This window comes from Cinclus cinclus, chromosome 3, assembly GCF_963662255.1.
Source record: "Cinclus cinclus chromosome 3, bCinCin1.1, whole genome shotgun sequence".
Classification (NCBI taxonomy): domain Eukaryota; kingdom Metazoa; phylum Chordata; class Aves; order Passeriformes; family Cinclidae; genus Cinclus; species Cinclus cinclus.
The window spans coordinates 71,963,549-72,107,727 of NC_085048.1; the positions used below are offsets into that span (position 1 = coordinate 71,963,549).

At 37.3% G+C, this 144,179-nt stretch overlaps 1 protein-coding gene across 1 annotated transcript; it reads left to right on the forward strand.

The window, feature by feature from the left end:
- Positions 1–2,974: 2,974 nt before the first annotated feature.
- WDR27 (WD repeat domain 27) lies at positions 2,975–59,480 on the forward strand. Its single transcript, XM_062489012.1, has 24 exons — positions 2,975–3,157; positions 4,044–4,185; positions 6,322–6,446; positions 6,907–7,020; positions 7,776–7,827; positions 8,240–8,310; positions 9,227–9,341; positions 10,677–10,809; positions 13,820–13,923; positions 14,343–14,410; positions 15,304–15,437; positions 16,860–16,936; positions 18,447–18,525; positions 19,047–19,118; positions 20,263–20,366; positions 21,482–21,571; positions 24,434–24,555; positions 25,131–25,264; positions 27,564–27,661; positions 27,965–28,086; positions 32,018–32,115; positions 41,407–41,509; positions 53,080–53,178; positions 59,469–59,480. Exons 1-24 carry the CDS (start codon positions 2,975–2,977, stop codon positions 59,478–59,480), a joined length of 2,451 nt encoding a protein of 816 aa, XP_062344996.1.
- The last annotated feature ends 84,699 nt before the right edge of the window (positions 59,481–144,179 follow it).

Here is a 144,179-nt window from a genome sequence, read left to right on the forward strand (position 1 = left end):
TATACACTGTATAATGAAAGGCTGGATGTGACAGTGCCATGGTGTAGTTGATATGGTGATATTCAGTCACAGGTTGGATTCAGTAATTTCAGACATCTTTTCCAGCCTAATTGGTTCTGTGATTCTGTGATTTGAGATAAGCAGGTACCCACAGTGTGGGAATATGTGGAGTCAAGGTCTTTTTAGCATTGTGTTGCATAGAATCAGGAAATGGCCAGAACTGTTTCATGGGGGTGTAGTGAGGTATAAAATTCTCCCCGCACACTTACATGTCAGTAATGATCAATCAAGAAGTCAGTCCAAGATCTCTGATACTTCTTTGGATTGCTACTAGTTCCCTAGTTGTTATGGACAGTAGTTGGTTGAAAGTATTGTAGGTACAAACATTGAAAAGTGAAAATTGTAAAAAGGAGAACTGCTTAACTGCCTAGAAGCAGTTACAGAGACACAGCAAGTTTCAGAACAACTTCTTTAAGGCTGCCAGTGGTTGTTTATGTGTCAGAACACCTTTTTTTTGCTGTGTCAGCATTTATTTTTCTTTACCAATGACTAAACTGTCATAACACATGCATGACTGTATCACTCATTAAAATTGTCACCAGCATATTAACAACAAAATTTTCTCTAGTATTCCCAGCCATAAGTCACAGTTCAGAAAAACAGTGTCATATGCAGTGCACTGAGTTGCCTTTGTGCAGCTGGTTCTCAATACAGTGGCTTTATCTAAACTCACATGCAAACACAAGAGGGAATTTTCTGGTGCTTTCTCCAGGCAAAACTAACAAACACAGGGAGATGATGTTGTCAGTGATAATATATACCAGATGCTCATGTAGGGCAAAAATACTTGTAGTGTTAATTACAGAGAGACACAATAAAGATATTCCTATAGAACGTATCTGTTTGAAAAGAAGCTGAGGTTTATATTGACTGATCTGCATCAAAGTGGTTTAAGTTGGTGCAAATCAAAAACTTGATCATAAAATCATAACTCAGGTTGAAGGGGACTTCTGGACTCCTGCTGTCCACCTAATTAAACTGGGTTGCTCAGGGCCATGTCCATTTGACTCCTGGACAACACCAGATACAGAGATCTACAACCTCTATTTAGAAACTTGTTCTGATATTCAACTACTGTCATGATATCTAAAAAAATATTAAATACTGATTTGGTATAACCCTAATTGTGTTTTCCCAGGATCCAGTTTATCACTGACTGCCTCTGAGAAAAGTCTCTCTGTCTTTCCTGTATGCTCTAATTATGTAGTTGTAGACAGCAATAAAGTCCCAGCTGTCTCTTCTCCAGGCTGAAGAGACTCATATCTCTCAGCCTCTTTGTGTACATCATTTTCTCCAGCTCCCTGATAATCTTTCTTGCTCTCTACTAGAATTGCTCCAGTATGTCAGGATCTTTCTTGTACCAAAAGCCCCAAAACTGGACACAGCACTGCAGGTATGGCTTTACAGGTGCCAATTAGAGGGGAAGAATCACTCCCACAACTTGCTGACTACTCTCTATTACTAATACAGCCCAGGGTGCAGTTGGCTGCCTCTGCTGTAAGGGCACCATGGTGGCTCATATTCAGCTTGTCCAGCAGGATGTCTGGATCCTTTTCTGGGTAGACCCTTCCCACAGAGCCATCCTTCAGCATTTCATCTTGCCTGGAGTTACTCTGTGCCAGCTGTGGGATTCCACTTACTCTTGTTGGTCTCCACGAAATTCTCATCAGCCTGTTTCTGACTGTTCTCCCCAGTTTGCCATCACAAACTTGGGGAAAGTAGAAGGTTTGTTTTTCTTCTTGGTGATGCTGCTTCATGTGCTGTGTTCTCTGCATCACAAAACCACAAATGGTTTGGGTTGGAAAGTACATTTAACAATCACTTAGTCTAACCCTCTGCTGTGGGCAGGGAGGCCTTCTAGTAGACCAGGTTTCTCAAAGCTTCATCCATCCTGATCTTGAACACTTCCAGTGGCAGGGCATCTACAGCTTCTCTGGGCACCCTGTTCCAGTGCCTCAGCACCCACATTGTAAAAAAAATTGCTCCCTCTTTCCAATTCAAATCAATCCTTTAATGTCTTTGCCCCTTGTCCTGACACTAAAGGCCCTGGTAAAAAGTTTCCCTCTGTCTTTATATGCTCACTTTATATATTCACAGTGTACTATAAGGTGTCCCTGGAGCCTTCTCTTTTCCAGGCTGAAAAAGTCCCACCTGAATATGAGGAAGAACTGTGCAGGTGACCATCCACGGGAACAGTTTGCCTAGAGAGGTTGTGGAGTTTCTCTCAAGGTATGAATGTGGGGATATTCAAGAACTGTCTGGGTCCAATCCTGAGCCATGTGCTTTAGGACGACTCTGCTTGAGCCGGGAGGTTAAACCAGATGACCCCCTGTGGACCTTTCCAACCTGACCCATTCTGACTCTGTCATTCTGTGAAGAACCCCAAATCCCTCCTCTTGTCTTTACAGCAGAGACGTTCACATCTGTCCTTAAGGTCCCGCTCCAGTAGGCTCCTGTCCGTGTCGTGCTGGGGTTCCCAGCGCTGGGTGCAGTGCTCCAGCTGGTGTCCCAAGAGTGGGACACAAATGGGGCACTCCTGGACCATCTGGCTATGCTGCTTTCTGTACAGCCCAGGACATGGCTGTGAGAGCCAGGAAGCAGCTCCGGGCGGCTGTCCCCTGTCGCGGGGCTCGTTGCCAGGTGAGGGGACAGCGGCTGCCGCCTCGGGCCCGCCGCGCTCCGCGGGCGAGAGAGGGCCCTCCCGCCCGGCCTCCCGTCAGCGGCGGCGCTGCCCTGCTTACGGGCCGGGGCCGGGGCCGGGGCCGGGGCCGGGGCTCTCCGCCTCCCAGCGGGAGGGAGCCCCAGGGAGGGAGCCCCAGGGCCGGCCGTGGCCCCTCGGTCCCCGCGGTCAGGGCGCAGCCGGCGGGGGAAGGCGGCCCCGGCGGTCCGGCTCCGCCGTGGGGCTGTTCTCAGGATGGAGAGCGCCGGGGCCCGCCGCGCCTCTGGAGGAAGCCGCGATCCTGACGTTGTTTGCGAAAAGCACTTGTTTAAAGGCAAGCTGCCGGAGCCCTTCTTTCAGCTGGCGTGCAGGCACCACCGCTGTGCTTTCCCTGTGAGTTGCAATGAGTTGTGCGTCTGGAACACAGCCACTGCTCAGGTAAAGCTAGAAGAGAGCCCTTCGTAGGCTGCTACTTTAAACTAATTTATAGAGAAAATATTTGAGGGCGATGTAGAAGTGTCAGGTTTCAATTAAGTGCTGGAAAGGTACTAGCATTTGTTACGATTTTTTTTTTGTTGTGATAATAAAATAAGCTGTTGTGGTGGGTTGGCCCTGAATGTCAGCTAAACCATTACCCAATCTCCTGCTGATTCCTTCCCAGCAGGGCAGGGGGGAGCATAGGATGGGTAAAAGTGTGAAGTCACAGGTAGAGACTAAGGTAGGTTAATGAGTGAAGGGAAAAGAAAGAAAAAAAGCTGTACCAAGGCAGTCACCACCCCCTACAACCAGACTAATCCCAGTACAGGCTTTGAGCAACACCCAGCTTAGTCAATGTCCCAGGCTCTCAACACCTTGCATGCAATACACTAGTTCTATTGTTGAACATAACATCATATGGTAGGGAACATCCCTTTGTCAGTTCAACAAACTGAAATGTTTGTTCCAGCTGTGTCCCCTCCCAATTGTTTATGCATCTTCAGCCTATTATTGGGATGGGGAAACTGAGAAAAAATGGGAAAAAAGAGAAGGCCTCAATGCTGTGCAGACGGTATTTGGCAACAGCCGAAACATTGCTGTGTTATCATCCCTGTTTTTCGTCACAAAATCCAAGGCACTGTGCCACACAAACTGCTATGAAAAATGTTAGCTCCATCCCAGCCAAACCCAGTACAGATACATTGTAGTTTAGGTGATTTTGAAGCTGTAAATAAAAATTAGTTATTGTTTTGTTGATTTCATGTACATTATCCAATTGTAGTTTTATATTATTAATAATCTTTGTTTGAAGTGGTTGATTTAACTTTTCTTTATCTGCATTTGTCAGCCATTATATTTGTCAGGGCATCATTACTCAATTTCTGCATTGTCATTTGGAAATAAAATCGATCCGCTTCTTGTCTGCTCTGCCTCTCATGATCGCGTGATAGTGTGGAATCTTGATGAATGTACACAGAAAGTGCAAGAAGGTATTGTTTATATAATATGTATGTGTCGTATATATAAACAAGCGATGTAAAGGCTGCCATTCACCACCAATCATTCAGACCAGTGTCTAGCTGGTTTCTGATCAGCAGCCACCTTGGAAGGCCACCCCAACACCTCCTTTTCTCCCATTGCTCCTTCTATAACCAGATTGGTATTTCTGAGAAGCACGCCTCAGCCACTAGGATTCAGCAGCTTGAACTGCCAGGTTGATGCTGTGTTTCTCTCTTGCTCTTCTTTGGCCGTGCCGAGTTGACCCAGGCCAGCAGCGCGGGCAGTGCTGTCATTGTCACAGGCAGTGGCTCGGGGCTGGGTGGGGAGCTGGCCGAGGTGCTGTGCGGGAACCAGCACCTGCCAGCAACCTCGGGGCAAACGCTGAGTGTGGGATAAAATGGACATAGGAAAAATTAATCATAGCAGAACTGCATAATTAAACATGCACCGCCAAAATGCTTCCTTTCCTGGAATACTTGTGGAACAGGTGTTTTGTGTCCTGCTTTGCCTCTCCTTTTATTTCTGGAACATTGTTTTCATCTGTGTTTGTGTGAGAGAGACCGATATAAGTATCTGATTTGGGAGAAGAGTGCATGACCCTGACCATCATCTTGGTTTGGAGCCTCAACCAATGGCATTAGATTCTGGGCAGCAGTGCTAACTTCTCTGCAATCATGAATTAATTGGAAAGTAGAAGAATAATGAAAGGGGAAAAAAAAGGAGCAAGATCCCCCCCCAGGATTCACTGATTCGCTGCACTAATTCATGATTCACTGGACTCCCAGTGGCAGTCTGTCCCCTTTTGGTGTCAATATTTAAAGTTTCATGGCATTGTCCCACACTATTAAAAATTTCCTCGTTGTTATCTATAATTAGACATTCACCAATGATGTATTGTGAGGGAATTCTCTTGTACTCTGCTCCACTTTGAATTTGCAAATCTATATATTATGAAAACTAACTTTGTAAAGAAAAGTTTAACGATATCAGTGCTTTTTATAAAAAAAAGGTCAGTAATAAATTTTAATCCATGTAAGAATAACATAGAAAATCAAAGGGTGCTTCAGGAACTGGGAATAAAATGGGACTATGAATTTGGAGGAAATAAAACTGGAAGATAGGAATAGAAAGTAGCAGAGAGATAAAGAGTATGTGTACTTTTGATACAAAGGCGTTTGACATACACATTGTCTGGTGCTTGATTTTTTCATTTTCTCTGCAGCTACAGGCTCTTCAGCAGATGCTGTAGAGTCTTTGTCTCCACAAACTGTCCTCTGCACATTCTTGGTCTGTTTTATGATATTATTTCTTATAAACTGTGTCAAAGTAGTTAAGGAATTCTTTGACCTTGACCTGTTAATCAATTGCAAAAAGACTCCACAGCATCTAATATGAAAGTCTGAAAGGACACTGTAGTTGTGCTTGTATTCTAGATAATTTGTTCCCTATGAAATCCTAAAATTTAATGACATATCCAAACCATCCTCACATCATTTAAGGCAGCATTATAAAATAGGCATCAGGAGAAACTAATCTGCTTGGACCAGTGAGATGACCAGAAGGAAATCATGAAGACAGGATAGTAACATGATCTGTTCTCAGAGCTAGTCTTATCTAACTCTAACAATATTTAGTGGTGTACTTTCTCTTTCAGCCTTTTCTCACAGAAGAATGAAAACCAGAGAAGGAAAATCCTCTTAATTTTTGGCCAAGTAACTGGCATATTCTTCCAGAAGGTGTAGTTTTTCAAAACCGTGTTTTGCTGGGCTTCAGTTAGGATTTCTTACCTCCAAAATGAACGTGGCACTAGTTGGTTCCATGGGCACATCACTCTACTCCAAAAATCCTTTCCCTGGTAATCTTCAGTGGAAGCAAGAAGGCATGATTTTATGGGAATTATTAATACCACAAAGAGTGCCAGATCATGTCTAGGCAACAGGGCAGATGAAGGAATTCTGGTGGTCCATAATTTTTCTTTCCAATGCCTTGGTGTATTTTCTGTATGTATTCCTGACAGAAATTGAGACAGCTCTGTGACTAGTAACTGCTATGCAAAGTTTCTAAGAATCTCACTGCACCAGATTTTTATATTTCATTCAGTCTCATTAACAATACAATTACTGCAGGGTTTACACCTCAAGGAATTGTTATTGGAACTCTTTTGGGAATGGTGCTTCATATAAGATTTAGTCCAGATGATCAACAAGTGGCAGTATGTGCTGGAAATCTGATCTACGTGTTAAGTGCAAAGGTGAGATAGCCTTCTTTGTAGCTGTGGTAGTGGTATTTCTTTTACTTATTCACTTTCAAATAAAATAATGATACAGAAATGTTAGCAAAATTAAGCAAAAACATTCATTTAGTGTCATAAAATAAGTAGGAACTGGTGCTTGATAATGCATCATATATCAGATAGAAGACTAGGTTTAAAGAGTTGAAATGAAACTATCTCAATAACTTAGAAGTAGAAAATACTCTTAGGTCATCTGAGAAACTATTCCTGTATCATTCAGTCTGAAGAAGCAAAAGTAGTGTGTAGTGGGTTTACCAGCAGGATAGTATATAGAGCTTCAGTTTCAATAAGAAAAATCTTACTGAATTATACTTTGGAAACAAATCTGCCAATGCTTAGCAAGAGTTACTAAAACACTCAATTGTCAATTTTATGTTGAAATCTATTCTGTTTTTAATTTTGACTTGATTAATCACAGAAGGAAGCTATATTAGCTGAATTGGATGGACACCTGGCTCCAGTGACTGCTGCTGAGTTTTGCACATGGGAGAAAAATATGCTTATATCAGTGTCAGAAGACAGGACCTTTAAGGCAAGGAAATTGTAGAGATGTGCTTAAAAAAGAATAATTTAGTGAATACGTGATCTTTTTATTCCCCGTTAAATATGATCTGAAGATTAGGTAAAAAATATCTCTGACTATATGGATGTAAGGACATTGTTCTTTGAATTGCTTGGGAAATTATAACAAAAATTAATTACTCTTTTTTAAAAAGAAAAATGCAAGTTTTGTATATTCAAAACTTTCCACATTGAAGTATTAACTTCAGTGATTATTATCATCTGACAAAAAGAAGTAAAATATTTTGTTCAGTTTGGCTGTAACTGAAGTGTTTCATGTATGCTGAGCTGAAGGAAAACATTTCCTTTTGAGTCTGCTGATACTGATTTGAATTTTTCCTTTTGGGATTATTATGCTGGGTTACTGTATGCACCCCTCTCCTATTTTCTTTTACTTTCTTTTTTGTCTATGCCTTGTCATAAATTTAGCTAAAATCACTGAGAGATCAACCTAAGAAAAGATGGTACTTTGTGTGTCCATATCATGTGAGTTTCCCCTTTTTCACCAGGGGTGCTTATCAGTTGGACAAAATCCTTCATAGCTAGAAACAGGTACTGAAAAAAATTTATTTCCTAAGGACATCACTTCCAATGCCTTCATTTCCCTGTTTTCACCGCATGATGGATGTTAAAAGTTGTGTTTTCCATAGATATATAAGTAAATATCTATCTTTATATATATATATATATATATATATATACTTTTTTTTTTTTTTTAATCTAAAGGTGTGGGAGTATTCCACCAGCCAGTTAATATATCAGTCAGGAATAATAACAGGTAATTTTTCTATTTTTAAATGTATTTTTTCATAGCAAAAGCATCTTATCTCTAAACATTAATATATGATTATTATAGGTGTTTTGTAAATACAGTAAATAGTTTTTCCTTTAAAGCCTGTTTCCCAGTGGATAGTTTTAGTGGACTTTCATAAACAAGCTTGGGTGACAGGGTGCAGGAAAGGACTGCCATGGCACCTTAGGTGACAGGCAGTCCAGAGACCTGCAAATGAAAAGCCCTCAGGAGCACAAAGGCTGAAGCACACAAAGCTCTGTGCAACCATGAGAACTGCAGTAAGGGCTTTCCCCCCATATTTATAAATAGGAAGATTCAATTTTGAATCATGCATTTTAATTAAATATCTGATTTGTGTCTGCTCCATAAATACTTTTATCTTTCTGTTTTTGAGCAGCATTTCCTTTGCTAAGTCTGCTAATTGATGAAGAAAACAAACAGATTATCACTGGATGTGCTGAGGGACAGGTAAGAATTGTTCATTAAACTCAGTCTCTATGTCAAGAGTCAACTGTTATTGATGCTTCTATCCATAAAAAAGGTTCATAAACTGCCTATTTTGTTTTGAATTGTTAAAGGAGTTATTTTAGTAAGCGTAATTCAGTGCTTTTAGTGTAATCCATAAATAATAAATAAGACCCCTTAAATAAGCTTACATAACAGAGACTTTTTCCCGAAAACTTTTCCAGGAAAACTTTTGAAAGCATAATCAGGGATTATGCAAGAAGAGCATACTGAAAGGCTATAAATATATCTGTTTTAAAAGAAAAAAGGTGAAAAAATAGGATTCTCCTATTTTGGCCAAAGAAAGAAATGCAATCACAATTAAATGGAAGAGGCTATGATTTCACAGTGTTGGAATTCTAGTAAAAATGTGGTAAATGTAAATATCCATTTCACCTCTTCTTTAATGATAATAATATATTTACATGATAATTTCCAGATGTTTTTCTTCAGTGTTACTCTTCAGTAATTCTGAAGAAAATGATAGCTTTACTTGTAGTGATGTCTAAACTGAGAAAGGTATAAATGAAATTCATGCATGTGACCCAGTGAGTAATTACATACATATTACCTGTGGTTTTTAATTGTGTGAAATAGTCTATAAGGAGCTTTTTTCAAAGCACATAAACATGTGGGAATTAGATGTACAGTCCAAAGTGATAATTCCTGCTTTTAATAATTTTGAATATATTATCTTTGATTATCTTTAATAATCATAGAAATACATATAATTGGAGTTCCTGTCCAAAGTGAGATGCCATATTCAAAAGTTCACTAATTACATCCATGGTTTTAAATATTGAGTCTTTAGTTTTTATTCATGTAAGCTTTATATTTAGTGTCAAAAGGTTATTGCAATTCCTTTTTCTTTTTCTTGCAGCTTTGGATCTTCAGTTTAATCAGTGATCATAATTACCGTTCCATAGCACATATCGACTTAAAGAAAGAGCAAGAGAAATTCTGTAATAAAGTGTGGAAATCTGGCAAAGAAATAGGTAGCACAGTGTTCCTAGAATGCTGTTTATGGTGTAGTGTAGTTGTTATTGGCTACTGAGTGTGTGGGGTTTTTTTTACCATGATAATTTATTGTAAGTGATAGACTTATGTGTCTTAGACTGTGGCATGGAATTCTTACTGAAGCTGATATGTAGTTGGGTATTTGTGTATCTGGAAGGAATTATGCATGTATGTATGTTATAAATTCTTGACCAGTGCATTTGTTCATAAAACATTGCATCATGAACTTTTAAGTATTTATTTTTTTATTGAATTCATTTTCTGAGACCTCAGTGATGACAGAACCAGTGCCTAAAAATTAATCTTTTGTTAAAATGGACTACTATTTCTCAGTTGCCTTTGCAGTTTCTAGGATTCTCTTTATATTTTTTTTCTTTTTCTTAATTTTTTAAATTGATACCAGTGCCTTCATGATATGATATTTCTCTGGCTGTGATATTTCTAATGGCATAACAAAGAGTACATATAAATCTTTATAGGCTGCCCTGGTAACCCCAGCAGGGTGATTCCCTGGTATCAGACTGGTTTGATCATTCCCTTGTTGTGCCTTGGGATGGCCATGAGCAGGTGACAGCCTTGGTACAATGGGAAGTAGCCCTTTCCCTGGTGTGGTGCACATCCCTGTCCCCTCAGCACTGCTGTGGCTTTCTTAGGGAAATCTGGTATCCCTTGCTTGCTCTTTTTCTGGATCAATGACTGTTGTATTCTTACCTGCCTAGTGGTCCAAATTCCATAATCCTGAAGTCCTAACCTAAGGACGAAGACTGCTACACTTCCTGTTATTATTTAAAATCTCTTGATCTGACTTTCATATTTGAAAGAGTGATGAAATGTCCGTGTCTAATGCTGAATTTGATGCTAGTAGTTCTTGAGTGTGAGTTACACATGCAGAATGGATTGGAGGATCTTTGGGAGCAGGGAACTTACATGGATATTCATCTTGCTTTTGGATTATGTTGTAACTTTAGTGTCAAGGGAATTTTCAGGCTAAGTGGAAAGGTACCCAGCATATTTAAGGATTGTTGGAACATGGCTTTCAGTGTCATTTTTTGAGATGAAAACACCTGAAATCTGCTAACTCCTTTTCGGTCCATAAGTAGTATCTTTGGCTTTTGTCTCTAGGTATTTGAGAAAACCCCACGTAATAACAAGGAAAGCTGGCTCTTAGGAAATATCCATCTTTTGAAATAGAAGTTTCTTGAGTGTGATCTTAGTTTTCATGACTACAAATTCTACTGCAAATTCTCTCTTGAATCCTCTCTGTTTCCCTTATTTCATAGTTTTTTGATGACTGATATTGTTGACTTTCTTAGGTGAAGGACAAAATAATTCCAGGCTTTTCAAAACAGACAGCATGAGACCAGCAGGATCAGTGGAAACATCATTGCCTATCCTCTTAATTGAGCACTGTGACTTTTTTGTTTGTTTCCATAATGAAGAAAACACGTGAGTACTTTAAAATACAACCTAGTATTTGACTCAAATTTATTTATAGCAGTTCCTATCGGTTCTTAGATTATTTTCACTGCAAATTTGTATTTTTCGAAAAATGCAATAGGAAAATCAAAAAGTGTTTTTAGTGATCTGCAAGTTTTAGTGGCCTGCTCTTAGGAAGATAATGTACACAAGCTGATACAAAGTTAAAATTGGGTTTTATTCTGAAAAATAATTCTATAAAAATGTCATTGAGAATATCCATTGTAGAATCTATTGATACCAGTTGATCAGGGAAAATTAGTTAAAAAATAATTAATAAATCAAATTTATTTTGAGTTTGCTTTTTTAAAGAAATATCTGATGCAGCCACAGTGTGACTGAGACAGTTTGCCTTCTAAATTTTCATAATTTTTGAACTACATAACCTGTGAGCTACATAACACTCAAGCTTCTGTCAAAGGGACAGATATTTCAGAACGTGATGCTTTTACTCATTCCCATGAGTTAACCAGGTAGAATTAATTCTTACATTGCATTTCATTCCTGAAGAGAAGTTTGACTATATTATCAGGCAGCTGGAGATCTGTTCAGGACACTCCCACAAGATCTGTCTCAAAGAACAATCTGTTTGTGTTGTAATTTATGATTGTCACTTGTATAAATATCTTAGCCACATCATGTTTTAGAAAACTCTTGTCCTAACCTTTGCTCTGTGGTGGGTTATTCAGATGGAACTGATTAATCTCTGGCTAGATGTATATAAACAAATTTTGATAAACAAAGAAGAACAATATCCAGCAGTCCTGGATAATTTTGGTTATCTTTATGTTAAATTTAAGTAATTATTCACAGTTATTTTCATGATGGCTGTATGTTTAGAAGTACCACCACTGAGAGGAAGGAAGTGGTGATTTTTAAGTTGTACATCTCAGACATACTTTAATGCACTGTCTGCACTTAAAGGTTAGATGACAAATTATTACAGTCTGTCATATTGCTTGTATAATATCACTCTCAAAGTATCAAAACTTTGTCTTCACCACAGCTGTAGGTTTGATTTGAGTGGCAGCACCTTTAAAGATGACAAGTTTCCTGCTGATAAAGAATCCACCATGTCCCTAGCGAAGTTGTTCCAGGAACTGACTTGTTCAATTTTACTGCTAGTCTGAATTACTCTCTTTTCGTAGGCAGGCTTTTAGTATGTTTTTTACTCTGATAGTCCAGTGCCACTATCAAGTTCCCTCCTTGGACAGCAAATTACAGCTCATGAACAAGTTGCCTATGCACTTCTGGATAAAATAGTTCATACTTGGTAGAAGGCATGTTTTGTGTAACATTTTTAACTTTTTTTTTTTTTAATTTCTGAAACTCAATCTCATTTATTTTTCAATCCCCTTTTGGGACATGGTTGCCTGAAATGGATCCACAGTAACAGATTATTTGAAATAATTTTCTGAATTGAGATAACATCACTCTCCCATACCCACCTATTACTGCTTCACATTGTACATCTAAGGTCTATTTATTCTTTCAACTATCACTTTACAGTTGAAGGTTTTGTTCTTCTTGTAAACAACCATGGCCATTAAATTATTACTCTTAATTCAGTTCCATTATATTTTGGGTCGAGAGTTTTGTGTTTATAAGTATTTTTTTAAATTTATTTTTTAAAAATAATGTGTTGGCTTCAGCAGGTGCTTCAGATTGTCTGAATAATTGAGCAATCCCTGATATACTGCTTTTCCTGCCTGCAATGAAAAGCAGCAAGGAAACAATTTTGGAACACTGACGTCCAAAATTAGGCATCTCACACTTTCTTAAGCTTTTGGACATTGAGCAATCTCATCACAATGGATTTTATTACTGTAAAGTGGGAGTGAGTTAAACTTCCTGGATATGTCAGTTTATGGTGCTCATAATAACTTGATAATGACACTTATTTATAAATAATCCAAAGAATTTGCAAATTAAATCAGTCTGTTACGGCTGTAATGAAATTAGTGCAAACCACAAGTAGAACTATTCATATAATGTAAAAGTATCACAAACCGGAAATGAAATTGTCTATTCCAGTCTGCATCTTAACTTATTTGACTGTATATTTTGGTTTTGTTTTTTTCTTTTTTTGTTTGTTTGTTTTTTGGTAATAAAATAGTATTAAGGCACTATGGTGAGTTTTTTCAGACTGAGTTACAGCTTCATATTTTACCATATCCTTACTTCAATTCTTGTGGCCTGATTTTACAAATAAAACTAATAAGTCTACTGACTCCTATTTGGAAAATTTATTAAAATATTGATCTCAATTTTTACTTAAGTGGCATAAAAAATAGATTTTTTGAGAATGGCAGCTGTTATTTTGTTAAAATTATCTTATGCTTGATAATATATTTCTTCTGTGAGGGTGTTGACTGAAATTGTAACCAGTTGGTTTACTCTGTGGTGCTTGCAGAAGCTGGATTTCATTGCCCAACTGCAATAGTGCTGCCACTAAGCACAGGCTGAGACAGACATTCCAGACTTGCCTGGGGTTTCCCCCCTCATTTTATGCAGGCTTTTCTCTTATACTTTAATTATGTAAAAACATACATTGAATTTCACTGTGTTTGGAGTGTTCATGTAAGAGTGGTAAAAGTAAACTATGAGTGGATTTGCATCTTGGTTGGAATTTTCTTTTTGTGTATACAATACTTTTACAGCATCTCCCAACTCTTATAGACCACAGTAACTTTTGAAGAAAAGTATTTCCTGTGCAGTTTTAGATGTGCCATGAAGCACTTACATGAAATCAAGGATTGTGTTCTTCTCTTAGTTTTCAAGACTTCACTAGTTTTGCTTGAAACTTTGAGCTACATGTTTGGGAAAAAATAGCTTTAAATGTAATGTATTTTTTCTGTGTGTGCTTTGTTGTTGTTGTACTGGGACTGGGAAATGAGCATTAAAAAAAGTTGCTGTTTGTATGGTAATTAGAAAAACTTCTTTATACTACTCAGAGATATTTTTCTCCTTGTTTTAATAGATATTTTTCCCAGAAGACTAGCTATTTTTGGATAGGAACCTCTACTGGCTTGTTAATAATTAATTTGGCAAACTTTGAATTAGAAGCTTTTTTATCTTACAGAGGTATGTTTATAAGATATATATTTGCACCAAAATGTGATTTGTTTTGTTATCTGACATAAATAGTGTAAGAATTAGATTGTGAAATAGCAGATGTTTTTTAAAAATGTTTTGTTCTTAATAGGTTTTGTATGTTTTCCTCACCCTTCTGGCTTTTCTCAGAAGAAATGTTGGCACTAGATCTGTGTAGTGGCTTGCAATGAATTTTTAAAAAAATTTGCCGTTCATAAGTGTTAAGTACAAGGAATGTTATTCTACTCCATTATAATTTGAGGGTAAGATAGAAGTATATACTCTGAAGACAGTGGATTAGGGTCATGTCAAATTAGTATGAGTGACTTTTTTGTGTGTGTCTTAGAGATAGACTTTTTACTTCTAAAATGCAGATATTATTTTATAGCACTTTGTTTTTCTTGGTAAAGATTACAGTGATCTCAGCATTCGGTTTGCCAGATCATGTGCATTAACAAGGAAGGCAGCTAACGGAAAGGTGAGTGTACATTAAAAAATGCTTTAATAAATGTTAACAGTTCCAGTTATTTTCAATAAATATTAATTACACATTTTGCTAGCAGATTAATGCACAGATTTGTTTTATTTAATCTGAATTACACAGTAATTCTTTGAAGAGGGTTGGTTCTTCATATGGAATCTGCTAGTTTGAAGCTCTCACAGCTTATATACAGTCTAAAGTGATTAATAAGGAACAGGTGAATTGTTGCAGTGTTCAGGGTTTACCTTGAATGTCAAGAATAACCACTGGAGAAACATAGGAAATCTTTTAAAAGGAAAAAGACAGCAACATTGTTATACCTTTTTTCTCAAAAGATGTGCTACTTCGTAATCCTTCTAAAGGATCAGTCAAAACTATTCGGGTTGTGGGAAAATTTCTGTTGAAAGCCACTAAAAGTGATTTTAAGAAAATGGAAGGCATTCTTATCTGTATACTCCATTTTTGATGTTGCAGTTTTCCTAACAGGAGTGAGCTCAATCGAGGCTACATATTTAACACAGAAGTCTTTTGCTTTAGAGAAGGATTTTGTTTAAATTAAGCTCTTAGCATGTTCTCATCATGTTGCTGGAGCCAATCTTTTTTCCATGTGTACTTCTTTTCTCACAACTCTTACTGCAAAATTGTCTCTAGTGTAGGTGGTGTTGGAATTTCTGTCACTGTTGTGTATGTAAGTTTGTTAAAGTACATTTAAGCATTGTAGGCATATTTTTGAAGGATAGCTTTAAACACTCTACCACTTAATGCTCTTCATATTTTTAAATGATTTTTATAAATTTCAGAAATTGATTTCATTTTTCATTATAAATGCATTATATTTTGAACTTAAATTATGAACTAAGTGGAGTGTTAACTTATGGCAATTGTTGCAGGTTTTATGCTTGATCACCTCAATGTTTGAAGATATGATTGCTGTGTTGGAAGTTAACCTTGCTGCGTTGGTGAGAACTCAGCACAGTGATTTTCTCCCATGTGGAAATGAGAAAAGTCTATCAGTTATTGCCAGGTACAGAATAATTAAATGTTTTCTCTCCATGTTGGATGATAAATTTGTTTATCTGGCACTAAAGTGTGTCACATGATTCTCTGCAGTGCTACTTGTTGACATGGTTTGATTTCACTTCTTTTCCTATCAGGCTTTAGTTGTATAGAGAGGGAGAAATCACAGAATCACAGAATGGCTGAGTTTGAAAGGTACCTCTTCAGTCTTCTTGTGCAACCATCCTGCTCAAGCAGAGGCACTTGGACTCATTTGCCCACCACAGTGTCCAAACAGCTTTAGGATATGTCCATGGAGGGAGACACCACAACCTCTCTGAGCGGCCTGTGCCAGTGCTCAGTCACCTTCGTAGTAAATAAGTGCTCCCTAGTGTTCAGGGAGAACCTCACATGTTTCGTTTTTTGCTCATTGCCTCTTGTCCTGGTGCTGGGTTTAGGGCACAGAGCCTGGCTCTAGAGTCTGCTCTCCAGGCTGTAGTGCTGCATGGGCTCATTCCTCCTCTGCTGCAGGACTTTGCCTTTCACATTGTTGAGCTTCACAAGGTTGCTGTCAGCCCATTTATTCAGAAAATAAATGTCTCCCTGGATGACAACACAACCTTCTGCTCTTTAAGACACTCCTCTCAGCTTTGAGTCCTCAGCAAACATGGTGAGGGCACACCCTGCTCCGTTATCCAGATTATTGATGCAGATGCTGAATGGAATTATACCCATGGAATCATATGGAATGGAGTTAACCTCTGGGTTACTCCACTAGTTCCTGCTTTCCAACTAGACTTTGAACCACTGATCATCACAATGTGGGCCTGGCTGTTCATCTGGTTTTCAATCCACCTCACTGTGTGCTCATCCAGACCACAGTTTATCAACTTCTCTGTGAGGTTCTTATGGGATATAGTGTGGAAATTCTTACTGAAGTCAAAGTAGACAGTACCTACTGCTCTCCCATCATCTGCCAGGCCACTCATTTTATCACAGAAGTTTATCAAACTGATCAAGCATGACTTCCCCTTGGTGACTCCCAGCTAGGTATTACTTTCTTGTCCTTTATGTCCCTAGAAATGGTTTTTGAGAAAATGCTGACATCTTGAAGATGATAAAACTCCTGCAATATTCACCGAAGTGCTGATTCCAGTGCTTATAATAAAATCATCAGTTAATATTCACAAAACTGGATCTAAAATGTAAAAGCAATGGTCTGTGAACTGAGTCAGGGCCAAGGCTTGTCTGTGCAGCTGAGTAGCTAAGCTGAGAACTGATCTGCTATGCCCAACTTTTTTTTTTTATTAAAATCTCATTGCTGTTGCATGTGTACAAACACACACACATGCAGGTGAATAGCTAAAAAGGAGTTTTGGGACATTTTTCTAATCTGGAATTTTTGTTCATTTTATTGATCAATTTTTTGTAAATTAATTTTATAAATTAGGTGTGCTTTATTGGCAAATTCTCCATTGTGTAAAGGTTTAAAGAAGAATGTGAAAGAACCTTCTAGTAAAACACTTGGTAAGTATAAACCACTCCTGAAATTAATGAATAAAATTGTATTTTTAATAACAGTAACAGACTTCTTGCCTGCTTGTGCCTAATACAATCAGTAGGTTAATTTTTGTTTTAAATATATGTTATGTAATATTTTTACTTCAGTAGGAAGAATGCACTTCTATTAATTTTTATATCATACACATGTAATTGTAGCTGAAAATTATGGTTAAAATTATTTTTTTTCCAAAACCATTGTTTGAGAATTTTCTGTGTATTTTAAAAGAGTGTAGAAGGTTTACATTTTTGTAAGTCATTCTTTTTCCATAGCATACAGTAAAATTTTCTGTAAAATTTGTAATTTCTTTCTTAAGTTTGGTTATGAAATATGCCAAACAGATGTTTTGGTATATTTCATTGTTCTGAATAATCTTCTGCCAATACTGGATGTTTAGGAAGTTAATTTTTGTATCAATATTCTGCAGCTTTAATAAAGAGAAGATTTGACCATCTTCTCTTGGACCAAGTCCAGTTGCCATTGAAGCACTTACAACTTTTTTTGGTTAGCAACGATAAAGCTCAAAAAATATTCAGAATAAATCAATCAGGTTTTCATCCTCACCATTTGCACTTACTGTGCCCATTAGAATATCAAAGCTTATATCTCTAGGGGTTTATGATAATTTCAGAATACATCTACAGAGTTTTAGCTAGAATTCCAGGCTGCCTTGGACACCCTGCACTGACAACTGTGCTGCCTTTGTTGACATCTCATGATCAGATAGATGAGTGCTGTAATGAAATCCTTTGGTCTCTTAAGACATGTGGCACTGGGAGCTGCTCAGGAAGGGCCTTTTTGTGCCTCATTGCTGCATAAAGCGAAAGGATAGGTAGTGGCATTTGAAGGGACTTCTACCCTCAGCATAGGTAAATGTGCCCCAATGCATCTGAGTTTTTTCCCTGGGAATATCAACAGAATTTCCCCCTTTGCAATGTTTATTTGTTGAGTTTGTTTCTGCTGATATGAAATACTCAGTTTGGAGCTGAGGGATTCCCTCTGGGCTTCCTAGTACAGCACTGGGCATGCAAACATTACCCATGACCTGAGCTGTGTAGAAGCACAAATACTTATAGGTACCCACCAGTCAGCTTATTAAGGATCTTTAGATGCATTCCCTAGTCCACATATAGGCTGTGAATATGTTATAGCTAGTGCATAGAAAGTCTGAGCAGAGGCAGTTAGAAAGCACCTTTTCTAACTGAAATAAACACTGAAAAAATTATTCAGAACAATATTCTTGCTACTTCGAAGTTTAAAGTTCCTACTCATTCATATCATTGGAGGAGGGATGGTACAAAATGTAACAGTTCATATATATTTTCTCAGCAATCATTGTTTTAGGGTGATTGGTCATAAATGTGTTTTGTAACAAAAGGAAACATCAAGTATTTGTATTGTGCAAAACTATCTACTTTAACTGTAAAAATAACTTATTGGGAAAACATTTTATTGTATATCAAATTATTTTCTTAGGAGTTAAGAACACAGTGAAAGATAAACCACTGGTTTTTCATACTAAAATTAAATCATCAGGATATACAGCAGCACCACGGTGAGTAGAAGTTTCACTACTTTTCCTGTCTTATTAGTGTGTGATATTTTTTCACATTACCATGTAGTCTAATGACTATGAAATTAACCACCTGTGAAAAACAGTTATGATGCTATCAAAGAAAATAATTTTAAAAACATATTGTAACCCAAAATGTTCACAGCTTCTGGTTGTTGGCCAACTTCCTTTTGAAACCCGTATTTGGCACCCTGATTCTTTCATCTGACTAGACTCTTGTTTTTTCAGCTTTCAGAAAGAATTGTCTGAGAACTTCATTTGTATGAATTTTGACCTTCAGAATGTGCTATTCAACAAATAACTCACAGAAATCAAGGTCCAAACTCAGGCATTAGAATATTAGACATTTATATTGTCATCAAAGTGTACATTCTCTTATCTATTGACATTACCCACAGACATAAATAGTAAGAAGGAAATAGGATTGCTTTGATTTGAAAAAGCTCTTTCTCCCATGCAAGGTTTAATGTTTCATATAAGAGTGTCTTTTTTCTCTCTCATAGAATGACCATGTTTTCTCCAAATACTAATCTGAAAAAGCAAGAGGTATCAAAGTGGAAGGCCAGTTGTAAATGGTAGGTAATCTAAAGACTCTGTTAGAGGATGAACAAATTAAAATAATTTAAACTAATTAAAAATGCTTCTGTCATTGGAACTTTTTAGTTGCCACTAGAACTAAAAGGCTTGGTAAATTTTATATTAAATTTAGCACTGCAGCAAGTGGCTTGGTTTATCAGACTCTAAATTAAATTTGAGTGCTTCATATGAAATAAAATATACATTCTATTTTCTTAGATTTCTGCTGGTAGGAGGATCAGGTGCTAAATATGGTTGGAAGCTAAGTCCAACATATTCTTAAGTTGCAGTTCTAGCCTGAAAATAACTGACTGTGGCACATGGAGAAGTGATTTCAGATCATGTCCCTCACTCACCCCTAAAATCTTGTTGCCTGAATTTAATACAAACTTCCTCCAATGGATTTAAACAAGTATGTGTAAAAGTACAAATTGACCAGTGGAATCTTTGTCACTGGTCACAAAGAACAGAAGTTTTTCTAAAGCTGTTGTTTTCATGTTAATTTGTGTGGAACATTAAATGGGGATATCACACACAATTTTTCTCTTTACTATTATATAGAGTCTTTGCTTTATGTAATACAAACATGAAAGTAAAGAATGATTGATGCCATAATTTTTCTCATTTAAAAAGAGCTGTTAAAGTGTCAAGAAACCCACTTAATAGCTCAAGACTAAGGTTTTGTAAACCTTGCACACATAGGAAGCCTTTACATGAGTACTTCAGATATTTTCAACTTTGGTTTAGGTGTTTTATATAAGTTAGGTTACTTAGTATTTTAAGTTTCGTGTGGGTTCTTTAGTTAAATTACTTTTTTTTTCCAGTTAATATTAGATTTTGTCACAAGGTCTTTGTAAACACAGTAGAGTTTACATTCTTTAAATACTTTTGTTAGGTATGTGGCATAAGAAATGATTTTTTTGCCATACTGTGTTAATTCTTGATCTTGTGAATTCACAGCTCTTAGTGGTAGGAGTAATTTAAATATGACAATTTAAAATTAATTTGTCTGTTACCTTGGATTTGATATATTTTTTTCCAGCAAATATATATATAAAGATGTTTATGATAGTTCCCAAAGCACATTTATTTAATAACCAAAATGAAGATGTCCTGGTTTCTTTCTTTTTTCCTTCTTTAAAGTAAAAATAAGGAATATCCATTGGAAAGCTGCCCTCCAATCAAATATGAGAAAGAGACATCTGTTACGTGTAAACCGACCCCAATTTTCTGTGTTCAATATTCTGGTAAGTACAGGCTTTATAAAAAGAGCACTTCTAACAGCATGAAGAAGTAAATCCAAAATTTGTGTGGCATAGTTTCTAAAGACTGGAAATTTACTGTGGGTAAATTCACAGAAAACTTTCTGGCAATACCACATACTGTTTGATCATAATTTTTTATCTTGCAAAATCATGCAAGCTGTTGCTACATATGCAACAGGGTTTTATTTCTGATTTTATGTCTTGTTTCTTTTTGAATTTATTCTTTGACTTTCCCACTACTACTTGAAAGTTAAGCGTTCTTTCACTAAGGAATTTATTTCTAACACATTTCTTAGTTTCATTAAGGTATATTAAATACTGAAGTTCCGTTTCAAAATATTAATATTTCTTATATAAATAGTATTCAATTATTATAAATTGAAATATTGAAAAATGAATTCTTCTGTGTGATCCAGAGAGGCATTTTTATTAACTGCTTAGGATAAATGACTCTTGCAATAGGTTTTGTTATTTCCAATGTAAATATGATTAACCAGAAAGCACTTCCTAGATTAGCTATCAAACATTCTATCATGTATATAATTATGTCAATGTACACCCTGCAAGGCAAAATATTTTCAAAATATTTAAGAAGTTAAATCTTTGTAAGTATTTTGAGGACAAGAACAACTTTCATCCTCAGGAAATAAAAGCAATTAGATGTAATCAGTTACTTTGCCAAAATATATTCCAGCCATCTCTGCTCCTTAGAGTTTTGCTAGTACATTTCAAGTATAAATCTTCTTTTAGTTTGAGGAAGAAACATCTTTCTCTCTTTTCTCTGTCTCCTGCACACCATGCATGCACACACAGTTTTAAATAACCCAAATTTAGCAAAACGTTCTTTTTTTTTTTCTGTTAAAAAATTTTGTTATTTAGAGGATATGTCAGGACAAGAAATGCATTGCCCACAAAATCTTACCAAATTCTGCAACACTAATTTGTGATGTTTGTACAAAATCAGTGTTAAACATATGAAATGAATATCTGGTTTTTGTTTTGTTGTAGTGAGATACATGATTTTTAAGATTAAAAGAAGCAGCATATTAGCTCCTATTTGCTTTAAAATGTGAATCCTTAAATATTCTTCTTTATAGGAGATGGAGAGCTGCTGGCTTGTGGCCAGGCTGACAAAACTGTGCTGGTATTCAATTCAAATCTCACTCATGTGCATAATGTTTTTTCAGGTAAATTTATTAATTATATTATATTATAAAAGATATAGTATATGGTTGAGCTGATCTAAAATGGCATGGATTCCACATACATCACCCTGATAACAAGAGAGAGAGAGTACTGATGATTCAAGATGTGAAATTTATTTCTCTGATTGCTTAATTTTGTTCTAGAATTAAACTGACTACTAGATGTTCCCATTTCTCAATTTTTTATGAGGTAAGAAGCAATCTATGATGACATATATTGAAATCTTCATCATGATGTACATTACAATAATAAAGAGAAACAGTAAAGGCAATGTATTGCAATAATAATGCATGTATATATTGTAGTATTATATACTACTACTATGATAGTTTATTAAGCAAAAATTGACTGTGATGATTTGGCAAAATATGTGTTTGCTTTGCAACTCCATATTCCAGAAAATAACCATTTAAACAAAGAGGGAGTATATCTATGAAGAAATCCACAAAGTGTATGCATGTGTAAACATGTATGCTTTTAAATGAGTCTTAAACACCAGATTATGTCTGAATTTATACAAGAACAATCTGTTAACTTTTCAATAACTGTAAATGTTATGACTTTAAATAAGTCCTGCTAAATGAGTTTTCTGTGAAAGCTCATAATAAAAAATGAGTGTTTTTACTAGCTGACCCTAACAAGTATTAAAATCAGACTATTTAAAGATATTTTAGAGAATTATTTCTAAGTAGATAACGCTCACAACTGATTTGTGAAAACTATTTTTCTTTTTGATTAATTTTCATTATATTTAGTGGAAGATGTTGTGACATAAAGGAGTCAACATTACTGATATTATCCTTCTTGTGTGAGGATATTGATGAAAATATGTCTTGTGAACAGAATAATGGGGTGTTTTGCTTCTGCAATAGCAAGTTCTTAAGTTTTTCACTGATTTATTTCATTGATGCCTTTAATCCACTGTGTCTTTTTTTTTAATGATGCACAAGTCTGAAAAGCAATGTAAGCCACATTCTACTGTGCATGTAGTTATTTTCAAATGCAACATCAATGTTGAACTGCCAGGTAAAGTAATGCATGGGATTAGGAACCACAAATCTTTAGTTGCCTGCTTGTTTCATTCACATTGTTTTTCTGTGCCATTCAGATTATCTGTATGCAGTCACCTGTTTACTTTTTACTTTTGATACTCTTGTTTTAGAAGTGTCATAATATATGTGTTTCCATGAAAAACCATGATTCTTAGAGCTGCAACCAATGGCAATATAAAATAAGAAATGGAAATAGTATCTAAAAATTTTAACAAAAAAATTTCAGTTTCAAGGCAGCATTACTAATCTGTATATTGCTGCTTATCAGAGGTCATGGCTTTACAAAGCAGCATCAGAGGAATGCATAACAAATTTTGCTGTTAGCCTAATTTATTCAGTCTTGTTTCCTGAAGGGTTCAGTTACAGTTTTAACTATCTGCATTCTTCAGTGGTGTCAGTGGTGTCTGTGTCCTGTAGTGAAGTGCAGGTAATGTTGAACAGCTGTAAGGAGTTACAGCCAGCATGGCCTTTCTGAAGAAGCCTTTTTACAAAACCAGCTGCTATTCTTCTCAATGTGCTCCAGGACTGGGGAACCCTGAGTAATGCCTGTTTTGAATTTTACTGGGCTCTTTAGAGCCAGCTGGAATCTCCTTCACTGTGCTTTGGGACTGAGAGGCCTGGAGAGCAGAGATTCTTAAGCTTTTTGCCTGGCTCTTCCAATTTTCCAAACCTCAGATTTTCCTAAAGTTTCTCAGGTTCCTTACTACTTTGGAAGACTGTTTCATATTTTTTTTTCCATTTGTTTGATTTGTTTTGTGTTTTGGGTATTTTTTCTAAATGCAGATTATTCAAGGCTTCCAAATAGTTTTAGAAAATCAAAGCCTTTAAATATAGCTTTGTGTTGTGAACAAAATAAGAATAATACTTAACGTGTATATTTGTGCAGTACCTATGCATTTTTCTGGTGAAAATTTTACAGCTGTTTGATAACTAGGAATTAAAATATCTCAGTTATAAGACTTTTTGTAGATGTATGTCTAAAAAATGAAGTATCTCAATTGCTGCAATAGATTTAATAGCCTTTCTGTAATTTCAAGCTATTTTTAATATAAAACTTCTGTTGACTAAAGATAAAATGTGCACAAGAGGGCAGCATAAGTACTTTGAATGTTTTAAGGATAGATGAAATTCATCAGAGTTCATCTGACAAACTGCAATAACATGCATCAAAGTCTGTAAAATTTGATTGGCATGATCTTTTTTGATCTTTTTTATCACTTTCAATATAATCTTAGATCAAATTATTAATTTGAGTTTTTGAATATTGTTTCTGGATTTTAAAGTTCTTTCTTTGTAAGTTTATAATCTTGTTTTTAACAAGCCAGTGAAATGGCATGATCATTTTATTTTGACAAAAATAGCTAGCTCAGTAATAAAAGGTTAATAAATAAAGTATTCAAATTTTTCATTACTTAAGGAGCTTCCAGACAATGTTTAATATAAAATTTCATTATAATATAATACTCAGATTTTTTTTTTAAATACTGAATCTTTGCTTAAATTTAATTTCAAGGATACTTCTTGGAAGTCCTCTTCCAATAACTTTGAAAAATTAGAGTTGGATTTATTATTGTCTGTTTATTAATGAGAGACATTTGCCCTGTTTTTTGGTTGAAGAAAATTTCAAAAGTTGGTTTACTGTTGCCAGTTTTAGTCCAACCATTCAAAACCTGTACTTAGAATGTATTTTAATGTTGTGCATAATTATATTAAAACAATGCAAGTAACTCCAGAGAAATTTATTAATGTAAGAAATGAGCTTTATGATATTTCTGTTACTATGTTTATTAGGTCATGATGGTGCAGTTAACTCTGTTGGCTGGAGTCATGACAGGAAGTGGTTAGCTTCTTCATCAGAAGACAGAACTTTAAGGGTCTGGTCAGTCTCCAGTAAGGAACCTGCCCTAATTCTGGTAATTGGAAACTTCCATTCATTTGGAAACAGAGAACACTGTTTTGCACTTTCATCTATTTCTGTTTTAAAAGCTTTGTAGAAAGAACCAATTTCTAGAGCTACTGAGTGGTGACTCCCACTGCTCTAATCATCTGGGTGATCTCCATTTACTCCAAATTAGGTTTTTCTCATGATAATTTAGGAAAAGAAAAAATCAACCTTGTCAAAAAAACAATAACTAGTGGGCATGTCTGGAAGTTTTGGCTTTATTGTCTGGTCTGTACATTGTATTTTCATTGGCACAGCTCTGCTTGGCTTTAGTCTACTCCCCAATTAAAAATGAAGTTCACAGTATAAAGCTAGATTGTATTAGATTCAATTGACTAGAGATATACTGCCAGCTAATTTAAGCTATATGAAATCTTTTTTTTTGTGAGAGTAATAGATGTCAAAAATAAGAAGGGCCACTATGTAGTAGTTTAACCTCCTAGCTTATGATCAGGTTGACAGGGAGGCTCTGCCTTAACACCAGGAACCTCAGACAAAAAATATTTATGTGTGAGTCCAGTCTTAACAAATTCCTTTATGTTTCAGGGTAAAGAGAAGTTCCATAAGACTGTACGCTTTGCACAGTTTTATTTTATGGATACATTTATATTGCTGTGTTGTGGAGCTGAATTTCATCTCTTAAGTTTCCATCTAGACACAACCAAGGATGACCTAAAACGGTGAGTTCATTTCTCATTAACAGACCAGTGAAAGTACTTGTACAGTTTGATCTGGGATTTTGTGTGTGTTGAGGTGAGCTGAGGGGGCAAAAATATTACGAAAGATAAAAAACTGAACAAACAGTAAAGTGGAAGAACAAAAAGAATTAGGGCTACAACACTGAAATCTTTATTGATATTGTGAATGGTATGTCCTGTCGATGGTATTAGACAGTGTTAGGTTGCATCCTTAGATGGAAAAAAAATGGTCTATTTCCTTTCTCTGTTTCCCTGGTAGTTTTGCTGCTGCACAGAAAAACGTACTAAGAACAAGCTTAAATATGCTTAGGAATAGGAATGCTTTCCTGGATTGAGGCGTGAGCCTGGTATGTGGAACTTCACTGAAACATTAAATGTTCAGACAGAATTATGTAATAGTTTTCTTCCATAATCTTCTTGCCTAGTTTGTGTTACTTGTTAATTCTTAGTTTATGGAGATATTAATAAACCAATAAAAAGGTAACCCAAATTGCTACATAAACTTCAATTTCTAAAAGACAAGAATAAATGTACAGTGTCCAGCGCAGAGTGTCCACAAAACCTGCCTGAATTTTAAATGAGTTGCACTTTGAATTGAACATGTGTAAGACATGTAGCAAATGCATTGTGTACAAAAAACCATAAATTCTTAAATATAATAAAATTCCTCTTCTTTTTAATAATGGTTGATTGGTTGGTTGGTTGGTTGATTTGTTGATTTGCTTTCTATGTGAAATTCTACCTGGGCCATGTCCTGTGAGGTATTTATATGTGTAACAGTCTGCAGTGTAGAAGCAAGATACTTCAGCCAATTCAAGCAATTGTCCTTGCATTTTGGAACAACTTGACTGTTTTAATCAGCCTCTTTCAATAGAGGAAATTTCATACTGCCTTCATTACATTATAGCTATTATATGAGTCAGCTTATTTAAAGTTAGCTTGGGTAGATTTACCCAAAAAATAGAGATAAATAATTTGTCCTTGAAGTCTAGTTCAATTGTTGGTTTTTTTTTAGTTAATTTGAATAAAGTACTTTTGGAAACTACAAAAGGTTCTTGGATTAAATTGCAAGATACTGTATATTATCTTCTACTTCATGACTGCTAAATTAGTTCTGATTTCCATATGAAAAGATCAGCAGACCATTGTTAGAGAATAACAGCAAAAGGCAAAAACCAAGTCACTAAGCATTTTTGTTTCGAACAGATCTGGCTGACAACCATATTGCTTTTGTCAAATGATCTCAGTTTTGCAAACTTTTAGCATTGTTGGAAAGAAACAGTAATGATTCCTACAGCATGTCATGCACTGACTTTTGCACTTTCATTAGACAGACATGCTAAAATGCAAGTATAATATTAACTGTTGCACAGGAATTATTTTAATACTGTGCAGTGTCCAGCAATGGCTAAAACTCTGGTGTGTTAACAATGCTGTTTTGATCTCAAGTCAAAAACACAGCAGCATACAAGCCACTATGAAGAAAATTATCTCACTTCCAACCAGACCCAGGACAGTTGTTAACTCTGTATTCCTTAGGTGACTTCTGTGAAATCACACTCTTCTTGCCCCACATATCCATATCCAAGGAGTTATGTTTTCTGTTTACTGTAATAGATCCATGTTGCTGATGTGGATATATTAAAGTAAACAGAGAGTTCTGATTATAATGAATAACAACACAGTTTTGTGTTGTGTAGTATAAAAATGTCTGAAGCCATTTTAGAGGTTTTGGCATGTTTGCCACCTCTGCATGGAGCTGGCAGTTAACCCACAGGACCTTAAAGAGTTTTGTGTTTGTCAGGAAGCAAACTTTCTTTGGTAGTGTGTGATGAGCCCCTTATTCCCCTCCCATCTAAGTCAAAATTATTCTTTCCTCACTGTTTTCATTCTTTCCTTACTGTTTTCTCATTTTCTTCTTCATTGCCCTCTCATCAGCACATTAAATGCTACTCTGAAACCAGTGGCATATCTGCTTTCTGAACATAGGTACTTTACAGACTTTTTTCTCTTCAACATTTCCAGTACGTGCACAGGATTATTTTAGTGTTTCATGTTGATGGATAATCAATCTTCTGTATATTAATATCATGGGATTTTTCATCCAAATGAGTTTGGTTACCAAGTTTTTAGTAGAGTTCAACAATAAGGCAAAAGATCTGTCTCTTTGATTCTTAATAATGAAAGAAAGCATTTGGATTTGTGGTTCCAGTGGGAGTTTACTGGTGGCAAGTTATATCTTATTTCATTAACACTAGCATTCATTTGGTATTCTTTGCAGGTACAAACAGAGGAGTGTTTGCAAATTGGTACAGAAATTTCCCATGACTTCAACAATGGAGATTACCAGCCTTTCAGCAGTAAATGAATTCTATTCTTGTATCCTTTGTATTTCTTATTTTCTTTGTAGTTCTTTGGACTTAATGACATGGACATCAGCTAAAGTAAGTAGCATTTGATTATTTACTACTCCTTTTCTATTAGAGAAAAAAAAACTTGTAATTTTTTGTGATGTTGAACTTCATCCTTAGACATAAATTTGTAGGGCTGTAAGACTTTTGGTGTTCCTCGTAGAGAAATAAATACAAGAGTTTTTATACATATTTTTTATCTGTGTTTTTATCTGTCTATATGCTTTTGTTCCTTTAGATAAGTTTAACTTTAACACAGAGAACTCTACAGATATTGTACTTACAGCTGGCAGCAACCGAGCATTGGAAGTTTTTGACCTCAATGCAGGCTGCAGCACAGCAGTGATACAGGAAGCTCATGTTAGATCAGTCCATCAGATCTGCCAAAATAAGGTATAAACATTATTGAATTTTATTTGTAGTACCACTACAACATCATCAAAGAAATCAGAGGCTAAAAGTACAACTGATTGTAATCAATAAGTTTTTATAGGTTGGGGAGGATGGGCAAGAGCATGAGTCTGTGTGATAGGTCCATACAGATTTCATTTGTTCTCTAGTGTAAAGGAGGGAGCAGTGAGACTGATTGAATGATCTTGTTGTTAGAGAAGTGTTTATTATCTTTTTCCTTACTTGTGCTAGACTGTAATAATGTAGTTCAACAGGAATTTCTCTTTATGTAAGTGTTCTCTTCAGAAGCTCCATCTGACACCGGGTGATTTATTCTGAAAGTTTGGAAACAGCAACCAAAATAAAAATTTCTCAGTACTACAATAGAATAGATGACTTAAAACCTCTCATCCTTGCTCTTATTTTTTCCTTGAAGACTGATTTGAGTGTCTGTAGTTTTTGTGGTACCATATGTTCTGGAATACTTGCTGTGTTAGGCCTGGTTGAATGTGGTGCTTCATTCCCAGTTGGAAACTCCTTGCTTCTGTTGATTTAAAGCAGTTCCTTGTTATTACTGTTGTAGAACTCTGTGAGGGTTTTCCTTGTAGATGTGATCTGGTAAAACACTTAAAATTGTGCTAACTATTTCAGTACTGTTTGTAACACGTATAGGCTTAAAGTTTTGGCTTTTCTTTTTGCTGGGTCAGCTTAGTGTTCAGGTTATTTAATCAAGAAAATCTTTAAAGCTGTGGGCAAGTACTCACTTGGGATAAAAACCTAGATGTATGTGGTATAGCAAAGAAAACTGACCATTTGGGGGGACAATTATACATCAAGGTTCTCTATTTTTTTCACTTAGATGAAATTAATACTTTAGATAAGTCAGTAGGAGAATTATGCATCAACTATTTGATTACATTAGATAGTTCAAAGTTATTAGAGTAAACATAACTGCATTTTCTTTGATATTATATCCTAAAATATTTTATAGACTTACAAAAATGTGCAGAATACTGTGTGCAAACTACATCCTGTTTAAAGTATGAAACATACTGGAATCTAGGGTTCTCTAGTGATGAGACATAATTCAATGGAAACAAATCTGTGGAGAAAAACAGCTCATGCTGAAGATCCAATGCCTACACCCCAAAATTTATGACAGCTTTCCTTTGGACTGTTCCTAGGCTCATTGTGTGGACTAAATGCTCATTTGTGATTGCAGTATATATATATTCTTGAAATACATTTTCTAGTTTAAATTAATACAAATCAGTTCTCATGTTCCAAGACTGTTTTGTGATTCCACCTGGACAATAGTAAAATGGGCATGATCATAAAATTTACCCTTTAAATGAATAAAAAAGAAAATCTATTTTGGGGGTCTTGGGAGACAATAGGAAAAGTATGTTCTGATTAAATGTGGGAGAAACCTGTTAGAAAATTATAAAATATATAGGTTGTCCTAGAAACTTAGATGATCAGCATGACAGTCTCTTATTTTTGATTTTAGACAGAAACAGCTGTAAGCAAGTTTATATAATTTGTCATGTAATGACTTTGATTTTAAACTGTTCTTTTGATCTGTTCTAGAGATTGTTTGCAATTGCCAGTGTGTGAAATTCATCACAGCCCGCAATGTTGATTAAGCTTATTATAACAGTCCATTGCTTTTATACTAAATTTGAAGAGATATAGTAAAATTAAGTGATTGAAATATCAGAATCATCTTCCTGTCTTGGAGTTTAGGAACATCTGAGATACCGAAATAGATTGCAATTTGAGATCAGACCACAAAGATTCAGAGCTTGTGTTAACAATATATTTTTAATGCCGCAAAACATATTCCTTGAATAGAAATCTGTCATTGTGAGCCACAAATATTTGGATGGTATGTTCTGCTCACACAGTTACAGAGTGCACTCATTTTTCACAGAAACAGCAAAATTTTCAGCTTTCTTTTGTTTCAAAATTCATCGGTCCATTGGTTAGGAAGCCTACTTGATGTGAGGACTGAAAAACCTAATGGGTAACTCCAAAGTTTCAGTCAGTTAACTTTTTCCTAACCATAGTTACAATGTTGGTGAATGTATAAGATCACCAGAGGATATGGAGTACTTTCTGATATGTCTGTTGAATGATGCCTTTAGCATAAGCCAGCTGCATTTCTTGGATGACATAAGCGCTGCTCATATGGATTTAGTAAAGGAATGAGGGATTCTGTAGAACCAAATCCTCCTTGAGGCCAAATTTTATGTGAAGGTTGCAATGTAGTTAATCTAGAGAGAAACTGTGAAGGTATTTCTGTGTTGGATGAGGAGGCAGACGGGGCAGAAGAAAAGGATTTGTCTATCGGAATGAAAGGATAGTTTCAAGAGTGTGTGGGAATATGCTACTGTTTACATCAGATTCTCATAAATAATATATTATTATAAATTGATGGATTATAAAAACACAAAGTGATAAATAAAACTCAGCTTGCATATTATCCCAACTAGTATATATTTTCTCATCTTCCATATCAATATTCATTAGCAAATGTAGTTTGAAGATACATGTATATGTATTAATATAATTTATTGCAGACAAAATTTCAGGGCAGAGAAGAAACAAATGGATTGCACTTCTTACCTTTAGGTTTTTACTGTATTCTGTGTATTCTATAGTAAAGAAGTAATGCACAAAGTAAATGTCAATGTGTCTGTAGAGCTGTTTATTTTGGACTCTGTGACCAGTGCTGACTGAAGCAAGGGATGGCAAGCAAATACTTCAAAAGCACAGAAAGTGTGCTCTGTAACTTTTAATGAATACTATCCTTTGGACTACTACTGTCTTTGTCTTTTGCATGACTCTTTTCTTTATAGTTATATAAAGTTAATGTGAGAATGTGTAGACTTTGTTGGGAAATTTGGTGCACAGTACATTTTAATTCATTTCTTAGAGCAAGCTATGCACCAGCTTTCATAATGAATAGAAGATTCCTGGCAGTCAAATACTGATTGCAGGAAATTACCTTGAGGTTTCTGTGATGTATTCAGGCAAATCAAGAAAGTGAATTTTAAGGAAAGGAAAGAAAGTGTTTCAACTGTTTCAATTTGGTTCCCTGGAGAAAGAAGTTTTTAGCCAGCAAAAAGTCTGGGATTTGCCAATGTGCATGTTAAAATATCAGAGGTTTTAAACTGGTTTTAATTATTTGAAAGTATGAAGTCAAAATTAATCTTGTGAATGAATGCAATTGCTACTGAAGTCAATGGAAATTGAACACTTAGCCCAGGGCTAATGATGTCTTATAATTAATTGTAGAATTAACCTTTGCTCCCTCGCTTTTACTGCCCTTACTTTCTTCCCTGAACATCCTGTAATATCTTGTGCAATGACAAAAATATCTTCCTCTGCTTCACATGATGGATCCCATACCGTGAATTTAGTAATCCCCACCAGTCTGTGAGATGCCCCAGAAAGCCTGTCTCACTGACCATCCTGGTGGGCGTCACCCCTGGACCAAAGGGCTCGTGGCTGTCCTGGGACAGCACTGAGACGAATCAAAGCCATGCTCCATTTCTCTGACTGGGTTATGGGACTTCCTCCACATGCACACTTTCCTCTTTGTTCCTTTGCATAGGTGCAGACAAGCTTTTTTTTCACATAACCTAACAAATATTTACAGTTTATTTCTTAGAGGACTAAATTCTCCACTGGGAGGGTGGTTGGTCACTGCACCAGATTCCCCAGGGAAGTATTCCCAGCACCAAGCTTGTAGAAGCTCAAGATGCATCTGGACAATGCTCTTAATCATAGGGTGTAATTGTGCAAGGAGCAGGGAGTTTGACTCGATGATTCCTATGGATCTCTTCCATCGCAAGGTATTCTATGATCCTATAAATAAATAATTAATGCCATGAGAACAGTTACCTGAAAATTATTTATTGTTTTACAGGGATCGTCCTTCAGCACTCAGCAACCTGAAGCTTACAACCTTTTCCTGACCACAGCTGCAGGTGACGGCATCAAACTGTGGGATTTAAGAACACTGAGGTAAGAATAAATTAGGTACCTTGGAATAAAAAGCCATGCTTTATCTTTATTCAGAATTGTCATACTTGCTCTCATATACCAGTAGAACTTTAGATGTGGAATCTGAGCTACAGGCTAATTGAATTTTACTAGTTTTTAAGAGACCAAACAAATGCTCATTCCTCAATTATAGTTACTTATGTAGAAGCTATTAAATATTTAAGATTATCACCTATGTTTACCTACCTTTGTATATCTAATAGTATATATATGATAGTCCACTGAACTGAATGCTAATGGTATTTCTAAACCAGCATGCTATTACTGTTAGAAGTAAAATCTATGATCTGTCTTTTAAAAAACATAAGCCAATTGCAACAACATTTTTATAAGCCATGTATGTGGCACTATAAGTTTGCATGATACATTACCATGAACTCAGAATTAAATGCTACACTGTGTCTAAACACCTTTCAGTGTTGGGAAAGCCTCCGGACAAAGGGATAAAACATCAAGGAGGGAACATTGCCCAGGAAAAATAATACCTGGGACAAGTTCTGTTGTGCAGGCCAAAATAATTATGTTGAAAAGGAGAGGGGTTTGGGCAGGAGGATGTGTAAGCTTTAAAGAATGATTTCCTATTTGTTTTTTGTGTATGTAAACATATGTATGGAAAGATGTAATACAATTTTGCTAGTACTGAATTTTCTATTTAGGCAAGACTTAATGAGCCTTTCATTTATTTCCATCCTTCTGTGGTAAGAATACATTAAATCTATAGGGGGCATATGTGTTCTTTCCAAAATCATTGCTGTATTACCTTCACTCAGTGCCAGAAAGTAATGAAACTAGAGACTGCTGGAGTTGGAATATGTTACCTTCTTATGTTTTTCTAATCACCTTCTCAAACTGTGTTGCTGAAGAGTAATGAAAAAGTAGAAAGTTTTTCACAGATCACTTATCTGTCTCTTTGTTTCTAAATACTAACATAAGTAAAGTCTGTGAATGGCAAAATAGTTAAAGTGTAAAATCTGGGCAGTCAATTAAATGAATATGCCTTGAGACGAAGGAACTAATTTATGTATGTTCTTGCTGTATATTTGATTTGGCTAGGTCAGTGTATTCCAGTGTCCACTGTGTTCTATTAGCCAAGCTTCAAAAAAGTAGTTCAAGTCATTAATGACAGCTATTTTAAGGGTGCCTGTGAGATACTATATATATGTGTGTGTTTGTTGCACATTATAGGGTCATCAGTAGTATTAACTCTTGTGGAGGAGAAATAGAAAAAAAAATATTTTTCACTTGCTAGCAATTTTCAAGGAAAAAAAAAGAAAAACAAACCACATTTTTAAAAATTATTTTTTCTGCCATTGCTCAGACCAGAGACTGAGTCTTCTATGTTTTAAAATCTGTTCTTGAGTTCTCAAAAGGAGTAAAATTGTTCAATTTTTCCTATGTGTTCACCAGGTGTTTTTCACATAAATAAATTTAAAATGTCTATGTTTGGAAAGCTCTGTTTGAACTTGGAACAAGTCTCTGCTGAAGTGGTAGGTCTACTATAGTTACACAGACTGAACACTTTTGCTTATTTTTTTTTTGTTCATAGGTTTTGTCCAATCAAATCCAGTCCATCCCTTGCACTGTTGAGTATTTTCAGGAGAGATTAGTTCCTAAATCACCTTATGGTAGGCCAGTACCTTTAATCTCTTAAAGTTGTTGATTTGTGAAGTTCATGCATCAACAACTGTTTCCAGTCCCTCTGGAATGATCTGTCTTTGTTCCTGCTTTGGGTTTGCCAGAATAGGGTTTGTTTAGTGAAATCTTTGTCCAGTGTTCTTGAAATATAGGAAAGGTAAGCCCACCTTCTCATTTATACTGTTTGCAGTGTTGTGGATATTAACACTAACTACAATATCTCCACTTTATTGTTTGTTGATTTTGTTCTAAATATTTTCTCTAGTTGTCCACAGTGAAAATTGTTTTGCTTTTCTTTAATCTGTTTGTTGCCCTTGTGAAGCTATCCATTGTTCCTTTATTTTAAAATTCCTTAAAGTACAAAATTTTGATTAAATAAGAGGGAAAAAATCCCTCCAGCACAGTGCTCTTCAAAGCTTCTGTTGAAAGCATAGGAAATAATTTGCAGAATAACTGCACAATTTCCTTGGACTCTTAGGAGGCTTTTTATTCAGTTTCTTTAATGATGGTTCCTTTACATATGACATGCATTCCTTTTCTCACAATTCACTGAGGAATAATAGCAGGATGCTCAGATTCTTTTTTGATCCATGTATGTTAAATCTTCAAACAGGTTAACCTGGCCTACAGCTTTAGAAGTTTTGAATATATTGATATTTTTGGTCTGAGTTCTACAAGAATTTAGCTATCCATCCTGTGTTATCAAACTACAATTTTTTCCCAGTGACAATTTATTTAACTTTTCTGATGTTCTTGAATTTGGTTAAATTATTTTGCAACTTCAATTTTCATAATCTTTTCTGGATAAAGATGTGAATTTGTCTGTCTCTTTCTCTATTGATGTTCTGGAAGCATTCCAAGATTCCTTCAGAGAGTGCCAGAAAGTCTCATGGGCTCCTCTGAAGGTGGTACAAGAGAAGACATTCTAACTTTCTGATGTTGTCAGCCAACTTCACAGAGCCAGGTCATCTTGCCAATAAATGAGAGAATTTTGGACACTGCTAATGGCTTTTTGACTTACTCAGACTCCTGTTCCATTTTCTTTGAAATGCATGGATTTGTAAAGTTTCATCTGAAGATTTTGAATATTTTTATACTTCTCCTGCATTCTCCTCATTTATAACTAAAGCTAAGAAAAGCTCCAGATGATCTACAAAACAGACTTAGGAATAAAGAAGCAAGGAAAATGGCTTTTGTTGGAAGAAGGAAACTATGGCTACTCTTCTTCCAGGTTAGGATAATGAACTATGATACCTTATGAATACATGCTTTAGAGTAAGATAATGACCTTTGACCAACTTCTGAGACATTTTGAAGAGCAATTTAAGTCTATATCCTCAAAAAGAATGGAGAAAAAGTCAAATTAGTTTCTCTTGTGTCCAAGGTGAAAGCAGTGAACACAAGAATTAGGCTGAGATGCTATGGAAACCTGAATGAGAAGAACACTATAGTCACCAGGTTCAGGATTCCCAAAAAAAGACTCAGAAAAGACTTTAATGATCAGGAGTTACAAAAAGTTAATACATTCTTACATTTTTGAAGGAGTTGAAGTGTTCTTTGGGATGAAACCTTGTAGACTCATTTGTGTGTAAGACACAAGAAACTTTACCATTCTTTCTCATACTGCTTTGTGTATTGGATGTATTTTGGAGACATTGCTGTTCTTTCTGAAGTCAGGAATCCAACACTGATTTATACTCAGCTGTACCTGTTGTCTCCACCAATTAAATTTCATATATCAGAAAAGTATATATTGGAACACCACAAATTGCTGAGTCCTTTAGACCACTGAGGCCAGATATATCAGAAAATTCCAATACACTAAGCCTCCTTGACTGCAAGTCCTGCCTGTCTTTAGTGGCTATGCTTATGAACACATAGGGTGGTGAGATGTACTTTGGCATCCCAGGGCTGTAAAACCAATTCATAGAAACAATATAGAAACTTAGGAATTAATGAAAATTCAATTCCCTTACAAAGTAAACCCATAACAACAGGAAGTATCAGACTAGACTAAATATCAGCTGCTTTAATATGTTCATGTATCACTTAAATTTTATGACAGTTTTTCATCCTGCTTTACCAGTCTGAATCCTTTCAATTTCTCACTTTTAGATTATATAATTCTGTGCTTTAAATATCCAGAAGAAAGGAAATTTCTTTTATTCATTCTTAGGAAGAAACTATAAATTCATACTGTTGCATTCTTCACTTTGTTAAATGCTTTTAGAATATTTACTAAATACTTAGTAGCACCAGCTCACATTCGCTAGTAAAGTTACATGACTACAGATATCTTCATGTCTGGCTGATAATGAGAAAAATTGTTTATTCAGTTTTCTGCAGTTTCTCTTGCGTGGTTCATTCCAAGGAGTCTGTTTCCTCAAGAGAGGTTTTAAAATGTGAAGTAGTGTAAAATTTTCTTCCCCAAGGCAGATTTCAGATCCCTTGTAAAGCTTTTAGGCACTTAGGTGGATCTTCCTTTCTCATCAGTAAATTATGGCTAAAGTTACAATGCAATAAAGCTTCATCCTTCTTTGTGTCAGTAATTGTGTGACCTGGCATGACCCTAGATTTTCAGATGCATCTTTACTCAAGTTACAGGCTGCACTGTGAGGACCCTCACTGCAGCACTGGGCCTTAATTGCCCTGACCAGCCTTGGAATCCCAACCATACACTCTGTGCTCCTTGTTTCAGGCTGTAGAAGTCTGTAGAAATGAGCTGACAGAAGCCTTATAAGGTTCAGCAAGGGGAAGTGCAAAGTCCTCTTGGCACCAAATGCAACCCCGAGACACCAATATATGCTGAGGGGGGCAACTAGGTGGAAAACAGCTTTGAACATGAGCCAGAAATGTGCTCTTGAGGCACAAGGAGGCTTATGATGTCCTGGGCTGTATCAGGAAGAGTGTTGCCAGCAGGCTGTGGGAGGTGATGCCTCCACTCTGTTCAGCATTGGTGAAGCCACACTGGCTCTGTATGAGAAGTGAGGTTGGATAATCTGACTTCCAGAGCTGCCTAACAACCTCAACCGTGATGTCACTTTGTGATTCTGTGAAAACAGCATTTTTTCTTTACTTGCCACAGAAAAGGTGGCAAGGTATGGGAAACTTGCTGGGGGAGCTGATGTGATATTGACTAAGAGAGCAAGATGTACAATAGTAGCTGAAATTGAAAATTAATTTAGAAGGCAGGAAAGGGACATGCTGTTAGATGTGCTGCGCTTATTACCTACCCAGAAATGCAGAAAGCAGGGAAGAGTTAGTAAAGCCCAATTTGGAAGTCTGGGATGCTACTATGGTAATGTGAGGAGGTAGATGTGGTAGGTGCTAGATTACTGTTGCAGGTAATAAGAATATCAGGGACAAGGTGTTAGGAAGAGCTCCTAACACCCAACACACTAACACCTATGGTGACAGGAGCTGCCTGTCTCTGACTCACACTCTGACCAGCTGAGAAAAGGTAATGCAGCTGTTGAACTATGCTGTTTGCTGCTGAAGTAGCCATTTTTCATCTCCTGAAAAAGACAAAAAAGGTAGTGGATGCTTAGTGGATGCTTATCAGACCACAGTGAAGACTTGGGGAATATTTAACTACTTGCATATATTGAATTGGTTCAGCAGAATACTCAGCTGCATGATAATGCTTTGATGTATGATCCCAGAAAAAATCAGGTTCACCTTCATTCAGCTCTTGAAAGAATTTGCCAATTGTATGAAGATAGTATTAGACATTAAGGAAAAATCTCCAAATAGAATGATGATGCTGTGCAACTAGATCATAAGCTCCTCTGGCAACATATTTTAGCAGAATTCCTGCAGCTACAGGGAACTCATCTCGTACATTTTCTCCCTATTGCCCTTTGAGACTTTAGGGTCAGACATGCAGTTTGAATTTTGAGATACTTTTCAGTTTGCATTTTCACTGTGAACTAGCTGCTTGACATCATCCTAAGCAAGATACAAATACACACCTACTCAGAATTTGATTACTTCTTGGTTTCTTGTGAACATAAGGATCCCATGGTTAGCCATCTTAGCCTTTTCCTCTTCTTTTTCTTTTTTTTTATTTTCTTTTTTTTGTTTGTTTTCTCTTTTTTTTTTTCCCCTTGGAGCTTTGGAGTCTAGGGATAAAAGAGTGTCTGGAGTTGCTCCAAGTTTGGTACTGGAGGTGCATGGAAGTATAGAGGATGGGTAACACAGGGATGTGCTCCCAGCTGGATGCTATGGTGAAAATATTGGGAGCTCCTATCTGAAAGATTTGGTGTTTCAACAAAACGAAATCCATGTGTGTAGTACATCTAAGGTAAGCTACCACTACTGTCAAGTTGTACTCACATTTTCAGAGCCCTTAGTAGGTCTGCTGGTACTGAGGAATCTGTGTAGAAATACCAGAGCTCTGGCACAAGGTAACAGAATACAAATGAAAGTGGTTTAAAAAAAACAAAACAAAACAAAACCACACTTTTGTTTGTAATTTTTTTAATGCATCAAGCAGAATGAAATTGATTTTTTTCGTGAGAGTATTCACTTGTTTATAGAGAGACACGCATTCCAGTATCTTTCTGTTCCAAACACAGGAAAAAACCAGTATTTTTTCTCATATTATTCAAGATTTTTTTTGCAACATAAAAAGATACATATTTTGGAATGTAGACTAAAATTTATACAATGGAGAACATAGGGAAAAGTTGGCTGTTTGCTGTCCCATGCAATTACCAGATGTTTGTCATGGTAACCTCTGAAAAGCTCTGACCAGAAAAGCATTCTTAGGAGGCTGGAGATCATGCCAGCTGGCCATATAAAGCCTGCAATATCCAAAATAATTTGGATCACCACCTGTTGCTACTTAAAAAAAAAAGAATTAAAAAAAATGCCTGAAAGAAGACAATCCCTAAAATAAGCTAAAATCATACACATAGTATCTATCTAATAATTCTATGCTTTTTGCCCACTTTTTTTCCCATTGCTGTGTTACCTGTAGATATCTGGAGTTGATAGATTGAGTAATAAAATTTCTACTTAATTCTGTGTAAAGTTTAATTGGATTTTTTTTAATGTCTTTTAAAAGTAGGATTTTGAAAGGTTGGAGAAGTAGCTAAACTTGTAATGGAACATATATCCTGATATAATGGAAAAGTTGAACAAGAAAACTATTAAGAAAATAGAATCCAGGGTATTGGTTATTACTGTGGCTGCACTAGCACAAGGAAATGGACACCATCCTATGACTGAGATGTTGCTTTATATTGCTGTGGTTTAGCACAGAAAAGATCAGTGAAAGCCTTGGAATCCTGTTAGTTCTTCTGTATCTATTTATAGATGAAATATTCAAGTTACGGGTCACAAATACAGAGGAGTTTCTTTTGAAAGGAAGTTTTTGCAGTTCTTTATTAGGAGGCTCTTTTGTGAAGAATACCCCATTGAGGAAATTATCTTTTGCATGCCCTGACAAAGAGGTCTTAAACATTTAGAAGTAGTCCTGATGACCAGGGCTCTACTTAAGGCAGAATGGTGAACCTGAAGACACCTTCAGGAGGAACAGTGGATATGAATGTTGTTTCTTTTTCTCATGAAGAATTTTATTTCAAATGATGCTGATGTATCTTACAAGTATAAGATTAAAAATAAATTTTTCCTTAAATTCTCTGTGTAAAGGCACTCAAAAAAAAAAAAAAAATCTCCCTGAAATTCTCAAACAGTGCGACTGGGACTCGAGGCTAAGTTCTAGAAGTTTACTCTACACAATGAATAATGTTATGTGGAAGCCTAACTGAGGAGGGGAATGCTGAGGAGACTGAGGTAGCTAGTATTCTTCTTTGCTGTCAATAGTAAGCTTGAAGGCTACCTACTGGAAGGCAGGTTATTCAATAGCCATTGGCAACTGAAAGTCTGTGAATAACATACGAAAAAACTGAAGCTGAAAAATGTTTTTACATCTTAGTCGCACTAATTGGCTGTCTTCAAAATTTGCTTCTCTTGAACTGTAGTGTTCTCCTAAGTTGGGTTGTTTTATTGGTTTTAGGATAGAACTTGTCTGAGGTGAAGTGTCTCATTACTGTTTGCTCAAAATGTCTGTTAATATCAGTGGTTTTGTTATACACAATAAAGTTCAGAGTTAGACTCTATAAAATGATATATTTTCATGCATTCAAAAGTGCCTCATGCTTTAATAAGTGATGCAATTAGATCAGTCACAAAGCAATGTTTTTGTTTAAGTATGTCTGTTTCACCTGGGTGAATGAAACCAACTTGGCATTTAGTGCATCCTTACACTACATGCGTGTCTACAACAGAACAGTATGGTCTAAAAATTTAGAGCTTTCTGCACATAGGTTCAGTCGATTGAATTTACATAGTTTCTGTGATTTCACTGGCCAGGAAAAAGTGTATATCACAGGAGCTGGCAGGAGATTTTACTATTTCAAATTTGTTCCTGGACCTAGCATACATTAAAAAAAAAAAAAAAAAAGAAAAACAACAGAATGTATGACATCTGCATTATGGTGAAGTATGTGAATTTGTTTTGTAAGAAGGGTAGGTTGACAGCATTCATAATAAAAACAAAATAATATAGGTGGTTTTAAATCTGATTTAAAATACCTCAAAGGTATAAAAATAAACTTCAGAAATGAGGTATGCATATGTAAATGGCAGCTCTGAATGATGGTGAAACGTGTATTAGAATGTCTTTTAATATTGAGGAAACTCTAAATAATATTTTTTTAACATTAGTTTTGTGGTGACTGCAAAGCTATCATGGTTCCTTGCAACCATATGATGCTTTTTTAGGTGGATATTAATCTTCATCTTGTTAAAAACATTACTACTTTTAAATGGCCCACATGTGCTTAGCTATTTAAAACTTACTCTACAATGGTTCTTGCAATATTAACATGAAAAGTAGAAAATTAATTCCTTGCATTAATTTAAAATCCATTCCTTCCTTTAGTCTGTTTACCCACAGGTCGGTAAGAAGTTACATACAAGAAGTTATAGGACAGAGAGAGAATGAGAGAGAGAGAGAGTATTTATATTTTTATATTATATATTATATTTTTCACTTTAGAATGTCATTTGGATATTGTGTTTCTTGACTTACCATATACAACAAAATAATGTATGGAGTAGAAATGTAAATAGGCAACGAAGGTTAAATATTCAGATTTGGGTGTGAGAAAAGCAAGCAATAATTATTTATGTTATGATTCCACATACTGCATCTTTATTTGATATAAATAGATTGAGGAAGTTTTATAAATCTTCATGGAGCAGACTTTCACAACACCTTCCCCTTAGCTAACTGATAGGCATCACAGCTCTTCATTTCTAATTATTAATGATGTTTCTGTCCCTATTAACTCAAAACGGCCAAAGCATGGGTTTGGTCATTGTCCTGGGGCAGTTTTGCTCGTTTGTTTTATTTTTAGTCATTAACGTTCTTTAAAGTCTTTTAGTTTTGACAAAATCCTACTGCCGATATATTTAAAACTTAATTTGTGTATTTACCTTAGTGAATTTATAGACTAAGAAAAACATGAGACCAGGAGGAGTTAATGAAAATGGCAGTAAAAGAGGTAATTTTTAGTTGGTGTTAATAGCACTGAAACTTCTCTGTAGGTGTGAACGTCGTTTTGAAGGGCACAGTAGCTGCTCCTATCCATGTGGAATTGCAGTGTCTCCGTGTGGGCGCTTTATAGCCAGTGGATCAGATGACAAATATGTAAGTAATTTTTGCTTATTTTCCTCCTAAACTATAGGAACTACTCATATTTTGCCTAAAGGAGTATTTTCAGAGGGTTCTAGGATTCATTTTAGGGTGCATTACTGGGGTTTATGATACTTTCATATGGTTCATTCACATGTAGCAGTTACATATGCTTCATTATTATTTTGTCTGAAAAATCCCAGAGCAGCTAAATCTTAGCACTCAAAGTAATTGTTAGATTGTTTCTATAGGTTTCCATAATATTTGACTCTGAATTGTCAAGTGCCATCAAAGATGAGGAGAATGGTGTTCCCTGTAGCACTGCTTTATGTCTGACCACTAGAAGCTCTGTAGCAAATACAAATTAATTTACTTAAGCTCCCAAATACAGGATGATGAATATTTTAGTATGGTTTTCTTATGAACCAATCAGCCAAATAAAAAATGAGAAGTCATTAAAATGGAATTAGAACTATCTGGAGCCTTTGTGTGTGTGTTTTCTCCCTAGACAGGTTCTCTTCTGAATGAATGTCAATCATATTTAAATTATTTAGAAATGAATCCTGAGTAAACATGTATTGCTACCTTTTTTTGAGTTTGCACCTAATTTTAATTCAGTAATGCCAGCGATATTGGCAGAATATTTATCTTGCTGTTTGTGAAGAGGTGGATGATTGCTAATTTGTACTATAGACCTTTGAAACTGGACTGGGGTCAGGTTCATTGCAAACATATCCTTTCAAAACAGCTGGGTAGGAATGCTATTTAAATTTATTTAGGTATTTCTAGGTTAATCATCAGAACATGACACATAGTTTCTGGTCAACTTCAAATTCAGAACAAGAGGAATTTACTCTTCTGGCTAGTTTTGAAATACTGGCTCAAATAATGTGTGAAGGTTAGAGATTTTGGATGGCAAATGGCAGATTGCTGGATGTTTGGCAATAGGTACTGTGTTCTTGACATTTTCATGCTAAAACATATAAAACATATTTTTCAAGTTTCTGGTAAATAGTATTTCAAAATGTAGCTTGCGATACAAAATAAGGGCTTTTTTCTTTGTCTGTGGAAAAGGCATCTAATATTCATCTCAGGTCATGATACATGATATATATTTATTTGAGGTTGCTAATTAAAGTTGCTTTTGAATTGTATGAAAATAGGTGCAGTCACAAGACCTTTTTGTCTTCTCTTTTGCATTAAAATATTTGTCTGGAATTAGTGCTGATAGAAGAAAAGAAAGCATGATTTTGTCCTTACTCCAAATTCTTGGCACATGATGGGTCATCAAAAGAAGCTGAATAGCTGGCATGTATCCTGCTTCAGTTGGCATGTGGTCCCTGGTGGGCACAGTGCCAGTCAACACTTTTTTAGTAGGGCTCCTGGGTGGGAATTCTGCATAATTTGTGTCCCATGTCTGTAGAGAACTTTGATTGTTGTCCCCTTGGGAAAACTGAGGCAAGTTTTGGATTCTTGCTCATGCTGCGCTGTTGGGACAAAATGTAGTTTTGGGGCATTTGTTAGGAGGCTTCCCTTTGAAGTGTTGAGACTGGATATACTTTTGTGCTTCCTTTTGAAACAGAAAATTGAAGGTGGCACTGAATAGTCCATTTATATTTTTCAACTAATAACATCCTGACAGATGACTTAATATGTGACTGGGACAGCTTTAATAGTATCAAGAAGTCACATTCTGAAGTCATATTTCTGAAGATTGTATGAATGAATGTCTACTTACTATGAAATAAGCTGCATAAAAAATCAGTAGTGTGGGTACAAAGTGTTACTGTCAAAAAGAGCATTCTGGAAATAGGTTATGTAACTTTCCACTGAGAAGCAACTGCATCTTCAGTCATCTTGGAGTTTACTTTATCAAGTGCAATTCTTGCACCCTGTCATAAACAATTGTGATTGATATTAAAGCCAAAAGAGGCTTAATTGGAATATAATTGAGAGACATTGACCTTAAACTGCCTTTTGCATTTCACAATATCTGAAGTATTTGACAGAGAGGCATATATTGTCTGCACTAATTAATAGCAAAATCACATTCCTAAAGGACATAGAAATAGCATACCAAAATATGTTATTGTAGAAAAAGAGGGAAAAATTCTGTCTGCCTTTTTTTTCTACTTTCAGGGTGTATGACCTGTTTTATGTAAGTGCTTTATGTAGCTTCTGTGTGGCTGATGTAGCCACTTGGTTTTATTTGAAGTGCTCTGGTGTGTGTTAGTGTGAGATTTATAGATACTGTAAATTGGAGTTGAAAGTATTTCCCTAACTGTTTAATTTCCTTAAGAGAACCTTTACCAAGACCTCTGTAGGACCTGACAGTCTGATCAAGCCAACCAGTACCCTGGTTTTGAACTGTGATTGTTCTTTCTGTAATTAGTTGTGACTAGAAAATATAGAATGTTAAGACTTCTAATATCAAATCTTCTCTGCATCCTAAATAGCCTAAGGCTACAAGTGAATTTAGTTGACTTTTTCTTAACTGAATACACATAATACTGTAATTTCTAACCATTTTACAAGCAGACATTTGAACCATTTTACAAGTCTAATGTTTCTTACTATCAATATTATTAAGGATGTTGGACAAATATACCCTAATTGGGTTTAGATTTCCATTTTGCTGGACTCTGTACAAAAATGTTTGCCTAAAAATTTGCTGACTAAAGCAATCTTAGTGTAAAAAAACAAGAAATATCTGGACAGTGTGAAATGCCACTTTTGATAATAAAAAGAACTAATTTTATTTCTGTGCCATGTAGTTCTAGTTAGCTGTTTCACTTTATGTCTAATGAGGCACTTAATTTTTGTCTTTGAAGAACTTAGGGCTCTCTGAATAAATTCCAAGTTTCCAGAAATTAAGTAGGGAATGAAGAAATAAATATTTGTCTCTCTAATTGTTTTCAGACTCATTCTTTCTAGCTCTCTTTGAACTGTAGACTCTAAGAAGCATTTTGACCCTAGTGCTGAAATTGGATTTTCTAACATAAAACTCTCTATCCATGCCAAATCTCAAAGCCTGTGTTCAGAGTTCACACACATTGACCCATATCACAAACACAGAAGTTTTTCAACATAGCAGGTTGCTGAATGAATAGCAAAAAATACATGGGTAATGTATGACATTCTCTTTCCTTTCTCCTGTTTTTTCATAGGATTTGGCTTACAACATTGTCTTTGAAACACATTCTAAATCTAAGATTAAATTTATGCCTTCCAACTGTGAAAACACCAAAGTTTGAGGCAGTAGCCCAGAGGGCAGCATCATTGAAAGGAGCAGCAGGAGACAGAATAAAGCAATTTGATTCTTATACATAACATCAGTCTAATAACCACTTGTGAGTCCCTGAATATTAACCTTCATGCAAAATTGGTTTTAGAGTAAGTTTTCATTATGCAGATGATGCTGGAAAGTGATGCTGGTCCAGGGGCATATCCAAAGAGTTCTGCAAACCTGTGAGAGGTGGCTGGATGATTGATTGATTGAAGACTGAGTTATTTTCAGATACAAGATTCTGCATCAGGCATAGCAGAAGCTGCAGAATTTGTTTATAGTTGACACCTTAGTTTAAGTAGCTACAGAGATTGGTATTTCAAATAAAATACTAGTGTTGCTGAGCAATATACTGTAATGTTTTGCTACCAGAAAAATACATTTGGAGGTTGGGCTGCCAGCCGTCTTTTGTTCTATACATCTGCTCCTCTTGCACTGCACAACTTCCTGATATAGTCATTGCCAAGAAGATTGTATTTCTCACCCGCCATAAAAATATTATTAGTCACATTGGTCTTTCTGTGGCTCAGTTCTGATTTATAAAATGGAGATTAACAATGGTATCTTTCTTCTCTCCTCCTGTCTTTAAAAGAAAATTTTAGATGAGGCCTGTCTCAGTTTGTTACTGTTGTGATCAGCTGCTCTGATCTTATTTATATGAAATACTTCCATCCTTGTGTGTCTGTGGTGTGATAAGCTTTAAAATTGCATCTGATTAGGTTCAAAATTGCATAAAATAATCTAGATGCCAAAGAAGAAACACTCCAGAAAACCCCAAATATAAATGATTAAATTGTGTAGTTGATTTTCTCCCTTTAAAAGCCTACTTCATTGGAACTTTTTAGGTACTAATAATGTTAGGTAAAATCTGCAATGAGGGAGTTGCAAAATATATTCTGATATAGCTGTATTTAAATAGAAGAGATAGGAATAGTTAATAATCTAGAATGCTTTGTTCCATATCTCTTGGGAGTGTATCTTGGAGGCATCCCTGAGGTTTAAATTAGGTATATTTGATATATGATAAAGTGTGCTTTAATAGTTTATTTGGAGAAAACAGAAGGATATTTTCTTTATCAGAAAATTACTTTTAGAAATGTATGATATTGGTATTGTATAATATTTATTGTCTTGGTCTACACTTCCTACCTGAGGTCTTGAAGAACAGAATATATTATATGAAGTAGTGGTAGCAACTATCTGAAGTATTTTGGCTTTCAGTTTGGTTGGTATTCCAATTAGATATCACTCAAGTTTTATCTTATATGTCCATGCTGTTTAACTAAGATAGGCTTTAACAGGAAACACCTGGAGACAGCAGCATTAGTAATGTTTACTGTGGAAAAAAAGCAGGACTGATATTGCTTGGCAGAACAAAATCCATAGCAGAGAATGAATGACAGACACTGCAACAGCCTCTCTGCCAGCTGTTGATGAAGAAAATCTACCCCTTTCCAAAGAGCAACACAGTTTCATTTTAGTCTTGAGCCTGAGTTTTTTGGATTCTTTGGTAGCTTGGTTGGCTGTTAGGCTGATTATCCTAGAAGTAAACAGATAAATATTTCTTTCTTAACCATACAGTCATGACTTTGGGTATGTTGTAACTTCACTGTATCTTTGAGTATGTCTTTGAAGATGACTGAAAATCTTGGCCTTGGTAGGTTATTTTATGAACCATGGAGTTATGTGAGTATGGGCACATTAATTGTTCTTGTGTGCTTTTTGGTCAGTGCAGGCTATTGCTTATCTAGGCCACTACACCTTAGACCTGACCGCCAAAAAACCAGTTTGGCAGCTGAGGGAGGTGGAGGATTTTCTGATGGCTATAGGTGTACTGTTATTTAACTACTATTGAATAACTTTTTATTTTTTTAAACTGAATTTTATGAGCCTGTAATTTGTTACTGTGCTAGTGTTGAATCTTGATAATTTTTTTGAAAGATAGGAGGACATGTGAGAAATTAGCATTTTGCTAAAGAAAACTAGTTTTATTAAAAAACACCCCGTGTTCAACTGTAGACAAAACAGGAAGCTAATGTAGATATTAATACCCAATGTTCATTTCGGAGTGCATACAGCAGTGAGGTGCTAAAAGTGGATATATATAGTTTTATATCCACAGGGCTTATGTTTTCTATATGTGTACTTGGTCTCCATTTGTGACAGTAGTTGAATTTTGCATATCATTGGTATATCTAGTGCAAAAATCTGGTTAAAGGTCCTTTGCAGCATCTGAATCTTTCAGTACTTCTGTCAAACAGTCAACACCAGCACACAAAAGGAAATGCAATTACTGGTGCTGTTGATACACAGGAGAATCTTAGCAGCAGTCAGAAAAGAGCCAAAGTGGGTGTGATACAACCATGCTGCTTCATAGTGAGAGGTAAGGTAAATTTTCCTGGAATAAAATGTTCCATTTATAATTCTGTACTCTGACAACACTATGTGCATTATAAAGATAAAGACAACCTGAATTCAGTGCTGCACGGTGTTACATAAATTTCATATGAAAATGAATAAAAACAAGCACATACACAAGACCTGAAAATTAACAAATTAAATAGAAACTGAATTGGCAAAAATTGCAATTTGGAAGCTTCATAGAAGAGTGGCTTAGAGAGGGAAGTCAGATATGGTTTATGGTTTATGGTAAACTTTTTTTAATGAGGAAAATCCAAATGTATTAGCTATAACTGCTAGAAGATTGATACATTTAAAAAATATCCTCTGCATATTGAAAGATTACTGATATGTATAATATTAACTATTTTAATAATGAAGAGCATTAATAATGTTTACTGTAACTCATTTTTTTAGTTATGTCAAAGGAAATCATATGGGAACTGGGATCTTAACAGTAGTGGGAAGTCTCCTGTCTCTCCAGAAAGACAGTTTCCATAAATGTTGTTAAAAGGGAAAGGGACTCTGAGAGGGTCTACTGTACTCAACATTTTGGTGCCAGGCTTGATTAGACTTTCCATGTTACCATGTGGCAAGTGTATAAGATATCTTGGGTCTGAAGAGCACTAATCAGTGCTTAGGATACTTCTGAAATCTGTTTTATTATGTGTGGATTTGGCACTGATACCTATACTTAAGGTAGTCTAACACTTTCCACTATAATTCTGTTTTCAGTTGCATATAAGTAAGAACATTTTGGGCTGAAAATTTCCATGCTCAGTGTCTACTTCGGGTTGTTATTTTTCTTTAGTGTAAGTAGCTCGGGAGTTTTTTTAGCTTGAAATGGAGGAAAAATATATGGTTCAGTGGAATATGTGCCCCGGTAGAAATAAGGAGTGATGGAGTGCAAGTCAAACATTTATATCATGTACTGTGGGATTATGTATTCAAGTTTGATGGCTGTGTTGGAAGCAAATGGCCCATAATGCCTTATTAATAACTGCAGATATCTTTTATAAAAACATGTTATATTATTTATTTGTTTTTCTATTAGAGGACTTGAACATTTCTGTCTTCTGTAGCTCGTTTTAGATATTAGGAAAAATAGTCACAGGAAAGTGATGACATTAGCCAATCCATGCAAAATGTGTGAAGAAAACATCTCTATTTGTGTAAGGCCAAATTAGGTATCTTATATATCAATGTCTTTTTGTTGGTTTGTTAGTTGTGTTCTTTTCCTGTGATCTGTGTGTAAAATACATGCTTCAGCTTAAAGCCACAGCAGAAGCAAAGGGTTTTCTTGAAACTACTGTTGCTTTTCTGATCCCTGTCCAAAAGCTGATAAGGAAAATTACTCTATTATTCTTCAAGTGTTTATCATTTGCTTCCCCCTCTTTCCTATCCCAGGAGGCTGTAGGGGTGTAAGTAGTTTGACACAAATGTATATGACCGTGGGTTGGACTAGGGGGCAATGGGAACAGATGGAAACAAGTCTTCTTTGAAGTTAGAGTGTGAGAAAACAGAGACAAGAATTTACAGTGAAACTGCAGATAAAGCATCAATTTATCTAGCACACTATGTCTACCATTGCAGTAGAATTAAGTAATTTTCCACTTGGATAAAAATTGCTCTACTCAAGGAAGGGTGTTCGCCTTTCTACCTAGTCTCTTGGTACAAGTCTAGGGAGGAAAGCAGAAGCTTGTGTGTACTTGTAAGGTGCTAAATACATTGTCACACTCTGGGTAACTGAAAACTGACTGCTCCAAATGTTCTTCAAATGTCACTGAAAGGAAATACAAGTAAGTATGTGTTTATGGGTCCAGGAAACTTCTTTGGAAGCTATTGGGACAGGTAAATTATTTTTACTTTTGGCTGACCCTCAGCAAGAAATGGAAAGGAAATACCAATATCTACTGAATCAGTATTTTTATTAGACAAAATTTGTCTTAATATAAAAAAAGGGGGTTGACTTTGGCTAAAATCTAAAACATTATATGCACATATGCATTTTGGGTATTGCTGAGTGCTTCCTAGACTGTTTTGTTTTCTTTTTCATTACATTTGGTTTGCTGAAAATCTGTTCTTCCTCTGTCATTGATTTAATATTTCCAAGCTTTTTTTTTTATTATTTTGTGGCTAGTTATGGTATGTTATTTATAATTTAGTTACTGTTATTTTCCTTTTTTTTCTGTAGAGAAGTCTATGCTAAAATAATCTAGTGAGTATAGAATCGAAAAACCATTTGGGTGACATCGGAAAATAGAGCAAAACTAAAATGGTTGCAGACTATAGCAGAAGCGTGTTTATGTTGGAGTTATTAATCTTTTTATGAGTATTAGTTCTGTTAAAATACAATTCTCTTTGGGGTTAGTGTTTTGCTTTGTTTTTAAATTTTGAAGTTAAAAACAAATGTACTTTCAATCTTTAACCAAGTTAACTTTTATTCTCAGAACTTCAATTATCACTGGCTAGTTTAAATATCTGTGGCTAGAGCTATTTAAACAGAAGCTGGTTTTATATTCTTTTATATGATGATGTTTTTATTTTAATCAGATTTTATTGTCTTACATGTCAAAATTACTCAGAAAATTACTATTACTTTTCCTTTCAGTTATTGGAAGAGAAGATGATAGCTGCCATGATGTAATACACTATTCTTGCATGTAGCTAGAGACTGCCCCTCTTGCTGTTGAAGTTGAACCATAACACCTAAATATTTAAGATTTATGGGGCTAGGAATGCAATGTCAGAAAGATGTTTAGCAGTAGATCCATTAGGATAGATTTATAAGAGTGACATGCAATGGGCAGCTTGTGTTCCCAGCCATGTTCTGTGTGTTTTGCCTAGCAGCTGTTCGATATAAGCAGAGTCTCTGTGGTAAAGGTCAGAAAAAAGGGCTTTCCTGAATCTGGTCTTTCCCATGTCTTCAGTGGTCAGCTACAGATGGGCTTCTACCAGTAGCTGCTTGTCATGACTTTCCTCTGATCTGCTGAATTGGATTATACAATGTGACAGTTTGGAAAAGTGCTGCATCTCAGCCTAACCTCTAGCTCAGGGCTAAGAATCATTTCTTGAAAGGTGGGAGGTAAGGGTTTGAATGCTTTTTAGGCTGAGTAGTGTGAGTACAGAACCAAAAACACACTTGCTAGATTATAATGAAGCTGCACAACTGTTTCACAGCATTTTTTGGAAGAAAGGTATGGGCCAAATGGTTGATTTAGAGACTGTGTGGAAGAGCATAAATTACCAGAATACCTGGGTTTAACAAACTTTGGAGTTTTGTTCAAAAAATAATAAAATCACTTCTATTTTACAGAGTGGAACAGGGACATAAAGATTAAGCCAAAAATTAATATGGTCCTTCCCAAGTTAAACTGAAGACCTGGAATGGAAAATTAATTTTTATTGGGTAATTCTGGCAAAGTTCTGTAAGACACTAGATTATCATAGAAAAATTTCAACTTCACTAACTATGCCTCTCTGTGATACGTTCTCTTGGTTAAAAGACAGAGCATTTTCCTTTGTGAATCAGAGCATTTTGTGCTCTTGATTCTTGCTGTCATTGACTTTGCCTCTTCTTTGTTCTTACATTAAAGGGGAGTAGGCTTGAAGAGAAGTAAGGCAACCTGTTTTACTAGAACCAAATGTCAGTTGTGCGGAATCCCAATGACTTACTGTATGTACCAAATACATGAATCTTGATTTTATTATCTACATTAAAGTTCTATTCTCTTCAAGTTCTTATTTCTAACAGAGTTCTGTAGCATGTTAAAAAAACATTACGTATTTGTCCTGTTTTGGTTGTTCCCACAGTTCCAAAGGGGATAGATATTTGCAATAGCTATGAGGAATAGGATTTGATTTTATGATGCAAACACTTAAAACTGTTATGGCGTTACTGAATATTTTGATACTGTTGAACCATTTTGACAAGACCAAGAGGTCCTTGAGATTTCAGAGGGCTGTGTGTTAAGAATGACTTCTCTCACTTTTCACAAATACCCTTTCTTTAGTGAGATGTTTAGGAGCATCCTGTTCTGAAAAGAGCAGTGCACCTTGTAATGCTTTGTGCTCACCTCTCATTCAGTGTACTCCTTTCCTTTCTGGAGTTTCCCTGGAATGTGGACTTCTACAGCATCTTACCCTCATTTTCTTAAAACTTGCATGTTCCAATTAATTATGTGAGCATGACCTCTGTAGTTTGTTCTGGATCTGTGGTGGTGAAGTATAACCTGACTGCAGTCTCTACACCTGATCCTTTCTGGAGTACAAAAGTAATTTCTAGCACTCTGTTCATGGAAGGAAGACCTGTTGGAAGTCTGGACAACAGGGTTGTGTGATATAGAGCATGACAAAGCTTGGTATGAAGAAGAGAGCACAATATTGCAGGTACTGAGATGTCACATAAGCATCAACATCTGATAATTTTGGTACTAGTTGAGTCATGGTGTGGTATCATCAGAATGGACAATGAAAATACCCTGTGGAGGGAGGAGAATGGATGCATGTGGTATTACATACTGTAAAATAAGGGAAGGGTACTATTATGTTAGAACTTTGAACCTTCTCTGCTCAAGCCCAGTAGCTTGGCAATTTTGTAACCTGTTTATGATGTGAAGTAAATAACCCATGGTGCCTCTTAATTCTTTTGTGTCAACCAAACAACTGGAGGTATTTACAAGGAGCATTTTTTCAGTTTTTGTATGGTAACTGCAAAAATCTTGAACTGTTGTGTGTACGGACAGATTTTACTAATACATGTGTTTGTACTTTCCTTTAGAGGAAAGAATTTCTTGTCTACAATATATCAGAATGCTTTCCTTTGTGTCATTATATCACTTTTATCCTGTTTGGACTCCACTTGCTGTTCTGTTCTCTTGTGAACTGATCACATTCCAAGTGATGGAAGTCACAGTAGCTATGTTATGGCCATATACTAAAAAATAAAATAAATAAAAATTGCTTTTCTACCACTAACAATGACTATTCATTATTATAACAGATTTCCTGATAAATTTTAGACTAAGGAAAAAGGTCTTGCTTTTTAAAGAAGGATTTGTAATTTAAAAATATTTGTTGTATCCTCTTAGGAAGGAGGAATTTTAGAACATTGCTGGAGGCTTAGCTACTTTCTCAGTATGGCAATATCTATGTGTAATGCTGCAAAAGATCCAGAGTTTATATACCATTTATATACCATTTTATATACCATTTATATACCATTTTCATAGTGTCATTATGCCCATGACTTTTGTAAATTTTGGGGTGGTTTCGTGATGCAGTTTTGTATTGGCCCTTTTTCATTATTTGAGGCTGTACCAGTAAAATTTTGATTTTCTCCTTGGAAAGCACTTTTCCCTTTGAGAAACAAAGGCAGGCAGTATGCCTTTTCTCATTGATGATACCTGCAGCAGTTGTATTATTGTTGAATTGTTATTGAATTCTACACTGTTCAATTAAGCACAGCAAAGGCCTATGTAGAAACTGAAAAAAAAAAATACTTAACACTGGAGTGATCTAATTTAGAAAGGTATTAGAGTCCACTTAATAGAAAGGATTTAAATTCTGAAGAACAAAATTTAAAATGTATTTTGACAGGGTAATTTTTTTAGCTGCTTCTTGAAGTACACCTACTATTTAGTGTTTTTTTTGGGGGGGAAGTGCATTTTTCTTTTAAAATAATTTAAAAAAAAATTGAGTTAATTTAAGCATTTGTGAAATTATCTCAAATTATATAAATAAATTCTTGGATATTGATGACTTTCATATCAGTTTAGCTATGATTAAAATTTTCTAACTTCTCTGTAGGCTATATAGTTAGTGTTCCTGTACTATAACTTAATGCTTCTAGAATGTAGTTATTTTTTAATACTGAAAATATCAACCCATTGTTTTTTAGGCTTACATATATGAAATGCATTCAAGCACGTTTTTAAGTAAACTGGGGAGACACACAGAATCTGTAATCAATGCCAGTTTCAATCCCTCATCTCCACAGGTAAGCCATTGGGTTTTTTTTTCCTCTCTTTGCAATAAAAGAATGTAAAATAGCTGTAATTTTATAATTTTAGAATTAGTTACAAATTACAAAACAACCCCACCTCGCTGTGGTCTTGCTTTTTATTCTGTAGTCTTCTCTTTTATTTATGTACCAATGTGCTGTGCATCTGTAGGGCTGTTCATCTACTTCCAGCTGTAGTGAGGTTATTGTGCCAATTATAAACTCAGGCAGAATTCCAGATGAATACAGAGAAAAAAAGCCCCAATTAAGGGGCCTGCAAAGAAGTCTTGTTGCCTGGGAACTCTTCTGAACCTGTACATGTTGAATGTTGGGAAAAGGTACATCCATGTGAAATTACCTGAATAGACTGTTAATTCGAAGAAGGTAAGAGAGAAATCAGTAGGGACAAGGAAATGACAAGGGCCTCAGGCTTGCTGGCATTACTCAAAGGTTTGAAAGACTTAAAAAGCAACATTATGTAAAGTGTGCTGTGTCAGAATAGCTAATGAAATAGCTTTATCACAATATTTTGAAAAGCTATTACCATTGTTCTTTGAGCCTTTTAGGTATGTATAGGTGAAAAGTACTTCAGAGTAGTTAGGCATTATGCAGTAACATTTTCAATTTTTATGGATCATTATACTACACTAACAGCATTATACTTCAATGTAATGCTTTAATTTAGTGCAGGAATATATACAGGGAAGTTTGTTTTCCTAGTTTTATTTTGACACCCGAGCTCCCCAGAACTAGTTTATAATTTGAATTCTTTGTATGCTGTTTTTATCCTGTGGATTTAGCTTCTTCATTTTCATGTATTGGATTTGCATTGAAGCCTTATACTTTCTACTTTTTTTCCTTTAAAAACACAACAATGGTCACTATATATATTTATGTAAGAGTGCACAAGAGCTGCTGATTACTTGACTGCCTTCTCACCATTTTGTTACTATATTTATTACTATTAAATATACTTACAGAGTACATAAAATTCCTTTATTTGTAGGAGTATTGTAAGATTTATATATCTCCTTCCATTTGCAAATATAAATGCTAGCACTTCTGTGATTTTAGAATTTCTGAATGTTTTATTCCTTATGCATATGTTGTTTGAACTGAGATGTTGATTGCTGTCTTGGGGTGAACATTATGTATTTCTGATCTTTGGATTCAGCAATGTTATGTTCAACCAAATGGTATAGCTTATTAAATTTTGCACCCAAATTAAGAGTAGTGTAAGGTTTAGCACTGAAAATATTTCTGAAAAAAATATATATACTACGAGAATAGATATGACTGTAGTCTTGCAGCATTCTGACCTGTGGTCCAGCTGCTGGAATGCATTTTGGTGGAGATTGTCTGATTAGAGTTCAATTGTTAAAAGTATAGAGGCTCAATTACATATTACTACAATTACCGTAATATGAATCATGACTTGGAAATAACTAAGTTCAGGAAAATCGGTTGTTGATTAACGGGGCAGAATCTACAAATGGTATAAAATAAACTTTGGCTGTACCTCCTAGCCAGACTGGTATGAGAGTGTGCCTTGGGGCACAAACCTTTTAATACTGATATTTATCAAACATCACACAGTCAATTAAGTATTATAGTTAGAGCCAAATCTGAAGTTCAGGAACCATAAACCCTTTTCTTGAAGAGCTCTTTTCTGAGAAACAAGGCCTGTGGTCTTGAGCCAGCTGATGACTCTCCCCATAGATACTGTTTTGGGAAAAGATTTTGAAGATGATTTTATCAGAAACACTTTACTAAATAGCAAGGAATATGTAAAACTGCTGCAAATTTACAGATTAAATGTAAATTTGATTAACCAAGTAATTCTGCATGATATGCACTCCAAAATGCTTTCTAAGTAATTATTTTGGGGGAGTTAAAGAAACAAAAACCAAAACAAAAACCCGAAAAACCTACTGGGGCTTTCCAACTTAGAATATAGCATGAAATGACATTCCAAGGCACTAGGAGAAGCTGCTAAGCTTTTCAATGATAAACTTGTAGAGTAGAAAAGGAGAAAACCACAAATTAATCAGGAAAGAATAATCCCATACCTTGAAAGAAAGACTTTGTATTAAGCAGTCAGAGTTTTCAATACTGGAAGATTTTTGTACCCATTGTTACCACTAGTTAGGGTTTTAAAATTGACTCTATTCTTCTTTCATCCAATGCTTGAATGAGAGCAATTAAAATTTATATTGGGCTCTGAACAGCCACTGCATGAAACCTCATTACATTCAAAGGGAAACACTGGCAGGAAAAAGAGAAATGGGTGACAAAAGAAAGCGGCTGATGAGTTAAATTCAGACATTATAGCTAAGATTTCTGCTGTGGAAACATCCAGCCAAAAGTGAAGTGTTATGTCAGTGCTCCAGTTTATTTGTTGCTTGCCCAGCACCTGTCCATGAGGTAGCTTATTCCAGCCATTCTTATAAGTCTCACTTGCATAAGTGTTCTTCCAGAAAAGAGGGACAGCTCTGGATGCGTATGGTATTATTATAGGGGGCATTGTTGCTTTCATCATACTCTGCAATGATTCATAAAATGATTGCTATGAAATCTAGAGAAGGGGAATTAGAAAATTTGCATTTATCTTAATTTTAAAGATGATTTCTCAGTTTTAGCTCTTTATTGTCACTTCCTGGTTTTCACTCATTATTCAAAACTGATGTAGGGAAGAATGTTTATCTTACCAAAACCATTAATAGCATTTCAATCTATTTTAGAAAATATACATTAAGGGTTATTGTAGTGCTTAACTGTAATAACTGTAGTTACTAACTATAACACATTTGAGTCTGTCTAAGTTGAAAAAGGGGTGAGCCTTATGTTCCAAATATGGAAACAATAAATAATCTCTGTTTTTGAAGCAGGATAAAAGCAAATGGGGACACTATTCTCACCTGCTGGTGTTGTGGAGTTGAATATTGGTATATGCTGTGATGGAAGTTACTTTTTCATGACAGAATCATGACTTTGAAATCAGTGTGCACTGCTAGCATGAAGTAGTTTCATGCTTTTGGTGAACTGAGCCTGCACTTGCTGTTGGTCAACTGGTCTGGCTGAGAAGCTTCTGCTACAGAGTATGACTAAAATTGAGTGACAATTCAGAGATGACCAAGAAAGAGAGAGACCATTTAATGTTTTTCCTATATAAATAGAAGCCAGCATATTCTCATGTGTCTTGATATCAATTCTTAAACTTTATGCTCATTTCACAAACCTGTTCTCTTCTGTTAAATATTCCTTATACATTTTAAGAGTAATGCAGTCTTTGTAGGAAAACTCTGCCAAAAACTGTATTGCAGTTTATGTCTGGTAAGACAATATTTCCTTTATCAACATCCAGCCAAAGGAGACAGTTTCATTAAAAATAAAAAAAAATACAGACTCCTGCTGACCTCTTCTGAGGTTGAATATATTTCTGTACTTGTCTTCTTTAACTGTTAGCTAAATCTGTGTACTTACGTTTAGTTAATCTCAGTGAAATGAATGAAGATATGGAGTGGAAATTTCCTAAATTTAATGACCATACCAGTTTCATTTTTCTATTCAAATTTCTGAATTATCAGTCTGATTAAATTTAATTTATGTTTTAATTTAAATTTTACTTTTTAAAATTCACTATCATATTCAATATCCTTCTCTTTTTCACCCTCAAATATACAGATTTATTATGATGGTATTAATCAAAAAAGAATGGACAGCAATTAGTGCCACTTCTTGTAATCTTTCTTGGGTTACTACAGATCAACTTGTAAATGGTTCCAAGACACTCATGTAAAGCAGTCCAAGGCAGCTGCATGTGCCCTTTCTTGTTCTGTAAGACTCTAAGACATAAAAGAGGTAGAAATTGGGGTAAAAAGATGTCTTCAAAAGGTAACAGAACCTGGAGTATTGTTGAGCAAACAAATCATTTTGACATGAATTAAACTTTGGGGTTTTTTGTGTTAGACAGTGCTTTTAAAAACAATCACTAGTAGTTGTTGACTAATACAACTGTATAGTATACAAGCTTACAGCATGTAAAAAATCTTGAGATAGTCTTCAAGTCTGGAGAATTGCATAACTGTTCAACTTTCAAACTTTCAACAGTTAAAAGGATTTAGAAATTGAGTCAAAGCGGAGAAGTTCCAGTCTAAGTATCTTGAGTGAAAAAAGGATCTTCAACTCGACCCACCTTTGGGAGATTCTCAAAATGGGCTTGGTTTCCTACAATGTCTTGTTTGCCTTTGAGCCAGTGGTTACGTTTGCAGATGTTGGCTCTTGCAGTCTTAGAAACTGTTTTGGCAGAAAAAAAGCATAGAGCTTTGGGTTGTTCCACTCTCCTGCTACAAGGGTGGCTGTGGATAACTAGGCTACTAGTGTGACAGAGCAGATAGTCCCATTGAATTTATTCCAATCCCTGAGAATTTGAAATTGAGTTCATCACTGAACATGTATGCCTCTGTTTATAGCAGAAAGATAATTTCTTTTGCAGTTTCTAACAAACTCCAAAAATGTTGGGTATCAATACATTAAAATATGAGTTGATGTTTAGTACAAAAAATTTCTTTATAGCAAAACGTTCTTGCAAGTAAATATGAAAACGTATGAAGAAGGATGGCAGATTTTACAAGAGAAAGACCCTTCTATAAGCTACGAAGGACAATATAATTCAGTTTAATCATTGAATACCCCATGCATTTAAAATGCGTTGCCAGCAAAAAAACAGCTGTACATCACATGATTTTAGATAAATATGCTTGCAGAGGCAAACATCTCAATTCATAGTTTATTTTTCATAAAATCTTTATGGTACTTCTTACAAGCGTAGATACTTTATTGAATGGCACTGCTAGGCTTAAAGGGCTGGTGTGAAACAATTGGTTACTCTGCTAGTCAATGTGAATTTTTTTTACCAAGTATCTGGACACACTTCCCTGTGGACTGGAAAGAGAGAGGATTGGCTGGCAGCAGGAAGGAAAGGCACTAACTGTAGTCATAGGGATAATTTGGAGAACAGACAGCTTCTTGGAAACTGTCAGATAGAGAGTGAAGAGCGAATGATGGAGACTAAGAGCTGGAGGAAAAGAACACATGTATGGAGTGAAGTGATGATGTTGGAGAGATGAAGAGAGTGCCTAGAGGGAGGGAATGAAAACCCTAAGTAAGAGATGAAAGCTGCAAGGTTAAGAATTATAGTTTCTGCTCTTCTAGTTAAGCCTTCTTTTCTGAAAAAGATAGGAAAAATGAGATGCCTGTGACCTTTTCAGAGCTGCTGAGAACCAGAGGTTGCTCTTGACTTAACAGTTCTGAAACTTGGTGTGTTTAGTGTCTCAGAATAAAACATATCTTTTCAAAGGAAATAAAAGGAAGCTTCAGATGAGATAAACCTCACTTGCTCCCTCACACACTACACGACTGTCTTGTAGGAGCCAATAATACAATATTGAAAGGAATAAGCAAGTGAGCATCTGCTTTTCATGCTCCATGAAGGGCCATGTAGAAAAGTATTTTGTGAAGTGTACTTCAAATACAGCCTCCTCCTCTGTCCTGAGGAGCTGAAGTGAGCAAACTTTGCCAAACAGGAATTTGTTCAGCTGTGTTTTTTATAGAGAAATAGAATTTACAATTTAATTGTCTTATGTAGCACTTTAGGAAGCTGTCAAGCTATGTTCTTTCTCTTGTAAAGTGTTGCATTTAACTCACTCAACAGATAGTATTCATATAATGGAATTGAACATTTGCTGGTATTAGAAACCATTCTGTGGGAAGTTCCAGTTCTAAAGTTTCTGGGCTTTTCATGTACAATATGTACAAAGCTTCTTCCTCCATTTCAATTAAAATTCAGGCAATTGCATTCCAAGCAATTGGAAAGATTGTCCCTTCTTACATCGTCTTTGAGAAATTTAAAGCCAAATTAATTGGCAGTCATGATACAAACATATAGTGGATGTATAACAAATCAGAGTTCAGCCATTAAAAATATATTTAGATGAAATACAAGCAAAATGAAGTGTGGAATAAGCTGCATTCTAAATGAGCTTTTGGAAAAGGGAAAGCTAAGTCTTAGCTAATAGATTAAATATGAAAAGAAAAACAGACTCAACTTCTGTCTTAAATTAAAATAGCAACATAAAATGATTCCAGCTGACTGATGAAGTATGATATAGCCACACCAAACATCTTGGCCCAGCTCCTGGCTGTATCTGAACTGTGTTCAGCATAAAGGGAGAAAGGTGTGAAGCAGAAATTCTTTAAAGCTGCCTTTTGTGCCTCTCTTCTTCCAGTCCACATCATAAAGTACAGCAGTCTCAGAAGTGCTTGATTCTGAACTCTCTAACAAGTTATCCCTGTGAGCTGATCTGGCAACTGGGGGGTCTTTTGCTTTGCCTTCTTGATTTCAGGGCTGTGCTGTGTCATGGGGTAGCCAGGGAAAAGTACGTGTTGATAAAGGGACCTGTGCCCCTTTTTCTTATCACATAGAAATATTCAACACTGGTAATCACCGTTGTCCCTAGCTGCTGTGGTTCTGAAGAGTGGCATTTGAAATATTAAAAAAATTATGGTAATACATGCATTAAAATGCTGATTTTGTCACCTGAAGGGACTGGTTAATCTATGTGTTTTTATAAATCATTCACAATGTATCTGTCTGGAATATTGTAGTTGTTGAGACACTGTCATGTGGTTTTTTTACAGAACTGTAGTTGTATTCTATCCAGCTAGTTATTTGTTCACATAAGAACATTTCTTGAAAGAAATAAATAACTTCCCTGCTGATATATCCTGCCATGCCACGCCACGCCACGCCACGCCACGCCACGCCACGCCACGCCACGCCACGCCACGCCACGCCACGCCATGCCACGCCACGCCACGCCACGCCACGCCACACCATACCATACCATACCATACCATACCATACCATACCATATCACACCAGAAATTGCCACAAATCTGGGACTTACTCCAACTATATTGCCTTCACTTCTGCTCCTCTGCTAACATCTGAGGAGAAGCACACTGACTCTGCCACTGCCTGTTTCTTCTGTGACCAGGTAATGAGTGACCAACACTGTTCATTGCAGAGATAAGCTAGATCTGGAGAAAGAAAAATGGCAATTATGAAGACTCTTAAAAAATGTCAATGTAATATGTGTGTTATTCTCTAAAATGAATCAGAGAATGTCTTGGGATGGAAGGTACATTAAATACAGTCTATTTCCAGTCACTCTGCCATGGACAGTGTTGCCACCCATAAGATCAGGTTGCTCAGGGCTGCATCCAACTTGATCTTTAACCCTTCTGGAAATGGGGCACCCACAACCTTCCTGGCCAACCTGTGCCATTGCTTCACTACTCTCTGAGTAAAGTATTTCTTCCAAGCATCTAATCTAAATATCTTTTTTAAACCATCCCCCCATGTCCTATCACTATCTAAATGTATAAAGGGACACTCTCCTTTCCTATAAAACACTTTAAGTACTGAAAGACCACAATAAGATCTTTCTGGAGCCACCTTTTCTCCAGGATGAACAACCCCAGCTCTCTCAGCTTGTCTTAGGAGATGTGCTCTACTCCTTGGTCTAACCTTCAAATCCACCCTTCAAATCCATGTCTCTCTAGTTGGGAGATAAGGATGTCATGTGGGCCCTTGTCAAAGGCCTTCACACAAGCCTAGGTAGATGACAACAGTCAATTTTCCCTGGTGGACCATTGTAGTCACTCCATCATAGCAGAACTTCAAATCCTGTGAGGAGCAGCTAAGGACTTTGAGCATGTCTAGTTTGGAGAAAAGAGGCCTCGTTGCTCTCTACAGCTTCATGAAGAGAGAACATGAAGAGTGAGGTGCTGATCTGTTTCCCCTAGTGTCCAGTGACAGGACATGTGGGAGTGGCTCAAAGACACATCCATTAGAGGAGGTTTAGAGTTGATGTGATGAAACATTTCTTTACAGAGAGGATGGTGAAACATTGGAATAGGTCAATGCATCATGCTTTAATATCATGCTTTAAGTTTTGGTCAGCCCTGAAATGGTCCCTGGAGGTCTCTTCCAATTTAATTCTGTTCTATTCTATTTAATTCTAATTCTAATTCTAATTCTAATTCTAATTCTAATTCTAATTCTAATTCTAATTCTAATTCTATCTGTAATTAAAATTAAAATTTGAATTTTATTATTCCTATCTCCTCCTTTCTCTAGCAGTACGTGCTGAGGAAATCTCTCGTATTTTTTCCCAGCCCTGCATTAGTAGAAGGGACTGAATGGCTAATCATGTTCCAGCCTAGGTGTTGGCTGTGTCCCTTTGTGGGAAGAAGGCATGAACCTTATGATGGGTGCGAGAGTTGTGGATCATCTTAAGATGATTTCAAGGACTGAAAAAATTTCCAAAAACATTATGGGAAGTGTGTTTTTTTGAAGTTTGTGTTCATCAAGTTCAGCTGGGTTGCCATGGGATGTTGGACCCCTGCACCTCTGACACTCAGAAGGCTCGAAGACAAAGTGCTCAGTGTGTTCCCAAACTAAATGGTTGCAAATGTTTTTTAGGTGAGCAACACCTGTTCATTTCCCTGTGGTTTTCTTTTTCTCTCCTTGTAATCAATTTTAGAAATGCCTGGCCTGTTTTCTGTGGAAAAAAATGCTAAGACATGAGAGCTTCAGAACAGCAGTGCTCATCAGAGCAAAGGTCCATTGGTCCGATGCTCTTCTTCAAAGTGGTCAGCCATCATTGTCTAAAGGAAAGCTTATGAGTTGTGTAGGTCTGCTCCTGCCAGGATCCAGGGGGTGTAGGCCTCCTACGGCTGGGACTGGCATTCCTTGGAGCCTCCAACCACATGGTGCCCTGCCAGGGAACCAGGGAAAGTGTCTCAGCTCATCCTGGGTCCTGCAGCCCTATCTGAGCAATGCTGAAGCTGTGTCCACTTCTGACCTCATTTCCTTGGTGGGCCTGGGACCCGCACTGCAGATAGCCCCTCAAACTAGGTCGTAGCTTCTTAGGGATAGCTGCAGGCATAATATAACATAGTTACTCAATTTTCTTCTATTTCTTCTCACCATGAGTTGAATAAAGATGAGACTGTCATTTGCCTGAAATATCAGGGATTTTCAGCTTCGAAACCATTTTCAATGACATCATGAAGATTGCAAGTGGAAACAGAATTTTTATTTTTTTCTTTTGTCTTTCTGTATATGCATCAGAGTCAATGCTCACAAGAATTTAAACTGTCTCACAATCTTCAGATGATTCAAGTTTCCTTACAACTAATGCAGGCATGTCAAATCTTATCATTTAGTGGTCTTTTCTGAATCCAAATAATGTGTTAAAATTTATTTATTCATTATTATGGATTACTGAGTATAACTTTATTTAAGATAAAAATTATTTTACAAGCCAATTTTTTCTTGGCATGACTCCATAGACTTTGTTCTCATGAGGTCTTTATGTCACGTTTTTCTAAAGTGAAGGAATTATTTTTGTATTGAAAATGCTTAAAGAAGATAGGGCTGTCTTTTTATCTAGAATTTTTGGACAAAGTGAAGCCCTAACAAATTGAAACCCAAGCGTCTATTTAGAAAATTACTTAACTTGCTCAAGGGGAATACAATTGCTCTTATGCAGAGACTTTGAGAAATTATAAGGATAGCTAAATTGTAAAGAAATATCTGGAATTGTTCTCTACCCATATTTGTCTGCATTTATCATCTGTGTGTACCATATCCAGTATACCTAGACACATTAAAAATGAACTTAAAATTAATGAAAGAAGTGCTTTTTTGATGAAGTGTGAAAGATGTGAAATTCTATGTTGAATCAATAGTGCTAGGAATTTTTTTTTTAAAGTTGGCTTTTTTACTTCTACAGGTATTTGACCCTGATTAGAGAAAATTTTATTCTCTGTAATAAAAAAAAAAGTTTATTAATACCTTTGTAGTATGGTGTTTGCTTTCAGACTTAGCAATTTAATTAAATATGAAATTTTGAAAAAGTGGAAAATAAAATACTTTGTTGTACAACTTCTACTAACACAGGTCTTAAAAACTGAATAGTGAAATATGAATATTTTTTCTCACTGTAACACCAAGATAAATTTCTGGCAAAGTCTTTTTATGAGTGTATCCAAAAGCAGAGTGCTCATAGTTTTAAATCTCAAATCATAAATTTGTATATTCAGCAGAAATAGATTTTCCCCCTTGCTTGTAGTCAAGACAGAATCATCTATGGTCTCACAGTATATATTCAGAACTCATGGCCATAAATTCAACAGTATTTGTTAGGAATAGACCTTGCTTTGTAATTAGAGGATAGGAAGTTTCATGAGTTGTAACACAAGTCTGTTAAGTATGACTTTCTCAGACATAAACTCTATGGATCATCTAAAGATAAGGAACTTCCTTCTTTTCTAGCTTCCATTATGCAGTTCTGTTTTCAGTAATCATTAAGTGTTTTTTTCTGTGTTTTGGGCTTTTTCTCCTTTTGAAAAAAAAAAATAAAGAGGGACCTTGCAGAATGTTCCTCACTGGTAAAAATGTTAAAAGAAAAATAATTGATATGCTGATAGCAAATTTCCCAGGATAAGCGATGGACTCCACAGGTAGAATTATTCCTGAATATCTATGGCAGTTGAAAGAATTAGAAACCCAGCTTTTCCATACTATTTTTCTCCCCTAGTCCTATAAGGTCTGAAACCCAGGTTTTCCATACTATTTTTTCCCCCTAGTGCTATACAGTCTGGCATACTGAAGGCAGTGAAAAATTATATATAATATTAAACCTTTTATTTTAGGCAAGGGATTCCTTGTACAAATGCTGATCATGTGTAGGCTGTTTGAGTCCATTAGCCTTTATTAGCTCTGTCTCAGCAGTGGGACTGCAAAGGCACCAGTAGATCATGCTGAATTGTAACATGTGCCATTGCAAGATGAGATGATGCTTTTTACAATTAAAATTCTAAGTTTGAGATAGCATGATGAGTGTGGGAAAGGAGTCTTTGTAGAGCAGAGTAATTGAAATTTAACTACCCACCTTGAATTTGGACACAACACTGAGGGTGAGAAGCCTGTAGCAGTTAAAAGCAATATCTGATTCCAGTTATCAGATTTTAGCCAACCTTATTAAATAATAAGAAATACAAAAGAATTTTTCAAATAAGTGTATGATGCCAAATGTAATAAATAGTATTATAATAAAAGATAGGAAACAGCAATTGGCGAGCTATCATTCTAAGAAAAGGCATATAGCAAGATTACAGTTTATACAAAGAGCATGACATAAATGTTATTCTTTCAAGGGTACATATTTCTGTTAGAATTCCTAGGGAGTAATACACAGAAACATCAGGCAAATCTTGAGAACTTCCAAGAAGATGTACTGTAAACTAAAATTCACACTATACATGGCAGCATTGTATTGTATCTGGAGCACATAACATTTTCTCCTGTAATTCTAACTTGAAGTTGAATTCCTTCCATTCTATTTTCATGACTGTTTTAACATGAAGTTTGGTACAAAATTGAGAAACTTTTTCTTTTTGTTTGAGAAGCAGTCCAAAAGTCTATAGGAATACATCAGTTTTAACAATAGATTCCAATAAATGCCTGTCATGCCAAAAAATAATTGTTACCAAAAAAGTGTTGAAAAATCCTTTTTTTATAGGACTGTTTTAGAGAAATACCTGTAGTACTCATCTTAAGGTTAAAAATGTACCTAATGAGGGACACCCAAGCTGTAGTTCATTACAGAATTCATAAGGTTTTCTGAAATCCCTTCTTTGCCTAGCAGAATACTGTTTTTTTAGTGTGAAATATGAACATGGACTACCTTTTATCTTGATTGTAATCTAGATGTGATCTGAAAATTTTGAATAGTTTGAATGGTTCCAGCTAGCACCTGAAATGTTGGCATCTCCTCTGAAATGGTTTTCTAACAGTAGTTTATGTAAACAGCTCTGATACTTACTGAAAGAAGTGTTTTTCACTTCAAGTGCCTTCTCTTTCCAAACTTCAGACTTACTCTGTATTTGAAGGTTGGAACAAATTCAGTCCATGAATGACTCAACTTCAAAATGTTTTGTTTGCACTGCAGAATATGATACACTCTCCATTGGGAAGCTGCTAGCCTGGCACATTTAGTTAGTTTTCCTGCTGACTTACCAAGTATTATGCAAGCATTGCTATCCCATGACTCGAGTAACTCCTGTCACTTTTACTTTAAATATGGACACAGAGTTTTAAAATATCTTATAAATAATTAGGTCCTACATGGAAGTTAAGTGCAATATTTCAAGATACAAAGGTCTGTATGAAATAAATAAGATTCCACTTTTTCTTCAAGGGTGAGTTATATGCCTTTATTATTTTTAACAGAATATCCTTTTCTCTTGAAATTATTTAAATATTCAGTATGTCATTTAAGACCATGGTTTGTCTTTCGAATTTCCTATCTGACAAATATTTTCCAGAAAAAGGTGGATTACCTAGCAATAAAATGAACTTTCTTTCTGTAGACATATAGATACAGGGTGGAATAATGAAAGAACAAAATTTATTTTGAGTCCCAGGCTGTATTATCCAGGCACATACAGGGCTTGCAAATCTCTCAGCTGCAGAGGATGAGTACAATCCAGAGGAAAATAAAACCTTTATGAAGAGGAAGCAATGCTGGATTAATACAACACCTTGTTGTCTAAGTCAAGTTGCAAATTATGGAACTCTGTGTGTGTTAGAATGACTAAAATCTTACTTATATGTTATTTTAAAAGGAAAATTAATTATTAAACTTCAAGGAAAATATGCTTAATATGTAACCAATATACTAAAATTGACCAATGTAATGGAGTTTTGTATAACGAAATGAATCATATTGTCTCCTGTTTTCCTATCAGGAGAGATAATACAATTAGCTAGAGCTGGCATTTCTGGCCTCTTTAAGAAGGAAATGCAAGCAAAAGAGAATGTGATGGAGTCTGAAGGAAAAGAGACTGTTCTCCAGGAGCAACTTGAAGAAAACAACTGTTAATATATTTGTTAAATTAGACAGTTAAGATTTATGCTAGAAGAGGAAGAGGTTTTTTGTTAACCTATTATGCTACAGGGGAAGCTCTAAAGAAGACAGAATTTTTTATTTATTTCAATGAAAAGTTCTGTAAACAAACTGTATGAAATCAGGTCTGAAATCCATTTGATTGTCATCAGTACAGCTGGCCAGCCTGTCATAGGTGAAGAGAAAAACTCATAGTTTACTTCTGTAAACACTTCCTATTCCATTAAGTTATTTTGGGAGTTTTAATGTGCAATGGTTTCAAAGAAGTGATGCCAATAAGTAGAGCATTAAAACAGTATTGAAAATCACTTACTTTAATTTAGTAGGAAATTATATATTAGATAGCAAAGTGCCTTTCCACTTAGCCATGTATGCCTTTATTTCTGACATCATATGATTTGTTAAATGTTTGCTATTTTGTGCCTGATGGACACAAAGTATGGCCTTACAGTTCAAAAGGAGAACAAATGAGAGGGCCGTCAATTATAGTGAAGAGGTAGAATGAAGGGCTTCCTAAGAGCTAAATTTAAGTTATAGGACATTACTAGATATTCAAACCATGTCCAATGTGCATTCCTTTCGTTTTCATTTCCACCATGCTTCTTAAGTTACAAATTTCTAGATTTAAGAATTGGAAAGATCTGAAAATAAAAATAAGTTATGCTATGGTTAAAACTAAGAGAACAGCAAAGTGGCTGAGTGGTATACAGTAGGTGGGAACAATATTCTGTTGGAGTATTACTGGACCATACAGCAGTGTTCATGACAGAGATGCTCGTGAGACAACAGTAGTCTTTATTAATACTGGTATTGGAGTCTGGAAATGTAAGTAGATTGCAAAAACACGCAGCCCATATTAATGAATCAGAAGTTTTTGTACTTTTCCAGGCTTTCATACGTAAAGAGTGTATGGTATCTGTGATAGATGTTGGCTTATGGACTAAATAGCTGGATATAAAAACACTCAAGCAATTTAGGCTTCTAGCTTACATATCCTTTTTGAAAACGGAATTTGAAGCTGCTCTTAATTTAATTACCATCTATTCACTTGTTAGATTTTTTTAATTCAGTATTTGAGCATTTAGTCCTTTAGGTCAACTCATGGAGACTCTTACTGTTGTTGTTGAATGGCCTGAGTCACATTCCTCAAGTAAGCCCACAATGGGTGGCCATAATATGTTGGCAGTCTGGGAGAGTCCATCAATAACAAATAGCTCCTAAATGGGATGTATCATGGGTGGTCCAAGAGTTTTCTGGGAGGGACAGTTTCAGAAAGACCCTATGGCTTGAATGAGTGTAATGCTCTCTGTTTCTAGGTGTGTTCTTTGTTTAACATCCCCCCCCCCTTTCAGTATGGGTAACTTTGTGACAGCCACTCATTTGGGAAGGAGACATTATAGAAAAAAAAGGTACTGCATACATAGTAACTCCACATGAAGCAGTCTCTCAGGTCTCAGTCTCATTTTTAAGCATATTTTGGTAAACTGGGTTTTTATGTTTCAGTGAAGAAAATCAGAATGTACAACACAGTTTATAATTATGGAGGCAGGTAGGACTCCTGGATTGTGATAAAGTAGTGAAAGATCATAATATTTGATTACACATCTTGCAATATCTTTTAAAATAAATAAACTCTTTACATTAATTGGTATAGTTACATTCTTCTGAAAGAACATGGTTTTACTTCACAATACTGTATACAGTTGCACTCTTGTGATGCTCTATTGCCAAACCACGGAATTTTTCCAAACTTTGAAGCTGAAAGAAATTTGTGTGCCAAAATGCTGTGGGGAAATGTTGATTTGAATTATATTATTCAAGTATGGAATTGAATCACTTCGGTTACCTACTCATAATAGCAGAGTTTCTTTTTGTTGACTCCTTCTTAAGAATGACACTTCCAATAGTACAGCTCCTTTGTTTAAAAATCTCTTTTATTGCTGATGATTTCAATGCCTTCCATGTATTCCTCATATGCCAATGCACTTATCGGTTTTAGTGGTTTATATTAATATATTTATATCAGAGATGGCAAATTGAAATCTAGCCATGACAAACCAGCAAAGAAGCCATTTTTTTCATTTTCACTAATCTGGCTACTATATGTTTATTCTCCATTAAATGCAGTCTAATGTCTTTCTTTTTATAAAATGAAAATCCTGCAATAGCAAAAAAAAAATTGTTTTAAGTGGAAACAAATGAAGGAAAAAACAGAAAAAGCATGTTGCTATAAACAGCTATTAGGGCTGAATCACACTAGAGTTTTGTGGATGTTTTCATTTGAGACTGTCATTTGTTTACTAAATTCTGACTATTTTTTTCTTTGTGGACAAATTATTAACACATGTTTTCTCAGCACTCAAGAAAGTGTTTTCACATTTTTTAAGTAAAAAGTGAGCAAAAAGACATTCTTTGCACTTTTTGTGTGTTTGTTCTTGTCTGTCTTGAAAAATATTTGAGTAACATGAAATAGCTGCTACAGTCGTAGCAAGGATCTAGTGTATTCATGAAGTACCTTTCACTGGTTTATCAGAAGATGCTGTTGCAGTTCTGTGCTGCATTATGTTGTAGACAAGAGTCTACCCTGCTCAATTTTTTTTTTTTTGGGGGGGGGCAGGTGGGGCGGGGGGAAGAAAGGGATCACAAAGAAACAAGAAAGTACACTGCATTAGTATTGGTTAATTCTGACACACGAAGTGGCTTTAAGGGCAGTTAGGAGTGAGATATTGGTAATTTTATGGTTAGTTATGCAAGAATATAAACCAGTCCACTTAGTTATTGAAATCTGTAACATGCCTCCATTTATTCTTATACCCCTACTTCCCCAACAATATGAGAATAGAGGTGGATTTCTGAAGTCTTTCTTTTAGCTACAATTAGAGGTTTGTTTTTTTTTTGTCACTTGCTGTTTATAAAATGGTAGTTGTAGTTGATGAGACTACAAAACTGAAAGGTTTTTTCTAGATCAATGTTTATCATTGAATTTGCAAGCTAAAATTTGACAGCATATTTGAATTTATTGCAAGTTTACTTGATAAATAATTCAGAAATATCAGCTCTTGTTTTCATTTGTTTCCAAAATATGTGGTGTGAATCTGAAAGCAATTATTACCTTGCAGCAGACTGATTTCACAATTGATTTCTTGGATGATATATTAGTGTTGATGAAAGAGTAAATTGCCCCATTTTGACTTTGAATTCACATCACTGCTGTGTGGTAAATGAATAAGTAAGACTTTCTGTATGTGCACACACTTGTAGAGATCATCAGAAAAATCTATAGTTTGCCATCTTATTCTGAAGAAAGCTTCAGGTTAACTAGTATTCAGTACCTTGAACCATTTGTGCCTGCCATTATAATCTGCTTATAATCGTGATGCTATGAACATTGCCACTTCTTATAGAAGATTTATTTCCTCATACTATAAAAAAAATGCAGATATTATATAATAGCTAATTAACTTCTCCAGAAAAAAAAAAAAAACCACTTTTTTTTTCTGATGGATAATGGCAAAGAAGTCTTTTGTGCAATTGAAGTAAATGAAAGTGAATTAATGATCTTTTTGTGCTTTCAGATGTTTGAAGTTTTCTAAACGAGAGTGAAATTAGGCAGCAAACTCTTCCTCTCAGTACACTGAAAAAATATTTTTTGCACAGCTAGATCTGATACCATGTGTGGATAATTAAATCTTGTGGAACTGTTGACAGCCCTTTTTGATTTCCATGTGTCCTTATCCAAGCTGCCTTATTGTAATTTCAAGGAGTTTCTTATTAGTAAGTGGCTCAGCTGGACAGTATATAATACTACTTTGCTTTGGAAATTCAGCAATGATGAAATGTCATTTTTGGCTTACTTTTGTAAGTCAATGCAAATGCTCCCAAATACAATTTGAAAAGAAAGTATATATTGGCTTAGTTAACAATACAGCTCCTGATTATAACTGTGCATATTGAAAATCACTCGCCAGTGGTACAAAGGTGCAATACTGCAATTCTTTCAGGGACTGATGATGGCACCTGCCAGCTCAGTAGTAGGTTTGTAAAAGATCTCATGCAAACGGATATTTCAGAAAGTGAAATATTTGCAGAGTGGCTCATGTGTCTCTGTCTCATATTAATGGACTGTGGATGTTGAGGATGAATAATGAGTGGTAGCCTGATGTTATCAGCACTCTCTAATTTTGATCCTTGTCTTATATCAAGTAACAGAACAAGATCAAATATAAAAGTATTTGCAGCGACACCAAATGGTTATGTCCATCTTTGCAGGTTTGTTTTTAAATGAGTTTATATGCAGAAATTGTGATAATGACAAACTTTTGAGTTTGCAGTTTTTTTAAGAAATTGTTATTTGTCAAGTGTTGCATGCTTGTCAAAATTATTGACAGGGCACTGATGTTGCCCTGTAACTGCTTTGGAAACTGCATGATGCTGAGTCAGAAGTGAAGTGGGATGGAAATGGGACCGATGGATGACAGTGAATTTCATGTAGGTAAGAAAAATGTAGCAAGGGAAAAACCCCTCATGAACCCACAGGGAAAATATAGCAGAGAGTATTCCCTGAATTTTAGACATTTGTTAAGGACGTATTTCTTTCGGACAAGCACTAGGGAATTTTCTAAACATCCAACAGATGAGCCAGAGAGTTTGCAAAATGGTAAGAACATATAATTTTTTTTTTAAATTACTTCATGAGGATTCATCATGTGCCTGCTTTTCACAGCACTCAGAGATTGCTTAACTGCACTTGTTATAGATTGTCTCCTACTATGGAGTAATTCTGTGGTCAATGTGTGGGCACTTGAGAGTATTGGAATTTCACATCTGTCCCACACTCAGCATGCCCAAATCTTCACATTCCAAAGAACCTTAATCTGTGCTTGGCAGGAACTATTTTTACTGAATACCCATTTTGGGCTATTTTTGGATGACATGCAAGTAATGTTATCGTTGCTGATGTAATATGGTCCTTCTTTTAACTGAGAGATTACAGAAAGACTATACATTATATATAACTATATATTAAATGTTTTGAAAATAGTAAATCTTTTCAATTTTAAGAACTGTATTATTAAAGAATAATACTTGTCTCTTTAAATTTTTAAATCACAGTTATTTTCCTCCCCTTGCCTCCAATTGATTATTTTTTATGTTGCTCAGAGTAAATACATAAGAATTTCTGTCTGTAAATCTGTATGGAGGTTTTGATCATTCTGTGAAAAAATTTTGTCAAACATGGACCTTTTCTCTTAATAACTTTCAAGATTTAATACTTTTGAAAACTAACAGTATACCTTACATCCTCTTACTTTACACTAACCTGATGGGTAACCGAAAAGATTATTACAATTATGTTTATAAACTTCTTGGAAGTGATTTTCTTTGGCATTCAAGCAATATTTTTTTTGTTTTCCCATGATGCCTGTTAATTTAGTTTTGAATATCAAATTTCTATACATGCAAGTAAAAATACACTGATGTAGTACTAATTAACACTTTTCCATTATTAGCACCATTAGCACAACTGTTTGGCTCTTTTGAATGTAAGGGCTGGATTATTTGTTGCATTTATGTCTGACACAGATGAATTATACACTGTAGGCAAGATGCTCAAAGCTTGATGCAGGAACAAACTTTGGAGATTTGTTAGTGAAAATTATTCGTTTGTAGTAAAAAAAAAGGAAGGGAAGGTGGTGCATAGTCACCATTTAATTTTGAATCAAGGGGTGAAAATGGTGATGAAAGGAAGGGAAAAAGCAATTAACCAGATGAGGTAAAAGGACATGGTTGCAATGTGTCCTAGACCTAGATAAATCTTTCAGCTGTTAAAAATAATATGAAAGACCATATCCTTGAGATTCAAAGCAGAAAAAAAATTTAAGACTAGCATGTAACCTAGACATGGCACTGTAGAAGGAAATTTAAGTTGCAGATAATCTCAAATTTACTTGTCCCAGTGACAAGTTACTGTCTACAATGATGGAGAAAGTTTGAGCAAAAATTGCAGTGAAAGAGAAATAAGGATCCTTGTTCTAATATTGTAGTTAAAATAATGGTGAATCATTAGACTGGCATGGAGATTGGTCTGGAAGAGAGGTTTAACTGTGAGTTCTGCTTAGAGAAATAGCATCTTGACATTATCTGTAGTTAATATGCAAGTGGGAAAAAGAGAAAAATAACAAACTTCTGTGAAATCTTGTTGAAGAACTTAACTGGGAGATAAGAATGCTTTTCTGAGGGACTGATAAACGATAATCAGGATAGAAGAGAAACATGGAATCCAAGAGAGATCTAAATTCCAGGAAAAGCATTATCAGCTGTATTGAAGGCAATTTGATAGATGGAAGCAAGTACTGATGACACATTTATTGTCAGTTACATCTAGGAACAGATCATTGGAAAGAATGTCAGGCACCATTTCAGTGAATTTCAAGGGTAAAAGCTATGTTAGACAAGAGGACTACAAAAAACCCTCACCAAACCTGACTGCAAACAGTTCATGCTTTGTTACTAAGTAAATGAGAGATCTGTAATTGAAGAAATAAACGTGGACAACAGCAGGCCTTTTAAGGACACAGAAACTAAGGAGTGTTTACATTGGAAGGAGGAAGAGTCAGATGACATTGATTCGTTAATAAGTAATGGAGAGAATAAAGGAAGTAAGTTAATGTGTGAGACTGGGCTTCTGAGGCAAGGGAAGGAATACAGAAGAGGAATAACTCAACTGACAAGGAAGCACTGCAGTAAGGGAAAAGAAAAGGAAGGGAAGAGTAGAAAATACTGTGGAGAAATAGCAATGATTAGGAAAAACACTGTAGGGATTGCAAACATGAAATTTCATGCTAGAAAAGAGGCATTATTTAGCCAAGGTAGTAACCTCACCAAAAAGCAGAGAAAGAAGATTCTCAGATTCTTCATTGAAGTGCTTGCTAAACATTCCTGAAAGCAAACCTTTTCAGTTCACCTGCTTGGCCAAAGCAGCACAGTTAGCCAGGTCACTCCTACATCCACATGCATCATAAACAAACCTAGTCTGTCATTAGGGCAAGAGTACTTCAACTGCAATTCCTTGTAGCCTATATTCTATCTGCTGTAGAAATTGTGTCTGAGATCTGTACTCATACATGTGTAAAAGATAACCTCTCATGAAAAATGCAGATAAATCCTTACCATTTTTTTTAATTTAATCTTTTTGAGTATTACATATCTTGCAAAGTGCTGTGAAACTCATGCTTTTGGGGATGAGGATGGAGTGGAGTTGTCTTTAAAAGTCTTTAGAATGCTTTCCTCACAATTTTAACATACATCAATCTGAGTCCCTCAAAAAAAAAAAAGCTTCATCATCTGTGTAGGGCAATATAATATTCCTTATGGACTAAATTTTATAGAAATGATGGAAGCCCAAGGTAGGCTGTTTCAAAGTGATCCATCAGTCTTACAACTACTTTAAGTTCTGACTTCTTCAAATGAAATGAGAACCAAGGCAAAAATTTTGCTTTATGTATACAATTCTTACTTGTTGGTGTTCAGATATTTATATGCCAAAATAGTTATTCTTTATGTTCTCCCACATGGAATAGTAGATTCTCAGAAGGCTAACTGCACCATTCTGCCCTATGTCTGTATATGGAATCTGGTTACTTCTGCTTGTTCAAAAGGTACCTTTAAAAGGTGACACATTAGCACTGGACATGCCAGTCAAACCTTGGCAGTTTCATGGTCTTGACTTTCTACTGGCACTAGATAAAAAGAAGAGGAGAAAAGATTAGTTTCTTCCATTTTAAAATTCTTTCTTTCCTGAAGGAAATATATCTACTAGGTAAAAATGTGATAATATTTCTCTCTGTTTTTCATCTATCTATGACCTAAAGGAGAAATCTTACTCAGGCAGAACTACAGAGGCAAAAATAACAAGGTCACAAGCTTTTCCTTTGGAATACATTGGACAGTGATTTGAGTAAAAATTAATCTTTGAAAGAAGCAATAGAAATTTATCCCTCCAGACTACTAAACCATTAGGTAAAATAGTTATATACAGTTAAACTCACCAAACATAACAAAAAGGAACTTGAAGTAGAACAGAATCCAGAAGGAAAGAAAAAAAAACAAAAAAAATTTGTGTATTCATACACAATTTTAGTGCAAAGCTTTGAAGTTGCAGGGAAGGGTAGAATGAGCATTTAGTTTTGTAAGATGAAAAATTATTTAAACAAGAAGAAAGGGTAATGAAAAAAATGTTTAAAAAATCAGTAAATATGAGGTGAATAAAAAAAGAGATATGCTTCATATTTGCAAGACAATGGTATTAGAAATGTAATACATTTCAATAAGAAGTAATAATTGATTAAAAATTAAATATTAACTTCATAACAAAAATGATGTAAAAAACAAATCTGGCAAAATTAATTAAACAGAAAGAACTTTGATAGCTGCATGGGAGAAAAATTGTGTTATGCAGCAGTGGATTTTCATGCTGTTGCTTGCATATAAGATACAAAAGACTTTCTTGATCACTGCACATAAGGACTGAGTAATAGTAATTGTAGTGTCACACATACTTTTGTGAGTGGATGCAGTTTTCCAGGCTTATACTTATAAAATATATTTTTAAATCCCAGTGTTCTGGGAAGGAAACTGTTTTAGTAAGTATTTTATTTCTAAAAGATACAACATATTATTGATTTATACCAGAGCCATTCTCAAATACTTGTGAAAATTTAGAGTAAAACTGGAAAATAACTGAATCAATTCTAAAAGGTATTTCAGTCCTCTATGATATAAAATATAGTCTCAGGACTGAAAACTCTGTGTTTTACAATTTTTCATGAAATGTTTGTAATAGATCCTCAGTGCTATTTCATTTGGCTGTGGAGTCTGCTTTTCAGGCCAAGAACTTGGGGTTTGATTGGCCTAACTAGGGCATTATATAGTATGTATGGTGAAAAAACTTGATATTTGGAGACAGGTTCTATTTCTAAATACAGCACTTTGTTTAAAGATTAGTCATTGTAGTTCCACTTTATTTGACAGTGATTTTGAAATACAAGAAAATGTGTTTTTGTGTTTTGTGTGCTCAATGTGCAGGATCGAAATAGCGGACCTTGCTCTGACTGACACTAGTGGAAACAGCCATCTGTTTTATTTGGAGCAGTGTCATGTCTGGAGGCTGTCATGAAATGATAACAAATAGTAGCAAAGCCTAGTGGAGTAATACCTAAAGCCACAGTCAGGATGTTATGTAACATAATAAATGGGGAGTCCAAGTACACTAACATCTTCTTGTGGGAAGGCACATATACAATAGGGTTTTTCTCAGAACCTATTCAAGAAAATGTTAACATCTTGAAAGTCTGAAGAAAGACTTCTGTAGTTATTTTCTCAGTAAATGTCTCACACAGGTGAATGGAACTGATTTTCATAAGTTTTCATGTGCATTTTGGTATCTGCCAATTAACCTTGACAGTCTTAGATGTGTAAGGATAAAATCGAAAACTGACCTTCAATCTTTGGCAGCAAATGTTACCCCAGGCTTTATAGCCTCTGCAATACCACAGGACATGTTCCTACTTTTCCACTGTTTACTTTTTGAAACTCTTAGGGAATGTACCACCTCTCTTCTTAACTATCTAGCAGAGGTAAATTTCTTTTGATTTAGTGTTTTATTTATATTCTGTAGGTTTATCTTCCACAGTAACTGCCAGGTCTTGATTATATTGCCTGTCTTGACATTTCACTGTTGACCTCCTACTGTCTCCTAAATTGGCTCAGAATGGACTGAACTTCACCTGTGCTTCTCAGTTGGGAGCCCACTTACACTCTTTAAAGAAGGAACACATACTGCTAAACATTTGTGTATTCAAACTCTGAAATAGGCAGAAGTATCAGGAAAACCTGACATTCTCTCTACTGTTTGTCTCTTTAGGAGCTCATATATGTTCATTTTTTGGATTCTTATTTAGTTACTGAGAAAAATGTGAATGTTTTTAGTAGAGAATTTGGTTTTCAAGGATTTCAAGGATTAGTTGGTCCAGGCATTCTCACCTTCTGCATGGCTGCTCACGAAGCTCTTAATAACTTGGATCAAACCCCAGTGCTTCTGTATATTATGTGTTAACTATTCAGGAGAGTATAAAGGAAAGAAAAAATACAGCACTCTGCTTCCCCTGAAACAGCTGATTCCAGGAGCTTCTGCTGCTAGCCATGGCTTCAACCATAATCAATCTTTTTCCATTTTCCTCTGTTGCTATCTCTTCTGCTAACAGGACCACTTGCAGGAAGATGCCAATTTTTCTTCTCCAGGACCAGTTTAGGATTCCCTGTAGGTTCTATCTTTTGTCTTTATCAAGCTCTAATTCAGTCCTTTTATTTATGCTTTTTCAAGCTGTTTTCCTTCAGAAAATATAGAGGAAATAAGGCATATTTTTTTTCAAGAAAATTGCCTCACATGCATGGTAGAGATGTCATGGTTTCAGGACTGCTTACCAGTCCAGACCTGTTTAATGGATTGGAATGAATCTTCAATGCAAACTTTGTAAATCTGCTCTAAGAAATATTGTATGACTCTGAGGGTTAAAGCAAGTTTGCTTAGCACATAATTAATAATGTAAAGGGAACTGAAAATACATAGAGAAGAGGACTGGCATTCCAATGCTGAATGTAATCAGATGCATTTCAATCCCAGAAGACCCACTGCTTCCCTATTTGGCATGAGGAATTCTGTGAATTGCATGAAGATGCCCTTGGCATCAGTGTCTGCTCTGTGCTCTTGTGGAAGATTATTTCATTTTTTCATACACTGACATCCATAATTTTGAGCAACTGGTGTTTTCTGCCTCTAGAGACTTTATCACAGCAAGGGCTATCAACTTGATGTGAACTTTTATGTCTTCAGTCTAGTATTTTCTTTTTTTAATAAAAATGATAATCACTGTCTTTCCTGGAAAAATACATAGATCCAGGTTTTTAAAAAAGAACTGCTTGCATATTATTTACTTTTCCTGATATGCTTACTCTTGAGGCTTTCACTATGTTCCTCTCCAAAATACTGCCAGCTTTGTGCATATCTGCTGTGAAGGTGGTGCTGGAAAGAATTTTCAGCAGCAAGATGTCAGCTCAATCCAAAGGGACTCCCAAGAAAATTCTTCAAGTGTTTCTAAGCTAGGTCTGCAGATTGCTTTTATAGCAAATTATGCAACTGGTAAGGGAGTATGTTCTTCTAGTATCTCTGAGTTTGTCTAGTTGATTAGGCTTAGAATGATAAGGCCTGGGGCCATCCAGAGGATGAATATTCAGTGATAATCTGCATACCTGGTTGAAAAGATTATTTCCTCAAAAAACAGAGGAATGGTGGGAAGGAAATTCTTAGGAAATTTTCTGTATTTTCCTTCTCTTTGTCCCATTTCCAAAGTGAAAAGTTAGGTTTGTAACCAAGAAGGTGGGGCCCTCTCTTCATCTTTTCTTTTAGGTTCAGATAGCAAGACAGGGAAACCTCATGGATATCTGTAGTCTTAAATGCTTGGTTGCACACGTGTGCACAGACAATGTCTGTGCAGACTACTCCACTTTAAAATTACTGATGTATCACTTCCCTTTATCCTCAATACTAGAGTAGGGAGAGGTGCCCCAGACCCATCTGTTCTTACCCCGGGAGGGTGAAGGAATGTTGGAAGACTTTTCCTTGATCAAGGAGGATTGAATTGGAGAACACCTAGGCAAATTTAATGTCCTCAAGTGCATGGGCCCTGGCAGGATGTATCCACAAGTGCTGAGGGACCCAGTGAACACCAGAGCAAGGCCACTCACAAGCATCTTTGAGAGGCCATGGAGATGAGAGGTGCTTGAGGAATGGAAGAAAGCATCACCACAGTCTTCAAAAATGGGAAGAAGGAGAACGTAGGAAAGTACCTGCAGACAGTCATCCTCACCTCAGTCCCTGAAAAGGTGACAAAATGTCTCATTCTGGAGACCATCTCTCCACGTGGGTGACAAGAAGATGATTGGGAGCAGTCAGTATGGATTTCTTGAAAGTATATCATGCTTGAGCAACATGTGATTCTGTGATTAAACACCTGTCTAGATGTATGAGTGGAGAGCAGTGGATATTGTCTACCTTGACTTCAGCAAGGCTTTTGACACTGTATCTAACAACATCCTTCTAACCAAACTCAGGAATTGTGACCTGGATGAGTGGACAGTGAGGCGTATTGAGAACTGGCTGAATGGCACGTCCCAGAGTGTCATAATCAGTGGCACAGGCTGAAGCTGAAGGCCTGTCACTGTTGGTCTCCCCCAAGATTCAATACTGGGCCCAGTCTTGTTTAACTTATCCATGAAGGACTTGGATGGAGGGGCAGATGCCTTCCCAGCAAGTTCACTGATGACACAAAGCTGGGAGGAGTGACCAATACCCCAGAGGGCTATGCAGACCTTCCGAAAGACCTCAACAAGCTGGAGAGTTGGGCAGAGAGGGACCTTCAGAAACTGCACGAGGGCGAGGGCCGGGTGCTGCACCTGGGGAGGGGTAACCACGTGCACGGCACGGTCTGGGGGCAACCCGCTGGGAAGCAGCTCTGTGGAGAAGGTCCTGGGGCTCCTGGTGGACGCCAGGTTGCCCGTGAGCCAACAGTGGCCTTGTGGCCAAGAAGGCCAGTGCTGTCCAGGGGTGCATTAGGAAGAGCATTGCCAGCAGGTCGATCCTGACCCTCTACGCGGCCCTGGTGAGGCACATCCGGAGTGCTGTGTCCTGTTCTGGGCTCCTCAGTCCAGGAGGGACATGGAGCTCCTGGAGCAGATGCAGCAGGACTACAGAGATGATTAAGAGATTGGAGCTTCACTTCTGAGGAAGGGCTGGGGGACCTGGGCCTGTTCAGCCTGGAGAAGAGACAACTGAGAGGGGACCTGATCAATGTGAATAAATATCTAAAGGGTGGGTGTGAAGAGCATTTGTCTTGGCTCAATCTTGGGGGTGTCAAGCAGATACTGATACACAGGAAGTTTGACCTGGATATGAGGAAGAACTTCTTCACTGTGCAGGTGCTCCAAGAACTGGAGCAGATTGTCCTGATAGAGTGTGGAGTCTCCCTCACTGGAGATGTTCAAGAACCATGTGGACACAATCATGGGCCAGGTGCTCTGGGATGGCCCTGCTTGAGCAGGGAGCTTGGACCAGATGAGCCCCTGCCGTCCCTTCCAGCCTGAGCCACTCTGTGATTCTGTGTCTCTGTGATATTTAAGTAGGTGTGCATAAAGGATCCAGCCTTGCTTTAGTCACACGGGGCTTAAACTCATCAGTGGAGTTCTAACAGGCCAGCTTGTGGTCTGGGGCAGTTTAACTGTTTTGTTCCAGCACTGTAAATGAGCTAATGCCTCTTGTCAAGATTACTAACTCCTTGGAAGCTGACACCAAGCTTACATGGCTACACTGCTTGTGAGCTCACATAAGTAAGACTGTGTGGCTGTATACTAAACTCTATGGACATACTGTCTTGTTTCTCTGTTGACTGAAGGATAACCACACCATGGTCCATTTCACAGTATGGGCATGCCCTAATTTTCATGCCTTCAAGTTCTTAATTTTTGTTTCTACAATGATATAAATAGCAGACTTCCCCTTTGAAGACTTAGAGTTGCTTAAAAATGTTGGTTAAATTTAAGGTATGCAGTCTAATCACCCCCTGAGTTACTTAATGCAAATGTTTTTATAGGTACATTTGAGGTACAGAACACTGAATGAGTTTGTTATTTGACTTGCTACATTTAAAGTTCTCATTTGGTTGTACAAATCATGCACTTAGGAAAAACACGTTTTAAGAAAACTATTAATCTAATTTCTCTACTGTTTTTCCTTTGTGAGCTAAGAAGTTCCAGGAAACTAATTCTGGTTGGTCTTCTGTTAGTGTTCTGAGTGTTTTGTGAGTGTATATTATTTTAGTAATTGGTTTTGTTCCAAATTGCAATGTGGTGTTGCATCTTTTCCTGTAGAATATTCCTATATATTTGCAATTTTAAAAAGTTAACAGCAATTGGTAAATATTCAGTGCTCTGGAAATTAGATTATTGAAAATGCATGTTTTCTGTGACTTGCTAGGTAGAGGGAATGTTCAGAATGGCGCATATTTAGAGCCTTTCATACTTGATAGGATTATAGTCAAATACATAAATATTAATCTGCACACTTCCCAATTACATAATAGAATACAAATTAAGAATGATTTTTAAAAAATTATTTCCATTTTCACAAAAATATTTTAACTTCACCTTTTCATCGTGATATATTATATATGCTATCCAAAAGATGCCAGGTTAATGCGGAACTGACAAAAAGCAATTTATCACTTGTAGGAACTTCAGATATAGTCCTTATTTCCCAAATGGCAGCAAGCAACATTAAATAATTGTTTATAAATAATCTTCATATTATGAAAGAAATTATTCCACACATGCAGCCTACTGTTGTTATAAAATTGCAGTGGTGAGAAATCTTAAAATTGTACCTTTGACAAGTTTATTTCAGCTACCAGAAAGATTAAATTTCCTAATTTAATAAAGTTAAAGTGGGAAGTGAAAAGTGAAATGAGTTCACATTTTCCTTCTATCGTTGCTTGCTTCTGTTGGTGGAGAAATGGAGAGTATTCCAGATGTGATAACCTAATCTTTGTAAAAGTGCAAGATTACAAGGAATACATACACCCTCATCAAATATTTTTCACAGGAATAGGAAACTATTGAAGAAACATATTTAAATCTTAGTCATTAAGACTTAGAATATGTATTTGAAAGATTTAAAGGTGAATCAGCACAAGATTTCAATACTCTTAAAAATTTATTTATAAAATTAAATGTGATCACAACAGGACCAGAGATTTTATTTTTTCATATTGAGTATTATATTATGTAATTCAGAATATATTTATAAGTTCAAGAAAACAATACTTTTAGAAATATCTTATCTGTATAACATATGTAAATTCTCCTTCTTTTGTGTGATATCCTGAGTTATATACCAGGTCTTTCATTGTCTTTGAGAAGTTCCACTTAGCAAGAGTCATCTACATTTATGTGTCCGCAGTTGTGCCCTTTTTTGCCATTAAAAGTTTGCATTTTGGCCCACTTCTTGTAACTACTAATGTCAACAATTATAAACTCAAAATGTTAAGACTATTTGAAAAATCTTAGAATAGCCATCTGTTGAATGGCAAAAGCAAAGTGAATTACAGTCTTCTCCTCAAGATGATTTTACATACTGTGGTGATCATGAATGGAAAATCCATGTCATGCAGTTGATCCTGCTGTAGAGACTTGTAGATGCCTTTCAGCTGCCTGCACTGTAAAAAATTGTCTTCCACTTTTTGACAAGACAGCTTTCCCATTTTAAGGCAGGAAACCACTCAGATTTAGGACTTAGCTGTGCTTTTTAATGTTAGATTCCAAGTGACAACAGCCCGTGACTCTCAGAATAAAGCCTGTGGAGGCTATAAAGGCACACTCACACTGCTGCTAATGAGTCACCTGGCCTCTTTCATGTACAGACAGTTGTAATGTATCACCGAGGAGTGGGAAGGTACTTTATTCTGGTGGTGACATCTCATTATGTTTTATGATTTTTGGCTTCCAGCAGCTGTACCGGAAAACACATTTGGCTTCTCCTCTTCTTCAAAGTTCTTCTTAAGAATTGCTTTCAGTGGTTGCTTCCAGAAGTATTTTTGGCAAAGTGGAATCTGTTTCATTCTTTAGGAAAGTGCTAATATAATAGTAGTGCAATGATTTTTTGTGAAATTGCATTTCTATTACTGTGATTAGGAAGATACAATTCTGCAGTTCATGTATAAGGTTGAATTTTAATTTCAGGTTAAACTTTGTTTCATACATTTGTTTATGGAAGATGCAAATACATATTTCATTTTTTTTCTACCATTTTAGGTGAGATTAATGGACATCTGGAATTATTTTTATGTAATCCTTGCACTTTTGCTTTATTAAATTTCAGAATACATGTCCTAAAGGTCATTAGTATATTTTAAAAGCTTTAGAAAATTTAACTTACATAAAAAGATCACACTATATTTTTTTAGGGTAGGACAGAACTGAGGGATTTTAGCATTTCCATTAATTTAATGTTCTTTAAAAATTTCATTGGTAGCATTTAAAAAATGTAATTATATCTGTTAAACTCACTACATCTCAGAAGTAATTTTTTTGGTGTAAGCATGTAAGAAGATTAGTAACTAATAATTGTTTGTTTTCTTTATTAAAATTGTTAAACCAGAAGTAAACTAAAACTGAGCAAAATTTAGGATCCCTCTAGCCACTGTGGTAATTGTTAAATGTTTTAATGACATGTCTGTTTTTATACCCCTTTCTTTTAGAAACCAATCTGATGTATTTTATTTTGAAATATTTAAAACTATGGTGACAATATAAACTGTATATGTAGAAAGAAATACTGAAGAAATACATCCACCTGCAGTTATTTTAAACTGGGTCTAGAGGTCTAGATCTGCCAGGCACAAATGACTTCATTATGCTGTTTTGGGCCTCTGTGATCAGTACTTAACACCTAATTAAAAAAAAAAAAAAAAAGAAAAAAGAAAAAAGTTGTTCTTTCTCAAAGCTTTTGTAACACAGACTTTATGCCACATGGAGAAATTTTGTAAATATCATACAATGATAGAAACAACTAGATAGAAACTATTCAGGATGAATTATATTGGAATTTCATTTTACTCTTGCATTTTGTTTTGAAAATGTTGAATGCAAAAAGTAATTTTATAATTGTCTGTCTTTTGTGATACTTAATTTCATAATGAAGTGACTACCTTAAATATAGAAATTGTATGACAATATCTGGGTTTTGGTGAAAAAAACCCACAGTATATTCTGAGCATGTTCAGTCATTTGAGTGTGGAATAATAAAAGAAGAAATGTGAGGCTGTTAAATTCTGATACAAGCTTCAGTTTTAGAAAGAAAAATCCATTCCTCTGGTGTTTCAAGTGTAATTAGGTGTGTAAAACTACTTCTTTGAAGAGGAATGCCTGATTATGCTTGTGTGGCTAGGTTTGCATAAAATAATTTTGGTTTTTAATGTATTTTTCTGTGAGCTAATGTCCAGATTTTGAAGTGGAATTTGAAATTATACACCTGAGTGGGATGCTAGTAAAAACTCTTTTTTATGTTTTCCTCAGTTTATTTAGTTACTGAGTAAAGAGACAGGATTGTAATGTCAATGATGTCATGCAAACATTAGTAGCCTCAGAGATTGTGGCAGGCTTTTGAAGAATGTCTGAGATTACATTTAAGTTGTTTCAAACCCATCATTAAAACAAATGATCTGGAAAACATTCCTGATCATTTGTCCAGTCATGTGAGTTCCAAGTGTATTTTGCAGACTTTCCAAAGTTGTTATTGTAAGGATAGAGAAAAAGTGTTTTCTACATTAAAAATGTATTAAAAGTACCACTAATTATCCATTTTTTAAAATTTAATTGGATTTTGCTTTAATCTATGCAGGTTTGACTAGTCTTGGCACTTTCTTTCTCATAAAATAATGATTGAACCAAATAACTGCCCTTTGCTCTCTGTTGTTTTTCATCGTGCAGTATCTTCAGATCCCTGCTTCACCAATCTAATGTCACATAATTACAGAAAGGTTGAGATAGGAAGAGACTGCTGGAGGTCATCCGGTCCAACCTGTCTGCTCAGGATGGGCCATCAGCAGGGTTTTCAGACCTATGTCCAGTCAGCTTTTGGATATCTTCCAGAATGGGGGCTTCACAATCTCTCTGGGCAAATGGACAGCAATCTGACTGCAAGATGGCCTTCAATAAACTGTAATTATGAAAATGCCTTTACTACAATGTACCCACATTAAAAGTGGATATGTGGCTGAAAAAATCAGCAGCCAGATTAGTGGCTGTTGTTTTATTGTGCAAATTTTTATCTGCTGCACAGAACTTGAGACAGAGAACTATGGAGAAGGGAGAAATGCCTGAAATCCTGAATAATGTGGAATTCTTAGAATTCTCTAGTCCATGAAACTTTCCAAAAATATTCCTGAGAAACAACAACCACAGTAAAACTTAAAATCTCTTTCCTAGTTTCCTGCCTAGTAATGAAATTAGTGAACAGACTTCTAGTTGGAAGTTTAGGGATAGAAAGACTTTAAATTGCAGAATGGATCTTGATCATATGTGACAGAGATAAATGTTTCTCAATCTAGAATACTCTTTTCATTCCATGCCCTATGCTTACTTAGTGGTGAAATGTCAGCACAAGTTATTATTTAGTTCATCTGGAAATGAATGACGCTGCCAACTCCTGCACGTAACTGCAGCCACATGCCATAACATATGGTGTCAGCTCCTCTTGTGCAGCATCAGTTCTTTGGTGGTACTCAAAACCATGCAGGTCCTGGTCAAAAAGTGTTAGCTGTTTGAAGTATATAAACATACACAGACACACACAAATATTGATCTATATGAAGTGAATAGTAAATAAAATATTCAGAAGCTAAAAGAAAAAAAAATCCTATATGAATTGCAGTAATCAGCCAATAGATAAAGCAATGCAGTTGATAAACACCATTTTGAGAAACATGTTCTAGACCACGAATTCTGAGTGGAGTGAGCTTCCCACTGCCTCATCCCAAGTAAGGAGCCAAATCCTGGGTAAGGATGGAAGTTAAGACATTTCGGTGATTTCATTGTTCCTCTTGTCTCTGTTGGCAAATATCTTCCTGCTCTGTGTGCTGGTCTGGATTCCTTTTTGAGGTACTTACCTTTTTAAGCTGTTTTATGGACAGCTGAGGTGACCATCTAAAGAATGAATTCCATGGTGAATTTTTTTGGTAGAAGGACCATTTGCAGCTGAGATGTAACTGTTTATTATAAAAGTCAAAGCAATGACAAAGTGGAGTTACAACATGGAAACCAGCAGAATTACCCAGTTTAAATCTGGTTAGGAATGAGAATCTGCTCCTTAGTCTTTCTTTCTTCTTACAAATGAAAATATTTTTGTGGCATTCCTATTCCACATCTCAATCTCCGCAAGATTTTAAAGTTCTGTGAGTCTCTTTTTATGACTACAAAACAGATGAAGCAGTCAAGATAAATACCTAAAGCAGAAGTAGTAATCTTTGTTGGTGGTATAAACCACAAAACCCTCGAAATAATTTCCAGCTCTTTGTAGTTGCTGGTGACTTTCCTTTCAATTCCAATGGGAGCATGGCTTCATCCTGGAACATTGAAACTGTTCAGATTTTTTTTTAATCAGAAAACAAAGAAGTGCTTATTCTGAGAATGAATTCTCAAAGGAAATAAATTCCAGATAAGAATGCTTACAGGCTGTTTAGATACTGCAAATTTAGAACAAATTTTAAAAGTTTAGATTGGGTTAGTCTAACAATGGATAGGTTTATTTCTTCTACAGTTTTTATGTATATGAACCGGTGGAGTAAGACATTTTAAGCTTCCTCAGTGTAATACCCTGAGGCAAGCCAGCTGTATTTTAAATGGTAATGTGTGTTTTATATGTAAATTGATGTGTATTTATAAAGACAAAGTAACATTAACATAGCACTATTGTTTAAATGCATATTTCTGAACCTTTTTGGTTTCAGTAAAAAAGGCTCTGAGGCATTCTTTATCTGAAACACAACCAATACATAACCAACTTTTAAAGTTTGAAGAAGGTAACGATAAACTCTATATATGTGTATGAATATGAGCTCATGTCTAAATGCCCATATAAACATGCGTTGCTAATTTATGGCATGATTTTACCAATAGCGGGAGTAAAGCAGAGGAAATGTTCATGGTATGTTTTTAATTCTTTATTGATGTTGATGTAATAGAAAGAAAATGGAAGACAAAGAAAAATTAGCAGTGGTAACAAGACATAGGGATAGAAATGATTTGATTTGTGACAGAAATAAAATTGAAATAGCTTCATGTGATTAACATGGTATGTCTAATTAAGGTAAATTAGAAACTTGTTTCTTGGAATGCAGGCATAATTGGCACATGAAGTCATACTATTGGTTGCCAAGTTTTGTACTAAGTGCATTGAATTAGGGATGGCAACATATCAGATATCAATCAATTTTTATAGTTTATCCAATCTACATCAGTGCTATTCAATCACTATGTGGGACACTGTACCTAGTTTTGGACACTGCATTTTAAGAAATGCTCTACTGGCCTCAATAAATGGTATCTATTATTGACCACAGTTGGCTTGATGCAAGCACAATTTAGCCTTTGCCAAGGAAAGCCAAACTTCTATGTACAAGGCAGCCAAGAGCCATATTTGGCAATTTGAGGAATAATACATGAAGAATAGTATGTCACAAATTGCATCAATGATGAGAAACCTCAAAATCACTTGTCAAAATACCTCAAAATTCTTAATTTGATAGGAAATTTTCAATTTAGTGGATGTGTAATTAAGTAATCTGAAGTAAGGGTCAGCTGGCAAAGGAAGTCAGAAAAACTGATGAATTTACTTACATATGCATACTGTAAATTAAAGATCTTAATTACAGTCCTGCCCCCAATAAGTCAATTGGATTTTTGCCAAGGGAAAAAAAAATCCCTACCTTAGATATGGGGATGTGTTTATTAATTTAAATAAAGGTGAATGCATTGTAAGACAGTTTTCCTGAACCAGATATGGGAGCAGGAATGATACATAAATGGCTCAGTCTTGTTTTGAAATTTCTTCTCCTTTTTTGACTTGAATACTTTTATCAATATTGATGTGTTTTATTCCTCTTTTCTGTTCCTTAGGCTAGGAAAAAAATAAATTAGTCATTCCATTATACTGGGTTTTGATCTTTACAGCGACAGTTCTTCCCTACAAACTTTTATGTCTGTAGTTTCTTAATTTTATACCTGAGGTATGCAGTAAGACATTTACTGTGACTGCCTGTTGAACAAATGTTCAGCAGGCAATTCAGTTTATGTACTAGACAGAAAAAAATAATTTACTGGTAATTTTTTTTCTAGTTATTTAGGTTAAGAAAAGAAATTATATGATAATATGGAGGAAATTTAGAATGTATAGGGATTGATAGAAGAAGAACAAACAAGCAAACAGCAACAACAAAAAAGCAAAAAGACAAACAAACAAAAAACAAACAAAAAACTCCAACAAAAAACAACCAAGCAAGCAAGCAAAAAACAACCCCAAAAAACACAAGAAAAACCACCAACCAAAAAAACCTCCACAAGCAAACTCAGTATTTTCAGATTTGTGAACATAATTTGAAATAGATATTACATAACAGTAGTGAAGGGTCCAAGAACAAGTTGATCAAGTAATTTTAACACATTTAAATAATTATTGGGAGTCACAGGTTTTACTTGCCTATAAAAATGTAATGTAAAATGAAATAGATGAAAATTCTGCTGTTATTGAGCACATAAATAATATTTATTAAAGACTGACAGCAAGGAAATACAGGTGCTGAAGTAGGTAATACATTTAAAAGTATTATGCATTAGAGAAACTTCTCAGGAGTTTCCAGGAACATCTGTCCAGAAGAGATGAACTTAATCTGAGTCATAAGGGAAGACAAAAGGTTTTAAAACTGAAGAAGTAAGAGGAAAAATCAGGGTGGACAGCACTGAGTGTAGGTGGCCCTGGGCGACCTGCTAGGCTTATCACAAACTTGTTGGAAGGAGGGTAATCAGTGGAGGCACTGCAGTATGCACCTACAAAGTGTATAGGGAACACAGACTGCACCTTGCTGGCAGTGGAGTTATGCTTTACATTAATGACAGCATAGAAGAGAGGTAAATTAATAAACCTCAACAATAATGAGTCCTTAAGAGGCTGAAATTCCAGTCCTGTACAGGAAGAATAGACTATTTTAATACCAAGTTATCTTTAAATGTATCTGTTCATTTGTTTGTGTGACTAGTGGAGATACTGGATATGGTGGATCTGTTACATTTTCATAATCCTTTGACGGGGTTCTGCACATATAGGTTGTCTGGAAAAATGTTTTTATTCCTTGGCTTCTCTACAGCCCCAGTTTACTAACTCTGAGACATGATTTTCCTCACAGCTTAAATCCGTTGAATAATTTTACTTTATGTACAATTATCCTTCCATTCACTTATAGAAAAAACTTCCTCCTAAGGCAAAAAGCCCATATAGAGCATTTCTATATAAACATCATCAGTGGGTCCTTTAACAGCTGTTTAATATCTTATTCATGATGACCTTTGATCTTGAGTTCCTCTGGATAGGCCAGCCACTTCTGATATGCAAAGTATATCAAATACAGGAATTAGAGACACTAAAATTGATCAACCCTATCCATGGACTGAGCACAGTGGGAGGAAAAATGTGAGCATGTCATCTACAGGTACTATAAAAACTGAAGATCTCAGCTTGAGTGATACTATATGTACTCACCCCTGTGTGGTTATGTGTGTAGGGTATACCTCAAGGAATTATAGTTAAAAGGTCTTAACCTGTTTTTTTTTTTTTTAATATTTTCTCTTCAGTTCTCCTTTCTGAAATAGGAGAGCTATCTTAAGAATAAAAGCCTCTGTGTTCTGTCTGCAAAAAAAAAAAAAAACCAAACATGTGGCTTTGATCTAACTGATTGAATGCTTAAGAGTGCAGCTGTCAAATTAAACACTCATTCTTCAAGAAAATAAATCTTTCCAAAGTGCTACTTACATGTCTTCTGTTCTTGGCTTAGTCTACAAAATCTGAGTTGGTGAAGCTTTCATACAGTATAGATCTTCAGGACTCAAGGTGATGAATTCTATGTTGCTTTATGCTCAATTTTCTGAATACGAAAAATATAGCAAAATCCAATTTCATAATGCCTCCTTTTCCTGTTGCTGTTGCTTGTTGCTAGTTGTGAATCAAATGCAAAATTCAAGAGCATTGGTTCTATTTGTGGCCTCTTACTTTTATAGAATAGTTTGAATAATGAAAGCTGAAAATACTAAAAATAGTAAAATACATACACACATACACATATATGTGTATATATATGTATATATATATATACACATACATACATGTGTTGTGTGAAATATTAAAACAGAGTATTAGTTTGATGCATTTCTGTACAAATTCACCTGTTTGTCTTTGTGGCTTAAAAAAATCCAAGTCTCTAATATACAGTATGGTTTTTTTGGGGTGTGATATCACTACACAAACAATTTTCCCTCCAATCAAAGGTAATTCTAGAAAAATATATATACTGTGTTAATATAAAAGATAATGCAGTAGATAATGTCTTGGAAATTATACTGTTAACTGGCAGCATTCCAATACTGCATGTAACTGGTTTTGCTTAAATATCTGATAAACTTTTCTATGCTGTGCAGACCACAAAGTAGAAGAGAGCTGTGTTCAAGAACTTGTTCTCCTCCCCATTTTGGTGCCAAATGTCATATGTACTTCTAAAAGCTTTATTTATTTTTTTTAAAAGCTTTAAAATGCACAGAACTTCAGTCTTTTCCTCTGCCCTACTCGAAAGTCTTTTCTTCCCTCATATGTCCATCAATATAGAAAATAGTCTACACCTCAATATTCCATAATGTTCTAGTGTTTGCCCGTAGGAAACCTTTACATAGGTGTCAAATTATTCACAGAACTGAAGTCAAAATTTCAATACGTAATAGTAAGACATAATTAATTTGGGAGTTTGGTTTGGGTTTTTTTTGTTTTATTTTGTTTTGTTTTTTTTTTTTCTTTTTAATGGTGAGTACTTTATTGACTTAACTACTATAGAGATTTCAAATATAATGTAAAACAGAGTTTTGGAATAGCATGTTTGGGAGCTGAGGGGTTTGAATGAAGTAACATGCTTGCATTATTTTGAAATGTAACATTGGCATAAGTTAAACTTTTTTTTTAAATCTTATTGAGATTCTTATGAATTCTGAATGCAGTTGAGAACACTATTAATCAATTTTAATAGGTCCTAAGTGTGATAAATCAGGAATTTCAAGGGTCCTGCAGGCTAGATTTTTAGTAACTCTTATTATCTGCATCAATACAAATTTCAATTAGCTTTCACCTGTTATTATATTGCTATTACACTATTAACTAAAATTTCTGTCTTGCCTGAAATATAATACAAATCTGGCAGAGTTCAAGAAGCATTTGGACAATGCTCTTGGACCCATGGTGTGACTCTTGGAGCTAGTGCAAGACTAGGAATTAAACTCAATTATCCTTGTGAGACCCTTCCAACTCAGCATATTGTGTGATTCTGTGAAGCATGCCACTTACATAAGTGAATGCGCTTTTTCAGCAGTGAGGCATAGGAATTTATTCTAAAATCTGAACGCTAAACTGGACACCCTGTGAGCGTATTGTGTTAGCAATTTAGTTTGGATCAGAAATGTGCTGTTGAATTTCCCAGTTGTCCATACTTATCCCACTTCACTTCTCGTTGCTGTATCCTTAGTGAGGGTGCATTTTGGGCTTGTCTCTGACAGTGTCAAACCAGAAAATGAACTCAGTGTGCTTACAGACTTTCAATCCATTGAACCAGAGCAGAGCTAGTTTAGATTAACTCATATAATGTCTAAATATATAACCCAAGGAAAAAAACTCATTCTGATGATGAAAATCACCATTAACACTGAAAGAACTCAGGTTACTAATGCCTAATTGACCCCATCAAGCCCTCTATTTTTTATGAGATCTTTCTTTAATAAATAGGCAATTTTTGTATTACGAGTGTTAACTGTCTAATAATTGGTTTATTTTTGTTAGGGTTTTAAAGCATTGGTTGGGCTACATAAAAACTACTGGCTCTCTCTATAGATATATTCCTTTTGTTCATGGCAACATAGTGAGTGTAACACTTCTTAGGAGAATGGTGCAGTCAAAGACCAACCTCATTTTATCAACTGCCAAGGAAAACAGATGGAAAAAGTAAGAGAAAGGGGAAAGGAAGGAGAAGGACTTGAGAGACAGCAGTTGAGTGCATATGACTTGCAAAGAGGGAGCTTAAAGCCAGAAGGTGGGTGTTTTTAGTTCAGCCAACAATTGAGTGATTGGTTTGGTGCTGCCAAAAGTGTGGAGGTGGTTAGTTGCTGTAGAAAGATAATTTTTTATGCTTAATGAAAACAGAAGGTCTCTGGAAGCAGAATGTAATAGCAGTACAGTGAATGCATTTAGCAGGTAGAAGCCAAGTTGTGTTTCAGTTCTGTCAGAGGATATCATAGGAGGATTCACCACACACTGCAGTTTTTGAGTTGGACATTGGGGAAAAAAATAGAAAGACAAATAAGAAGCCACCTAAACACTAGAATGAGTTGTGAAATTTCATTGAAATTTTTCAAGATTTAGCCAGACAAAGCCATAGCTAAGCTCATATAATGTTTTCTGTGGTTGCACCTAGAACAGTAGAGCAGGATGATGGACAAGATGACCTCCTTAGGTCTGGTAAAACTTCATTTCACTTAAAATTAATTTATTTTAAATTGAAAGCTAAAGAGGGTTTCTATATTATCTCCTGTAATAGACTTAATCAATGATTTTTCAGGTTACATTAGTTTTCTTTTGATAACATGAAATAATAATAAAAGCTTTTTTTTTTTTTTGTGCACACACAATAAATGGCTACAGAAATTTAGAAAGGACATATTACTTAGGTATTTTCCATTTACAATATATCCTGGTGTTGGCAGTACAAAGTTAATTCTTTTCCTAGTGGTGATATGTTGTGGATTTAGTATAAGAATAATGTTGATAACATTGTGATAAACACACTGATGTTTTAGTTGTTGATAATAAGTGTTTATACCAAATCAAGGATTTTTCAGCTTCTCCTTCTCTGCCAGCAGGAAGGCTGGAAGGGCAGAAGAAGTTGTGAGGGACACAGCCAGGACAGATGACTCAAACTGGCCAAAGGGACATCCTATACCATGTGATGTCATGCTCAGGGTATATAAATGAGGGGAAAGCTGGCTTAGTCCATCTGCTTGTGAAGTGTCTAGCCATCAGTCAGTGAGTGGTGAGCATTGTGCATCACTCGTTTTGTATATTATAATTATTTCATCAGTACTGTTATCATCAACATTATTGTTATTTTCTTCCTTTTTTTGTCCCATTAAACTGTCTTTATCTCAACCCATAAACTTTCTCACTTTTATTCTTCTGATTCTGTGCCCCATCCCCCATGGGGTGGAGTAAGTGAGTAAGCAAGGGGCTGTGTGGTGCTTGGTTGCTGTCTAGGATTAAATAAAAACACCTCAGTAAGTTAAAAGTCTTTGGAAATGTGTTATTATCTTGGATAGCTGTAAAAAAAATAGAGTTGGAGAAATTAGATTGGATGGTTCTGGATATTCTATACTTTCAGGTTATGTAAGTGGGAGTAAGAAAAAAGAAAATAAGGGAATATAAGTCACTGTCTTGGGAGATAATACTTATGAGAGATTAGAAGAACTGGTCATTGGAGATGTTGAAGGAAGGAATGCAAACCAAAGAAGATAATTTACTGACCACAGAGTTCCTTAATCCAGAGGAATAAAACAAATGAGTCAATGTATCAAAGAAAGAACAGATGAAGAAAAATGAGGATGCAAAAACATAACCAAATGAACCGGTCAGAGCATGAGATTCCTGTTTGGTTCCAGCCCTTCAGACATTTTATCACTGGTGAGAAATAACTGTAAATCCTAATATGCAAGGAGTAAACACCTTGAATTTTTAATGATGAATAAGTGGTGTCATTTGTAGATCATCCATTTCTGTGATACAGCAGTTTTTCGAGTGCTTTGTAGGAGTAAGTGCAGAAAATTGTATTGCCTCTTACTTTATAATAAAGATCTTCTTAGCCTGTTGAAAGAAAGCTAATGCAGCTAAAGGGTCTGTATGCATGTCTTCAAGATTTAGCTCTTCTTAAAATTTTTCAGCACACTTTCTTACAAAGGAAATTCTTACTCTGCACTTAACACCAATAAAAATCAGAAAACTGTATTTGTTGGTATGCCTGATTTAATTCACAGTATTTTCCATCTTCATTTATTCCAGCTTGTTTTCTTAATTCTTCCATATTCCCTTCTTGAGTCATACACAGTGAAGTCTGTTTGACTTTCTATGTGGTTTTAACATATGCTTCAGTTTTACGGACTGTTGATGTGTTAGCGGATATTGACAGAAATTTGAAAATAGTTGGAAAAGAAAAATCTAAGTGAAATGGAATTTTCAGATTAGCTTGGTTCAGAAGAGTCTATGGGTTATAATTTTTTTTTTAATTAGTCTTGGACCATTTAACATAGAAATAATTTAAATATCATCTTAACGATCTTCATTTGGTTTGTTGCACTAAAGCAAACTGGGCTTACTGGAAAGATCTTCATTAAAGCCATATGTTCTTTTCTTTTGAATTGCAGCTCACCACAGCCACCTTGGATGGCAAACTCCGATTGTTTCTACCCTGATAATTGCCAACCTGTGGAGCTTTGGCCGTGGTACTCTGAGAAAAATGTCTTGCTGAGAGAAAAGAGACTGGTAACTGGCTAGAAGCAAGTGGCATAATATTCCCTTTTAAACTACAATTTTCTTCTGGTTTTATTTTCAGGAAGTTTCTCAAGCTGTTGTCAAAGTTTTTCTGTTGTACAGTCTGTTACCTTTATTACAAAAATAAGGGTGAAAGATCACGAAAAGGAGGAGACTACTCATTCTGACTTCATTCTAGCAAATCACCACAGAAGTGGCTTTCATAAGTCTTCTTGGGTTCTTAAGTTAGGAGCATTCTGTAGTGCTTTGCTAGGCAGGGACCACTTTAGTCTAGACTGAAAATGCAAGTAAAGTAACAGTGTTCAATTTTTAAAGGTAGATCTATTTGTGACAAATTTTTAAATTAATCTGAAAGAAAGAAGGATTGTATGTCTTTCTGAAATGCCATGAGTGTCCTTCTGTTATACTTCTTTGGAGTTACTGGAGTCAGCATGGATGTCATTTGAAGGCAGAAATTTGCTGGTTTATTATTTATACTATGTTCTGTAAATTTCTTAGGGAATATGTGAAAAATATCTTCTCTTTAAAATAAACTATTTCTATCTTTTAATTAACTTAAAAATTTTCAAAAATTTTAGAATAATGTGAAAATAAAATCAGAAAAAAAAGTTCATTTCTTGTATTCTTCCTAGCTTACTTGCTCTTAGAAAAGAGTTTTTGGACAATTTTAGGCTAGACATTCCCACTCTTCATTGTCTTTAGCTAAGAGTAGAAAGCATATATGTAACTGGTGAAAGGAAACGGAGTTTTTATTTTCCTTCCATGATTGTGCTGCCTTTTCAAAGTTAAATTTGCCAGAACAGAATTTATTAATCAGATCAAATTGCTTAAAAAAAAAATTGAGTTACAACCCCCACTTGAACACAAATCAGTAAACCAGATCACTTCCAGTACTGTAAATAGTATTTTATTTAATAGATGTCCTTTATTTATGCACGTAATATTTAGTACAAGTAGATCAAGTTATTTCTATTAGTTGTTTAGTTTCCATTAAAAACCATTTTGTAAAGGATTTAGCAGTTTTTTGCTGAGCAAAATCATACAGTGGTAGGATACCCTGTATCATATCCAGATATTTTCTAGAACGTGGTGGTCTCATCAATGACTATAGGAGTGTAGTGCAGCCAGATCATACTCATCAGAACTCTGAATATCAGAATCAGGTTTTTTTATGATCAAATTAAATATGGAATAACCCACTTCAGCATTTTTTAATACTTTTTCAGATCAAAATCAGATTAACCAAGAAATCATCCTCTATGCTGTGGTTAAATGCTAGTATGCTACATTTACAAATTATCAGCAAGATTTAAATTTCAATTTCCACCACAGAAATCCTCAGAATGCTCTTCTTCAAACTTAATTTAGCTAATTTTTTTAATCTGCATGCTCTGAATTCCACATCAAGAGTGACTATCAAAAACAGAAAATAGCCCTTAGCTGTATTTGCAAGTAAAGTGTTTCTAAGTCATGGGTTGCAATTTAGTAGTGACTCTTCAGGGAGGTTGAAATATCTGCTGAAGAGCTGTGAACTGTAATTAATACTTTTTTTTTAAAAAAAAAGCACCACTTTTTTTTTGACAGAAGAATAATATTCTCAGGCTTGAGGCAGAGGACACACTTAGAAAAAATATGAATTCTTGCTTCAAGCATGGAGTTTGCCACAATCCCCACTGGACTTAAATAAAAGGAAAATACTTCAGTTTTCTAGATCTCTTACCTCTAGAACTAACTGGTGTTATTACCCAGTCAGACAATGTGTATCCCCAAAACCCCTCCTATTCCTGAGCTAGTTTGATCTCTGAAGGAGGAACTCTTCTTCCAAACATAATGTATTATCTCTCTTTCCTTAAAGTGACACTCTGTGTGCTACTTTCTGGTTACTTTTACCAAGGACTTTTTCTGGATAGACAAGCTCTTTGGGGCATTTTGGCTGTGATCACAGCATCATCAATCCATGCTGAATAGAGACATTCATCTGCTCAGCCTTCACAGATGTGCAGCTCTTCCATAGCCCAAGAATTTGTTAACCCCTTTTTCCCTCAGGGGAGACAGAGAATCTGCCCTACCACACAGGAGCTAGAACTTTTCAAATGGAAATTCACTATAATTTTTTTCCATCTTAAAAAAGAAAAAAATCCCCCCTGGACTCCTCATAAATGCTTGAATGCTTGTGGTTTTGAGAATGGAAAACTTTAGCTGACACACTTTAAATTTGGCAAAGTTAAGTGCTTGAAAGAAGATTTTTCTAATGGCAAATAGGGAGAAAAAACTGTTGTGGATGTGTTACCATCTTATACTATTATATTTAGAATTTTCATAATCACTAGGATTTTCATAATCATAATCCTTCTGAGATCTCTTTCATTGAAGGACACAGGAGGGTGCACTTAATTACTAAAGAGTTAATGTCATGAGTATGTATCCACAGAAGCACCATCTATGCCTTTGTGTTTTTAACAGGCAAACCTGACAGTTTATATGTTCAGTTTCTGTTCTAAAAACAAAGCTATTTGAAATTATAAAGTCCCAAAAGCAGACAGGAAAAATTCCTGTCTAAGATCTTTCTACAGGAAAGATTTCACCTAGCTAAGGTGGTGCTTCTTCTAAAAAAATTGTGCTGGCATGCTTAATCTAAAAAAATTGACACAAACAGCTTCTAGTATAAATAATTAGTAGGTCATTTTAAGGAATTTTGAGTATGCTTTCAGAATGCTTTTAGGGAAAAAAGTAATTATAATATAACACCCAAATAGCTGAAGAAAATTAAAAGTCTTGCTTTGAAGGAATATGTAGCAATATGTGAGGGAAACAGCTGGCAGAAGAATAGTCTAGTTTTGTTAAATATCTGCTGTCATGTGTCCTTGAATGTCCTATATGCTGGGGAGAGGAGTGGTGTTTTTGTGACTATCTGTGTGCTGTTATGTGGGGGACTTTCCCAGCTGAGCATCTATCAAATACCACAGAATTCTTAAAATGGATTTACACAACAGTTTTCTTTTTCTGGTGCTGTAAAGGTCAGAAAGCACAGCAGCGTGGCCAGCACTGTTCTGAAGCAGATGATGTTAAAAACTGTTTGGGATTTAATGGTTTGCAAAATATCAGGTACTACCAAGTTTTCTGTACAGAATCAAATGCACAGGCAAGCTTGGGTTGCACCACCTGGAGGAGGGGAAGAGCAAACCCATGAACTCTGCTTTCTCTTGGCCTTTTCTATTATATTAATTCACCATTAAAGGAGTGCTTTTTGGATGTATTCTCCAAGACTATATTGCTTTCCATTATACACGATGATTGCATTTAGGTATAAAGTTCTATCAGGAATATATATGGAATATCAGGAGGTAGTCAGCCTAATTTTTCTTTTCTTTCTTCCATTATTTTTTCTTTCAATTATACAAAATTATCTTTTCAGAACTGTGTTTTGGCTTGTATTTCCCCTTAAAAATGAACAGATCTATTTGTCTTATGGCATTTTATTGTAGAAAGAGAAAATATCAATAAAAGCTATTTAAAATATTTTGGCACATGTCTAATAAATAAAAATGAAGTGGTAGGGAATTTTCTGTTAAAATCTAATTTAGGATGCTTTGCTTCAGTGAAGGAGTGGCAGTCCAAAAACATGGAGCAAGAAAAGCTAAAGACTAAAATAGGACCTTCGTTGAACTTCTACCCACCAGCATTCCCATGGTCACGTAAACCAAATTCTGCTCTTCAGAAGTTTGCACTTCATTAAAGCCAGTGTAATTCTCCTTATTTTTGTGGACAAGGTGCTGCTAGGAGTGGACTGTGTCTCAGGCATTTTAATAACTTTGAAGGGGAAACAGTATACTTGTGGTAATAACAAATATTTGGTGACAAAATGGTATAGAGTCTAGAAGATGGATACACCAGTGAGGGCCTGCAGAAGTCACTGATGTACTGTGTTTACTGGTTTATGTTAAACCTTTATGTTCAATGTGAATATAGTGTCTTTAACTAAAAAAACCCCACCTTCATTCAAAAATTGCTGTTAAACTGAAGGTCTTTCTTATATATATATTTTCATGAGAACTGAATGTTGTTAAAATGACAGTGGACCAAACAGAGTAAATGATGTGGTATAAATTAAATTTGTAGCTATGATGAATTTGATTCAACAAACCGATATACATTCCGTTCCCAGATTAAGACCTTCCAGATTAGTTTTATGTTGTGTCTGAAATGAAATTAATCCCAGTGAAACATTTCCACTGTCTTAGTTAATGTAAACAAATGAACTTGCACCTTCCCTTCTGTCCAAACAAGAGAGTTTTTGATTTCTTTGGTTTAGTTTTGCTGCTTGAAAATACCTTCCAAAGTACAAAGGTATTGTAAAATAATGTGATAATTGGCTTGCTTCTGTCATCCAGCCACAGAAGACCCCCTGGGGAGTCATCTCCAAAGACCAGCCCAAAGCATTTACTTCTAAATCATTTATCAAAGATGTTTGTCTAAGATGCTCCTCAAAACCTCTGGTGACAGAGATTCCACAGCCTCTCCAGGGGGAAAATCCCCTTGGTGCAATTTAATCCCATTATTCTCTGTCTTAATCCATTAGGTACAGAGGATAATTCATTACCTTCTTGTTTTAGCAACCCTCTACATACTTGACAGTTGTTATCATGTCTCCCCTCAGACGTCTGTTTTCTACTTTAAACAAAGCCAGGTCATTAAATCTGTCTTCAAAGGCTGTGTTTTCTAGACCTCTATCAATTTTTACTGTTTTCTGAACTTCCTATTATCCCATGTTACTCTTTTTGGCAGTGCAGTGCTCTCAAAAGTTTGCACCATTATGTGCTGTGTAGGGTGAAGGCACGGCTTGCTGCCTCTTAAATATGACACTCATAATTTGGTAATTCAACTGTGCTATTGAGTTTGTCCACAGGTATGTGGCATTACTGACTCATGTTCATCCCCTAGGTTTGCTGGATCCTTCATTTCAGTTCATTTTTCCAACTGGCCACCATCACACTACATTCTGTTCCTGTGCTCCAAACTGTCTCCAGCCCTTCCATTTTTAATATTATTATTTTCTGTTAATCAGATCAGTAATGATTCCAGACAGTAGAGAAAGTGGATTGCCTGCTGATTTGGCTCCTAGGTTATATATTTGCTGCCAGTGAAGGTGTATTCTTTTAATTTCATTTGCTCTACATGGCTCATGCTCATGAGAGAAGATATTTAGTGGATTACCTGAAATTACTGCCCCTCAGTGAAGGCAGGGCACTTCAGCTTTTACTGATGTTGCTGAGAACAACAACATGTGTCAATGTTATTTTATTATTTCATGGTGCAAATTTCCTCTTCCTTCATTCATCCAGACTTTGTGTAGAGGCATTAGTCCTCTGCTGTAAAAAGCAATCCTGCACACATTTATGTGCAGACATTTTAGTTATATCTGAAAGCATGTTGGCCTCACTCTCCTTTAGATTCAAGGAGCTTCATTCAAATCATAGTTTGTGTTGAAGGGAACCTTTAAAGGACACTGAGACCAGTCCTCTTATTATGAACAAGAACCTTTTCAACTGTATCAGGTTTCTCAGAGCCCTACACAGGCTCATCTTGGGTGGTTCCAGGGTGGGGGCATTTATCACCTCTCTGGACAACCAGTTACACCTTTCCTATAATGAGAAAGGCAACTGGTGCTTGGACCAGATATGTTGGCCAGAATGACTTCACGATTGTTTTACACTGAACCTCTCGAGTCATTTTCAAAGAGTGGTTCCTTATTTGAACTGATAGAATTAAGGTGAGTTAAATCCCTGACTTTGCTTCCCTCCAAAGTCATTGTAGTGAGGTAGCACTAAATGCTTCTGCTTGGTTGTATTGATTCAGCCTCTGAAAATTGCCATCTTTTAGAAGGCATAGGAAAAAAACCACTAAACTATCACTATTCTCATTTTCAAGGTGGCATTTTCTGATGTTTTATGCAGCTTCCATGTAAAGGCTACATTGTGCCACTGCAGGAGCCTACTGGACTTACTGGAGGTTCCTGGCTGCTGTTTCTTCAATTAACTGTGTCAAGGATAGGGAACTAGGATATTATGGCATATGTCTCTGAGCAGTTGAATTAGGAGAAGAAAAGAATGATACAATTTTCTTGAAGCCGGAGGGAAAACGAAAGCTATGTGAGGTAAGCAATTTCCCCATTGTTTCAGGCTCTTCGTGTGGCAATAATAGGAAGAAAAGCAAAGGATAAAAGTTGACCTGATTTTTCTGTGCCTTGTTTTAATTTAAAAATGCAACAGGAGTTCAAACGTCTGAGTGTCATTAGCCTTAAGGTCCTAATCCAACATGTTTTAGTCTCTTCATGAAAGAAGACTTCCAGTCATTTACCAGTATCACCCAGCATCTTTCTGCTTGAGGCCTGTGATGTGGGCAGTTAGAGGAAGTAAGCCTAGGCACGGCCAGATCTTCCTGATACGTTCCGTTATTTTAAGCCACAGGGAAACAGTAAATAAGAAAAGGCAGCTGTATTTTAAATACAGACTCAAATCAAGGGTGCACTGGAATACTGTTCGAGTACTTCCCGTTTGTCTGTGGGGTCTGTAAGGGCAAGCTTATCCTAGAGCTCTCTCGTAACATGAGCTGTGGAAAGTAGACTCCGAGAGTAATGTAGCTGTGGTTCTGTTTCCATGCTGCTACTCAGAGATCTGCCAAAATGCCTGGATGAAGCACTTTTTACTTTCCAAAGGCAACACCTGCCCCTAAATTTACCATTTAAGCTCTCATTTTGGAAGAGAGAGATGTCTGTGTGTAGTTTAATCTCCCACAATGCCCAGAAGTGTCTCGTTTCACCAGTTTGTAGACGGGGCTCACAGGCAGCTGCCAATCCCTGGGCAGAAAGCATTGCCTCATGTCTGTGCACACTGACTAACCAATCCCAAAGCCAGGCCTCGGGGGAGGATGCTGGTTTCAGGTAGTAACAATCCCAAAAAGAAGGAGACCAGAGGCTGAAATTGTTCTTGGCTCAATGCCACACACTTGGCTAGGGTTGCACCAGAGGCGAACTTGACCTAATGAATATAAAACACGCTCTCCACAGTCATAGATAAAAAGACATCTTGAGGAAAGGAAATAATAACTGAAAAAAATGAATTAAATACCTCCCACCCTGTGTGATCCTGGGCTGTGAAAAACACAGTTGCAAGGAGCCTTTTTTTCCCTTGTCTAGTTGAAACCATTGTGATCAGAGGTCTGACATATTGGAACATTTCATTTTACCCATTATTCCTTTTTGCTCCCACCCATGAAGTCATAACAGTGACCATATTCAAGTAAAGCATGATGTATAGCTGTGGTATTCAGTAAATGAAAATTATGTTTTTAGTTCACTCATCCAAAGCTTTTTTAATTCACTGCATTTTTTGTTTGATTGTTTGTTTTTTAATCTCAGGATAGTAAGATGCACTGAAAGGAAATAAAATTGTGTAATAAGACAGTGGTAAAAAATAATTTCATATTTCATTCAGGAGACATACCAATGTGCTTTTATTCTTCTTCTTTGCAAATATTTATGTATTTATAGTTTCCAGATTGCTAGTTGATACCTTAATAAAAATAAACTTTATCATCTCACTTTTAAGCACCTACTGAAATGGTTTGCATGCTAAGAAAAAGCAGAATAATCTAACCTATACTGATTAAAATAAAGACTGTAAGAATGATATGAAAGCAACATAGTTTGGGTGGAGGAGACTGGAGATTTAAAACATTTTTCTTCCTAGTGCAGACATCCACTATGGATAATGAAGTTGCACACCCATTATATATGTCATAATATACACACACCATAACCATCCTTCACAGTCTTTTGGCAGAAAGACTGGAAAAACATTTTAAAGTTAATAAATGACAACGGTAACTGACACCTAGGAATATCCCTGTGAATTTCATATTTATTGTGTAGGTAATACATTACTTAAGAAGACACCTATAAAATATAATTAGGAAGGGAAATAACTTTCTCCCAAAGGGAAACCTTTAAGAAGGGTGAGGTTTCCTCCTGTAGGGCATTTTCCAAATTTGTTTTCAGTAAGTTGCCAAATTATGTGAAAGATACAAGAGCTTCAATTCCCAACCTTCTCTAAGATTCCCTAGGAATATAAACTGCCTGTATAAATGGAGCAGAAGAAATTATATTCAGAAAATAAACCTGGTTAAGTGACAAATTTTATCAAGGTCAAATGTTATCAAGGCCAAATGTGATAATGAAAGCTATAGCCAAAACAAAACAGAAAGGATTTTTTTTCTGATAATACTGAATCCAGGCTACTGTGACCCTGACATCAGGTAACCCACTGAAGAGTTCTCCCCCCTAAATCTGGCCTTCAGTGTAATAGAAAAGAGATATTTCTATGAATGGATAAACAAGAATAAATTAGTTGTTGCAGCCACTTCTTCCCTATTCTAACTCCTTCACTGATATTCAGTTGGAAAAACTTCCTGATATAAAATCTGGATTCAAATGCAGTATCAGGAAAAGACATTCTGAGCTATCCTGGGTGTCTTGACCCTTGACAATCTAGATGCTTGTCTGCCTCTGCTTTTGCAATTTGCCATTCACTGCAAAAAGGACTCTTCTAGAGTCCTTTATTTTGAGTAAAAAAAGACTCAAATGAAATTCCTGAGGCTCTAAAACTTATCCCTGGAATTTTTTCCTTAAGAAATAGAACTCCGCTGAAATTCTACCTTCAGTCACATTTACCTCCTGTTTCCCTTGCCCTTCTTTTGTGTGCATGCTTCAGAAGGAGAGTAAATATCTCTCCGACTCCCATCTGAAACTGAATTAACAAATAGCCCCATCCATAGCGCTGACAAAATGAGAACCTCTTCCCAGGAAAAGTTGTATTGTTAAAAAGGCTTTGTTCTAAATGAGGCCAAAATGTCAAAGGGCAGACTTTGGGGTTTATTTCTCAACATGGGGGATTTCCAGGAAATTCTTTCCAGGAATTTCCAGGAAATGAAAGAAAAAATGAAGTTCTGCTCTCCTTGGTCCTCATGTCAGGTTTGTAGGCAGACAAGCTGACTGCCTCCATATCCTTGCCATTCACAATAGGAGGGATCATAGGAAGATGGTTAGTTGACAAGATAGGTACCTGGGAAGGGGATCCCCAAAGTCCCAGGTGAGGTCTCTAGGAGACAGTGAATAGCTACTCTTATTCCCAAGCAGTGCAAGGAACAGCAGAACCTGGAAATCTGAAAATGAAAATTAATGGATGGGCAAGGAGCTCACCATGGAATCCACTGCTTGACCCTGGGGCTGGCCCCTATGGTCAGGGAGAAAATCTTGGAGACCTGGTGAGGCTTCTTACTCACCTTGGAGTAGCCTCTGATACCTGCAAAAACCAAAAGCCTCCAGATCCCTGGCATTTGCTTGGAGAGCCTGAGGAAAAAGGAAGAGGTGAAGACTTCAAACATGTCCTTTTCCAGGATGCATGCAGAGAAACCAGGAGTCCAAAGTATAGCTGGGCTGAAATGACAGCAGGCAGTCCTCTTCCTTTTGTCATGGGAAATTGTCTCCATGAAAAATTTCCACCAGAGCTGGCTAACCCTCCTGCATCAGCAAACTCCACAAATTTACAGGATATGAAGGTGCTAGGAACTAGAGTGCTCATTTGCTTTGACAGGATGTCTTTCGAAATCCAGCCTAAAAAAATGTCTTGCTACTCCACCCTTTCAGAGGATAAAAATCTACTGGTCCTTATGCAGTTAAAAAACCATAAATAATTGCTTTTCTTTCTACTAGTGTTTTCTTAGATGGTCTGAAATCCTGATTTTCCAGGCTGGGAATAAACTACACTCATCAGCTCATTCTCTCTTCCAATGTGTATTTGCAGAAGAAGAAGAGATTTTGGTTTTTATATTTTTGTCCAATAAATCATTTTCTGTTAAACCATTTATCATTTTGATGAAGGTTTCGATTAGAAGATGAGGTTATGACTAGACTAACTGGCAAAATCCCAGTGAAAGTAGTAAATTCAGGATGCATCCTAATGCACTACATGGGATCCCCAGGCTATGAGAAGTATAATTTCTCAGTCAAACCCCCTGGACAGCTGATAGACCTGGCCGATCACTTTATATTTGAGTGTCTTAAATTCAATAGCAGAACCACAGCTTCAAATTGTATTGACTTGGTTTTGCTGAACAAAGCAGGAAGTGGGAGAGGCTTTCCCTGAGCCCAACTGCAGTTTTAAAGTCAATTGCTTGCAATTCAAAACCTGTCTCTTATGTTATTCCAGAATCCACTCCCTGTTTTCTCCCCAGAGATCACAGACCACAGGGGATTCACAGGGCTTGCTCAGCCCATTGCCATGCTCCATGCAGCAGGGAGCCAAAGTTTTTGGGGCAAGCCAGCCACAGCACTGACACGTTGCCCTGGTTGTCTCCAGCATCTCCGCTTGCAGTGTTAGTTGGGATAAGGCTAGGACAGATTTGTGGGATGTCTGTTGGATATCCCAGGTCCTGACAAGTCACATGAGATTTGCCCCAAAGTACAGGCAAAGCACAATGGATCGGTGCTGCTGTCTAGAAATCCTTGTGTTGTTCCTTGCTGGATCAATGGGGCTCAGCTCCGTGTGCTTGGGAGAATATCTTGTTTCTCAAGACTCTGTCCTCAAAGGCTGATGAGAAGAGACCCTCCTAAATTTTTTTGCCATGACGTTCTTTGTGAAGATTTAAATATGAAATGCCAAAAAAGCAATGCGTGCGAAAAAAAATAATGTAACTTCCAGCTCCAAATGTGGAAAGTGATAATGAAGTTCACGTAACATATGGGAAACAGTACTGCTCTGTTTAGCCACTTGGCTTGAAATGTAGACTCCATGGTGCTTGCTATGCAAACAATGCTCAGTTGATCCATCAAAACAAAAATCATGGCCACATATAATACCAACGATTAAATGCTTATTCTCCAGGATCACATAACATATGGCTTTGTGCTAGAACATACACAGTCCCAAAGGACATTATGTGAATATAAAAGATTATTGACTCACGATGCCCCGGTTGCATTCTCTGGCAACATCTCTTCAAGAAGAGAGACACATACATAAATATGAGGATTCTAATGGGATTCTTTCCCCCCTTCATCTTAAGGCATTACTGCCAGCTGTGCTTAGGATCTTTATTAGCAAAATTACACATATTGGTAACTTTGAACTCCGAGTTGCATTGATGATCTAAGAAGCCAGATAGAAGGATGAAATAATGCCATATTTCAGCAATGATGAAAATTAATTTTTTTCATCCTGTTTTGCATGATTCTTTTCTTCTGATATTTAATTCCTTCAATAAATAAAGGATGGGGCAAGAATAGCTTGCCTTGATTTGTACAAATCCTCAGAAACACTGTTGATGCTAGACACAGACTTTTCAAACCTACAGCCTCTTACTGTTTTGGCTTCTTCTCAAGGACTTTTTTTATTTCACTTTTCTTGGACTCTCTTCTTGCTACCTTTGTTTTATATCATCCACATCTTTTTTATAATTCCTGTTAGACCTGCTTGGCAACTAGGAAACCTTCTATTTGCTGAGCTACAGAAGGCTGCTGATGGTCCCCACAGTTCTCCTTCCATGCTTCCTCTTCCTTTGGCAGCTTTTTAGGGGTCTGGACCCTGGTGCAGATGTGTGGGCTCTGCTGCTTTCCACCAGAGTGGAGGTGCACAGAGGCAGGAGTGATGGGTACAGGAGTCCAGGCAGGTCCTCTGAGGTCCTTGGGGTCAGGGAAGTGGCAATATCTCTCCTGGATGGGAGTGATGGCAGCCAGGGTCTGACAAACATGCTATTGGTAAGTGCACAACGGTACTGAAATCTCCTGCCAGGGGGGACCAGTGTGCCAAGTTCCTCCTTTGAGGCAGGATTCACTGCCTGGATGGCTACACCAGAGTCCTGGCTGCAGAACACTGCACCCAGGACCTAGAGTTACCTTTCTCCTTCCCACTGCAGATTGCCATCTCTCCAGGCATATTTAACTCCAGAAGCACAGTGTGAAATCATTGCTGTTTTTTTCAAATCAATGTTTGAATAGTAGTATTAGCACAATAATTTGCACACAAGTCTTGTCCTGGTTTTGTTAATTGTCCATTCTGAGGTGTTTCTGTCTAAATATAGGCATTGTAATAGTTTTTTCATTTCTTTTTTTTTTTTTTTGCACTACCTGTGTGTAAATAAATGGTATGTTTGAAAATGTGAATGATATGGGCGGCTTTTACACTGAGCCTCCTGCAGCTATTTCATACAACCTAGTCCTTAGACTGGATGAAAAATTAAATTTCTCTAAATTTAACTCTTTTAGCAGACAATTGTTTGTATAGGTCTTCCTGTCTGGTTTACATATGGATTTTAGCAGGAATAAATAAATACTAGATGAAGACCTGCTTCCACATCAGTCTGTTGCTAACTGTACAGGAAAAAACAGTGTTAAAAATCCCAGAGTTTGCAAAAACACTATTTTCATGATCAACAGTTTCTGATTAAGGCCTTATTTTTTTCAGATTTTGTTCTTATGCTCTAAGTATGTTCCTGTTAATCTTTCTAATCTGATGCTTTCAGTTACCTGCCTTCAGAATGCTCTAGTGCATTCTTCACTTTCCCTCTCTGTGGCAGCTAACTTCCTCCACAGAGGTGTAAGTGGAGGTGCAGAGCTGTTTCATTTACATAGCAAACCTGTAGGAGAGGCTGGGGGAGAATCTTGGATTCATTATTTACCCTCCAGCACACTCAAGAGCTGCCTCACTTCAGAGCTATCTCAGCTGCAGGGCTGTGAGTTGGCCATTTCACTGGGAAAAAACCCAAAACACAACCATGATGGTTTGTCCAAGAATTAAAAATCCCATGCTCCACAGCTGTTGATATTTTGCTTCCTGAGCCAGATTTAAGCAACATATTAGTAGTACATAAAGCAAATCTTTTTATCTTTCCTGCCTCCGTTCAACTAAAGCTGTAAACAGGACACATTTTGTAATTTTTCTAGGCTGACTTTGGCTGAGCATTGCTGCAGCTGTTAATCAAACTGAGAAAATGTAAACATTAGATTGTCTAAAAAGTACGGCAAGGTATGCTTTGTTCTTAGTTGAAATCAGTCATGCTGACCCACCAGAGCATTGCAGTATGTCTTCTGGGCTATCATCTAAATTAAGAGCTATCATATCGACAGAAATCCAGCTCAGAGTTTTGGCTCTGACAGTAAAAGCTGCAGGTGAGGTAGCAGATCAATTTTCCCAGAACTTTCCAGTTCACAGGGTAAAATCTCATTTCAGGGTAAAATGTTCTACTCCTAAGACAGAAAGCTGTGTTTGAAGTGCAGACATCTAACTGGCAGGCTGCAGTGATGTGCTGGCCAGGTCAGAGATTTATACTAGCCTCCACCATGATTAGGTCACTGGCAACCTGTGGAAACAAAGCAGGTTGTACTACAAAGTAAAGGAGCTGCTTTCCAGGTCCTGAGGAGAGGGCTTATGTTTGCCAAAACATTCAGAAGTATCATAAACAGCCAAACGGGGACTGACATATGTTCCTTATCTGAGATGTTTTATCTTGTCTGCCAAGTCCTTAGCTCCTGAAACAAAGAAACTCTATCTTTGCTCATGCAGAGCATCTGCAGCCAAAAGTTAGAGGTGACTGACTTTGCCCTGCCAAGCTGCTCTCTGTGCCTACCAGGCCCTTCCCAGAGCCATGCTCCTGGCACGGCTCAGAGCCAGGGCAAGATGAAGACAAAGGAAGGGGCCACTGGCATGCAGTGGTACCAGAGGTGATGGAGGGGGTGAAAGCGTCACCCCACTGTTTTCCAGGTGCTGCTTTCTTAGAAGAAAGGCCAATTCTGCTTGAGACATGCAAGAACAGGTGTGGGAATTGAGAGCAGAAATCTAAGGGTACCCAAAGAGGGGCAAAAGTGCCAAGGGAGACAGAGAAAGGTTGGATTTTTTCAAGGCACAGGATAGGCAGCTGTGGATGGAGGAGGGTTTGTGAGGCCATATGACTTCCAAGAGAGCTAAATGAGGTCTGTGAAGGCACACTTTGGACTTTGTTTGGCCAGTGTATTAAATTAAGCAGACCTGAGCTGACTGGCTACTTAATTCAGAGGCTGAATTTTGCAGGTCACATCCAAGTTTCCTGTAGGAGTATGCATTTGCATTAAGGACAACTTGTTTTGGGGCTAAAAGAAGACGGCATCAGTTTCCTTCATAGCTGAGTGGGACGATTCCAGGGTCAAATGGAGACTCTCAAGGGAAAGAGAGCAGGGATCCAGTTAGTACAAGATAGGTCCTTCACTGTGGTAATCATCACCCTCACCATTCAGCTTTGCAAATGCTGTTCTGAATTACAGCAGTTTACAGTGTGAATAATTTCCCCCATCTTTTATCGCTTTTTCATCATGATTATTATTTTGTCTCTGTTGGTTTCCTCCCTGCCTTTTTTTAAGTGCTTCCAGACAAGCTGGTTGCCCAGCACCCTCAGCTCACATGTTGTTGTATTCCCTTGGAGCAGCTGGCAGTTTCCTTAGAGGGAGGCAGTTGGTGCTGGTTAGTGGATTTCTCTATAGCAGACATTTGAGAGGATTCCCTCCTCTTTGGAAATTTTCTTTCTGTCGTGAAACATCTTTGGTCTTTCTCCCTATGTGGACAGTCAGTTGAAAATGCATGTTTGCTTTCAGAAGGAGGTTGGGTTTTATTGTTTTCCTTTAGTGACTGGAGGCAAATGCAGATCTCACAAGCCAAGTCCTGTATGGAGCAGCATCTTTTCAGTTAACAAAACAATACTGATAAAAATCATGATTTTTAGAGGTCTGAATTATGACTCAAGCTCTATTTAATGGATGATCTTGAATGAGACATACTATATAAACCAACAGTTTAAACTTAAAATTAGACTTAAAAGACCAACTTATGTTGATTAAAATCTTACGTTGCATTTAAGAAGAATAAATAAATAAAATATGTAGACTGGGATTCTGATCCTCAGAGATGTTCTTTCCTATCAATATTAGACTAAGAATTTCAGAGCTTGAAAAAAATCCTCCTTTCTATAAAGCCCTCAACAAAAATAGGCAAACCAGGAATATACAAGAGCTGCACTGGGTGAAAAACTCATATTAAACGTGTATCTCATCTGGGCCATGATGAAGACTTGTACTAACAGTTATGTACAAAAAGCTTCAATTTTAACAGATCAAGAAGTAAAAATGCAACTTTTCCCATCCTAAAGCCCTTAACAGGTAAATATACTCTTAACACCATGGAAACAATGGAACATTGTCTACGAGGTGGTTAAGTCCTGTGCAAGCTCCCCTAAGGAATGAACTCAATGTTGCTGAGCAGGAGGGTACTTTTAGAAATGAGATTTATTCCCTGAAGAGGTTCGTGTTGACTACATGACTTACTTGCCCTGTCTCTGGTTTAAACCCATGGTAGCAAATTTACAGAACTAATTAAAGAGGAATAGGCTCAACAGGAATTGAAAGAGGAGAAAATAGAAAGAATTCAAGGTATTTTCATTGCATTCTTTTACCACCCGACACAGCTGACTTCTGTCCTGAAATTCTAAAGCTGAGAATATCTTTGTCCTTCTGGTACTAATTTTAAATAAATCTTTGAAAACTGAGAACATTTCAGAAAACTGAAGTGTGCTAATGTTCTGCCAGTATTTAAGAAAAGTGCTACACTATGTCCAGACAAACAAAATACTTGATCTGAATTAGTTCTTGGGTAAAATAATTGTGAAATTGATACTGGTATCAAACGATGGTTACAATAACAAAGCTATAAATTCTGACAGCCTAATGCATGGAATGTTATTGTTAAACAGAAGTTACATACATCTCTGATGCAGTTTCTAATGACTAATGCAAACGATTTGCATAATGGAGTGTATTTAGACTTTGTAAAATAATTTCCTCAGTATGACATGGTATTTGAAGTTAGCACTGCAAGAAGGAGCGTATTTCAAATAGATTAAGGACCATGTGTGAGATGACTCATAAAACTCATAGAAAAAGTAATCATCACTGGAGAATTATTATCAAATTAATTATTTAAGAAGGCACTCTGCATTGAGCCATTGCTTGGCAATTTTCAGTATATCCATAACATGGAGAAGAAAATATAAAATTCTTTCAGTGGATCAAAACTGGTCTTGTGCAAAAATGAGAACACAGCAGTTGGAGAGCACACAATAGGTTTACAGCTAAAGGTTAACTTGCAACATGAAACTGGAACACAGCTGAGGAGACCTAGAAGAGTAGCAGACTGATTTTGATTTGAACTTGTCAGACACTGAAGATTCAGTGCTGCAGTCAACCAGAGAAAGATGGAAGGGAAATAGAGAGCTCAGGTAAAAAAGAATACCAGAACAAATGAAGAAATAGAGAATTATTTATATGGCAGCATATAAACTGCTTCAGCTGTTTAGATTATCAAAAAATGGGTCTGGGTTGCATTATTTGAATATCTTCATGTCTGGGGCAAGGCAAATATTACATTTTTATTTAATCTATACAAGAGAAGGTAACAAGAATCTGTAGTCATATGTTTTTAGCAGTGCTCAAGGAAAACTACCAAGGGAAGTAGTGAGTTCTTCATCTCATGCAGTCACAAAACAGGGGTGCCTTTGACAGTACTGAGAAGGAATGAAGTGACAAGAATGGGGGATAAAGGAGCTCCTCCACAATGCAGTCATGGGACCTGAATGACTTTAAATCCATCCTAACCCAGTGTTGACAGGAAAGGTGCTTGGCCATATTGCTTCACTCAGTCCTTTTTAGGAGGCAGTCAGTGAACCCTGGAAAAACCTTAAACAATGATCTCAAGCTTGTTCTTCATTTTTCTGTAAATCATAGTAAAAGTGGTAGATTAGTAACAAAGTTTCAAGCAAGAAACCTTATGTCTGTTCCCCCATCCTTGTCTTCCAGCTGTTGATTTTCATTAACAGAATGCAGTTGTATTTGAGAAGACAAGGATCATTTAACTCCATGTCTGCAGAATAATCCAGCACGGTGGATAAGATAGACAATGGAATTGTGAGCTATCTGCCTCTACTCTAAACTTTTTGTCCTCCAGAAGAAGCTACAAGGACAATGGCATCTTTTGCAACTCTGCATGAGACCAAAAATATACCAGATAGTCCTTCCTTGCTCCCTTTCAACATTCCCATCTAGACTGGTGTGTCTAAAAATGTTGATTTAGGTGTAGAGGTGATTATTTCTTAAAGTGACAGAGTTTTGGGAATTGGTTAGTGGCTCAGAAACATAAAAAAGTTTGTTTGAATTGAGTTCTACCTAGCGTTTCAAACTCAGGAGGTGCCCCTGGGATGGGTATTTTGCAGTTGGCAGCCAACTGACTCATAACTCCCCTCAATGTATTCTTAAAAGTAAATCAAGCAGTAGAGTATTTATTGAGTGTTGGGTAATTGCTGAATAAATGTTATTATTTTCTTTTAAATGGAGAGCCAGTTGCCAAAGTTGTGTCTGACAGCCAATTTAGACTTATGGGGAAATTGTAGGTCTGGGGTTTTCAGCTGGACAAGCAATGTTAATTGGATTTGGGAGATGAATGCTAATAGGAGTCCATTCTCATTACTAAGATTGTGCTTACATGGAAGGGTGAATTCATAAGAAAGGGATTCAGAACCCAGGGGAAACTAGAAAAGATGTGTATTTAGGATGGTCAATGATTTGAGCCCTTTAGAGAAGGTCATGCACAGATTTGAAGGTGAGTGTGCCGAGTGCCTGGGAGGCTGCAGACCTGCTGTGAAGCCCTGGGTCTGAGATAGTTTTGACTTGGTGCAAAGCACATTTAAATATTCAAGTGTGTGTTTTGGAGTTGCTGTGCAACATATCCCTCTGGTGTTGAAATGCAAACCTAAATTTGGTGTTGCAATCCATGATGTCATGGGAACATAATATGGTGAGATGCATATCTGTTTTGTGGTCCTCTTGTGAGAAGAGCCCATCATAGGAGGGTGGTAAGTTTTTTAATAGTCCTCCTACTAGGATTTAACTGGGTTACTCTGTTCATGGAGTCTACTCCTTTTTCTTTTCTAGTTCCAGTGAGTCACTAGGGCCATCTACTTTATTCTTTTATGTTGGGTACCTGAAAAGTAAATTTCACTTTTACAGCTTTCTTGACAACAGAAAAGGATCAGAGTTTTTAAAGCCACTTAAGACATATTTTCTTGAAGTGCTGTTATTAAAAAAAAAATAAATCTTAGTGTTAGCTGGGAATTTTCCCCCAGTTGTAACAATTTACAGGCTTTTCATGGGTTTTGGTCTCTGTGCAGCATGCCTACAGGGGCATTTTTCGTCAGAACTGGAAATAAACACTGAGAACCAGACTGTATTGACCACCTCCTGATGGCAGGGCTGTTTTAAGAAACTGCTAAATACTAGGTACATGCTGCTGTTTTTAGTTGTTTCTGTGAAAAATAAAGCTTGAGGAATTCATTCTGTTACTCAGAATTATGTTAGCGAAGACATGATTCACACTTTTTTCTGGCTGAGAATCTAGCCATTCTCCCCAAAATCATCTCTGAGATGTGTATCAATAACCTCAGATCTCAGCAGGGCTTCTCTTCTGTCCTGTGGATGACATAGCACAGAGAGAACGCGAGTGGTCTGCCAGAGCCCATGCGCCAGCATCAGGGAATGCTGCACATGGTGCACTTTTCCATTCAATAAATAAATACACTCATTGTGAAGCACACATTGTTTTACTGCCAATAAGATGCACAGACCATTTTAAGGCAGTGTGCTGCACATGAAATTCATGGGGTCATCCTTGATGAAAGGAACAGGTCAAGACTAAGACTCTATCCTGCACCGTGTGCCAAAAGCCAATAGTAAACTACTGCACTAATGCTGCAACATATTTTGGGGGCAATACTGAACTCTGTTCTCCACCTCCACCAGAATTTCTGCCCTCTTTTCCATGTGGTGAGACAGTTGTCCAGAACCTCTGTGTCAGGCAGTATCAATTTTAGACAGGATGAAAAATGAGTGAGAATTGTACTATCAAGGGGAACCAAAGTCCATACAGCAGAGGAAGAGTTAATTTCTGCCCAGAGCAAAAGTACTGAAGCTGGAATACACAAATTCATTTACTTTATATAATTCTATAGCAAAAAAAGAAACCAGAGGTAATGCCATTTTGCCACAGATTCTCACTGAACTGTGGCTCATTAGTTACTTTATGTTGCTTGGCAAGGTCCATTTACAGGTACAGAAATTCAGCTAATTCAATGAGTCCCTTCTCTCCTCACAGACATCCCAGTATTCCTGCCTATCTGACCATGCCCTATGGGTTTGCCATCTGTGTGCTGTATACAGAGCTGAGTACATATGCTTATTTGAGGAGGAATAAAACCAAGCGAGATGCATTCCAGCTACTCTGGCAATCGTATGGTCTATTTCAGGCCAGGCTTGAAAATATTTCACCATGATTCACTCTACATTTTCTATGTTTTTATGAGACCAGAGATCAGAATCATGGAACTCAGGTCCAGGATTGTTTTAAAATGCCACATTTGAAGAGTGTGGTTGAAATCTCTTTTTGTCCATGCTGTGGCTCTTTTAAACCCTCTATTCTGATACAGACTAAAATGACCTTTCCAAAACTTCTTCCTGCGTGCATCATTCCTGCGGTGCCTTGCTGTCCCGGATACCATGTGGATATTGCACCCTTGTGCCAGACAGCAGGAGATGGAGAGCACTTGATCATCAGCACAGAGCCTTGGAACATTTCCTGCATGCTTTGAAGGGCCAGCAGAAGACCCCGGGGTAGCAGACAATCAGATTGGAGCTGCTCATGAGCAGATTGGTATTTCCACTTTGACAGGGACCAAGGGTGCCCTGGGATGAGGACTGCACCCTTCTGTTTGCTCTGCTGTGTAATGACCTTGTGAGGTCCCAGTGACTCTTCCTTAGATGATTTAAAGGTAATTCAGCACTGATAATATTTACGTATTGTGAGTTACGTTTGTTCACTTTTTTCATACAAACAAGTCTTTATTAATGCTGATGATAGGAACTAGCCATGGTATTTCACAACACATTCTGTGTATCTGCAGTGAAGTGGTGCATTTATGATAACTATATAAACAGGCAGATAAATACAAATACCCAAGCAGACGTTTTCCTAATTTTTTATGGCTTTCAGTAAACTTTGGGTTTGGTTTAAGGAAACTTACTTATGATCCCCAAATGGTTTTCCACTGTGATTTCCTTCAGACTTGGTAATTTTCTCTTTATTATGAGCACAAACCATTGAGACAAAAGCCATCCCAGGATGTGATCTTACCCAAACCAGCAGCTGGTATTATTTCCATAGTATAGTTCAAAGTACACAAATCAGCAATTTAAAGCTATAACTTAAAACTCCATTCCAGTCACATTAAATACTATGCTTGCTTTAATCAAGATACATTTCCTCAGCAGCACAGGAATACAGTCTTGACTTGCTCTCCCATTTCCATTAAATTCTTTGTTTAACTCACCCCACAGTGAATTTTGTAGGCAAGGAGCCAAGGAAGTAAGTGAATGAACTGCTAGCAAATTTTTGACCGCACTGAATGGTAAATGATCTCAACTTTATTCCCATTTTTAGATCTTTACATGATTTCTATGCAAAATGGAAGGATTGTTTGGAATGTCTCATCTTCACCTGTGCTCTCTGTACAGACACACACACACACACTCATTTCCAGGATTTCAAGTCAATGTTTCAGTCAATGAAACTTCAGGGAGGCACAACTTTTCATTTTAGGAAAAAAGACTGTGATGTGCCACTGGACTAATATTTAATACATGCAAATTCTAATCACAAATCTGTTTGTTTGTTCGTTTGTTTGTTTGTTTGTTTTTCACCTGAAATATAGAGCATCCCCATTCATGGCTTCCTCAGATTTCAAGGATGCTGAAAATGCAGCTGTTGTTAAAACACACTAGACTCTCCTCAGCAAAAAGTCTTGCTCTCTTGGCACCAGAACATCCATCTCCCTCTCACCTTGCAGGCATTTGAAACACTATAGATTTGCCTTCTCACCTCGACTAAAATAACAAATTGGAAACCAAGCTGGAACCATAAATTTTCCCCTTTTCCCTACAGAGAGTTTCTGCACATACAGGAATGAAGCAAATGCGTGAAGTAAAAGTAAGCAAATGGGAAATTAATTAATTGACATCCTGAGATAAACAACAAATCTTTAAAAGGAACCAAACCAGCCCATTTAACAGGAATGAATAACATGACTAAACTCAACTAAAACCCCAACAATAACAGCAGCATCTTTCACAGATTCTAGGCAAGCTAAGTTCAAGCCAGCAAAATACTTTCCAGTTTATAAAAGTTTTAAAAACTGCCAGGGGATATGTCCTGGCCTTCACAGCAATGGAGCAAGAATTAGCTCCAGCAAATCACATGGAAAAAGCATAAGGGGAGCAGATTTTCCAGGCATTAATTCAGTGCAAAAGGGGTCTCCCTTCCAATATTACAGAGCACTCATGTGTTAGTGGTCTTCTTTCTCACATCACTGAGCCCTGTTGGATGGATTGCAGGGGGTCTCTTTCCAAATACCTCCAAGTCCAAAGAAAAGGAAAGTTCTCTCTTTTCTAGTATCAATCAAATATTAGAAAATGGATATATGGAAGGTCACAAGTTTTTCTGGACAGGGCTTTTTCTGCTGGAGGAGAAGGCAGGAATAGCTTTAAGGACTTTGGCATATGGTCCTTATGGAAAAAAAAAATATGGTAGATTTTAACAGAGTGATAGTCTTCCTACAGAATTCAAAAGTCAATCTGTATAATTGTATAGAAGGGATGTTGGATAAAATTTCTGTTGCACTTTTTGGGCTCCACTCATCACATTCCAAAGGATTTTTCCATAAGTGAATAAAACTGAATATAGTGTACTGGATGCCTCTAAATTTCACCTACTGAAATGCCTCTGAGTGTGCTTTACAAATACAGAGGGTCTTTAAAAGTCTGGCAGGTACTACAATGTACATTCACTTTTAATATGTTTCCATGATGTTAATGTGCTCGTCCTTGTACAGTTTTCTTGTAGTACATTTTCATGGTCTTTTAATTTGAAAAATCCTTTTTGAAAAGCTCTTGCTTTGCATAAGAAATGCTATTTAAGCTTCCAGAAAAACCTCTGTAAGCACTCATATTAGGCTGTCATATTAGTTTTCTTAGACTTCATGTTCACTCTGCACCAAACCTTCTGCTCTTTCCCTCCACCCTGCTCAAAGGGAGTATGCAGGGTATCCAGGCCAGGTCTAGAGAATATTTAACAATTCTGTGCCCTAAAATAGATGAACGCCTGATTATACTGATGGCCCTCAAAATTATCTTGTGAGTTTTCTTGATAGAGATAGATGGCTAAAAACAGTGAAATTAATTATTCTGGGAAGGTGTTTAGCAGTCTCCATTGCCTGTAGGAGTTGTATCGATAACTAAATAACTTAGCTTGGATGTCTGTGGTTTTGAGGTGAAATGTTATGCAGGCTGAACCCAACCCTAAGCAGACACAAATGCACTGGACATAGTCACCAGTTCTACAGGATTCCTCAGGAGGAATTCTGTCTAGAAAAATACTGCCTTCCTCAGCATCTAAGAAAGCATTTTTCTCATAAATATTGTGCTTTTAAAGCTGAGACTCCTTAATATATTTTGGATGTGCCTTATAGTAAGAAATAAACCAAATGTCTAGTTCAAACTTTCCTAGCTGATTTTACAAAGTAAATAGCCAAGTTAACATTTTTATTGTCTTCCATTGTTCCTGTATTTCCTTCTTGACATTTCAGCTACTCAGAAATTTAGAGCAAATCTTTCTGCTTACTACTGTGTTATAGATGACACTTTTTTAACTGTAGGCTTTCAGCTGTGCAGCTGTAATCCAACAACCAGCTGCTGAGCACTACTGTGGTCAAGTGTGTTTGTTTTCCAGGCCACAAACAAGATAGAATATACTTCACAGTATAGAACCTGTGGATGTTTACATCTTAACCCCTCCTGGGTCACAGAGCCCTTCCTATATTCGTTTGATTTTGTTTTGTAAGAGCTGGAAGAACAAAAGGCAAATTTTAAGTTCCTTGCATCCTCAAATCTCCCATTTGCAAAACATAATAAAATCTGACAACATAATGTCAAAAGAGACTTTTTTCAACAAATATTTGTGAATTATCCAAACTTTGGCTTATATCTCTAGATACCTGAGTCTGCTTGAAAAATCATACGCACCAGGAATGTCCAGCTGCATCTTCGGCAAGGAGAATTTTGGGGGAAAGGGAGTGGGTATGTTTGTGCTGTTCCTTGAAGAGTGAGGCATTACGGCTATCACTTTTGGCTGATCCTTCAGAGCACACAACCAGAGGTTATGGGATGAAAGGCAATCCTGGACATCTAAAATAAAAACCACTTCATAATATTACTGGGACACAAATCGGATTTACCTAAAGAAATTCAGAGAAAAACCATGGATTGTTTTTGGTTCAGTGGGATGTAATTTCTTTTGTTTGTTCATCTTTGATAAGAGTACAAATAGCAGTATGCCTTTTCCAGGAAAATGGCAAAGCCTGAAGTTTCTGCCCCTTGAAACTCTTCTCCCTTGAGCAGTGTGAGTGTAGCTGGTACAGAGCACCACCAGGGAATGTGCCAGACGCTCAGAGACTTGCATGAGGTTCTTTCTGTGCTACAAATTGCTGAATAGGCTAGGGCAGTCTCAGGAGTAACATATTGTTCATATTTTCCTTCTCAATTTATTTGGGGTGAACATTTTTAATCTATATTCAGAGACTCTTCTGCAACTAAATAAAGCATTTGAAGACCCAGAATTTGCACAGAAGTTTAGCACCTTCTGTCAAATCCAGCAGTATAGTGCTTCATTTTTGCTAGTTGGCCAAATGCTCCACATTAAAAAATATTGCCCTTTTTTACTCTTCATCATTTTACATTTCTGAAATGAGCACAGTACAGATAACTTTCATACTGCCTAATTCCATTCTAACATCGTTGAATCCAAAGATTAGTGAAAAACTTAATTTAAAATAATTTCTTTTTTATGAGTAGAAGAAATATTTTCTAAAATAAAAAGTGGAAAAGCACTTGTAAAACCTTCAAGAGAATTCATACAGAATAACCAGGTTTTATGTACATATTGGTTGATTGGTCAGAAATTTCTTATTGTTTCCCACTGAAAACCTGATTTTTACTGCTCAACCTGCAAATATCGCCACTGTAGTGTAGTTAATTTAATGTGACCATACAATGGTCAGTGCTGGGTGACAGTGTGGAGGGGCAAGTTTCCATGATTGGAAGGTAGAAAGTTGAATGCTCAGCTTTCCTTTATTTGAACCATCCAAACTACTGGAGTTTGCAGGAATGGGTCAGAAGTCTTGTCAGAATAACATTTCAGGACTGATTTATGAGGTTTCGTTTTTCCAGTCAAGATAGGGAAAACCCATTTGAAGATTAGTCAGAACCCCAGGTGAGTGGATCTTGATCACCCCCAAATAATGAACTATGTGGTACATGGTTTCTCCTTTGCAGCAACCACAAGCCCCATGTTTGTATCTGGTTTTATTTCATGCAGGAAAAAGATATTGCCTGCCAAGTAGAAGAGGTCCTGATGGACTGCTTCTGCAGCTCTGAAACCACATCAAGTGACAGAGCTGACCTCTGCATTGCATACATGTGTGCAATGAAGAGTTCTACTTTTCTTTTGCTGTGGAGATAACAAGAAAAGTAGAAACTGATCATTCAGCTTGTTTGCCTGTCTCTGGGACTCTTACCAGAAAGCAAGAGTTATTTCTAGTCCAGATTTTTTGGGCTTAGGGTCTGCTACTGCAAAAACTATGGAGATTTGTGTCATCTCTATTCTCTCCTCAGAAGAGGGATACCTGACAGAACTCTGGCTCTGTAAATCTGTAATAAAAATAAATCCAGCGGTTCTGGGATGATAACATTCCTCCACCAGAAAATGCTCTGTAGAAGTGGAAATAGAGCTGAACTCAGATCCCTAGAGTTAGAAGTTGCATATGAACTGGGAATTACTTATACGTGGCAGATAGATGTATATGCCTTTATGGTGTGTGTCCTGACCCTGCAGATTTTAGGATTTGCCACCAGGAAGTGAAAAAGTATGTTGTAATGAGGCAAATGCAGCTGCTGCAGCTCAAGGACAGTAGAAACAAAGAAGTGTAAAGAAATCTTTAGGACGCAGAACAGTGCTGTTACCTTGGACAGCCCACATTGCTTGCTGTACAGAGACACTGAACAATCTGCACTCTCATCAGTGGCTTAAGAAATTCTCCCACTGAATCACAAGATACCTCAGACATGCAATGCCTGCAATGATGGTGTGCAACAGATGAAATTGCCTTCAAAATTCCAGCCTCACATCCTGAAAGTGGGAGATGTCATCTATTTTAGATTGGGGAATATAATCAGGCATGTCACCTCCTACCTTACCTTGGCACTGGGACTGAAGACAAAAGGACTTGCATTCCCAAGGCTGGACTGAGTGTTCTATCTTATCCTGGTTGGCTTTGCAACAGGATGTTTGGAAAACACATTTTTCATTTTCTGCAGGAAAACCACTGTCCAGGTGTGAGTTCCAGCATGTGAGAGGATGAGACAACAGGCGAGCCTTGCCACAAGCATTGTGGGAGGCACAGGCACAGCCAGACACACTGTGCTGCTTCTGACAGCCTTGGCACAAAACAAGGCTGGCTGTGCTCTTCTGAGAGGAGCTATCAAGTGCAGAATTTTATTGGCATCATACAGTGCAAACACTTTACATGCCATTTATCTTCTTTCAGAGTAGAAGTGGAGAAGGAAGCTATACTGACTTCCTTTCAGCCTCTTCCAAAATTTAAGACACATCAGACCGAGAGTTAAGACCAAGTTGGGTCTGAGGCTGAGACCAGTTAAATAAGTTTCAATAGAAAAGGCTTTTAATCAGGAAAGACTGGCTCCTTTTAGTCTTTCTAACTTCATACTGAAAATTTCCAATTAAAAACAATGCTGATCATTAAGCAAATAACTCATGCATTTTGTAGCATAAAGTAACGTACAGCCTATGAACTGGTGTCAGATCTATTTAAAAACATATGCAGAGGATGTTCTCAACGACTTGTTTCTGTTCATCTGTCAGCCTTTATTTCTTTACCTATAAATGTACCCAAATATTATGTTCTCATGCTCACATTTTGGGCATACACTCACAGGCCGAAATTTTAAATTGAGGGCAGATTGGAATGTGAGTGTTTTTATTTTTATTTTTTTAATCAAAACCTCAAAGAACAGTTGTTAAAGATAATCAGTATAATGTAGGCATTTAATAAATGATGCTATTTCTCTCAGTGAGATCTGGAAGTTGAAAGTAAAAAGAAGTTCAGATGACCTCTGTGATCAAATAATTTTCAGAAAGATTTTGGTGGAGTCATACTGATCCATGAGCTAAAGTTTGATTGCAAGGTGCCCTCTGTCCCAGCAACCATAAGGATTTGACATGTGCAAAGCCTAACTTCAAGGATGGCAGTGTTACAGTACCCAACCTTGCCTTTCCTGGTACAATCTGAGAACCCTAATCAGTCACATAAGAGATGGGGACAGGATGTATTTGCAAATTTCATACTCTTTTGGAGACAAGGTTTTTTTTTGTTTGTTTGTTTTTTCCCCATATTCTGCAGAAAAAATAAAATATCAAAATATATTGTGTGTCTATTTCTGTCTCCAAGGGCTCTCATTTATACTTACCAAATCTTTGGATCAATGCAAGGAGTGATTTAGACCAAAAAAAAGAAGTCATATAAATAGAAACAGAAGACAGCAGAACAGCCATGCTGAGATAATGAACTTGACAGGAAAGACAGCAGTGAGAATTATGGGATGTTGGTGCTCTCTCTGTGAACCCGATCCAATCCCTGTTGTTTTGTACCATTTAAGAACATGTACGGGAATTGTTTATGATCAATGGAATGAAGAAGAAGGGAAGACAGACAGCGATCTCCTTTGGCTGGCCTTTCCCAGGGAGCCTGATACACTCATGACTCAGTGAAACAAACATGTTGAAATCCTCAGCCCAGTCCTTTGGAGGTTGTGTAACCTACAAGCCATTACAGTCAACTGGACACGTTTACTTGCTTTATTTGCTTGTATTTCAGTAATATCTGGATTATTCTGTGCTGTATTTTGGCATTTTTTGGGCCTATTTGTTTTCCTTTCTTGCACAGATACATATATTAAGACTAGAATTAATTGAGCTGAGGAAATTCCTCTGAGTTACTACCTGGCATTCCATGAGGCTTGAAGATCAAGGTTCCAATCTATAAAGAGCAGTGTGGAAAGCAAACAAGAAAGAAGGCACAGAAGGCAACTTTTGTTGTGTAGGTTTGGGGGCAGATTTTTTATTTCAGGACATGCAGGAAGAAATCACTGTCCATGATGGGGAAAACAGACTGTAGACACTGTAGAAATCCTGCTAGTGCTCAGCATCCAATGGGTTTCTTGCTGCCCATGGCCATGCTGTGCCCTTGCCCTTGGGGTGAATAAAATAAATTCTTCCCCAGAAGAATAGGGAACAGAGTCTCAGGCAATTCACACTGACGCTAACAGGTAGAAATATTTCTCCTGATGTCTGTAATATTTTGTGGCTTGATAGAGAGATCCTGCTCCTCAAAATAAGGTGTGGCCAGAAAAGGAGACATTCACTACTTGTTGATGCCCAACAGTTTTATTTTCGTTTTTCATTCATGCTTACTGCAGACACAGATCTGGAATTGTCCCTAACAAGTAAACGAGGGAATAGTCTTTTAGGGAGTGTGATTAGGCTTATAGCAGGAGTTGGGAGTCTCTCTTCTTATTCCCTTCTTTTGGTTCTGAGAGGTACTAGCCTGGGTGGGAGCAGCTCCTCCTTCTCCCCGGGCCACTTTCCCCTTCAAAGCAGCCTGTGGGACATGCGAGCAGTGTCTGTGCTCTTGGAGTGAGCTGGGGCTCCTGCCTGTGGCTGAGCCCCACAGGAACAGTCCTTCCAGGGCTTGCATGTCTCCCCCAGAGACACTCTGTGCCTGACTGGGGTGGGAAGGCTCCCAAGGTCGTGGGCTATCTCTCAGCATAAAGCTCAGCAGAGATTCCACCAAGGTAATCCGGTGAGATCAACAATAAAATGACTCATAATAAATAGCTGTAACTTCACAAAATGAATTTACCATTTCCCTCCCCTTCCTAGCCTTCTCAATGTAATAAATGCACTCATTGTCACTGCCTTTTGGGCTTTTTCACTGTGTTCTGGCAGCAAAGTACCCTGAGTCATAAGTAGAAACAGACTAATATTAACAGCAAATGTCTACAATTAAACTATGAATATTACCCATCCCTAATAGATAGACTCTCAAGATGTGCAGAAGTTGGAATTAATCCAAAATTGGTACAGATACTCTGGATTTAGCATGACTTCTATCTTCTTCCAGGAGCATAAAAAACTATAGTGTTACCATTAAAAAACTTGATCTATAGCTGGTTTTAAAAACTTTCACAATCTGGCAAGAAAGAAATGAAAACAGCCCTGAATCTCACAATGAGTGTGCTTTGGCTTAAATCTTCTTTTTCACCTAAGTGATGAACCATTGCATGGTACATTTCATTAGCAGATAGCAACAATACCCCACAGTCTGCAATGGACCAGTAAGGTGCTGCCTAACACTTCAGAAGTTTTATTTAAAACTTTTGTGTGCCCATAGAATAAGCATAATTTTAAAAATATTTAAATATATTTTTAAAAAATCCAATTTATGACATTTATGAAAACATTCTCCATAAGGTTAAAATCCTGCCAGACCCAGTCATGTGGCAAGGCAAGGTATGTTTTGCCAGAAATTCCCATCTCAGGTGTTGTCATGTGTTAAATTTTCCTCTGATATAGAGACAACATAAGATGATCCCTTGGTACTACCCCATCACTCCTGTGCCACATCTTGACAGCTGAAGCTGTCTGTGGGATGTCCTTCTGGTTGTGACCACTGACATGCTACCAAAAAAAAGAAAACAAACAAAACTTTTTTGGGAGCAGATGGAGATCGGGGAAACTTGAGTTTTGGTGAGCTGCACCCTGAGGACAAGTGGGTGTGATGGATGAGGGAGAATGGAAGAGAAATATAAGACATTTTTGCCATTGCAGGAAATCTGCCTCATCTGTCAGCAGCTGCCAGTACTCAGTGTTGCAGGGGAAGGAAGCAAAGAAAGACGCAATGAACAAACCAGGGCAAGAGCATGATGTGACACCACAGCCACGTGTCACTCTGGAAACCATTTCTGCCACAAGTGTCAGCCTGTTTGCACCCTGAGCCAGCACAGCTGGTTGTTCTTTCAGATGGTCCAACTTTCCCTCATCCTTGTTGCTCATGGCATCAAGGGAACTGAGATTTGTTTCTCCCACACTGTTCTTTCCCTCTTGCCTTGTCCTCCTTGTCCCTTCTAGGCTCTCAAGTGTCAGGGGAGCCCTAAATGCCTGTGAGGAGCCAGCCTGCAGAACCATCTGCGCACTCCTCCTCTCGGGTTCTTGGCCAGAGGAGACTGAGTTCTGACTGGGGACTGCTGATGTATTACACAGAGCAAAAGCATAGTCCCAAATGTGGGATCCTCCTACCTCAGTCAGAAGCTTTGGCTGCTCAGCTGATTTAATTTTATAGCTGAAAATATTATTAGTGGTAATAAATTTGTCCACCCTTTTGGAAATCCAGCCAGTGAACCTTTACTCTCCTTTGTAATGGGATGGAAAAGGATGGGGAAGGGCTAAAGTCCTAAAAAAATACAGCACCAGAGAGCTGCAGAAAGTACAATGCACCAGTCATGTGAGAAGAATGTTTGCTGTCATCCCAAGAGGGTGATGTAAGAAACACCAGTTGAAAGGATTCAAACAGAAACAAACACAGGCACAAAGCTGTGTTGCCAATCTCATGAAAAATTAATACCAGGCAATGAGGCAGTGGCTCCTTTGTGCACCACATCTCTGCAGAAGTGAGATCAAACTCAGCTCTTACCAAGGAAGCACAGAGCAGATGTCTGGGTCTAAATCTCAGGCAGACTGGCACAGAACAGTGAGTTGTAGGAGATAAGTAGCGAAAAGGCTGCATAATTCAGTAGGCTGACTTGTGGTGTTCCCTTCACAGGTGACATTTGCAGAAAAAACACACTGAGGTGTGTTTTTTGGGGGGTGTAACAGTGCAGGACTAAGTATGAGGGAGTTGGAAGTGTGTATTCACCAGGGTTTGCATTTTGCTAGGGAAAGATAGGTATGAATGCAAAGTATTCTGACTTTGAATTTCATCTCCATACTCAAGTCCCTGTGACACATTCACATTCACATTTGTGACAAGTGACCACAGGAGTGAGGAAAAGTGAAAATCCTCCAGAGTGATAGTTTTACTATGGTGATAGGTAAATATTTAAATACATAACTAGTCTAGAAATTGTAATCATGCCATGCAACTTTACAAGCAGGAGTAAACCTGCACTTCAGAAGCAGACCCTGTCTTCATAGCAATGGTGGCAATGGTTTCATAAAATGAGCTGGTTGCTTCTCTGCAGGGCAGGAGGACACAGACTCTGGGCATGAAAGGCCATGGGCCACTTGTGGGAGCTTCCTTCAGGCCCATTGAGCCTGCTGGGCTGCAGTGCTGTCAGACTAATCTCTCTGCCCTCCACAAAGGAACAGCCTCCTGCCCTTTCGCACTTCTCCTTAGTTCTTTTCTTTGGGAGAGGTCCTGACTCCAGGGCATGCACTGGCAGCTGGGAGGGAAGAGGAACACTGATGAGCCCAGCAGGTGAGCTGTCAAAGCAGCCACAGCAGCAGGAGTTCAAGTCTCACTTTGAAGGAAGTGATCTTCATTATACTCATGGCTGCTGTTTTTCTTGTTGGGTCTGGGATTCTGTTTTTTATTTTGCTTTTTATTTTTCCTAAAAGGAGTAAAGAAAGAGAAGTGTGAGTTTGCAAGATGTGTGGGATACCTGGCATGTGGAGGGTGAAGATGGTTTGTTTCATGGTTTGTTGAAGATGGTTTGTTTCAGATTTTTGATGAAAAGTCTTTTGTTTGGCAAATTGCAGACTACCATACCATTGGGCTGATGCAAACTATCTTTCCAGTAAAACATGCTTGGACAGTTTTGCCCCCATCTGTTGAAAGGAAACATCTTATTCCCAAGAATTGTTAACTATTTCTCATCTTGCAAGAGGGACTTTTTTGGTAGACTAGTTTATTTTACTTTGCTGAGGGTCAAACTTCTGCATTGCATAAAGATGGGATGGATTACAGATCTGCTGTTGTCAATGGGTGCCTTTTGAAGCTGGGATCAGAGCACCAGTTACTCATATATGCAGAGTCTCTCAGCAGTGAACAGTTCTCAGCGTCTTTGATTATTAGATAACCTGGTGAGCTGGTGTTTCTTCTTTTAATAGCACCAGGGTTGTGATGTTCTACTTTCAAAACTGGAGAATGTCAAAAATGGGTGTAAGAAAATGGAAATTGCAGTATTTCTTCTGGGGGGCAATCTCCCTTCTTTGATTAACAAATACCTCCTGAATAAATTAGTGACATTTCTAATGAAATGTGGAAGTTGCTTAATTGAACTAACATCTCAAATCCATGTGACCCTCCATATATTTTCAGTCTATGTATGGCCAGCACCAAATTCTCCAGAGAGGACACAAGTAGCTTTGGGGAAGACAGGTGTCTTAGCCAGCAGTTAAAAGCTGGCTAAGACCTAAAACATGTTTTAACTTTTACCTTTTATCTGTCCTAGTAGTTTTAATTAATTCTCCAAACTCATCTGAATGTTTGATTGTAGGCAATATATGAACTGTGGTAAAATCCAGTGGTTCTTGGACAGAAATATAGCTTTCCTGCTCCAAGGATGTTAGGGTGAATTCTCCCTTACTTCCTTGAAAGTAGGAACCCAATGTGAGGCTTCAGTAGGTTGAAAATTTTGCTTTAGAACAAATTTATTGCATTGAGGATACACTCTCATCATGGGGTTCAACATGAACATACTGTTGTGCTGACCAAACTCTGAGGCATGTGTGCTAAAATCAGTCCTGATAAGTTTCTCTTCTCCAAAGGACAAAGTGCTCCCTTTCATACCTCACAAAGTAAATGATGGCTCTTTCTTGTGTAAGGAGACAAGACAGCTATTATCATATCTAAATCTGGAATAATAATTACTTGTTGCAGTAGGAATGTCAAAGACCTTGCCTGGTTATGTCCATTTGGCATAGAACACCTTTGTTTATGCCAGGCTCGGAGAAATGACTGAACTCATGTCTTTTGATTGAACATTTTGCACACCAGAGTTTTCCTAGAACAGCATAAATCATCCTGGAAATAGCAACGTGATGCTAAGATACAAATCATCATGTAATAAAACTACTGTCTGTCTCAAATTTTCTTTTCAATATAGTTGATGAAATTCTAGCACTGATACTGCTTTTGTCAGCTTAACATCGTCTTCTCAGACTTTGAAGCATTTGACTCCTTGTGTGACAGGTGATCTTAGCAAAAAGCTTTTTACTGATATGAGATTTGCTTGATAAAATCACACTTTGTGATCAGATTCTTTGTTTTAGCCAAAAATGCTATTTCTATTTTTAGTGCCAAGATGGTTCTGAGAATCTTTGAATCCAACTAGGTTACTTAACTAAGAGAGCCAAGTTACTCTTAAGCTGTAGGCTTTGATACTTGATGGTTTCTAACTTTGTTTGTGAGCAGTTTGTGGTAAATAAAGGTTTGAATGCCATCCTCTTGCAATCCTGCTGGACTCTGAGCCTAACATTGAAGCTCTTGAAAGATAGATCAGTGGCCAGGTCACATTTTGTCCTGATAAATAGACAAAGCCCTCAAGATGGACATTACCTGGATATGTAGAGACGAGGTGACCTAGTCTAGTGATGCTTTGGGCTGCTGGCACCATGAACATGAAATTCCCAAACTTGACCCTGACTGATTACACACTTTGTCAGTCACTCTGTAGTAGCTGCCTGCTCCTGAGACAGTCAGGAAATCTCTTTGCAAGGCTGAAACCAGTACAAATGAGCTTTTGGGGTAGGAGGAATAGGGATAAGATTTAAAGAATGTGCAAAGAAAGTATCCTTTCCCCTGATGTCATTTTGTTATAAGTAGAAACAGATGTCTGGGTAAAGACGGTCTATTTGAAATCTTTCAACTTTTCAGGAAAAAGCAGAGAGCCACTGATAGTTTCTACACTAAGAAAAAATGGCTTTTTAGTTTCAGATCCCCAAAGCCATAACAATAGCTGGGAATCACTGTTATTACAGAACCTTATACCAGGGTAAGGAGGCCTGTCACTTTGTCACAGAAAGAGCTCTAATATCCCTCTCCAGCCTTCTTCCTGCATTGTTTCTACAAACCAAGGAGGAGTTGACCCTCCATAGAGTCCACCTTGAGCTGCCCATTGTCTCTCCCTGCTTCCTCCCTGTCTTCCCCCATTGTAATGATACTTTTCATTCTTGTGACTTGGCTCTGATCACTGTGATCTGGAAACCTGGTCTTTTATGGATCAGCGGGAGATGTATATAAATAGGCACTCTGACATTCCCTGTGCTGCCATGAAGGGTCAGTCTGAATTAGACTGAGCATAAAAGAAAACTCTTGCAATCTGTGACTCCTCTCATCTTCTGAAAATGGACTTCTGAAAATTGACATTTTAAAAAATGTTTTTTACAACAAAGTAACAGCTTGGTGATGCAGTCCAACCTGAATTTATGCCACAATTTGTCCACATAATACCTCTGGTTTTGGCCAGTAGTACATAACAGTTTTCTAGTGGCTTGTGAGCAGAAGCCCTCAAGATATTTCTGAGGAAAAAAAAAAAAAAAGTATCTTTGGCCAAATAGGGTAATTGAATGCATCTTTTCATTGCTATAAATTATGGACAAATTGGTGGGATATTTGGGGAACTGGTAAATATATCATCTTGGGCCATCATTACAGGCAGTCAGGAGAGAGGAATGTGCAGGCAGCAGGAAATCTCCACTGTTGTGTAACCTAGCTGCCCTGGCTGCCCTAGCTGTCCTGCTTGGCCTCGGGCGTGGGTGCTGAGTGATGTTCTGAGGCCAAGGAGTTAAATGTTAAATTGCAATGGCAAAGCCTATTGGCCATGGACTTCACACTGTGCTTCTGGCCTCTGGATGCCATGGCAGCTGTAAAGGCATTGCTGGCCCTGGAGGTTTCACAGGCAGGTCTGTACTGCTCCATGGGAAGAGTTCCTTGGGAAAAAGAGAGGGAAGTGTGGGGAGCTCCAGCACTGTGAAAGACCAATGGTCTTGAGCCTTGTATGTTGTAGGCAGAAAGGGGCAACTGTGTTGACCATGGCTCCCTCAGTGACAATCACAGCCTATGCAAGCTGCCCTCTTGCTCACTCCAGACTGATGATTTCATCTCTTCTTTCTGACTTTTGCTCATTTCCTCAGGTTTCAGCTCTTTGTAGGCAGATCCCTGAAGTTTTTTTACATTATGTTAGGATTCTTTTCAAATGTCTCTATTCTCCCAAACCAAAATTGTCCAATTATCCTAGGAAGAAAGCCTCTCTAAACATGCCCATCAAGATGAATCTATCACAAAGAATAAATTTCAAGTATGATGGATACATATACCCTTGGGTAGAACAAACTTCTATATTATTAGCTTGTGTTTCAAATGATTGGGTCAGAATGCATGCCTAGCCACTAAATAATTTGGTTTCCGGAAGCTTCTCTGGATTAGGACACAGTAATTCTAGTAGCTGTATATTATGTAATGTAAATACCGAAAAACCAGCCCCACAGGATGGAAAATACCCCATGAGTTTATTATGGCTTTTCTCCCTTTCATATTTTTTTTCCTTTTGATACTTAGAAGTACATGAAGTTCTCTTCCTTACTGAACTGAAAACAGAGAGTGATTGTGGTATTCTTTCAGGTGTTTGGAGATATAGTTAAGGGCTGTAAGGGGCTATTTTCTTCTTCCTTAGTGCAGCCATCACTTCACATTTCTGTCCAAGCAAAATGGAAAATGCAACACAGACTATTCCAAAATCTTAAAAAGATGTTTTTCCTCCCAATAAATGCAGTTTTATTAAAATATCAGTTTACATGCTGCTACATTTATTAGTACTTTGACTCCTAGCCCATAAAACTACATGAAAAACTATGGGAGTCAGACCACAGGCATATCTACCTTCTGAAAAAGTAGAGCTGTGCTTGGGTATGTGGAAATTGTTTGGAAACACATAAGAAAGCCAGAAACTGCCATTTTGCAAGTTGCTGGTTTTCTTGGCATATAGGTGCCCTCCAGACGAGATAGTTTTATGGTATAGTCTTGAGCAGTGATTCCACGTGGGAATTCTTCATGATGTTATTTATAGCTTTATGTCTCTGCCTTTCTGCAAACCACAACCATAGATCTCCAGTCTGGACCCCCAAAGCAAGGATCACACATTGAGCACCACCTGAGAAAAGTCTGGCTAGGAAGTCTAGATGTGTTCCCTGGGCACACTGAGGAAAGGAAGAGCTAGAGCCTGGCTCTGTGGTATCACTCATCTGCTTTAGCCATGAGCTTACTGTCTCTTGACATCTCCTGACTAAAAAAGAGGCAGGCACGGTCCCCTACAGACAATTCCCTCACTGCACCCTCTTGAATTCTCTCAGAGGAGAATATCTGTTCATTTAAAGGCATGTGGTGAATTAGGAGGCATAGGTAACCCTCTGTAACATGTATCAATTTTGGAGAGCTTGGATCTGGATCTGCAGTAATAGATAGGGTTTAGATCATACATTAATAAAGTAATGTAAGGTTTGTGCATGAACACACTTTGCATTTATACATTCAGCTTCTTAAATCTTTGAATAATCAAATTGAAAACCAGAACACAGACACACGTGCAAAGTCATCATTTGGCACTTGCCTTTGTCACTTGCCATAGGCTCCATCCTCAGTAAATCTCCATGAATCTCCACCTGTCCCAGTCTGATACCAGCTTCTCCCAGCTTCTCAGTGCTGCTCAGGCCTGGTCATTCCCATTTTCCCATCACAGTTTCCCATGGCAGCCACAGGGGATATAAGTGTTTACACTGGTTTTACCTCCTATTGCCTCACTATATTGTCTATCACCACCATTTTCAGTTTTACTTTCCTTCATTCAGTTCTTCTGCTAATCCAATTCCTTTCTCTTCATCTTCCCTCCCATAACATGGTCCTCCCACCTTTCTTAGCTGTGTTTCCATGTCCTTTTCTGGCATGTCCTTTCCAGTCCTCTTGCTCCTCAGACCGATACTCTTCACAACCTCATCTTATATCATGGCCTAAAGAGAATCTTTAGTGAAAAATTAAAGTGTAGGCATGATGGATGTGCCTGGTCTCAGCGAGGAGCTCTGTGGAACTGTGCCTACCTCACTAGATGGCACTGCAGAATAGCCCAGCAGTGGCTCCCGGGGGCTTTGATGGAGAGAGGCTCCAGGAAGGCTTTGCCTGGGGTGGGGCAGCACCCAGTTGAATCCATAAAAGGGCCTGGGTGGAGTCTGAGCAGCTTAAACGTTTTCTCTGCACGGATTAAGGTGTGCCTGGGAGAGGGGAGTAGGTTTCTATCATCCCAACCTGAAATTTAAAAGAGAAATTTCCACAAGGTTTTCCAACTTTAAGATCTGACAACCCTAAAAGAGAACAAACAAGCATCTGAGGGTGTTTGTGGCCAAGAAGGTTGCTGAGAACCCTGATAATAATCTTTGCATTCTGGCTAGGGGAAATACTGCATTATGGGCTCTTACAAGCACTTATTACAAGTCTTGTAATTTCAGATTCTTCTGCTGAAGGGTCAGTGTGCCAAGGACTTCTCCCAGACTTTCTTTGTGGAACTGAGAATTACTTCAGTCTAGAAGGGAGAGAGCTGGGGAGATTACATATGTGTAGAAATGGAGCTATCAAATAGGAAACATCTGTCCCCATGGACTGAAAGGGAGCGCAAAGTATTTCCCACTTCAAACACATAACTGAAGACACTGGGTTTGCAGCATCTGTTTGAGTCCTCAGCAGGTGAGAAAACCTGTGATCCACAGGATCCAGAGAGAGGAACGAAGGAGACAATAGAGAGAGGTCAATTTTTTTCTTGTTGATTCCTTGCTGGAAACCCAGGAATGAGCATCAGCTCTCTCCTTGGTGGCCTGGTCATCTTGTTCACATCTCTGTAGGCATGGCAGCTGCAGTGGCAGTGGGAAGTGGCTCCTTCTTGCTCCTTTGGTCTAGCAGCTGGAGGCAGAGGGGAGTTCTGCTGGCCCTGACAAGCCTTGCCAGGTCTGTGTGGGGTGGACGTGCTGCCATGGGTGTCCCTGGCAAGAGGCAGTGGCATCTTAAGTGTGATGCTCTGCTGTAGATTGCTGCTTCATGATCTCCAATCCCAGACATGCACATGTCCTGCCTTTCCCTGGTTCAAGTTAAGCTTCTCCAAAATTACATCACTGGCCTAAAAACATTGAACTTCAGATAAACTCCCTTGGGTTTGCTTCATTGCCCTTTTGTCTTTTGGAAATTAAGTTTTAACTACATCTAATTCTTCAGCTTTTCTCTGCAACTGTTGGGGCAAGAAACTTCGTGGGAAAAATAAATTCACACCCTCTGTCTGCAAGGCTTGAAATAAGCACCAGCATTTGTGACATGAAAGGAAAGTTCCTTGACTCAGACTAAAAGGCAATGATCTGGCAGGACAGCCTGCTTGTCACAGCAAGAATAACATGTGGCTATTTTCATTCAGAAGCAAGGATCCTGGTACCCAGACAGCTCAGAACTAAGCATACCCAAAGATGTGTAGAATTTTTGATGCTAAGACATCATTTTATGTTATGGATACATCAGCTGGTTTGTTATAGGAGCCAAATCATTACTGACCCTTTGTAGTGTGGCCAGAGAGAACGTGCCTGAGGCCTTGAACAATTGAAAGAGTCACAGAGTGATGCAGATAAGGCTGCTCTGGAGTTGTTCCTTTTTGTTTTGTTGAAATTCATTACCTTAGTTCAAAATAGATACTAATTCATCAGCTTTACTTTTTATTTCCTCATGGGTCGTAAATTTTCTAACATTATGTGAGGTAATGTTGTCCACACAACATAATAGCACACTCTGGGGAGTTGCTGCTTGATTTGCCCTGGAGGGCTAAGCCAGTCTAGCAGCGTTTTGGCTGCTATAGGCAGCATTATTTGCATTGTATGTTCCTGTTCTTGAAGAGGCACAGTGGAAGAGTAAGCAGATAAACCTGCCTCTCTTAGGAGATTGAACAAGAACCTGATTGCCAAAGCATAGCTCTGTCTTCAATGCTTGTGGCTCATTTCATGGGGTAAGTAATTTTAAACCTAGGCAGAGCCTTCATGGAAGACAGTCCACTTTTAGGTGCCATACAGAATCAGCTGAGGACCAGGAAAGATATATCACCCAGCAGATGGATAAATATTTTCTTTTTATTCCTTGAAAAAAAGTCTGAAAAGTCCCTGAAAAAAGACCTATATGATGCTCTGTCTGTAACTGTACTGCTAAGGTGGGCTGCACTTTCTACAGCAGCCTGTAGAGAACACCAGGTGTTCACAGCTTCTGAAGAAAGGATTTTATTTCCTTCTTTCAGAGTGCCAAAATTGTGCTAGGCATATAGCACACTGCCTCAAGATTAATGAGGTCCATACCAGATGTGCCTTCTTAGCACAGTAACCTCCAGTTATGTCTCAGGGGTGAAATAGATACTTTTGGAATAAAAGAGAATAAAAGTCTGTTGAAAGGCTAATTCAGTACTAAGAAATTCAGGTGTTCAGGGCAAAATAAAGGTAACTTCACATGAAAAAAGTTCTGGGTCAGCTGACCATCATCCACTGTCGTGACTTTCATGGTTTCTTGCCAAAAATTCACACAGAACTTGGGGCAGGTGTTAGCATTAAAAGAGTGCCTGATGATCCAAACTCCACATAACTGGCAGATGCACAGTGGGCTTGTCAGCAGAAATTAAAATGGAACTGCTTCTGATAGTGATGGAAAAACCAATTACTTAGGGCCCTTGATCACTATATTATTGTAATAAAGCTGTATATGAAGCATGACACAGGGTGTGGGCTCTCTTCTGTTCCCCTCCCTCACTGCCCAGGTTGTTTCTTTCTTTGCAGGGAATAAGGGTCGCAACCCAGGCTGACACAAGTCCTTTCCACCAAGGAGCTTCAGGGCCCAGACACAGCTCACAGCTTGTTTGTCTACAGGTCAGGAGTGCAGCCCTGGCTCTTCAGCAGATGTGCTACTGGAGTCTTCTGGTGCAGCTATAGTCCCTGTCTGCCAATGCAATGTCGTGTCAGCCTGTGAACAGCCATGCATTTCTTAATTACTTTCCAGATCCTCCTTGCAAATGGTTTCAATTAGTCTAGTGGGCTCTAGTAGTTTTCCTCTATGTACTGGGTGTGTTTCTAAGCCCTGAACAGCCAGTCCTGAACAGCTACGTGGCTAGCAGATACTTGCAAAGAAGAGAAAGAAAAAGAGGTAAACATGGTGATCCGTGGGTTAGAAACAAAGAGGAACACCCCACCTCCTGAGGGGTGCCTGACTCATGCTTTCACAGCTGTGAACACTTTTTTTTGTTCTTTTTTTCCCTGCCTCTTTTGTATCAATGAGGTATCACTCCTGCCTGTTAGGGAAAGGCTCAAGCTGAAGCTGGTCCCCACCTGATTCTCCCCACCAGCCAAGACAGCTGGATCCATCCAGAGCTGGGCTAGGATGCAAGCCAACATTGTAGTATGCACAATTTGATTTCGTAAGGAGTTCAGATTTCAGTGTAAGCATAAGACCTGTTTTAAGGTAATGTGGCAGAGCACATGGAATTGTGTCCCATGTGTGTTGAATATCAGTACCAATATTCTGTTAATGCTGTTAAAACTGCATGCATGCTCTTTACAGTAAGCCCTGATTGTGTATACTGACACAGATCTAGTGATGACTTTGTTTCTTAGTGTGCAATAGAGATTTTTTCATTATAGAGGCAGTCATTTACTGCCTGTTTGGGTTTTTGTGGTTTTGTTTTTTAAGGTACTCAGGAATTCCTTCATGTCTAGTTTGTCAGTCTATGGGGACATGCTTGACTCACACCCTGTAATCAGAAAGTATGGCTGGGTGGGATGGACTCACAGGTGACAATTGACAATAGATACTGGAGTTTGTAGGTTGCACAGGAAACAGACCTTTTTACTTCAGGGCAGCAGGAGGAAGCAGGCAGACAGTCTCAGAACTCATGTCCCACCTCCCACATTCAATTTGTTATGCTGAGGTCAGGGAGCGATTTATTGTTGCATATGAGATCATTATCAACAGGACAAGGAGGTAATGAAATGCAAAACAAAATTCCCAGTCCTGGGAATCTTATCACTTAGCTCACAAGCCAGTCCTCATGGAGTCCCCAGAAGGGGAAGCAGCTACACCAGCATAAAAGAGCTTGTGTTCTTACATACCATATTTATTTTCAAACATAAACAGACAGCAGAAGAATTAAAGCAATCAGCTCCACTGCCGTGGCCAGCTTCTACGCACAAACTCTCTCACCCGTGCTGTCTGCATCCAGCAGCCGTCATTCAGCTGCAGTGCTTTCCAGCAGGACTAGCAGAAATCACCCTTTGTACCCAGGGACCCCAAGTCAGGGCTCCTCCTCCAGAACTCTCTGTGGAAAGCTGAGAGCTCTGCTCTCTGCAGCTGCCAGAAAGCCAGCTCTGAAATACAGCAGTTCACTTTGGTAGCACCAAAGAAGAGTCCCAGACAGCAGTTGCAGCTTTCTCAAGTAGCAAATGCTGTGGAGCAGTTGTGTTGGAAATGAGTCTCGGTTTTTCACGCAGCCCGTGTAACCCTTTTGGAGTCTGTGTTCTCCACTAAATACCAGCAAGGCAGAGTCTTCACCCACAGCAGTGGGGCACAATGATAATCGCTGCACTGATCTGAATAGAGATGTGCTGGTAAGATGAATCCAATTATTCTTTTATTCCTCCAAAACAAGATAATAAAAATATTTACAGTGTTATTCACCTCAATTTACACCTCTCTCAGTACAAGCAGAATTTTGTCTGATAGAGCCCACAGCATCAGGATAAGTTTAACCAAGTTAGTGCTTGATTTTGTGCCCTTCTAAGGAGCAGAGAGGTGCAACACCATGCCAGGGACATCCTTGTTTCTCCACCATTTAACTCCAGCCAGGCAGGGGATAGGATCTGGCAAGAGGCAGAGCACAGGGGACAGCTGCAGGGACAACACAGCCCTCTTGTTGGTGGGAGTACCTCTCTGTCACACTGGTTCCACCAGAAGGGTGGAGGAGATGGGTGAGAGGAAATTCCTTGTTCTGCTTCCAGCAGTCACTAATACCTATTCTGGAGGAATGGGGCAGAATACAGCCCTCAATAAATGGGTTCCTTGGGGATGAAAGGTGGTGTAAAAGCAAGACGACGAGCACGCAGTAGTTTGTTGCTCTCTTTTTCCCCTTCCCTTGATCCTTTGTGGATTTGGCTAGTTGGATCTGTGCTGTTACTGTGTCAGGATTCAGAGAGCAAGCAGCAATGAATTTCTCACTGCTACTGCTCCAGTCCTAATAGCAAACAGCTGAGTGAAGAATGAAGTCCAGGCTGAAAAACAAGCAGAGCTTTCCCTGCCCTTGCCTTGGCTGTTTCTGGAGCAGCAGCAGCTTCAGTGTTATTGTAAGCCCCTGGTGTTAGATGCCAGTTCTGGGGCTCTAAGTGTGGTTATATTTAGCCTGTCGCCACTCTATTGTTGGGGAATGGTCCAGACTGTACTGCCTTTTTCTGGATAGGTAGACCCCAAATTTCAAGCCAGGATTAGTCAAATTAAGTTTTAAGGTAGTTTCCCACATGCCGTTTTACCAAGCAGAAAAATCATGTGGTGCAGAGAAAACAAAGCAAAGTTTGATTGAAAATGTATTTGCATTATTTTTGACTGTTTTCTGTAGTTGGTAGTTTTCTGAAGAGGTGAAGGCAACTTTTTTTTTTTTTAATTTAAGCAGTCAAACGTTTTAGCATGACTTACCTTATTTGAACAGAGTGAAAGTTGGCAGATTTGCTTTTAACTCTCAGCCTCATCAGCTTCTTGGGCTACTCTACAGTAGTTGAAGTTATGCCAGTGTTTCCATTATAACATTCCCCTCTCTTCTCATTTTCAGGGGTTTCATACTTGGCTGTAAAAATTTTCTCTAGGATAAAATTTTGGCACAAAAAGTCCCACTCCAGGTGTGACTTCTTAAAATCATCATGACCCAAAATCTGAAATTAGTTTCTTTTTAGCCTTTAGTCACTGGTACACAGTTGTATGTTCACTTCAGGAGAGCTCGACAAGAGAAATTATAGGCTACAGATTAAAGGAAGATTGTTTTTCCTTAATGGAAAGCGAACTAGAATAAATATACAAATATCTGTGAGATATACAGCTGTTGAACTGAGGTTGTATAATCACCTAGATTTTCTAAAGAGCTCATGGAGGTGCCATTTGCTTGCTACTCACAGATCTCGTAGCCATGTTGGGTGGCTCTACACAAAGTGAATGTCCTGCTTTATGATTTCCACAGCTTTTGGCAAAATGCAGGCGGGAAGGTTGCCCAGGGTTTTCTGCAGTCCTTCATGCTTGTTGTTTCACCAAGGCCAATCTGAGCAACAACCTGTTGTCAGGCTGTTTCACAGCCCACCTTGTGCTGCATGCCTGTCTGTAGGCTGGGACAGATCATGGTGTCCCTGGTCTCCCTGCATTATCTCCTGGCACTGAAACAACACACCCGGTGGAACTCAGCTACCCCCATGGGGTATAATGCCATTTCATTTCAAGGCTCTTGAGGATATCTGTGGGATCTGAGGAACCATAGTGGAAGTACCTAAGGGCTTAATCCTTCAGAGGAATTCATGATCATGCAGGGATGTATAGAAGCCTGTAATGCATGACTCCAGTCCCAGCAGGAGTTGGACTTCTACTGTTGTTCAAAACAGAGAAATAGCAACTTGTTTTATTTACATTCTCATGAAAAGAATGTATCCAACCCAGAGAGCAGCACTCTTGTGTGTTGTAAAGTAACCAGGAGTCATGAAGGAAACCTATTTTGACCAACTAGCTATGCTGTGAAACCAGGTGCTCTGAGACTGGGAGTTAGAACCAGTCTTGCCTCAACGCTTGGGCAGACTCAGCAAAAGAACAGGCAACATCAAGAAAACCTATGCTGACACTTCCATAGAAGATCTGTAAATTTCCTGTGTCTCCATCCTTGTAACATTTAATTCCAATTAGCCACGGACAAAAAGGGCCACAGACTAGTCTGTCCTGCAAAGCTGCCTTGCAAAATAAGACTGAGGTCTGCCTGCCAAGGTGCATGGAGAAGTGACAAGGCAGCCTATCCTTCCCAAAGGCCGAGAAAGAAAGAAAGAGAATATCCAACAGCTCTCTTATCCCAAACATACAACCTTCTTTAAAAAGAGTGGTTAAAAATTTGGGTTTTTAGACCCTGTTAGAATAGCTGTCCCAGTTGCCTATTCATGTGCTGGGCTACACAGACCCTTTCAGAACCTGTGCCTATGTTAAATAACATAAGACCATAAGGATGAATATGTAGTGAAGAGTATAAAAATAAATGTAGTCCTACTTTTCCTTTATATTCCCTAAATCCCTCTTATAGGCCCCACCAGCTTCTGGCTTACAAACCTCCTTATAGATGGAGCCTGTGTATTCAATGATTCTCGACAGCATTTTCTTTCATTAGTTTGGTCAGCTTTCAACTCATGTAACCTTTGCAACAGTTCCAAAGAATAAATAAACATTGTGTGAAAAAACACCACCCTTTCTTTGGTTTTACTGCAACAGCACTCAGAGTTCCTTGTAGTGGGAACAAGAGTGAGTAGGGTAACTTGCACATGTGGACACAGCAGCTGAGGAGTAGGTGTTTGGAAGGCATCGTTGCCTGCTTCTGCTTAGATTGGTAAACTTCCATTTATGCATTTCAGGAAGTTTCTGAAGAAATGTTATATAGGATTAACTAACTCAAGGAAATCTTGTGTTGTGGTGCTGTGCTCAAGAATATTTCAAAATAACTAAGTGGCACTTCCAAAAATATTTCTGGTTTGAGAAGAGAAATGAAAAAGCCAAAGGTATAGTTACAAGGGAGTAATGGACAGCTAGGCTCCTGCTGCTTTTGTTCTCCTATTCCACACAGTGGCTTTGGAATGTATCAGAGGGGCAAGTGCTGTCACATCCCAAAAGAATGTTTGCCAAGCATCCTTTCCTGGGGATTATAATTTCAAAGAAAATAGATTATTTTGCTCGGCTAATCACTGTTGTGGTTATCTAACCCTTGTACTTTAAAGATGTGACAACTGTAATCATTCAGAGGCAATTTGGATCGATGTTCTCCATGTAAATGTTTTATATCACCTGCTAACACTTTCCCTTAACCTCATACTTTCCATAGTTGTGTCTTTCTTTTGAGGGAAATCTTTCTCCACCCACACTACTACCACATATACCAGCTGACATCAGACAGCAGCTGTTTCTCGTTTCAATGAAAAATATAATAAAAACCAAAATGTCTAATGTGGTATGAAAAAAAAAAAGTGATGTTCCAAATGACCCAGAGGTATGAGCATTTTTAGAAGGAAAGTGCCCTTTTCCAATCAACTTTCCCTGAAATATTCATATGCCATCACTTTCAATTTATGACCATTTCTACTTATGGTGCTGGTCATTTATCTGGTTGAGTTGGGGGAAAAGCTGCAACAGAGGAAATTGAAAGGATTTCTGCCTGTTCTTTTTCTATATGGCACCTAGAAATCTTACAGAGTGCACAAAAATACAAAGATAACATGCATATATTCTACTCGACAGACCACACTGTAGACATAAATTTAAAAAATGTTATGAATAAGTGGATAAAAATCCAGGTTCCCAGTATTCACTTCAGAATTTCTTTTAGTCTTTTTTTCTTTCCTAGATTAACTTCTAAGCTTGCATTTTTTTTTTTTCTCCAGCAACCAGGCAGCTGATAACTTCAGAAAATGGTTATTGTAATTCTTTTTTTCATTGTTCTTGAACAGGAATGGATATTTGTTGAGGTCATTGTATTCCAGTTTCTTCAGTTTGTTCACATGCCCTCTTAAAAGGAGTCATCAGAATGTCCTTGTTAGAGTCTTTAGAATCTTCCTCAGGAGGACTCTAAATCAAACCAGCTGCAATGACTTACGAATTGGCTGAAGGATGCCATCTTTGCCATGACATTTATGAGCCTGATCTTTGGTACTGATGAAAATTATCAAGTTACCCTCAAACACACCTTAATTGCATGAGGTTCTTTTGCTCCTTTAAGCACAAATTTTGAATGTATGTAAACTTAAAGGAAAAATATATCCAGTTTCTCAGATTTCAAAGTTAGGAAAGCAAAACAAGAAAAAAAGATCTGTGCTTCTGGGGCCAGGTTTGCAGCCCCACCTTGAATTTTAGCTATATCTAATGTAAACTGAGAATCAAAGAACTCGTGTGTGAGCCAGATGAGGGTGGAGTATGCCCTGTGTTAATCCTTAATGTACACACAGATGAAAATTGAGTTAGTGCTCTTTTTTTGTCCTTTCTTTTGTACAAAGTAATCCTGAAAACATTTTGTTTAAAAAATCATATGGAAAATTTTTAGTTACCAACATTTTTAGATGTTTATGTGGAGGAATGAAACAGAGTGAGTCTCATGAGTCAGTTTCTCCAGAGTAATGGCAATGGCATATATCTTAATGTTATAATTATATCGTTTCTAGTGAGCATATTTTACAATTTTTTGACAGACTGAACAAACACACTTTTCTACCTGTATTTTATCCCATGAATGAAGAATCTTTTGCTCTGGGGAAATAACTTAAGGATTTTCCTGTACATACTAGACATAAGAAACCTGCATCTGCTTTTTTATAATGAATAGATGAAGCATTACAGGAAATTCAAAGAATTCAAAATTACCTCAGCCAGAAAGTAATAAATATGGTGCATATTTGAACAAGTAGAACATTCATTAAATGCTAATGATGATAATAATGCCTGAAAAATGACCTGAAAAAGCACACAAAATCGCTTGTGAAAGACAGTTCTTCCAGCAAAGGAAACATTCCTTTGGCGATCAAACTGATCCTTTGCGAAGGCACATAATACATCACGGCTGGCTGTCTCCTCAGGAACACCTCGGGAACAGGGTCAGAGGGGTGTTAAAGAGGTCAGGAGAGAGGTGTTAGGTTTCTGCTACACACAGAGAAATTTTGCACAATTCTAGCCAGATTAAGGGCATTTCTGCCTAAAATTGGCAGTTTCATCACATCAGGAACACCTCTAAATCCCTATTGTAAAAATAAGTGAAAGCTTTTCACCCACCCTTAGGCAAAGAGTTTCACTAGCACTGTTTGAAGAAAGGAACGACTCTTAAGTTCAGCCAGCCCTGAAATCTGAAGAAGGCAATATTCAAGGCTGTCCCAAAGGGTCTGATGAATAATTTGCTCCTTTATGTATTTTTTTTTCATGCAAGCAGCTCTGTAAACCATTGTTACCAGTGGTTATGAACATTTTCCTACTTTATTCCTGAGTTTCAAGAGAAAAAAGGCTTATTCTATGCAGCTAGACAGAGAGGGAAGGGAAATATGGGTACTACAGCTCTGAAATCCCCTGGCTGATATTTCTATTACCTGTGAAATTGCCTTTTATTGCAATGTCTAGCCTGGAAAAATTCTGGAACATCTTATGTTATTCTTTTTATAGTTCTTTGAACAGAAGCAACTGGATCAAGCACCACAATTGAAGACAGCTTCAAAACACTCTCTCACTCACCCATGCTTTTGAAAATCGTCTACCATTGGCAAGAGAATGTCAATTATTTCCTCTCTGGGATGAGGCTCAGGGTAGGAGGCCATATATATATTAACAAAAAAGAATCCCAAGAATTCAAACCCAAGTAAGCATCTCGCTGGGGGCATGTCTGTGGCACCTGGCTGTAACTACGTCAGGGATCAGAGCTGCTCCTGCCTCTGGAGCCTCAGGGCCAGCACAGCTCTCAGTGTCAGCATGGAGAAAAATGTTTCTCACCTATTACAACTGTAGGTGAGTAGGGAATCACCGCATCTTGTTACAGAATCATAGAATGCTAAGGGGTTGGAATGGACCATAAAGATCATTTAGTCCCAGCCCCTCCTGTGATGGACAGGGACACCTCCCATTAGACCAGGCTGCTCAGGGCCTTACCCAACCTAGCCTTGAACACTGCCAGGGTTGGGGAATCCTCAACCTCCCTGGTGTCTAAATTTCCGCTGACTCAGCTTATACACATTACTCCTTGTCCCATCCCTATAGTTCCTGATGAAGAGTTCCTCTCCAGCTTCCCTCTATCTCTCGTCAGATACTGGAGGGCTGCAGTGAGGTCTCCACACAATCTTCTCTTCTCCAGGCTGTCCAGAGCTAACTTACCCAGCCTGTCTTTGTGAGGGAGGTGCTCCAGTCCTCTCATCAACTTTGTGGCCTCCTCTGGAGTTGCCATGTCCTTCTTATGCTGGGGACACCAGAGCTACCCTGCAGTTAGCATTACAGTATTTGAGCTTTGAAGTGACCAAAAGTTACACCAATTCCACCTCTTTTCCCAAAGGCGCATATCCCTGAATACTCTCACTGCCTGTACCTCCAGCTTTAACTTTTCCTACTTCCATGCAGCTCCCTTAATATGTTCATACTGATAGAGGGAGTAGGGTAGGATGAGGGAGCTGAAAGTGTGTAGAGGGGGATAGTAACAGCCAAGAACATTATTAAGTCTTTACTGTATAAGACCTGGGATCACATTCTGAGTCCCCATTTCTCTCAATACTTTACCACTACAGAGTATCAAAATTCACTCTGATTTTGGACTGTAGCATATGGTGTGGCAGTGATGGTAGTGCTTGAAACTGGGTGAACTGAAATGCTGACATATTTGCTTCTCCCTCCACTCCTCTCCCACTCGATCCTCCCGGGGAATATTTCACTGGTGTGATGTGGAAAACAAGCCGATATCCAAGTGGTGTCAAAATTGATCCTTACATTTTACACATTGCAGTAACTGTATCTGAATGTCATTGTCACGTCCTTACTCAGCTGAGGTTGCATAGGATTTCAGCCCTGTCTTTATCCACCGACCGTCCATATTATTTGAATTTGTTTAATCAAGCATTATTTGTGTTTCTGTAATCCATAAAATATCCACATAAAATAAAAGCAGTGTGCATAAACAGCAATGGATGACTGCCCTTAAATCCAGTAGATTTTAAGTCCAGCTTTTTATCAGTATGACTCAGTTGTGGAGGAAATCTTCAGATAATAGTTGAATAGAAAATTAAAATCCAATTAAATCTGAAGTAGTGAGTACACAGCATATTCAACATGTCATTTGCTACATGGCCAGTATTTAAGTTTGATCCTCAGGACAGTTAGTGGAAATCTTTACACTGTTTTTAATTAAATATCTGACTATCTATTTAGAGGACATTTTTGTATTTAAAAAATAGTTTAGGGTAAGAATTATATCTCTCCTGCTCTGGATAAATATGTGTTTTATAAAACTTACCATTTCTACTGTTTTACATATGCATTTCTTCATAAAATTCTTCATATGACAAGAAGTGAAGAAATGAAGCTGTGAGGGTAAAGGCCAACACTGTGTTTACTCACTCTTGGAAATTGGCAAGATAACTGGAATAATGTCAGATACAACACAGATCAAAGTCCTATTTTATAAAATTCCAGTCTTGGGGATAGCACATCCCAGGAGAGCAGGGTGTGCAGTAGGAGTTGTTTTAGCACAGAAAGCATTACCAGCAATATTGTCTATGGCATCTAGTTTCCTTTGTAGATACTCAATCTAAACATTATCCATTCCTTGCATCATGTTTGAGAGCCACACAATTCAAGGGAAATTGAGCACTTAGGTCTTAAGCATAAGATCACAGTGTATCCAATTTCGTTATATCACTTTCTGCTGGCCTTGAGTTGAGCCTAATGTTTGGTGAAAGCAGCTTTTATAAAGACGGAAAGTTTGAAGCTGAAAGCAAGAAGAGTTGAGAATTCTTTGGTGCTTTGTTCCAGTTGCTAAAACCAGAGCTGCTGAAGCTTCTTTCTGAATTGCACTTGGCTGACCTCAGTCATCAGACATTATTTTTCTGTCACTGCCTTCTCTCCTATGATATTCTTCTGCTTCATATATTGTTCTCATACAGGACTCTATACCTGCTACAAACAAGGCATCTGTTAAGTTTCCTTTGGCAATAAAAATTTATTCAACGCTTCTAATCTCTCACCATCAGTTTTTTATCCCTTAACCTTTTCCTGTGACTTTTAATTGAACTGCTTCTTTTCAGTTCTGACCAGAGTATTGATTCAATTCCTGTGCTTGGGGTGTTTTGGGATTGTACTGCCATCAAACACCTTTTTAAAACTGCTCACTTGGTTTCCTAGCCTTAAGCTTGAAAAACACCAGCAAAACCCCAGACCTTTGCACACACTTTTAATGCATTAAGCCTTGTGCATGAAAATTGGTACTATACTAAGTAGCCTTATTTCTAAATTGTTCATCTTGCCTCAAGGCAGGGGAATAGATCACTGGAGGTCCTTTTCATTGTGTTTTACAAGATTCTTTCTTTCTTTTGTGTGTCTATGATTGTTGTCACACTGGCTGATCATTTTTTTGCCTCTCTGAAAGTACTGGCCAAGTGTTTGCACTCTTGCAGTCTCTTGGATTTTCTGAGCAATAAGAGATTGGCCACATGCAGTGAATGGAGTGAAAGGAAGAGAGAAGGAAGGTTATAAATTTTCAAATGGAGACTTTTCTGGCTAAAGAAAATTCAAGAAAAGTTGCTCTTGAATCACAGCAGTTGCTGTACTGGAATTATCTGTCCTTTCATTGTTTATCTAGATTTCAGCAGTTTCTTGACTAAAACCAGTTAAGATTAACATTTGGATGAATATGACCTCTGGAGGCATTTTAGTTGTATATTTGGGTTTTTAAGATATTACTAAAATGGTAAAAACTGATAAAATCTGCTGCTCTCAGTTGCTTATTCAAGTTTTCTGACAATAGAGAGGGATGCTTAAGAGACAGCTGCAGAAGCTGAGCCTTGCATTAGAAACTAAAGAGTCGTGACTGTCTACTCTTTACTTTGGCATGATTACTCTTTTGGTTTTTTGGGTTTTGTTTGCTTGTTTGTTTGTTGCTTTTGTTTATTCTCTGCTGCCTGGCAGTACAGCCATATTCTAATCCTTTTCTATGACTTAGTAGTCTAATAATAAAAACTAGACAGCTTTCCATGTGCCCTATCCCAAAGAGAAATGTTGGGCTGATGCAGAGACTACTGACTGCTACTTTATCTACA

Excerpts from the sequence above, each read along its gene's own strand:
- WDR27 (XM_062489012.1), top strand. The coding sequence starts at position 2,975 with ATGGAGAGCGCCGGGGCCCGCCGCGCCTCTGGAGGAAGCCGCGATCCT. Across the intron at positions 4,186-6,321 it reads TACACAGAAAGTGCAAGAAG|GGTTTACACCTCAAGGAATT; the intron begins GTATTGTTTATA and ends CAATTACTGCAG. Across the intron at positions 32,116-41,406 it reads TGGGATTTAAGAACACTGAG|GTGTGAACGTCGTTTTGAAG; the intron begins GTAAGAATAAAT and ends ACTTCTCTGTAG.